The 144,179-nt window shown below is 44.8% G+C and overlaps 2 protein-coding genes across 3 annotated transcripts in view; both read right to left on the reverse strand.

Annotated features, from left to right (window-relative positions):
• The window catches only part of Dnajc13 (DnaJ heat shock protein family (Hsp40) member C13), a 107,440-nt gene extending 93,108 nt beyond the window's left edge, over positions 1-14,332 (reverse strand). For both annotated transcript variants that reach the window (XM_032910395.1, XM_032910394.1), the window contains exon 1: positions 14,110-14,332. The gene's annotated coding sequence lies outside the window, so the exon portion shown is untranslated. The remainder of the gene's footprint in view (positions 1-14,109) is intronic.
• Positions 14,333-45,552: 31,220 nt separating this feature from the next.
• Acp3 (acid phosphatase 3) lies at positions 45,553-90,398 on the reverse strand. The gene is made up of 11 exons (XM_032911180.1): positions 90,164-90,398; positions 80,708-80,803; positions 78,698-78,784; positions 78,109-78,261; positions 74,407-74,505; positions 70,686-70,778; positions 68,599-68,731; positions 64,041-64,123; positions 61,519-61,622; positions 55,528-55,697; positions 45,553-46,113 (listed from the first exon to the last, which is right to left on the reverse strand). The coding sequence occupies exons 1-11, from the start codon at positions 90,278-90,280 to the stop codon at positions 45,995-45,997; spliced, it is 1,254 nt and encodes a 417-aa protein (XP_032767071.1). The 5' UTR covers positions 90,281-90,398; the 3' UTR covers positions 45,553-45,994.
• Positions 90,399-144,179: the final 53,781 nt, after the last annotated feature.

Below are 144,179 nucleotides of genomic sequence, written 5' to 3' on the forward strand. Positions count from 1 at the left end.
CAAATGCAATGCGTTCTGGACAGCGGCTGGGCCCCTTTGCTTGCACTGGTATGACACTGCACTGGGACGACCCTTTATTTAAGCTGGTGTGACCTTTGTTTTACTGGGAGAGACACTTTGTTTATTTCTGTATTTTGTATATGATATAACTCAAAGAGCCAATCAAGATTCAACCTTCTGAATCAGTGGCAGTAATCAATGCCAAAGAGAAAGCTAGCTTTAAAGACTCAGAGCAAGCACGCACGCAAGCAGCACCCCAGAGTGCACATATGGTACAGCTTCCCTTACACATACTACAAATAAACACTGGGATGATAAAGGAGAAAGATGCACAAAAAGGTGAACAGATGACATTGAAGAATGAGGTTTGGACTCTTGAGGAAACGGAATGTCTGCGTCCATACCAAAGCAAACTGAAAAGGAAGAAAAATGCTTTTGAGGAGAAATTGGTATTGTTACAGTATCATAAAGTAAGAACGGGAGCAACCCTGCTGGCCTAATGACAGGCACACATAGGGAACCTAGCACTTGGGTGGCCAAAGCTGGAGGACAATGAGACCAGGCTGGCTACCTAGTTTCCAGGTAAGTCAGTACCACATAGCTAGTCCCATCTCAAAACTAATACAAAGTAAGAATATTTTAAAATATTAACCCTACATAACTTAGGGTATGAGCTATAAGGAAAAGACATGATCCCTACTAAATCTACAAGGGGCCAAAGGCAAAATAATTTTGCAATTAATGACAATAGAGATTTAAGAATTCTTTTTTTTAACACTAAGATTTTTTTTAAAAGAATGATTGATTGATTATAAGCACACTGCAGTCTTCAGACACACCAGAAGAGGGCATCAGACCTCATTACAGATGGTTGTGAACCACCATGTGGTTGCTGGGATTTGAACTCAGGACCTCTGGAAGAGCAGTCAACCACTCAGTGCTCTCAACCACTGAGCCATCTCTCCAGCCAGAGATTTATGAATTCTTAAACATCTGAAGAATGAATTTGAGTGTCACTGGCATTGGCTGGTCCACACTGTTTGCAGAAGGATGAAATTTCAGGAAGGGTGAGAACACATGGAAAGGACTTTGAGGCAAGGACAGATAGGCAGGTCTAACACATGCTATAAAAAAAATAAAAACAAGGGCTGGAGAGATGGCTCAGCGGTTAAGAGCACTGACTGTTCTTTCAGAGGTCCTGAGTTCAATTCCCAGCAACCACATGGTGGCTCACAGCCATCTGTAATGGGATCCGATGCCCTCTTCCGGTGTGTCTGAAGACAGCGACAGTACTCACATACATGAAATAAATAAATCTTTAAAAAAAAAAAATGAAAACAAAAGCTACCAGGATTGCTTGTTAAAGGAAAATTACATTCCTTTTTCTTTCTTTCTTTCTTTTTTTTTTCGGAGCTGAGGACTGAACCCAGGGCCTTGCGCTTGCTAGGCAAGCGCTCTACCACTGAGCTAAATCCCCAACCCCTGGAAAATTACATTCCTAATGCAGATTAGCATGCTGACAGAAAAAGACAACAGATTAGGAACATACTTGAAGCCCACACATCAAGATTCCTCTAGCTGGGACCAGAGAGATGGCTCAGAGGTTTAAAATACTGGCTGTTTTTGCAGAGGCCAACCTAGGCTGTTTTTTGTAGAAGACCTAGGTTCAATTCCCAGAACCCCAAGATGGCTCACAACTATCTGTAACTCCAGTCTCAGGGTCTAATGCCCTCTTCTGACCCCCGCTAGGCACCAGACACATAAAAGAGAGAGAGAGAGAGAGAGAGAGAGAGAGAAACAGATAAACTAATTTCACAACATCTCACCATTCTCTGGGCAATACTCTGGGAGCTCCTGCTGCTGAACGGTCTTCAAAGCCAATAAAGCAAAGGTGATCTTTATGGACAGGAACTGCTCCTTAGCACCAAAGGCCTGCTCTCTGGTCATGCTACATTCAAACAAGTATGTCTGAGTGATAAGGCAGGAAACAGGGACCCATGTAGTCGAGTCATCTTACAAATAACATAATTCAGTGCTGGTATCTCTGCATAGCTTCAAAATGGAATCCTAATAACCACTGAAGGGCATCTGCAAGCCAGGGAGACTGTGATGACCTGTGATTCACCCCACAACGCCTCTTACCACGTACTCCGTTGTTAGCGACTGCACTAAGTAAGCATCTAGCACTCATTTATCAAATCCTGTGGCCCCGAGGGTTCCCATTTTGTTGACAACTAAACTGAGAGTTGGAGAAATTCAATTACATCCTAAGGTTACCCAGCTAATTACATGGATGGATCAGGCTCTAGCCCAGTCTCCTAACTTTTTTTTTTAAAGATGTATTCATTTATTATATATGAGTATACTGTAGCTGTCTTCAGATACACCAGAAGAGGGCATCGGATCTCTTTACAGATGGTTGTGAGCCACCAAGTGGTTGCTGGGAATTGAACTCAGGACCTCTGGAAGAGAAGTCGGTGCTCTTAACCACTGAGCCATCTCTCCAGCCCCTAACTCTTTATTCTATATATTTAACCCAAACTTTCCTGAATTCCCTCGTCCTCAAGAAATCCACTCTCACCACACCATCTTGTATCATTGACAGCACATTCCTGGGATAGCTGAAAACTTACTTCAATTATTATCTTTACCTGGAAAGAATCAAACCCCTGTATGAACTTCTGAAACTACAAATTCAAACAGAGAAACAAACGACCCCAGGAAATGCAAGCCGAAGACGCCAAAGCTGCTATTGTACACCTGTGAGAACAATCCATAAAGCACTTCCAGCTAAACCAGCTAGCTACCCTTTGAACTTTCCAGTGCTGCAAACCAACACGTGATAGCTCTCTGCCAGAGCATGACTTCAGGTACTTCTCAAGGAGACTTCAGAAAAAGGGTATTTTAACAAACTTTGAGCCTTTTAAAAATAACCAGATTTTGGTCTGAGGCTGGGACCTACCTCCCAGTAGGATGGTATTAACTCTTCTAAATTTTCAAGTTTATTTATGCTCTCAGGAAAATCTTTTTAAAGACCCAAAGAATAACAGGTGCCCTGAAAACAGCATTAAGTCTTTCAGACTATCAACATAGTATAAACGAAGAACTCTCAAAATACAGTAATATCAATTCAGGAAAAGCAGAAAAACATGAGAAATACACTCAGGGATGACAGTGGAGATCACCTTAAGTCTGAGGCTCCCTTGGGCCACCTATCTAGTTCCAGTCCAGGGTTTAAAAAGAGAAGCAAGGGGAAGAGGATGTACTGATTATTTTCCATCCAGGGGAAAGCTGGGAAAACTTCAATCAAACCACAGAAACTGAGTGTCCGCAAGTCTGGGGCTGCTCAGAGCACTATGGTCAGGTGATTTATCTGAGAAGACCTTGGCAGCTCCCGTCCATGCTCATAACACAAGCACCGTCAGCACACGTCTACCACCAAGGTAACGACAGTGAACTTAAAAAAGAACTCTTACTGCCAAAGGTGGATAGAGTAGCTGTCACTCACTGGCTGTTTGACCTTGAACAACTCTGAACAAATGTCAATTTCTCTGCGTTACAGCCATCTATAAAATAGGGGTGAATACCTGTCCCAAAGGGCTGTGGTACAGACTAAGGAGACAACTCGGATAGTTAGAAAAGAACCTCAGGAATGTTAATTATCAACTATCATGCTTTAAACACACCACTCCAGATCCACAAGCTCTTGTGCATTTCTATTTTCTCCTTTATTTCCAAGTATCTACTGGCACTTGTGTGTGGTAAGGCATTGTGGGGGTGGGGGTGGGGGTGGGGTAGGGGTGGGTTTGCGGTATTTATGGTTCTTCCTCTACCTTTTATAAATTCCAAACCTCCTATAATTCAATGTAGAGCAACTCAACCTATCTGCTGTATCAGTTACAGAGCCAAACAATTCACAAGTTTTAAAATGCACACTGTCTCAGTCATGTGATGAGACCTAACTCTCTCAGTTGTCCTACAAATCCATGCTGTACATGACACTGGGGGGCATCAGTCACCTGGCAGCCTCTGCTTATCAGACTGCTATGATGTGGCAGTGTGCTGTTAGGTAGCCCTTACTTTACTTCACAATGGACCCGACACCCAGGAGCAGAGAATGCCAGCAATGCTGTGGGCATGTGGCTCCGACGAGCTCCCTCCAGTGAAAGGAGAGGAAGAGTGTACGCTAAGGATCATAAAGCCGACAGTGAAAAGAAACCTTCCACCCAAGACTGTGAAGGAACCATGAGTTTTGCTGCCATATCAATTTCAAAAGCCATAGTCGCACTGATAAGTGACTAGGTGAGATGAAAAAGGGATCACATCACGGGAATGTGTGTGTCTGCACAGGAAAAACACAGCTACCTTATTCCCAAAGGATGAAGAAATCACCTAAAATTTCTAACTTCATAAGTACAGTGTTCTGTTAATTTAATCAGCACTCAAAATTTTTACTTAAACGTTTGTGAACTTTTGAGGAAAAAAAAGGAAATTTCATGAACAAATTGAATGTTCAGTAATTATCTCGTCTCTATTTTTAGTAAGCTCTAAGAGTTTAAGTATAGTTGTTAATGGGTGAAAACACTTAAGCAGTCAGTAGTTGTTGTTCATGAAGAAAACCGCAGAGCTCCTGGTACCGAGCGGCTGGAGCATCAAGCAGCATCGCCAAGAGTCATTTATAGGCACGTGCTATAAATAACTGCCCAGCTTACAGGAAGATAAACAGTAGAATGGGATCCTGTCTTGCCGGCCTTTGCCCATTAGGTGCAAAACTACATTCATTCCTTCAGGAATTCCAAATCACGACTTACACTTGCCTTTGATGACTTTATTTGCATATCCCCTGCAACTAAACCATACTGCGGTGTCTCCACTGACTGACAGGTTACCGTCAATGGTTTACTATATACCCAGGCATGACATTACTAGACCTTTTTTGCATCATCTCAGGTAATTAATTCTTTTGATAGAAATGTAATAAAGGTTAAAATGCCAAGGTTAAATTCAGGCTTGGCAGACTTGGCGATGTGTACTTACAAGCCTGGAACCTGGGAGGCGGAGTCGAGAATGAGTCTGAATAAGAATGATGCAAAAGCAAGACCCCTGCCTCAAACAATTCAAAATAAAAGGGTTGGACTGTCCTCAAGACATAGCATGCCCTGGGTTCAACTCTCCCGGTGTTTTGGCTGAAATCACTCTTTTCAATGACTGGATGCTTTCGAACAACAGTCACGCACTTTAATTCATTGCTGGCAGTAAGGCTGGCACCCACTTACACTTATTTATGACTAAAACTAGAATGCTCCTGAGAAGATAATGACTTTGACACAAACAAAGACAAAGACACACACACACACACACACACACACACACACACACACGCACACGCACGCGCACACACGCACACATACACATACAAACACACAACAACAACAACAACAACAACAACAACAACAACAAAACCAAAACAACTGAGTCCACTTAGCCGGCCTTACATCACACTCACATTGAACAAAAGCAAACTGAAGCGACCACAGGCATGGCCTGAAGCAGACTGCAAGTAGCCTGTAAGTGGAAAAGGCTGCATGTACAGCAAAATTAAACACACGTGCATGGCTTGTGTCAAATAAACTCAAAGGACTAAGTAGTCAAGGATGATGACTCATCCTTAAAAATAACTAATGAACAAAGGGATTGGAGTAAAAAGGTTTTTGACCTGTTGAAAGCATATATTTTGCACAACTATCTGAAAGCAATTCTTATATAAATATGACAATTTGGAATAATCAGGGAAGAGACTAATTTCCCCATTCTGAGTCTATGAAATCTAAGTATAGAGTTTGCTTTCAGGTAATGAACTGCAACTATGAGTTTGTTTTAAAATGCACCAAAAATTAAGACGGATTGATGGATGGATAAAAGACAGAACTGTCACAGAACAATGACAGGAAGATATTAACTGCAACATGCTGGAGGGAGGCTGATAATGTCTGACACAAAGCTCACCAACCTGGCAGGGAGTGACACGTGCAGTGTGCTAAGGAGAAGCTTTGAGTCTGCCTTGCTTTCCTGAGGAAGCTTTCCTACAGTGGAGTGGTCACCATTTCCCATGAGGTATACCCTCCATGGCAGACAGTCATAGCACTGAAGCTAACTGGAAAAGGTGCTACAGTTTATCTCATACATATCCACTGCCACTCAGGAAGCAAATAACTAAAGGAGAATCCTAAACACTGGCTTCTTAGAAACCTAATTTTCAAATGGTTTCACAAATAGAAACCATTTCACCTGGATCTGAAATCTATATTAATTATAATTAGTTTAGTACTTTTTGAAAACAAAAGGTTAAAAAATGGCTAAGGACATTAATTTTTACCCAGATTAAAAAGCTACATCTAAGCTGTTTTAGATAAAATGTGCTGTTGTACTGAGGAAACCTGCTATGTGACCTTTAATCCGGGTTTTGCTTTGTTGTCTTGTTTTTAGTCAAGGTCTCATTAAGTTACCTAGGCTGCCTTCAAACTCTTCGAATCAGGTGACCCTCCGGCCTCAGTCGTCCCCACAGCTGGGACAGAAGGACAGCACCCAGGTCACTTTTGTTCTGTTTTAATGTGTTACTAAGTCCAAGTTAAAGTATTTTCTTCAGAAAGAACAGATCAGTATGTGTACTGTATATGATACCTACAATAACCTTAAAGTAGGATGAAGCCTATGCTATGGTTTCAGAGTACCTCACTCCACACCCCCGTGACTTGAAGAGTTTAAACCCCTAGAGAAAAACACTGTCACGAAATAGGGAAGCAGGTAGTCACATCCTGTTTGACTGACAATCATACACCCCAGTAAGTGTCCAGAAGTTACAGTACGCTCGCTAGTGCATTGTTTACCACATCAATAGTAATAATCTCAGCTCTGCCCACTCTCTCTTAAAAAGTCAAGACAACTAGGAATTTCTTAATGAAATAAAGAGGGGTTAAAATACAACCCCAAATCTAAGTTAATCTCAATGGGGGAGGTAGTGGCGAGAGCAGTTGTGTGGGCAGTACACAAGTCCGTGTGTGGGAGTCGAAGGTCAATCTCCATAGCTGTTAGTCAGAAACTGCCCCCCCTCCCCTTTAAAAACTCAGTGGCCTGAAACCCACCGGTTACTCTAAGCTGGTGTGTGAGAAATCCCAGGCCACACTTGCCTCCACCTCCACGGCGCTCAGACTGTGGGTGCTGCACACCTGCCCGCCTTTTTAAACAGGTTCTGGGCATCAACCTGGGACCTCACGCTGTGCCCAGCTACCTCCCAACCCCACAGCAGTTGACTTTACTGTCTTTCCTGCACAGCAGTATAACTCAGATGCCCAGCTGAGGGAGATCTATTTTAATCATGCATATGTTGATTCCAACTGAAACATCTATCTCTCCTATTTTAGTCAGACATGTTGATTCCATCTGAGAGAACACTTCATTTCTAGATAGATACATCTATTATTTTAAAAAGTAAATTTTCATGTAAGATGTATTGTGATTCTGCCCTGTCCAAACTGAGAAATTTCATGTGAAAGAATATTTATCTTTTCAGAAATGTGCTCAATTCTTCTCAAATCTGTGCTGCTAACCGTTTATATTCTAGTTCCTACATATTTTTTAGATTTCTTCAGACCACGTTTCTATCTCATTGTCTCTCAATGAGAATACTGATTTGCAAGGACACACTCCAGATGCGCAAGCTCTCCCCCATCTCGGCAGGCACTTCAAAGTTCAGCTCTACCAGGCCGAGGAGGGCCTAGCGGGCCACACAGACCTTTACTGGCTATGATTCAACTCGTTTTCCCTTTACCAACAGGGGCTAATTTCTAGTTCACGTAATCCTGCAGAAAACAGTTTGAATTACATTTTACAGTTAGTACCCTTGCCTAATAAATACTATTAAAACACAGGCAGTGTAAGTGGCAAAAATCTCCTCTCAGCAAACACAACAGTAACAATTGTCAAGTCTGTTCTTTCTGAAATGCCTGTATTATTTCTACCTTTGCCAAGGGGTTTATAATGTACACAGCTCCTTTAAATTACAATTGAAATTAGGAATATTCTACTTTTAAAAATAAAGTCAGTGACTTAAAAGGTCTGGGGAGAAATGTGGCTTATCTGCTCTAAGATTTGATAAATATTCAAAATACATTCTGAATCATGACTTACAAGTTTGAGGGAGAGGGATTCTACAGCAAAAATATCAAAGGAATACAAATCAGAAATGCCTATAAAAGTCAATAGTTAGTATAGAATTCTAGATCTGTTAGAGAAAGCCTGCTCCGTGAAAAACCACAGTAGTTCTTTAAGTTCTGCTAACTAGTTAAAAACAGAGCATTGGAATAATTACTACAGACTGCTTTCGGTGTTTTCTTTCCTACCTGTTACTTACCCAGGACATCAGTTAAATACATGAGCTACTTACTACTCAGGGGATGTGATCTAACAAAGGCAAATCAAGAAAAACCACTGTTTCTGACCCTGTCTTACAAATCACATTTCTTCATGAGCAGTCCATATGACAGTACATGGGCTGCTGAATAAGGTTAAGAGCACACAGAAATAAGGTAAGCATGCCACACTGAATGCACCTCTTCACAGGTAACTGTCTGAAGTCAGTGAACATGACCATTATCCTGGCTTCAGCTAGTTGCTGACTGGAGAGTTCCCATGACTATGAATCAGTTTCTCTAACAAGAGGGATTACAGCTGGCATGGACTCAGCAGAAGTACACTGACTCCTCCAGAAGGAAAATGTGTTGAAAATATTGATTAAAAATTTGAACTAGAGGCTGGAGAAATGACTCAGTGTTAAGATCATGAACCGATAATCTAGAATAGTGATTCTCAACGTCTCTAAGCTTCAACCCTTTAAAACTGTTTATGATGTTCTGACCCCTGTAACCATAAAAGTATTTCTTTGCTACTCCATAACTCTAATTGTGCTACTGTTATGATTGGTAACATAGTATCTGTATTTTCTGATGGTCTTAGGTGGTCCCTAAAAATAAAAGGGTCATTTGACTCCCAAAAACGTCAAGACCCACAGATTGAAAACCACTGGTCTAGAAGACTGGATTGAGTTCAGTTTCATGTACCCGTAGCAAAGTATTCACAACTGCCCCAAACTCCAAATCCAGGGGAGCCAATACTCTCTTCTGGCCTCCAAAGGCATTTCCAGTCAATTGCACCCACACAGTCACAGGCATACACACAAAGTTGAAAACCGTCCTCAATGTCTAAGTGTTCATTTGCATAGGGGAAAACTTATTCAAAATAAACTAGCCCCACAACTTAATCAATTTAAATGTTAGGCGAGCGTGATGACCACTACACCACGGAAACATCCATTCAATTTAAATGTAAAAAAACAAGTATCTTGTACAGGGCTTAATGCACATCAATTTCCCAGCACTAGGGCTGCTATAAACTGAGAGGTTATACTTACCTTTTTCAGTTTGGAAAATAATGCTAACAATGATTCCACTTGTGGTATTTAAGTCACCAAGATGACAAATTTGTACCCTTCCATGTTTCTGTCACAAACTGATTCTATACAAAGGTACATATCTCTGGCAATTTTCTTGCTTACTGTGGTGTAGCCATACCTATTTGTATATTGAAATGCATACAGTTTTGCCACAATGCCATTTTGATAATTTATTATTAATTTATTCCAACATAGCTGGCATACTGGGCTAGGGCTACTGGAAGAGAGTGTCTGCCTAGCACATACTGAACACTTGGAGGAGTATGATTCCAATTCCACGTTTACTGACGTACCATTTTATAAATCACTGGGAACATAAGGTGAATACAGATAAGTACTCAGAGGAACAGCTACTGAGATATTCTCAAAGCGCATACATGCATGTCACAAATCAAAGAGCTACAATCCACTCGTACACCTCGAAACTTCACATCCCATCCCATTTACATTTCCTTTCAAAAACTTCACAGAAAAACAGTGACTTCTTCCAATGCTCATGTCCATAAGCAACTATCAAAACGCCAGAGTACTGATCCAAGCCAAACAGTGCTGCTTGCTTCCAAGTTCCCACTGCTTTCGATGTCACTCGAAAGCTCACAGTTCTGTGGCCCTAACCTATTTTTCATTAAAGTTTTTATTCAATTTTACATTGCAAAGTGATTTTTGGGAAAGCACACAGAGTGCCTCTTGACTTTATATACCACCAGAGGTGTGGTTATTTTCTTAACATACAGCCTGTTTGTACCTCTCCCCATCCCCCAAATTTGTATTATAGAGAGAACATCTTGTGTACTGTATGGATGCATCGCCTGTCAATTAAAAAGCCTATGCCCTATGGATTAGGCAGGAAATAGAGGTAGGACATTGAGGAAAGAGAAAGGACTCTGGGATAGAGTCAGGCAGGAGATCCACCCAGGAAGATGTGACAAGATACTGAGCACAGCAGACTGTAGGTAGAATAAATGGGATATTTAAAGTTATATATGTCAGAGAAGGGCCTAGCTATATGGCTAAGGTATTTGTCAATATATTTTGAGTCTGAGTCTTATTTTTGGGAGCATAGGGCTGGGAGGCAGAATCAGGCCTAAGTTCAACACTGTATTTTTTCCTTTTATGAATATTTCTGGTATCCTGTCTAAATACTAAAGTTCCAGTACTTGTTTTCCCCATTTTCTACAAATATTTTAGTTTTATGTTGTACAACTAGGTCTAGTTTTGCAGAGAACTTGTCTGTAATACTAAATACAATGTGCCATAGCCGGTTCTGTCTAGAAATGCAGCTATCTTTTGGTTTCATGGTGTATCTTTCTCCCTCTTATTTTTCATCTATCTTTCAGAGAGGGGTTCTTGAACATTATAAATCTGTGTATGTATATATCTTATAGACAACATAAAAGTATGTATGTAAACAAGTATATGTGTGCATATCTACACACACACACACACACACACACACACACACACACACACACACACTGCACTGGAGTTCTAATAGTGCTTTAACCATTAATAAAGGTGGGGAGATTAAAGGTGTGCATCTCCATGGCCTGGCTACCCAAACCCTTTTTGAATTTTATTTCATTTATTTTAAATGTCCGTGTGTGGTATTTGCCAGCAGACGTAGGCAGAGACCAGAAGAGGGAGCTGAACCCTTTGGAGCTGCTTACAGGTTGTGGGTAACCTAGCCTGAGTCCTGAGAACTAAATTCAGGTCTCTAAAAACAGCAGCAAGTTCTATTATCCACTGAGCCAACGCTCCATCCGCATTTCCAAGTCTTTGAATGCTGCACCTCACGGCTATGCTTTTGTTTCCAGCACTTCAGTTCCATTTCTTCAGTGCCTATGTTTCTGAAATTATTCATCACATCCAGCATTTGAGTATTCTCTGTTGGATAACGTTATCTACTTCCATCAATCTGAGTGTAGCTACAATAACTGCTTTCTTAGGAATGTCTTTCTTCCTTTTAGCTTTTCATCTTCCTCTTATTTCACTGAAAGCTGGACATGTATAGAGTAGTGGAAACTAAGGTGAGTAATTTCGTGATCAGATGAGTATCCCTTTCCTTTGTGAGGCCAAGTGCCGAGGTAACCTCGTTGGGAGTTGAGCTGGGCTAATGTTCTTACAACAGGTAACAGCAGGGCACCACTGGCTTCATTCTTTTGCAAAATAAAGTGTATCTGTGGAGAGAGGTGATTTAACTAGAGGAAAGTCTGTCTGACCCTCTGTTGTGCTCCGTGTGACCTTGTGCTTTGGGGGATACAGTCTCTGTTCTGAGCATTATATTCCCCTCCACCTGGTCTGAATGAGAGACTCTCAGCAAGGCTTTTTCCTGTCTTTCCTAGGACTGTACCTAGTGAAGTTTCGTGTAAACAACTTCTAAACTGGCACACTCACTTTCATCCATTTTCTAACTGTTCTTGCTGAACTCTTAAGCACTGTCCAAAAGCTCTTCTCTGGTTTTCACCCCTCCCTCTCCAACTCCTCCTTCAGGTCTGAGCGAGCTAGTGGTTCTCTGTGTCCTCGGTCCTAAACTGTCTCTGAAGTGATCAACTTGGTTAGTTTTTTGTTTGTTAGTTTTTTTTTTTTTTTTTTTTTGTTTCCACCCCACCCCACCCCATGCTGTCATGAAAGCTTTTAGTTTTAGAATCAAAGCTAAATGGTATAAATGATTTCAGGATAGCAAAGAGCATGTTAACAATTATTTTATGTAAAAAGGCTGACGAGAAGGTTTTAAAGGACCTCCAGATGAGCCTACCGACCTGAGCTCAATCCTCCTGGCCCACATAATGGACACACCCATTACAGCTCAATCTGCAGGTTCCACACAATGAAGAACACACTGCACTCCAGCAAGCTGTCCTCTGACCTTCACACATGCTACACAGCACATGGACTCAAACACACCAAATAAATACAAACAACATTTTAAGTGCAAAAAAAATTATAGTATTTTAAGACTAAAACAAACATAATGAACTAAAACCTGCACTTTAACCCCTGCCAGACATTAGACCAAAGCCTTAGCAACAAACAAGACTGGGCTAAGTAGCTGCCTAACTTTGTTTACACTTTCTTCAGAGAAGCAAGAGGAAAGTATGAAACAGACCCCTCAAATTCACCCGTTTAATTACAGGTGCTGGGGGAAGGGGGCCAATGTAGGTTTAACATGCTCTTCTGATGTCAACTCTACTCTAGTATCTATTGGAACTAGCTTCCACTATTAACCTTCTAAGTTTAAGAAAAACAAATTATTACCATTTACCTGGGTAACCAAATAACTTATGCTTTCAACCAGTACGTAACTTTCTTACTGAAGACATTCATGTTTAGTAAATTTTTACCTTAGGGACTTGATTAGTTTGCAGTTAGGCTTGCTAGTATGATTTAGACTACTACTGCCATATTAGAAAAAAAGAATAGCTTCTCGGGGGAATACTGATGCTGGTATTGGCCCAGGACTCTAGCTTCAAGCTCTTTACATCCCTGTTTCTTAACTTTGACTCCTCTTTTTCTCCTTTAATTTGCTATACTTCCTGTTTTCAAACAAAATGTAAACTCAGTGTTTCCTCAACCAGAACTGGCAGTCCCTGAATGTAATGTTACCACAGAGCCACTATTTGCAATATTGCAACTTAAACATTGTTTTACATTTTATATGGAAAATTAAAGGGGTTTATGCTGTAAGCTAAATTAACAATGAGACACTAGAAATAAAAAACTGTAGAATCTGTAGAATAAAAGGGAAAAGCTGATCGTGGGAGTGAGAAATCACTCCTTTGGGAGTTCATCTCTATGTTAGGGGGCGAATTTTACTTACACCATCCTTCCACCAAGGGATTAGGGAACCGGTTTCAAGATAAGAGTGGCTAATTTAACATCTGACCATCGGGGGCTTTTTTGGGAAAAGGCACGCAGTTGTACTCTTAACACCCACTTCATTGAGCGTCCAAGTGCCGCTTCACCTACATCAAAAGCCGCGTTCAGAGGTGAAATCACAGCCCAGTACCGGCAACAGTGAACAGGCCAGGCTACTTTGCAGGAAGGAAAAAGCCTTGGAGGGGAAACCTTGATGTTTGATAAAGGACCTGGAGGAATAAAAGAGCAGCTGACTCCTCCTTTCCCATGAAAACGAAACAAAACTGAGACAAGGGAAAAATATCAAGCAAGTCTACGCGGGACCCTAGAGGAAGGAAAGAGGAATGCTAACCTAAGAAAACCGAGGAAGGAGGACCGCTAACCCAAGAAAACCGGAGGCGCCGGCATCCAGGAGGGAATCCCGAGGGCGGAGCCCACAGGGGAAGGAGGTGTGGAGTCGAGTCAGGGAGAGTTGCGGAGAGAAGTGGGGGACAGGGATAGTGATGGGAGAAAATACAGTCAGGCAGAGAGGGGTGGGGCTGCCAGGGCAGTGCCCCGACAAATGTCACTCAGAGTCGGAGGGGAGGGTCCGAGCGCAGGAACCCCAGGGCGGAGGATCACTGCTTTGGCAGCCTCGAGCCTCAGCAGCTTAGACGCCGCCCGCCCTGTGGTCCCTGCCGGGAGCTCCTGAGTCCCCGAAGGTGGGAAGTGGCATCGCAGAAACCCAAAGCCGGAGGCGGCTTTACCTTCGCAGGAGGCTGGAGGCGCTCCAGCCCGAGCTCCGCCCGCCGCCGGCTCCACGTCTTGAGTGGGATGAGGCGCCGCCGGCCCCGTCCCTTCTCGCTTTCCTTTTCCCCGCCGGGGCCTATCGCCGCGGGTTCCTGCGCCGCGGCCCCCACCCCTCCGCTCCTCCCTCTGCCTCTCAGAGGCTCGCTCTGGACGCCGCCATCTTCGACCAGGCTGCGAGCGCTGAACACCAACGCGCGTGCGTGGCCGCCGCCCCGGCCGTCACGAGACCCTGTCAGCTGACCTCAGCGCTTCCGCCTCGCGCCCCGCCCCCGGGCGCACTTTGCTCCCTCCCTCTGCGGCCCATTCGCTGTCTTCCGGGAAGCGCCGCGTGCGCGCCGCCCGCCGTTCCGCCTCTCGGGAAGTACGCGTGCGCACAGCGAAAGAGAGCTTTGGGCCAAGCAGGGGGGAGAGGCGCCACGCCCCCTGGAGCGTCCCGGGAGGCCACGCCCCCTGAATAGATGGAGACACGCCTCTCAGCGCCGGCATTGGCTACTGTAACTCTGGAAAGGCGTGTCTCTGTTGCCTAGCCCTAGACTTCAGTGCCCTAGCGCATCCACGAGGCCATTGAAAGCCTCAGTGAGCATCTACGGTTTAGCTGCGTTTGTGGGCATAACTTTTACTCGCTATTGACACACCCTGAGCGGGGCTTTAAGTTTTGAATGTTCAGGGAGACAGTGGAGCCTCAGAGGTCAAAGGCCTTTGCAAGTGTAGTGCTGGACAGGTAACTGCTGGCTTCGTTGCCTTCTGATCCCAGAGCCAAGATTGAATTGGCCAGGTACTTAAGGGCAATTAACCTTCAGCCGTCTGAGATAGGGATTTTCCTCCATTTTCAGATAAACTCAGGTCTAGTCCCAGGGTAATAGACTTAGTATTTGAGTTCAAGTAAATTGACTCAAGAACTTCCGCTCTCTGGATATCAACTCACTGAAACTATAGGAAGAGAGGGACTCACAAGACAGAGAGTATCAGAATGAAACAAAGTTACAGGTGGCAGTTGTGTCCGAGTTTATGGAAAGTCATTGTCTCATCTCAGATGTGAGAGGGGCAGACTACCCTCTAAAACGTGATTCTATGGGGGAAAAAACTTGTGTAGACACACAGTTTTAGGTTTAAACGCTCGAGTGAGCTCAATCTTCTTCTTGTGTGGCAACGCTGGAATTGGAATTTCTCAGGGACCCTGCCTGTGGTTGAATCGTTTCATAGATGGTGGTTATGGGATGAAAAACATATAAAACGGTTTCTACAGACTTTGAATCTTGGCCGATTGACCCAATTTTGTTACTGGAGATTTGCATTTTTCCTAGGCTTTCCCACACTGTCCCAGTAAGATAAAGTGCCTTGAGCAGCCAGAAATGGAAAGATGGGACCCGAAGTAAAGTGAGAAGGGGAAAAAAATCAACAAAAAAACAAAACAAGAAGCCCGAGTTAAGGGGCCCCGTGGCTAATCCCATGGAAATAAAAGCATGTGCTTGTGTGTTTTATACGTTTTATATGTTACAGACCCTTAGAGTATTGCCAGAACTAGATACGGGATGTCCTATTTCTATTTGGGAGAGGAAACTGACCCAGAGTGTCCAAATGACTAATTCAAGGTGAGGTTCATCCAAAAGGTTGAGCCAAGATCTGGCCCCAGAGTGTAACACCCAGGCCATCAAACTACTAAACCCTTGACACTGCCTCTCTATTTAATATTTGGAACCAAATAAATGGATTCACAGAGGTAAAAGGAACTTAGGTAACATGAACTGCCTCTGTTCCCCATAGTGGAAAATTTCCTGCCTCTGAACAGAGCCTGAAGTTGAGAAACTGTGTGTTCTTCTTCCCACAGGCCTTCACTTGCAGGAATCGTTTCAGGGTTTGGGTGATTGGTTTTGCTGTTTTCCTCCTCCTCCTCCTCCTCCTCCTCCTCCTCCTCCTCCTCCTCCTCCTCCTCCTCCTCCTCCTCCTCCTCCTCCTCCTCCTCCTCCTCCTCCTCCTCTTCTTCTTCTTTCTTCTTCTTCTTCTTCTTCTTCTTCTTCCTTCTTCTTTTCTTTTCTTCTTCTGCCAGGACCCTGCCCATATCATCTTATCCCAACCTTATCTATGTTCTCTCCTATCAGTCTCTGTACAGCTTCCTCATTTCCCTTAGACAGGTTTACACAGAGTTGTCACTCTTCTTAAGATGCTAGAACTAGAGACAAGAATCAGGCAAGTAGGAATACTTGGCTCATCTTTCCCTAGACTTCTGTGGTTACCTCGCTCTCCACCCCCTGAACGTCTTGAAAGGGGTGTCAACTTCAAGGTATACCTCCAGACTTCTCTTTCCGCATTTATCTTTTTTCTTCAAAGCCCACGATCGCAAACGCAGTTGCCAATACTTTTTTTCATAGTGCACACCTATCAAGTTTTCAGACCAAATTTGTGCAGTATAATATTTCGAAGCTTTTAAAATTCACACCTCACTGCTTTCTAGACAGCCGTAATTTTATCTGTGTTCTAAGTTGACATTCAACTTAGGAGAGCTTCAAGATCTTAAAAAATCCGCATGGCGAAGCCTGTTTATTAAATTCCCTGCTACTGCTGAAGTGGCTTTCCTGATCGTATCAACGCCCTGACCCATCACTGAGAACGCTACACCAGGCTGCAGTGTTCTGAGCCGTATCTTGTTTGTTCACTGCCACCTTTGTCTTGTTTTGCCGTTTGAGGCATGGTTTCTTGCTTTGTTTCCCAGGCTAGCCTTGAATTTTCAATCCTCCTTCGTCGTTGCTCTGTGGGTTTAGTTTATTTAAAATGTTATTAGATCTACTTATTTTAGTATATGAGTGTTTTTCCCACATGTCTATATGTGTACCTCTTGCATGCCTGGTGTGTGCAGAGGCTAGACCGGAAGTGTGCCTTGGAACTAGACTCCTGAATGGTTTTGAGCCACCACCTGGGTGCTAGGAATTGAGTTCAGCTCCTTTGCAAGAGCAACAAGTACAAGCAACAGCCAAGCCATCTCTCTAGCTCCTGGAATGCTTTGACCATAGACAGTCAAGACCACACACAGATAAACTGTTTTAAATACGTTAACCACCATCTCCATGTGGCTACTGAACATGAAGTAAAATTAATTTGAAAAAAGTACAAAATAATACATGATAACTTATTTTCGATGGTATGTGTGATGGGATGAGAAGTAGCCCCATGTTCTTGGGCAGCTGAACATTTGGCCCATAGTTGGTGGCACTGTTTGGGAAGGTTGAGGAGGCGTGTCACTGGAAGCAGGCTTTGAGAGTAAAACGCCTCACCTACTTCTAGTTTGCTTTCTGCTACTTGCTTTTGGTGAAGGGTGTGAGAGCTCAGCATCTTGCTAGAGCTACCACGCACATGCCTGCCGCTCAGTGCCATGCTCCCCCACCATGGAAGTCTTTGATCCGGTAAAACCATAAGCCCAAATAAACACATGGTCTATAAGTTGCCTTGGTCATGGTCATGATGTTCTATCACAGAAACAGAAAAGCAACTAATATAATATGTGTTGAGCTAGATATTGGTCACCAATCCAGTTGGACATCTCTTATCAGAAAATCCAAAATATTCCAAAATTTGACATTTATGTCAACACCTAAGAGGTTTCAGATTTTGGTGCACTTCATATTTCAGAGTTTTCAATGATGGATGTCCATCTACTAAAATCTACATACTCACATTGTAGCCCCCTTTTAAGAATGTGAAATCTAGGGTTGGGGATTTAGCTCAGTGGTAGAGCGCTTGCCTAGCGAGCTCAAGGCCCTGGGTTCGGTCCCCAGCTCCGAAAAAAAAAAAAAAAAAAGAAAAAAAAAGAATGTGAAATCTAGGGCTGGAGAGATGGCTCAGAGGTTAAGAGCACCGACTGCTCTTCCAGAGGTCCTGAGTTCAAATCCCAGCAACCGCATGGTGGCTCACAACCATCTGTAATGACATCTGATGCCCTCTTCTGGTGTGTCTGAAGACAGCTACAGTGTACGTATATAGAATAAATAACTAAATCTTTAAAACAAACAAACAAAAAGAATGTGAAATCTGAAAGACTTTTGACAAAAGCATTTTAAAGAAAGGACACTTACCCTGTACTCCTTAAAGCTGATAAGAAACTTTATTCGGGAACATTTCAATGGATTATCTATGTACACAGAGACCAGGCTCAACTCCAAATACAGAAATAATTATATAGTCTCTGCTATTTTTAAAAGGGACATTCCAGTGAGGGATTATCTTTATTTGGTTAATTGATGTGGGAGGCTTGCCCACTGTGGCTGGCACCTTTCCCTGGTCTGGGATTATGGACTGTAGACAAAGGAAGAATGAGCTGAACACATTTCATTCACCAGCATCTTCCTCTTCACTGCGGGTTCAGTGTGCCTTGACTTGCCCTCCATGATGTACTGTGTCTAGAATTAGGGGCCAAAATAATCAGTCCTTTCTTTCCTCAAGTTACTTTTGTCGGGACATTTTATTATAGCAACAGGAAGAAAGGTAACTAAGACAGCAACTAGGCCCAGGTTTTGCAAACATGTTGCCGGTCACTAGTATAGGCAGCACCAAGGAGACTGTCACTGTCTGGTGCTTTTAGCCAGGCAACAAATGAAATATGATGAGGCCTCATTGTGGCGTACCTTCCAAGTAAATAAGTAACAAGTTTTTTCTGTACTGTCTCAAGTGGTCAAGGAACAGATAGTTCAGTTTTTGCATTAGCCTGTCTTTGACTGAGCAGTTACTTTGTACCTTAAGAAGAAATGTATCAGCAATGTATCGGTTCTTTCTCACACTCTGCTCTCCTTGTTCCTAGCGGAGATACATGTTTGCCCACATACATATAGGCCAGAGGCTAACCCCAGGTACTGACCCCCAGGAGCCATCCATCCACTTAACAAGGTCTCTCACTGTTGAGAATCTAACTGGCAGGAGAGCCCCCCACAGATGGAATTACAAGTGTGCTCCACCAAGCCGACATTTTCAGTGTGTGCTGCAGATATAATTCAGATCCTCATGTTTTAATTCATTGTTTACACTTACTTTCACTTGATGCGTGAGTGTTTTAACTGCATGTTTGTATGCGCACCATTTATATTCTGACGAGGTCAAAGTCTATCAGGAACAAGAAGTAGAGATTGTGAATCACCACGTGGTCCAGGAAACCAACCCCAATTCTCTGTGAAAGCAACATGTCCTCTTTACAGCTCAGCCAGCTCTCTATTCTCCTGATTTAATTTTTGTAACACACACACACAAAGACCTTGCCATTTTTTTTCCCCAATTTTCAGGTCAGGAACCCAACATTTACAGGAAGTCGTACAAATTCTTGTAGCATCAGGCCACTGGAGGACAGTAATGTCTCTCAACAGGACAGACTCTCGGATTTCAACATCCATGTTCTGTTCCAGGTAAACATAGACTGCAATAGCCATGACCTCCTCTCCCATTGGTCAGGCGTAACCACTGGGATCATCTGGAGAAAAGTGTATGTGAGAGAGTTTAAAGTAGAAACAGCACGGTCATGTTTACTGCCATTTCCCCAGAATGACACGCAAGGCCTGCAATTTGAATTTCATTTTTTATCAACATCAGTTTTACAATATAACATTTAATAATTAAAAAAGCATTTTATCTTATTTTATTATTGTATTCTATGGATATTTTGCCTGCATGATGTCTTTGTATCATGTGTTTAGCTTGTACCCATCAAGGACCAACAAAGGGCATCAGATCCCCTGGAACTGGAATTGTGAACCAATATGTAGGTGCTAGGAATTGAACCTGGGTCCTCTAGAAGAACAGCCTGTGTTCTTACCCGGCGAGACATCCCCTTCAGCCCCAACATTTGATCTTCTTGTTGAAAATGACTGCTAGTTAAATCAACTCTTGAGAGCCACCAAGCATCTACGAATACAGAAATTCAGTAACAAGTAACTTCAAGTACAGAGTACATGGCCTTCCTACATCTGTAGTCTACTTTGTTTTGTCCCATCTGGAGCCTCAGTTAAGATAAAAAGAAAGTGCACTGTTTCCGGTGACATGGAAATCGGTGACAAGGGGGAAGTAACATTGCAGAATAAGACAAAAATCAAAGGAGACAGAACTGTGTGCTGTCGAAGTTGGCAGACGGAGAACAAGAGTTTCATAGTCTCTCTCTTTCTCTCTCTCTCTCTCTCTCTCTCTCTCTCTCTCTCTCTCTCTCTCTCTCTCTCCCTCTCCTCCCCCCTCTCCTAAATGGCTGTATCTCAGTGTAGAGTTAATTTTTCATGATGACAGCTGTTGTGAAGCTGGACTCCAAGGCTGCGTGGCAGCAGGCAATTAACAGATCAGGCCACAGACGCTGAGCAGCCAAGGGAGCTCCCCAGTCTTTCTTTTGTTTTCCCAGAGTCCCAACCCTTACCTCACCTCTTCTCTCCTCTGCTCAGTGTGTCTTGAGGAAAAGATGAAGCTTAACCCCCACACCCAACACTGGGCCGAGGCTCCAAGTATTTTAAGAAAGGAGCAGATGGTTGTGTGATGTTACTGAGTTTGCTAACAATAGAGACGGTGGCTTGCACGAGCCATGAGCGGCACGGGTTGCTACTTTCCTCTTTGAAAATGTTGAATCGATCTCTTCTTCTTCCCTTTCTCTCTGGCTTCATTTCTCTTTCTTTCTGCCTCATTTTTTTTTTTTAATATCGCCCATGTACTGGTTAGCTTCTGAGAGCTTGACATAGACGCCTGACATACCTCAGAAGAGGAATCTCAGCTCGAGAACTGCCTCTGTCAGACTGGCGTGTGGGCATGTGGGCGCGCCATTTTCTTGCCTGTTGGTTGATGTAGGGGTAGCCCACTGGGGATGGGGTCACAGCTGAGCAGGTAGGCTTGGGCTGTATTAGAAACATAGCTGAACAAGCCAGTGAGCAGTGCTCCTCCATGGTTGTTGCTTCAGTACCTGCCTGAGTTCCTGTCTTGCCTTCCCCCGCTGAACTGTAAAGTGTAAGAGGAAATAAACCCTTTCTTCCCCAAACTACTCTCGATCACGATGTTTATCCCATCATCATCATCATCATCACCATCACCAACAACAACAGCCAAAAGCACACGAGGATAATCTAGCCTCAAAGGAACCTTACTCAACTACCAGGAGAGTTGAAGGGCGCTCTCGGAGTCCACCCATTGCTATTCCTCAGGATCCACTGGTTTCAACTGGCACTGTGTTGCCATAACATCAGATTGTTGTAGCTTCCACTGAGAGCTGCAACCAGTCACCTCTGCTGCCTGCCCTCTGTCATTATGCGCTTAGCATCCTTCACTGCAGATTTCCTGAAAGATGGGAGGGAGCGTTGACCTAAATAGACTCAAAGGAACATTTGCTCTGTAGGCAAGTGTCTGTGGTGGTCCTCCGTAGGCTCAGATGTTCGAATACATGGTTGAAGTAGCCCCAGTTGATGGCGCTATTTCGATAGGTGTTGGAGGTGTGGCCTCAGAGCGGACTCTGAGGTTTCGAAGCCTAGGGCCACCCTCAATGCACACTCTTTCTGCTTCTTAGTTGCAGTTCAAGAAGTGAGCTGCCACCATGCCTGTCCCTTCCTGGTGATGGTAATGGTTCCTTACCCAGCAGGAACCATAAGTCAAGTAAACCTTTCCTTCTATAGATTGCCTTGCTTACCGTGTTTCATCACAGCAATAGGAAAGCAACTGATGGGAAAGTAACCGACACAAAGTGTCTTGCAACAACTGTCACAGATTCCAACAGTGACACTACTCCCTTCTACAACCCTGGCATCCTACTCTAGTTCACAGTGTCTCTGATAGAGGGATAACCTGCAGGCCTGCCTCTTGAAGGGCCCAAATGAACCACATGGCTCCCCAAACTTCACAAACCCTGGGAATCAAATGTTGCTCATGGAGCTTTCATTAAAACTTGATTGTGGGGGGCTGGAGAGATGGCTCAGCGGTTAAGAGCACTGACTGCTCTTCCAGAGGTCCTGAGTTCAATTCCCAGCATCCCAGCTAATGGCTCACAACCATCTGTAATGGAATCTGATGCCCTCTTCTGGTGTGAAGACAGCGACAGAGGACTCATATAGAACAAATAAATAAATCTTAAAATAAAATTTGATTGTGCTTCACAGGTAAGGCTGTGACAGTTTAAGAATCAATGAATTACCTAGTATGGTTGCTCCCGCCTTTAACCCTTAATCCCAGTACTCAGCATACTGAGGCAAGCAGATCATCATGGGTTCAAGGCCAGCCTTGACTTATAAAAAATATAATCATGGGGCTATTAAGAGCACTGGCTATTCTTCCAGAGGACCCAAGTACAATTCCCAGCATCCACATGGCACCTCATAACTCCAGTCCCAGGGCACCCAATGAGCACCCTTTTCTCGTCTCTGTGGACACGACACATGTACGGTACACCTACACATAGAAGCAAAGCACCCATACACATAAAAATAAAATACTATCATAATTCCTAGGGAAGTAGAGATCTCAGAAGGACTTACTGAGAGTGGGTCATGCTCTCTGTCCAATGAGAAACATGGAGATTTTACAAAGTATTACTTTTTCCCCCCACCCACGACACGGAATGACTACCAAACACCTTTGCAGGAAGCGGACAGTTCCTTGGAGAGGCCTGGTGTGATGCCAGCCCAGCAAGCCTTCAAAGGACTAATTTAGTTCCTGCCTGGTCCTGCTTTCTGTTATACCTCTTCTTCCGGGTGACCCACTCCATCAAACAGAAGCTGCCTGCGGTCATTAAGCAAGCGCTTGCAGAAACGGGGCTGTGGATTCAGCATTTGGCAGAAGAACGAGAGGCTCTTCTGTGAAAGCCTTGGTTTCATTTCTGTTAGGCCAGCAAACAGTAGTTCCACAATGGCTTTCCTAGTAAAAAGGCTTAAAAAAAAAAACACAAAATCTTTTGCTGACATTTCAGACTCCTCTTTTAATTGTGTGTGTGTGTGTGTGTGTGTGTGTGTGTGTGTGTGTGTGTGTGTGTGATTTCTACTTTTTCCATGTGTCATCAAGGAGTCTTAAGTAGCTAGAAATAGAACCTTCGACATCTGGGATCGACAACTAGACGATCCCACCCTGTTTTGTTCCTCTTTTCTCCCCACCCTCCTTGGTATCACTATCTGTTCAGTATTACTTTTTTTTTTTTTATAAATCATCTCATTTACAGAGGAAAACAGCCAACCGTTCTGTAGCCTCCATGGTGCTGAGAGCAGAGCAGTGGTCCAGTTCCCACTCCAGAGCTGGTTTACTGGGGAAAGGCCTTCCATGAAGACGGTCTCTCTGCTCTTTCACGACATAGCCTACTGTCTTACAGCTTGAGCTTGGCTGGAGTCAGTGCTTCGTTTATCACAAGGCCAGTTTTTTAGGAGAGATTTGGAGTCCAAAATCAAGGGGCCGACATCTCCCCCTGCCTTTGTGAATGACACTCTGGGCAGGAGACCTGCTTTAGAGAGCACTGGGTTGTCAGTTCACCATTTTGGGATACATTTCGGGTAAGGAACACGGTGTCTCTAGTACTGCGTTGCTGTTGGTGGTGGTGGTTATAGGGTTTGGTTTGGTTTTTCAAGACAAGGAGGGTTTCTTTGTTGAGCCTTGGCTGTCCTAGAACTCACTCGGTAGACCAGGCTGGCCTTGAACTCACAAAGGTCCACCTGCCTCAGCCTCGAGTGCTGGGATTAGAGGCACGTGCCACCACCTCCTGGCTCAGTACTGTTTTAGAGTTGGCAGTGGGAAGTTTTTTTTTTTTTTTTTTTTTTTTTTTTTGGAGCTGGGGACCCGAACCCAGGGCCTTGCGCTTGCTGGCAAGTGCTCTACCACTGAGCTAAATCCCCAACCCCGAAGTTTATTTTTACACGGCCTCCCCTCCCTTTTTTTCTTGAGTCCCTGTCATCTGTGTCACCTCTGTGCTTCTGTTAGGAGTCCCTGCTTACATTCTCCTTCCAATAGGAATTTCTTTTAAATGACTTGGAAAGGGAAGTAGTTTTTCTCAAAATGCAGGGGATTCGAAGAGAAAAAGGGCTTTTCTTTCTGTAGATAACTGGCAAGGTGGCCTGAGTTGAGGTTTGTGAAGAGCTGGCCTCTCCGCTCATGTTAGACCTCTGAAGGAGGAAAGGCAAGCATCTTAAGGGTTGTGTCGAGTCAGAATGACCAAAGAGTTCACGTGGGCAGGATGTTGCCTGAATCAGAGCAAAAATTTGATGACAAAGGCCCTGACTCCAACCACTTTTGATGAGCAAAGAACACAGCCCACACTTCACTGAAGAGAAAGTTGCCTCTCCCCAATCTTTCTTTGCTTAGTTTCATCAACTTAAAAGGAATATAAAAATACACATAGTTGATGGAGTTATTACGGGTTTCTATGCACATCTCAGTGTCTATAAAAGTATCTTAAACATATCTGGAGTGGGGGGTGGGGCTGGCCATACACCTCAGTGTATACTCTGTCTGAGCTAACTTTTCACCCCCATAAAAATAAGTCTTAAAAACGCATAGCTTGATCTTAGTAAATGCTGTCTCTATTATTAGCAGTCTTTTTATAATTATAATCTGTTTATTTGAAGTAGCAGTAAAACTAAACTCGGATTCTTGCAGGGGTGTGAGGAGGAACCCACATGTTTAAAAATCTGATACTGGTGCTGGAGAGGTGGTTCAGTGGTTTAGAGCAAGTGCTGCTCTTGCAGAGGACTTTAGTTTCTAACAAGTTGCAACTGCCTGGGACTCCAGTTCCAGGGGGGATCTGAGGCCTCTGGGCTCTTCCTGCAGCTGCACTCATGCCCACATAGCCACACTTAAACACAGAAGCAGAGTTCAAGATAATAGATACATAAAAAAAAAAAAAAACCAACTAGATACTATTTGGGCTGGGAAGATGGCTCAGTTGGCAAAAGGCTTGCTGTGTAAGAACCTGAGTTTCACACCCAGCACCCACATAAAAAGCTAGGTTTTCAGTGTGCCTGTCACCCCAGAGCTGGGCAGCATGGGCAGAGATGGAGAATCCTTGGGGTGTGCTGACCAGCTTCGTCTAGCCAGAGAGCTCCAGGCTCAGGAAGAGACTTGTCTTAGAAGCTGGGATAAAAAGCAATGGAGGAAGATTATTAACTTCGACCTCTGGCCTCCACACACAGGCAACCAAACACACACACCATGCCCACACACATACTTTGTAAACTGATACCTCGTAAAATTTTATAATGGATGAATGTATGTGTGTTACATATGTGTTTTCTAACTTTTCTGCAAATACAGTCAAACAGGTCCTGAGTGTTGACTCTTCCACTTTAATCCTGGGCCTTCAGGGCCAGAGCATAGCATTTGCTTCATTATTTATGGAGGCTGAATATTAGTGCACTTGGCAAAGGAACCAAATTTAATTTCTCTCCTATTTGTGGACATGGTGTCTGCTTCTGGTCTGCTCCTTTTACTGACAAGGATGATATGAACATCTTTTGTAGTTGGGTCACTTTAAATACCATGCACGATTCACTCTTTATTCTCTTATTAATTCAGCTTATTTTATCATTCCTGCAATTATCTTAATTTTGCCATTTGGGTATCCAATATATTTAACATGCATGCTATATGTGACATATGCCCATGTAAGGCTCGAATCGAGTCTTAACCACCGGGAGACCCCCCAAGTGAGACACAAGAACGGAGTTCGATGCAAACGTAAGGTTTATTTTTCCGGCGCCGTCGGGGTCGACCCTCAATCAGCCCCTTGTGGTGAGTGACCGGAAGGCATCCCTGAATGTTACAGCAAGCAGTTTTTATACTTTTTAGAGGTACCGGCTACATCAGCAAGGTTACAGTTTAAAACTTATATGGCATGCCTTCAAGCTGTACCTGGGGTCAAAGGGTCAGGTGACTATCAGTCAGTACATTCTGAAGACTTTCAAGAATGTCCCTGCTCCTCCCAAGAACTGTGGGTGGAGAATGGAACTTGGCCGAATCTTGACCTGAGACGGTGAGTGTAAAGCTGGTGAAAGCCCTTAGGGTCCTCATAACCCACCTACTTTCTACCAGGCCAAGCCTCTTAATAGCTCTTATGCTTCATTAAGAACTAGGATCCCTCACCCACACACAGTGAAAGTAAAGTATGTGAGCATAGTTACGTGTGTATGGGGAGGTGTGTGATTGTGTGTATGAGCACAGGTCTGTGCATGTCGCACTGTGCATATGGAAGGCAGAGAATAACCTCAAGTGGCCGCCTTAACCTGCCATCTTGTTTGGATCGGGGCCTCTTGTTGTTTGGAACTGCACAGGCCGAGCGAGGTGGCCTAGAAGCTTCTGGAGGTTCTCCTGTCTCCCTGTTATGAGAAATATAAATAAGAACCCCACGCTACCGCCTCAAGGCACCGAAGACAGGCCACCGCCCTGACCTGTTCTCAGCCTGGCAGACTTTCTGACCCAGAGCTCCAAAATCTCTCCACCTGAATCACTAAGTTCCCATGGCGGGTTACTGCCACGCCAGCCCCACGCTTCCAAATTCCCACGGCTTTTAGAGGTGCACTTCTCGCAAACCCACACTCTGCCGCCGTTACCTGTCTCTCTGGAACCCAGTCGAGTCGCCACGGGAAGGAAAACACCACACAAACTTAGTTTAGAATCAACAGGGACCATAATCGCTGGGCGCAGCATTTGTAAGCCATTCTAAGTTAAATCCTCTGGTAGCAGATCCCGATCAATCCGCCACCTGAACTGGGGGTGGGTGCTGGCGGGGTTGGGCTCCTCTACCTACATTTTGGACTCCATCTCATCTCCTGTCCCAAAAGCACTCTCTTTTCCCCTGTTTCCTCTCTTCCGCCCTCTGAACCGGAACTCCCGCCTACTCCTTGCCCAGTGATTGGTCTCCTGAAATTTCTATTCATTAGGGGAAGATTCTCACTACAGGAGGCCCTGGGATTACAAATGTGCACCCCACCACATCCAGCTCTACACGGGGTTCTGGGGATCTGAACTTGGCCATTCACCCTTGCGAGGCGGGTCCTTTACCCACCGAGTCGTGTCCCCACCCCCAATATGTTTTATTTTCTAGAGTAAATATTAAAAACTAAATATGGACTTGCATGGTTGCATGGTAAACTATCATGTGTGAGTGCGGGTGAGCGTACCATAGCATGTGTGTGGAGGTCAGAGGACAGCTTGTGAGAGCGGATTCTCACCTTCCACCACGTGGGTTCCAGGATCGAACCCAGGTCAGGTTCTCACAGTTAGCGTGGTTAGCATGGCCGAGTTTCAGAATGTTACCCTTTCTTGGCTGCTTAGGTGGAATTGGAAGGGCTGGGTGATGATGAAGAGACAAAGTCCCCAAGTGCCATCACCGTGTCATTTCCTTTGGAGGTTAGGGTCAGAATCTAAGCATGCATTCGTTTTTGATCTAGAGAGGGAAATCCTTTGTATGATCTAGTAGTAAGGAGAGACAATATGGCAGTATACTTCACCCCAAACCCAGAGATCTCACAGTTCATAATTTGCATCATAAGTTTGGATAACAGAGCCAGGTGTGGTGATGCAGTTCTGAGATTCCCCACACTTGTGAGGGGGCTGGGGTGGGGTGGGCAAGAGGACTGTCATTTAAAGATTTCCTCCACCTGGTGAATTTGCAGTCAACCTGCGTTCCACGAATTCCTGTCTCTACTGGCTGGTTTTGTGTGTCAACTTGATACAAGCTGGGGTTATCACAGAGAAAGGAGCCTCAGTTGTGGAAACGCCTCCATGAGACCCAGCTGTAAGGCATTTTCTCAACTAGTGATCAAAGCGGGAGGATCCAGCCCATTGTGGGTGGTGCCATCCCTGGGCTGATGGTCCTGGGTTCTATAAGAGAGCAAGGTGAGCGAGGCAGGGGAAGCAAGCCAGTAAGTAACGTCCCTCCATGGCCTCTGCATCAGCTCCTGCTTCCTGACCTGCTTGAGTTCCAGTCCTGACTTCCTTTGGGGATGAACAGCAATGTGGAAGTGTAAGCTGAACAAACCCTTTCCTCCCCCAACTTGCTTCTTGGTCCTGATGTTGTTCAGGAATAGAAACCCTAAGACACTATCTCAAAAAAGGTAGAGGGAGAAGCTTGCGTAACCGAACCTCTCTCTGCAGTTTGTTGACTTCTCAAATGGTCTTCATAGTCAACCTCAAACCAACAGAACCAGCATCAGCTGAGAGCTCCTCCACTGACTGATGCCTGGCTTTCTGGAGATCTGCAGAGTCCGGTCTGTCCAATGCAATAGACCTTGAACTTCAGAGCCAGCGTGCATCGATTTACGTTCTGTTTTGCATATATATATATGGAGGATATATATATATCCTCCAAAAATGCTGAATTTGACCATACTGTGTACTCAGATTCCTCATTTGAGAGATGAAGGCAGAGGTAATATCCATTTCAAATATCTGTCAACCCCGCTAAGCATTTAGAACAGCGTTCTCGATACAGTAACTGCTCTAAAGCCCCCTGTATTACAGGTAGCAATATTTTACCAGGCGCTTCTGGGACCTGCAAGCAACAGCCATATAGACCCGCATCTCCTATGTCACAGGTTTGTATGTTACTCATGGGCACACTCATCAAATTTGCATTTTAAAAAAAAACCTTTAAGTTTGAGTCGTGGAGTCCCGGTTAGTGGGTTTGGGTTTGGGTTTGGTTTGGGTCAGCTTCACACAGGTGCAGTCATCTGAAAGATAGAATCACAAGGAGTAAATTCCTCCATCAGATTGGCCTGTAGGCAAGCCTGTGGGGCATTTTCTTAATTGGTGATTGATGTAGCCCGGTGCATTGTGAGGGTGGCCCCAGGAGTTTTTGTTTGTTTGTTTTTAAAGCCTGGCTTCTGCTTCAGATCCTGCCTCAGCTTCCTGCACTGACTTCTGTTCATGATGAACTGGAAGATAGAAGATGACGTTTTTTTCCGATGTGAGCCTATGTAGGGTTGTGGGACCCACATCTGCTCCGCCACAGGGCTCTGATGCCCAGGGAAGCTGGATGTGGGAAGTTTGACCGCCCTTACCCGATGCTGTGGAAGGGCTGGTGTCAGGCTGTGTAGGGCGCTCTGGGACACTGTTTCAGGGGCCGGGAAGGGTTGTCTGTGGCGCAGGACATAGCTGGAGCTGGGGTGGGGTGGGGGGTCCCCAGGCCTTCAAGGAGGCCCGGGCTATCTGGTTCTCAGGCTCTTGGGCATCCAGGCGATGCTGGGAGCTGTGGAAAGCTGAGAAAGGAGTAGGGGCCTGGGTCTGGCTCTAGCCCGGGGCCCAGGGGGGAAGAGAGAGCTCCGGCTTGTCTCGGGGAAAGCCTTTGGCTTGATTGCAATGGGCTTGAGCTTGGTTTGGCTGCGACCATGGCTGGGAGCACAGAGAGGCCTTCTACAGGAGATTAGACAACGACTCTGTAGGCAAAGGTCTTCTCCATGGCTCCTTACAGCAGATCCTAATGAAGAGGGATAGTCCATGGTTTTAAGGCATTTATTGTCATGGAGGAAAGTGGATGAGTAAAACCGTACCCCACTCCTCAGGGTGGGCCTGGGATTAAATACCTTTTGCAGGGAGGAAAGTCTGGGAAGGAAAGTTCATTGGCTAAACCTCCAGACCTTTAGGTACCTCGTTAAAATGGAGATCTGTCTTGAGCCTACGTGACCTGTGGTCACGGCCTCTATCTGTGGAGGGGTTTGGGGCGTTGCCACAAATCTATGAAGGGCTGCGGTTAATGAATGGAGCCTGGTGCCTGGGAGTCAGGCGAAGCGTCTACTGTCCCTTAGGGTCACCAGGGTTTCTAGTTAGAATACTATTGCCAACAAGCACAATGGCCAATTGATCACTGTGTAATAACCTACACTCCAGTTTTGTCCAACATAAAAGTCCACAGCGAGGGACCTAGGTGGATTGAGAAAGAATCCACCCTTTAGACCGAATAGAAGGTAAGCAGGGTGGGTTTGTTTTTTGTTGGTTTGGTTTTGGTTTTTTGGTTTTCGTACACTGTAGGGGGCGCAGGAGGCACTGCAGCATAGAACTGCCAGAACGTTGTGCTGGACTGTGCCTGTGTAGTAGCGATGGAGGGCTATGGAGTAAAAATATGTATATTAAAATCCGATGTTAAAGGAAAAAGAAACCTATTTGCATGTTTAATCATGTAATGAGCACATATGAACACTAGGTGGCAGAACATACCCACAAACTAGTATCTGAAACCCCAGCGAGCCTTCAGATCCAGCAATGCATAGTTTGATGACTGAGGCGTATTTTTGAGAAGCACATCCTTAGGTGAGTTCATCCCAGGCTGTGCTTGCATGAACCCAGATGAATATCTCCTCTCAGACCATGAGACAATAATCCTTCTTCCTCCCTCCACTTGCATCTTGTCCCCACAGTGAGAAAAGTAACGCACAGCTCCTCCAGAGTCCTAGACGCACCTGGAGTTTGTCACCACTAATAACAGCCATCTCATCCATGGCATAGCCTCTGGTTAGACAGACTACTTGAGTGTTCTCTTCCAGATGACATTCATACGTTCCTTAGTGACATCATGCCTAGGTCACTTGAGGTTCTTGATGTGGTCAGAGGTGTTAAAACTCTTCCAGAACTCTACCAGTGTGTCTTCCTTGATTATGGCAATTATCTCCTCAGTTAATGGCCTTTAAAAGCTGTTATGATTTCTTGATCCTTTGCTTGGATCAGAAGTTGCGTTTGGAGAAAGAAACTCCACTTTGACGTGGGGATTAGGATCACTAACAGAAGGCTGTGTGGGAACGAAATCTGGAGGGAGTGCTATTCTCCAAGAGGCTTTTCTATTCCGTTTGCACAGCATTTCGAGGGGTGGGGGGCGGGCATCTTGGAGGAGGAGCTGGGTCACTTTACTGTTTCTGGACCCCAAAGGCCTTTGAAGTCTGTTACTAACTTGGCTTTGTAACGAACGGTAGGACAGCTGGGCATTCATGTCTAGACTGGGAAGATTTTCATCTATAGTGACAAGTTTTCTCTAGAAAGTAACTTTTGTTGGTATCAGGAATTGCCTTCAGCAGCAACACTGTTTGGTCAGTTACTATTGCCATGGCAACAACCATACAGTCCCAGAAGACCTTTTGGCTCAATCCACACCTTCCCCTGGGAATAGTTAACAGCACATTCCAAATAAAAGGCAGACTTCCTCTGCCCTCCTCCTCTTTTCTCTTCTTTCTCTCGCCCCTTCCCCTTGTCTCATTCTCCTATTAAATCTCTCCACGTGGAACCGTGTTGGTTTGGTGTGCTCTATCCGGATGGGCATGGGCCGATATTTAACAATGAGATTTTTAATAACATTGGTGGCTCGCACGCAGCTTCTGATTTCCCTGTGACTACCCCCCCCCCGCCCCCTTGGCCACCGCTGCAAGCCAGCCTCGGCATCGACAGGACAGGACAGGCCGAGGGGGACCGCTACAGTTCTGTGCTCATCCTGCTGCTCACGCTGCTCCAAATTGAATCACCGGGTCTTCTAGGCCTCTACTGCCACCTGCTGGCTGCTGTGAGGTTCGAGACTTCTTCGACCACGTGAGTTTTGTTTCACCTGGCTCGCACTTCTGCGTAAACCGCAGCTGCCTTCCGTGACACGTTTTGCTAGTTCTCGCTGCCTAGACCCCACAGTTCCACACTCCTGCTATACCAGATTGCGGGCATAATCCCCCCCCCCGCCCCATTTATTGTTAGGCTTTCTTTTCCCGGTTGGCAGGGGGAATCCTGCTTTCCCAGACAAAAATCTGGCCAGTTTTTTTTCTGGGATTCCAGGAGTTTCCTTAGCTAACATTCATGAGATAGGACCTCGATCATTGGGCAGAGCTTCCCTCGAAAGCGATCTCTCTTCCCCTCAACCCCCATTCTCGATCTGGGCTCTCGCAGCTGACCAAAAACCCCAGGCCTGGGTGGGATTGCTTTCTGGCAGGTCCAGCCTCTAGCCTCCAATTCTGAGTGACTACTCAAATACCTGACCTTGGCAAAATTCTTCCATTAATTTTCCCTGTGACGCTGGTGGAAATTAATTGGTGACTTTCCCCAATGGGAAATTTGAGGTCTTCGACTGTACCCCCCACATACACCGTTAGGGTGTCTTTTGAAGAATTCCAAAACTTTAAAATTAACCCCTCACCTGAAGACATCAAAATTGATGCATCTATGCAATAATGTCTGGACCCAGTATTCATTAGACAATGGTTCAAAATGGCCGCATAACGGCACTCTAAATGCCTCAATTTTACGGGATCTTCACAATTACTGCCAGTAGTCTGGTAAAAGGAAAGAGATTCTTTATGCCCAAACATTCGCTCTTAACCCTCTCTGTGTTCCTCCTGCAACCCTACCCAACTCCTCTTAGCTATGAAACGGGCACAGGTTATATAACTCTGATGTAACCAATCAACATAGCCCTCAATCTTGTCAGAAGTCTGGTGATTATTAATGTTTAAGTTTATGACAGACAGAATTTCCCAAAGCCTTTAACAGTTTGCCCCACAAGGTCTCAGAAGACATGAGCACAGCTTCAACAGTCTGCCTGGATTGTGCTATGACAACCACGGAGGGACACAGTGGACAAAGCTGGATACCCTCAGAGTCAGATGATTTATCTAAATCAAGGTAAGCCATTTCTCATGTCACATGTATCCATTCCACAGGAAAAACCTCTGCATCTTCTGGACTCGAAAGTCAGACTAACTCTGCCCAAGTTGCCATGAAGAGCCCACGGGGAACGATTGGCTGATGGACACTGTCATGTTTAAATAATACACGACTGCTAGATTATGGTTTATTCTTCCCCAGATTCTGACTACACTGACAGCTAACATAACTGTAACTTAGCAACTAAGAAACAGACCTCTGAACTCAGTTTCTAGCAACTAGTTCAGATGTAAGTTTTCAAAGATGTAATCCATTACTTCCTTACCTAAACTAGGTTTTCATTGACTAAATGCTTCATGTTTCCTCTTCTTGCTACACCACTGTCCTATTCGAGTTCTTACAAATTTGCAACTAATGAACTTCCCACTATAGGACCCAACTGTAATCACAAATTCTTGTTCCTTCTGCTCCACAAAAAGCTTATCTTAAAGAATATCCAGGTTGTTAACCCATGTTGTTATCTCTTTTGTAAACTTATAAGCTACAGGAAACCCACTCAGACCTACCTCTCATGGACCAAATAGACTCCACCCAGATAAGTACGTCTGCCTAAAGTTCCCACTGACTACCTATTTCAAAGTGTGGGATTCCTCTGGGTGTCAAATGTGCATCTAAGAAAAAAATTTCTTTCTCCCACATGTGCTTAATCTTATTCTCTGCCTATAAAATATATGTATTTGTGTTCTAGCATCTTGTCAAGTCCAGGTGCTTACTACACCCAGGACACTCCAGAGAAGTGACCTCCAGATGTTCCAATCTCTTGTCACAGACACAGACGCTTCTATTGGACCTGTTCCTTCTGATCTACCCTCAGACAGTTCCACAGACCATGGACAATAAAACAGCCAACTCTAAGACTGGACAAATATCCTCCCCCACTTCTCATAAATGGCACCGACCTGTCATTCTGCCTTTTCCTCCAGTTCCTGGGCTTTTGAAAACCCTCTATGGAAGTGGATAGTCCCTTTCATAACACCCTTTCTAGTCCTCTTTCTGGCACTACTATTCACTCCCTGCCTCATTAATTTTGTCTCTATATTCCTTCAACAGATAACAAAAATTTCTAATCAAATATTAATCAGTTCCCGTTACAGGATTACCAGTCTCTGTCCACTGAGGAGCTGGATGCGAATATTTACCAAGTGGACCCTGATGGTGAAAGTCAGCTGTACCCCAACATTGACAACGCCCCAAGTCAGCAGGAAGTAGCCTGAGACACAGCGCCCCTATCCCCTTTCACCATCAGCTTCCCCCTTTTTTTCCTTTTATGATAAGAAAAAGGGAGATAATGTTGGTATCAGGAATTGCCTTCAGCAGCCACACCATTTGGTCACTGTTGCCTTGGCAACTGCCATGCATTCCCAGAAGACATTTTGGCTCAATTGGCACCTCCACCTGGGAATAGTTACGTCACATTCCAAACAAAAGGCAGGCTTCCTCTGCCCTTCTCCTCTTTTCTTGCCCCTTCCCCTTGTCTCATTCTCCCATTAAATCTCTCCACGTGGAACCGTATTGGTTTGGTGTGTTCTGTCTGGACGGGCACGGGCCGATGTTTAACAACAATGAGATTTTTAATAACTTTCCTCCACAAGCAGGGTATGTGGGGGTCTTCATAAATACCCCTGCCCCTGCTTTCACAGCACATGCACTGCCTCACTTCCATGTATGTGTGACCAGCAGGTCTTGCATCATTTGAACTCCAGAGCTAAGAAGCAAATTCAACAGCCTGGTCAGTTTCCAAAGCTCTCCCCGGCAAACCGTTTACCTCAGCTGGACTGTCATGGTTCTACAGTCTGCTCTTCAATCCAGCTCCTTAAAAGGGTTTCAAGACTGATACAGGCTGTCCTTGAGATCTCATTAGCCTCTTTCTCTTCAGTGAAGCAGCTCCTTTAACCATGCCTATCTTCCTTCTTGTCCCATGCTGCTGGCTACGGCACTGTACGTTCTCCGGGGTATCATGCATGCTGCCCACTGTTGTGGGTCATGGGCATTGTAGCAGGTAGGACTGCTGATTGCCTCCCTCCCTTGGAAGTTTGCACAGCATCTTCTATTTTGTGTTAGATCCTGCTTGGCTCCTCCAAGCCCTGTCTGAAATGCGTGGCGTCTTTAGCAATAGGACTTACCCTCAACCTCTGGGAGGCAACCTAGGGCATCAGCAATGGTCCTATATTTTAGGAATCTCTTGGACTCCCCTGACTCACTTGAAAGGGAGTCTTTTCATGCCTGATACTGGGTGTTTTGTTAGACAGTATGTGGCTTTTGGGAGAAGCATTGTCAGCCCAAGTGATAACTTCATTGGAACTGTGCGAGTGTGTGTGCTATGACCTTACCCCTAAACAAAGAACTGTAATCGACTGAGAATGCGGAGAGTAGGAGAATTAGTCTTCCCCAGGAATGAGTCCCATAGTCAGTTATTTGAGACTGAGTGGCCAGCCCCAGGTACACACAGGCTACAAACCGAGCAGGCTGTTATTTCTATAGTTATGCACATATAATGTAACGATAACAATTAAAGGGAAAAGAGGCCACGAATCTGGGAGGGAGAAAGGAAAGAGGGAAATGATCTAATTATATCCTCATTTGAAAAGCTGCTTAGAAGTCCGTCTCAAAAGGTTACATTCGATATGATTCCATTGGAACAGCTTTCTTGAAAATCAAAATGAAAGGCGGAGGCCAGATGAGTGGCTGTTGGAAGCCACAGAGAGGGACACGGGGCTAGGAAACTGGCTTTTCATGGCTGACAGAGGCGGTTTTATTAGAGTGGTACATACATGGATCTGTACATGTGTGTCAACACACACACACACAAGCTAGAAAAGCTAATTTCCCGAAAACAAAATCAGTAACTGAAGTAATTTTAATAACAATGTCCCTTCTGAGAGCCTTGGGTGACATGGAGAGGTTGAAGCCAAATTGCCTTTCCTCATAGTCAGAATCGTCAACTTTCAGTTATCTTTCTGCCCAAAAGATCACCATCTAAGAAAAAAAGGCCCGAGGGCACAGCCAGAAAATAAAGTCTGAAAGCTGAAGTCGCTCATCTGCATCTTGTACAGCTGGGGCCTGAAGGTCTGCCAGGTGACGACGAAAGGCTGTAATTGCAATTCTTCAAAAATTTAATTAACAAATGGATGCAATAATGAGCCGCTTAATTAATGCATACCTAATGAGTTTCTGCACACCCTGCCTTCCGCCAACCATTTGGCTACACGAGTTGAACTTGTAACTAAATTTCACCTACAACGTTACTTAAAGTCACGTGCCTCCCTCTTCCCCTGGTAAGTTCCCAAGCTTTATCAAAATGACCCAGCTGATCAGTGGAACTCCCACTGGACTTCCTAGGGCCAAGTGTTTGCTCTCTGATATTACTTAAGCCCTACTATTCTGTGCGTGGTATTTAAGACATTTCTTTTCTGTTGCCCACATGAAAATGAAAACAGATTTCCCTTTGTCTGTGTTCATTTTGAGAGGTGTTGGGTTTTACTTCCCCTTAAACGGAACTTTACTGCCCGTAACCGACTAAGTCCAGTGTTGAGAATAAGGAACCGATTTCAGAAGGATCACCTATCCCGCAATAGTGACATAGTCCAACAAGTCCCTTAGTCTGTTTGCTGTGCCCTTAGCTTGACCGTGAGAATGCAGATAGGATTACACACGTGTGTGTTTGTCCTTTGCTCTCAGGAATATAGGGCAAGGGGGATTACATTACATCTGATACCACCTAGCAGCACACTGGGTTCTTCCCCTCAGGCCATCTTACTGAACTGCCACACACACTTATGAAATTGATATAAGTAGAGATGTTAACCGCGTGTACATTACCTTTCATACTGTGACAAAATGTCCTCCAAAGCCAACAAAGGGTGGAGGGTTTGCCAGCTCACAGGTTGAGGCTGCAGCCCATAGGATCCCTGGTGTCTTCAAATCTTGATGACCTTGTTACTTGGGTTTCTGTTGCTATGATAAACGTTATGATCAAAGGCAACTTAGGAGAAAAAGGGGCTAAATTGACCTATACTTCTAGGTCGCACACAGTTTCTCGTTGAGGGAGGTCAGAGCAGGAACTCAAGCAGGTAAGAGGCAAGAGGGACTGGGGCATCTGCCCAGAGGTGGCACCGCTCACAGTATGCTGGGCTCTCCCGCATGAATCAAGAAAATGCCCCACAGGCTTGCCTATAGGACAGGGCGTCTTCTTAACTGAGGTCAGCTCTTTCCAGATGACCTCCGTTTGTGTCAAGTTGACAAAAATCTAACCGGCACAGTGGACTAGGAAGCCAAGTACACAGGAAGTAGGGCTGGGCTATTAGAACTCAGTGGCCAGCTCTTGTGACTCATGCTCCCTAGTGAGGCTGTCCCTCTCTGGGTTTTCATAACCTTCCCGAACAGCAGCACCAGCTGGGCAGATACCGAAACACATGAGCTTGCAGGGTGTGTGTGTGTGTGTGTGTGTGTGTGTGTGTGTGTGTGTGTTCACATTCAAACCACAACATCCGGAAACTTGAAATACAGCTGAAGTCTAGCTGTAACACTCCAGATACTACCCTGCCCTGACAAACTGGGAGGCAAGCATCTGGGTCATCCTGTGGTGTTTGAACCCCCTGGTAAACACCAAAGACTTGGTGCCAATTCAAATTTAGATTTAAATGAATGCATTCTTACTGCTAGCAGAAGGAAGCAGCCTTAGAGCCAGACAGCATTCCCGGCAGAAGGGAGTTAAAGGAAGGGTTGCGAATGGTGGGTTATGGGACCTATGGCTGGGCAAGAAAATTGTTCTATTACCTCTTCTCATTTCCTGTTGTCTAGCAATGAAAACATCTTTTCATTCCCAGCCCCACGCCAGTAATCAACTTCACAATAGTAGAAAGCAATCGGTGAAATACCTCCCAGCAGGAATACCGTTATCCTCTGTCTTCTATCTCACCTATAGGTCACCAGGATCTCACTGCTGATCCAGGGCAAAGGTCAGCAGACCGTAAGGGACGCCTAGTACCATATTAAGTTTCTTTAGCCACCACTGGGGAGTTATGTGTAAATTATTACACAGACTTGAGCAAGCACTCTTGGGGGAAGCAGGAAAGAGCGGGCAGTAACACAGTAACACAGCCATCAGCTTAGGGCTAGCTGCCCTTGTCCTCATAATCTCTTGTCCTTGCTGGGGGGTGTGAGAAGCTGGGTCTCAATTCCTTACGCTCCTCAGTTCTGCCAATTCTCTTGTAAACTATTGATGGCCTTGTAGATGATTTACTCAAAATAGTATTCTTGCTTGAATTTAGTCCTGATGACTGCATGGGATTGTGCTTGGTAATCAGAACTGTGTGATCTGTTGTGGAAAGTCAAAGTCTAAACTAGCCAGGTATGGTATAGCACAGTTTTCATCAAAGCGCTCAGAAAGGCAGAGGCAGACCGATTTCTGTGAGTTCAAGGACAGCCAGCTTTATCTACTGAGCTCTAGGCGAGCCAGGAATACAAAGCGAGACTCTGTCTCAAAACAAAACAAAACAAAACAAAACTCTTGTCTCTCTTTGTATTTCTTGCCTTTGTATCTTTTTTTTTAATCACCTTCTGCCCTTCCCACTTTGTATTTTCCTTATTTGGCTCAAAAACTTTTTTGCGGTTTTGAGACAGGGTTTCTCTTTGTAGCCCTGACTGTCCTGGAACTCATTTTGTGAACCAGGCTGGCCTCAAACTCCGAGACTTGCCTGCCTCTCTCTCCTGAGTGCTGGGACCGAAGGCAGGTGCCACCACTACCCAGGTTGGCTCAAAACTCTCAATCATTTGATTTTCTTAACCTTTTTGTTTTGTTTTGTTTCATTTTATTTGGTTTGGTTTTCTATATATAATTTTGTTTGAAAACATAAATACATAATTTTTTAAACAATAGAAATGTATGATTTCTCTTAAAACAATATTTTTGGAAAGACCCAGGCTTATTCCTTTTAAATATGTGTCCATCATTTGGGGATGATAACTCCATTTTTTACTGAAAAAAAAACCCTACTCTTAATATATGTTAGTTTTCATATGATTTATACATAGTCCTGAAATTTACTTTTTTTCTCCATGGTTTGTCTTTTCAAGAACCTTGAGCTAGCTGTCCAGCCTGCATCTTATGCTTGAGCTACTACAAATGGAGGCAAACAGTACTCTTACAGAGGGTGCAGTTTGACAATAGATTCCCTAGATCCTAGATGCCACGATTTCTATGTTCTCACCCCAAATCCTATAAACCTAATATTCTATTTACTCAGTGAAAGTGTCATCCAAGTGGGAAAGATAAAGTGACTTTTACCTCCCTGACCTGAACCTGGAGAGGCCAGGCAGCCTGTGTAGGAAGCAGGAAGAATGGGCACACAGGACTGGGAAGAAGAGTCACTGACGGGATAGACAACGTCTGTCTCCTCTCAGGGAGAACCCACTTCCCTTCTACCCTTGTTGGGTGTTCAGGCCCTGACTGAAACGGTCATTTCTGAAGACTCCCTGGTCATAGCAGCCTGTTTGACTTGGGAGACATCTCTCTGTCAGCCTCAAGATGGATGAAATTTGTGCCTGGGGGTGACAAGTCCCTTCTGTAATTATAAGAGAGCAGTTGGTATGTAAAGGAAATAAAAAAAAAAATCACTACTGCCAGAGTTCGTGGTTACTCTGTTGGACATCATCCCTTATTATCAGCAAGAAAACAAGGCTTTCTACAGCCAACCATGGGTTTTCGTTCTCCTTCCCTCTCTGCTAGATCCTTAAAGTGCCTGCTCTATAGACTGTTTTGGGTTTTTTTTTAAGTATTTATTTTTATTTATATGAGCATACTGTAGTTGTCTTCAGACACACCAGAAAAGGGCATCTGATCCCATTACAGATGGCTGTGAGCCACCATGTGGTTGCTGGGACTTGAACTCAGGACCTCTGGAAGAGCAGTCAGTGCTCTTGAGCCATCTCTCCAGCCCTAGACTGTCTTTACATGTTAAGTTAATGAACTTCCTTGAAGTTTCTGACAGCAGCTGACCTCCTGCTGAGATGCATTTACTCTTTAAGGCAATGATACGCTCTCTCAGAAACAGACCCTCAATCAAAACAATGGTTTTAATGAGATCGCTGGTGTCCCCACTGCTCCTTCAAGGGAAACTCTATCATTTTAATAAAGGTTGTCACTTTAAGATGGGGAAAAGATTGAAATCCACTCTTGAGAGTATGTAGAGAGCTAATGAAAAATCACATCTCATGTTTGTTTAACAATAAAATTCAGAATGATAATGGTTTTTGGTAGGCGATGATAAATTCCTGACATCCTCCACTGAATATTTAATAAAATATTATTACTTTAATAATAATAATATATTGCTTCCTAGGGCCCAGGGCTATTCCTGTTATTTGTAAGTACTCAAGTGTACATTCCTCATAACACTCTGAATATGAATTACTGCTGCCTGCAATTTATAGACAAGAGGACTTGGATAGGAAATGTAAGTAACTGTCCTAAGGTCATATGGGCAGTAAGAGTCCAAGCTGAGATGTCTTCATGCATTTGGCCCAACTACCTTTTTCTCTTCTGTTCTCCTTGTAAGTGTCTTTGATTTGTTTTTTGTGTTGGCAAAACAAAACACCGGGGGCAGAACAATTCATAAAGAGTTTATTTGGTTCACAGTTCTGAAAGTTTAAGGTCATGTGCCAACATCTGCTCTAGTGAGGGCTGCTGTCGGGGCCTCAGAAGAAAGAAAGGGAGAGAGGGAGAGGGGGAAGGAGAGAGGGGGAAGGGGAAGGATAAAAAATAGGGGAGGGGGAAAGGAGGGGGAGGAGAGAGGGAGAAGGAGAGGGAGAAGGGAGAGGGAGACATAGAGACATGAGAGGGACTGTTTATAATAATAACAACAACCCATAATCTTGGTGTCCAACCCAGTCCTGCAAAAGCAAGAACTCACAAGGGGAAACAACTGATCCCTTTTGTCTTGATGTTTTTCCATTGCTATGATGCAGTGCTCTGAGAAAAGTCCCATAAGTGACAAAGGGTTTGTTGTGGCTCAAGGGCAAAGCCCTCCCTGGTAGGGTAGGCAAGGTATCGAGAACTTGAGGTAGCTGGTCACATCGCATCCAGTCAGGAAGCAGGGAGACAGGAACGAGTGCATTTCAGTGCTCAACTCATTTTCCCCATTTGACCAAGTGTGGGATCCCTGCCCAAGTAAGGTCCCAACCACCGCTAAGATGGCCTCTCTACATCAGTTCACATAACCAGGGTACTCCCCTACGGACGTGGCCAGAGGCCCATCTCTGAGACGATTCTAGATTCTGAGGAGGTGACAACACCAAGCTTTTAATGACCTAGTGATCTCTGAAAGGCTCCTGCCAGGGTGGTTACACTGGGAGCCAAGTTCCCATACAAGCTTAAACGTGACAAACTACATTCAAATCACGGCTGCAAAAGTACTTAACGCATTACCAACACGGAGATCCAAGTGTTGAAAAGAATGGTCCCTCAGGAGCCAATGAGCACAAACCTGAGGACAGGGTCCGTGCTTTCAAAAGAGCCAGGTGGGGTGTCCGTGTCTGTAATCCCAGAACTCCCAAGGCAAGATGGGAGATGGAGACCAAAGGCTCGCCCAGAAGCTTGAAGGGCGTGGAAACAAGAGAGACCCCCCAACATGGCAAGGAGAGAAACCAAAACCAGAAAGTTTTCTTTTTTTCCATTTTGGTTTTTTTTTTTTCGGCAGTGGGGACCCAATGCAGGGCCTTATGCACTTCAGAAGTCACACACACAACACACACAACCCATAATGCCAGTTTTAAAAGAGGAATCAATCTTCCATCTATCACTTCACCAAGAACAGTTACAGTTACAGAAGTACTTGGCAATAAATCTATATTAAATTCAAAGAGGGCGGGAGACGTGCAGATTTTATTTCCCCTTCAATGTATGTATTTTTGTTGTACCTCTTTCTAAGACATGAAACCTGGAAAGAAATGTCAATAGCAAACCATTTGGACAATGTAACAACCAAGGGTCACATATTGTCACTTGGCTTTTGATTTTATGGGGGAATACCAAAGTTACCTTTAGATTTTTCAGGACAATTGTTGTCTTAACCATTTTATTACATCATAAATTTATTTTTCATGTGACTGGGCCCAGAAATCATCACGGTAAACAATTCCTGTTCATCTAGTTATAAAGTGAACCGTGCAGGAAGTCATGATGGATTTTCTTGAGCCCTCGTTGCTTTTTGCTTTCAGAACCATTTTACCTTGAAAAAGCATTCCCCTCTGCTTCTGTTCCAGGTTTCCTTACTAAGACACAAAGGGGAATTAGTTAATTCCGTGTGGGATACGTTGAAGAGGTCTTGGCTATTACCTGTCGTGGTGGCTATTCGCAGTTGTCAACTTGACTACATCTGGAATGAACTACAATCCAGAACTGGAGGGCTCACTTGTGATCCTGATCTTGAGGCTGGAAGACACAAGTTTCTGACCTGGATCTTGACCTGGAGACCTTGAGGTACAGTGGCCATGAAAAGCTTAGGTCCAGGCAAGGTGGTACACACCTTGAATCTCAGGAGACTGAGGCAAGGGGATTTCTGAGTTCAAGGTCAGCCTGGGATAAAGAAAGTCCCAGATCCAAGTAGAGTGGTACACACCTTCTGCTGGAGGCCTACATCAGGACAGTGGAAGGAGATTCTTCTTCGACAGCTTGCACTTACTTGCCAGCATCTGTTGGAACCTCTTTCTTCAGAAGACCAGCTTAAACAACCTGCCTCATAGGACTGAACAATTACCAGATTCTTGGACTTCCCATCCACAGCTGCCCATTGTTGGGTTAGCTGGACTGCAGTTCTGTGACTCTAGTGAACCCCGACTAATATACCTGTAATACAGGCTTACAAATGAAACATTTCAGACAATCTTTCATCAGTTTGACCAAAGATTAAAAAACAATGAAGACACAGGGTAAAGGTCATCTGCTGTGTTTGTTTTACTTTGGTTTATTGTGGTTCTGGGGATGGAACTCAGGACTTGTCTATGCTAGGCAAGCATTTCGTCAGTGAGCTGTTTCCCCGTCCTAAAGATGATGTCCATTTCTTCACAATACCCAAAAGCATATTTTATAAATAAAGGATGTGTTTTCTCTGCTTTAAAAAGATTAGGCTGTCATCTAATGGCCTAGGCCAGAACTATTCAGTATGGGAGCCACCAGGGACTCCCAAGTCCTCAAAGGTGGCTACTCCAACTTGGAACAAAACATCACATCACATTTTTGAATACTTAGTATGAAAATTGCCTTAAAATATTCCATGAACATTTTTTCCTGAAATGTTATCTTATATGCATTACATTAAATAAGATTTTATATTAGAATTCATTTCCTTTAAAAAAGCTTACAATTACAAATGTGTCTGTGGACCATTTAAGACCACGAGTGTGACTCTTTGTGTCTCTTAGCCCTATCTAGGGGGCCATTTCACTATTGCTCCTGTGGTCTTTTGTAGAGGGTTTTGAAAGAGAAAGCAGTTATAATTTGGCTTTAAAAAAAAAAACCAAACAAACAAACCAGAAGCCTCCATGACTGTGAGGAATCAATGCTAACAATATTAGAGCAAGATAGAAAGAGGGCAGGGAGTTGAGAAAACGGGAAATACAAGTAAATCCAGGGAAGAAATGTATAAAAAGCTGCTGAATGAAGAAATGTCAGTCTCTGTATAAAAGCTGCCCAGTGAATGCCAGTCGGAGCCTCATGTATGCCATTTCTTAAGCAGTAGGATTTTTTTTCACAAGTTTCCCAGTTCTCTGTGCTATGCCATCAAAGCACAGGATAACCTAGCGCTCTCTCTCTCTCTCTCTCTCTCTCTCTCTCTCTCTCTCTCTGTCTCTGTTTTCCTGTATATGCATCACTGGTGGTTTTTATAATTACTATCAACAAGTTAGTGATTGCTACATGGCAGTGCTACGCAAAGGCTTCTCAAATGACAAGGAACACACATCACAACAGAGGTGATCGCAGCTCTAGTGATGCTCTTGCAACAATATCACCATGGCAACCGGAATGGTCACATTGGTCCCATCTACCAAGTGGTTATCAGTACCAGGAGTTCACACCCCCTCTTGTTGAAGTTGCTTATTTTCTGAGACACCCTACAGTTCGTTTGTGTGCTTTGCACAATCCCTATATGCATTTGTCAACTTGGGATTCTGCCATGGTGTATGAAAACTGGCTATGGTATTTACCAATGGAAGAAGATAAAGGACACAATGATGTTGAGCCTGAGAGCTCTCTATACAGTAATCAAAGAGATGGTAGGTCCTGGGGATTGGGCAGATGGGTAGGTGGGTAAGAGCCAATGGAAGAAGATGAGGACCAGATGTTCAGCCTGAGAGCACCTATGTCAAAAGATGGTAGGTCCTGAGGATTGGGCCCTGTGTCCCTGGTAACCTCAGAGCCCTGTGGAGACAAGCATGAAGGATCACTGGGGTCCCAAGCACCCTACGTCAAATAGCTCTGGAGTTCAGTGAGAGGTCTTGTCTCAAGGCAATAAGAAAAATAATAGAGCAGGGCGTGTGACATCCTTCTTTGTTCTCTGAGCACGTGTGAGAAGACAGCACACACACGTGTGTGCTCATATCACATGCATACTCACATAAATACATGCATGAGAGAGAGAGAGAGAGAGAGAGAGAGAGAGAGAGAGAGAGAGAGAGAGAGAGCGCTCTTTGAGTTTTGTTTTCAATGACTCTGGCTCACTGAGAATGATATTAAAAGTACAGGCTATAGACATGAGCGAGTCGTATTTAACCTGGGTCTCGAGGGATGGGGTGATGATCTGTGTGGAGAGCAGAGTTCTGTGCTGGGAGTCAAAGGTCCCAGCATCCCGCATCTAGACAGTCCTGCAAGGTGAATTCTGAGTATGGTGTTGGGAGCTTGAACTTCTCAGTTTGTCCTCAGAAGAGCACATGTTCGTGGAGAAGCACGGTCAGAGGAGAGAGGTCCTTCTCTAACCCCGCCCACCAGGTATATTTTGAAATCTGGACAACTCCAAGGAAGTAGGGCAACCTACTGAGGATCAAGATCAAACTTATCACCAGCCGAATGCTTGTGTGTCCGGAGCAGATTGTCACGGTATAAAGTACATTTTGGTCTTTTTCCTACTGACTTCATGGGTGGTGCCCATCATGGAAGTGTTTGATGGGACCATGACTCATACGTAGTGGAAGCAGAATAAAACTGTTCACCGAGAATGAAATCTAGACGTGACTTCTGCATTCATCTTGTTTGGAGTTTTCTACTTTAGAAGAAGAAATAAGATTTAAGCCTGTAGGTTGTCATTCTCACGGGACTTTACTTTCTGTGTTGACACTTACAAAAGTCATAGAGGACTAAGGGCGTAGTTCACATAGAGTACTCTCTGCGCTTGCATGGGACCCAGGGGGTTTGCATTCCAGCCCTACAGTAAAAATTAAATAAGTTAAAAAAAAACTATCATTTCATAGCGACCATGAAGAGATATAATTTAAAAGTGAATGTAATAGCAGCTGCATGAAAATAAGGCAGTGAGGGGGTGTGGGTGGGAGGTGAACTTATCTTACTGGTTTTCCAGTTATTTCTCTGTATGGAAACTGAGAGGAAATGACCTGAACGGTGCTTAAGGTGAATGATGCTACAGTTCACCTAAAGACATTTTGAATATGGATATATGTGTATGTGTGTTAGATGTACACACAGAAGTTTGTCAGGTATGAAACTCTGGGTTTGAATTGCCTTTCAGAGAGAGACAGAGGACAGGGGAGGGGGGGGGGAAGGGAAAGGGAGAGGGGGGAGGGAGGGAGGAGGGAGAGAGGGAGGAGGAGAGAGGCATATTGAATAACTAAAGTCATTTTTCTGCGGATCCTCCACTTCTACACTAATATTCCGAGTTACTTCGTATGTTCTAATCTACATCTTGGTCCCACTTTCTCTCCCTTTTCTCTTCGTAGTCACAAGGTGTGTGGGAAAGAATTTGGCTTCTTATTTCTCTCAGGACCTCCGTGTGAGAGGACGGAGGCGTCCCTTGCAAAAGAGACCTACCCTAACCCTGTGAGCAGCCCACACCACAGCTGTGTGGCAAGGAGACAGAACTAAGGTGCCAGCTCTGCAGTCTCCCTGAGGCGGTGAGCTCACACCATCTCTAGACAAGTTCTAAATGCAGGGCATGGGCAGGACAGAGCCCGCGTGGCGGAAGAGCTTCCTGCCGGTGCTGCTTCACGGAGACACATCACCGGAAGTCGGCTGTCTGATCAGATGTTCCGATACACGTCTCTCTGCCAGCAGGGTCCGTGGCGGATGAGAACAAGCAGCAATATCACCAGGATCCCGGTTACCAGGCAAAACGTAGTGGCAAGGATGACCCTCAGCACTGCGGAACGAGAAATACACGTGAAATTGATGCATCAAGAACCCGTGAAGACCACCACAACAACAAACTCTGAGAGAAGACGAAAGTCATATCCCATTGTTGACTTTTGGCCTTAACTTAAAAATGAAAAAATGCTTTATTTCATGTACGGAAATATAGTTTATATAACTTGTGCCTTCTTTGTCCTGGTTTTTTGTTTATTTGTTTGTTTTTGGAGACAGGGTCTCACACAGCCCAGAGGGGCCTTGAACTCTCTATGTAGCCAAAGGTGAGCTAGCTTCAACTCTTCATCCTCCTGCCTTTCAACCTCCCAAGTGCTGAGATTACGGGTGTGTGCCGTCCTGTCCACCTTTCCTGCCTTGATTGTAAATTCTAGAGGAATTTCTGAAGTAGCTTTGGATTCGGTAAAGTGTGGTGGGCAGATCACGGGGCTGGGGTAGGGGGGAGGTGCATGACCTTTGACATTTGGCCTCAGCTCTACCACAAAGGGAAGGAGACTGATGGAAATATCTCCAAGGTCACCTCGTAATGATAACTTCTTTCATGCCTCCCCCTTTCCTTCTTCCCTCCCCTCCATGGAATGGACTCCAACTTGCAATCCTACTGCCTCAGCTTCCACAGTGAATTTTATGCATTTTTATACGGTTAAATTATCAAGTGGATCTGCTCACAAGTTCAGAGGAAAATCTGAACAATTCAAACAATTGACTAAAAGAGGTGGAATCATTATTTTTAAAATTGATTTTTCAAAAACCAGGTCTTATGGAGAAACTGAGCCTAGGTTGACTTTGGGGAGCATTTGTGTGTGTGTGTGTGTGTGTGTGTGTGTGTGTGTGTGTGTGTGTGTGTGTGTGTAAGCATGTAGTAGTATGGATCCGTGATTATTGAAAAAGTTCTCTTGATAGATAATGGCACCCATGGCTCATCTGTAGAACACTACTGCGTCAGGAACACAGATAAAAATCACTGATTTAGCCTGACCTTATCCCAGAGGGAGGAAAGGAAGAAGCAGAGATCATTTGGTCAAAGCTCAGCAGATAGTTTTATGGTCCTAGAAGCACAGGATCTTATCAGTCTCATGATTTCAAATCCATCTACATGATGAGTATGACTTCTGAATCTACCCTCATCTCCAGCTATGACTTTTTGCTTAAGCTTGACTTGTATCCAGTGTGTACTTGGCATGTACTCCCCTACCTATGGATTCACTTTCTGTCAGTTACCGGTGGTAGTCAACCATCGTATGAATATATCAATGGGAAATTCCAGAAATAAAAGAATCCTAAATTTTAAACTCTACACCTTCCTGAGAAACATGATGGTGTCTCATGCTGTCCCTTCCTATCCTGCCCATGACATGAAGCAAGTCATCCTTTGTCAGTCAAGCCTATGTTCCATGTCCTACCCACCAATCACACCATAGCACTTTGCTTACCAGGCATTTGTCACGTATTTCAGTGCCTGTGTTCAAGTCACCCTTATTTTACCCAATAATGGTTAAAGATACAAGAGTTGTGATGCCAGAAATTGGACCCATGAAGAGGAGCTGTAGTATATTTTCCTTCATTGAAGGATGAAAACTATACAATGGAGACAGAGAGATCGAGGCCGAGACAGACAGAGACAGAGAGACCGTTTATACACCCTTCATTGGATTCATTAATTTCTAATTCATTTAAATAGTTGTTCTGCTTTTGCTTTGTTTTTGAAAACATGACTCATGTGGCCCAGGTGGGTAGGAACTTGCTATGTGGCAGCCACGGAAGATCTTGAGCTTCTGATCCCCCTGCCTCCATCTTGCAAGATTATAGAGGTGCATCATCACTCTGGGGTTTATGGGGTCCTGGGGATTGAACCCTTGAGTGTGCTAGGCAGGTAAGTGTCTTAGCAGTTGGGCTACATCTTCAATCTTGTTGTATTTTCTTAATGGCTGTCCTTGACCATCTCTAACCCTGCCTAATCTATGCATTAAACTTTATCATGGGTGTATATGTGCAGGGAAAAGTGTTGTGTGTACAGGTTGAACACTCTCTGCTATGTCAAGCATCTGCTGGGATCTTGGCACGTGGGCTCTTGGATAATAGAGGGTACGGATTCCTCTGGACATCCAACAGGCATTTCAGCCTTAAGTTCAAAAGAGAACACCCAAGCCTCCTCCACCCAGATCTGATTTTCTCATAGCCAACTTCTGTTGGCTGGTGGTGGGGTGGAATGTGGGGTAAAATGAATCTTCCGTGATTCCCTTATTTTCTAAATAATCTACACCTGACCTGTCAGGAAAGCCTGTCAGTTCTACTGGGGAAAAAAAAAACCCAGGAACCAATGTCTCTCTCCATCTCTGCCGCCACCATCTGCTTTGAGCTGGCCCCATTTGCCAGGACCACTGTAATGGACTCTTTACCTATCCCCGGCTTCTATTCTTGCTATTCTATTCACAGTCTGTTTTAAGTGCAGCAGCCAAGCCAAATCCTTTTACAAGTCAAATCCTGTCATTTGGCTCCTTCAGGTGACGTGAGCTATGGATGGATACTTGTGTCCATCAGAGCAGAAGCTGAGGTCCTGATGATGACTCTTCCAGCCACACCACCGCTTCCCTTCAAACATCCCTTAGCATCCCCGCTCAGTGCTATTGCTTGGGCTTTTAGCATTGCTGGAGCTCATCCCACAGACGCCCAGATGGAGTACTCGTCTCAAGTCTTTGCACAAGTCTGCTCTTTTCAATGAAGTCTTCCCTTTTCAAAGTACATCCACCATCCTCCACTCCATTCCGCCCACAAGGGAGTCTTTCAAAAATACTTACTACATGTATTATGTATTATTTGTCTCTCATTTCTTCTAATTGACTATATATACATTTCAGGATACAAGAATTGTACCTATTCATATCTATGGGCCATAGATTAGTACCTGGGGCATGGGTGTTAATATATTAACACTAAAACGAATGACTAAAGTGAGGGTGTGGCCCAACTGGCAGAGTGGTCACCTATCATGAGCAAAGCCTGGGTTTGAGTCCCAATACTGCATACATTGGGTAGGGGTGGGAGGGGCAGGAGGGTCAGAAGTTCAGGGACATTCCTCAGTTACATAGGGAATTTGAGGCCACCCTGAGATACACAAAACAACCTGCCCTCCCCCACAAAACCACCAAAAACAATGACTTAGGATTCATAAACTGTCAACTTTTAGTTTAGTGTTTTCCCATGGTCGGGATGATATTTAGTGCCATGAAAAGTCTAATTTTAGGAAAGTTAAATCCGAACAGTTTATTAGAACTGTGCATGGAGCTAGGATAAAGTTGGAAAGAACCAAATAGAATAGAAGAACAGAAAGAAGAGACTAGATAGAAATAAGGAAGAGAGATAGATACTGATGATTCGCACCCTGTTGCTACACACACACACACACACACACACACACACACACACACACACACACACACACACTCACACACCTTAGATGTCTTAAAAGACTAAGATGTCTTAAAAGACTCAATTTTTGTAACTGGAGAGATGGCTCAGAGGTTAAGAGTACTGCTTGGTCTTCAAGAGGATCCAGGTTCAATTCCAGCACCCACATGGCAACTCACAACTGTCTGTTACTCCCATTCCAGGGAGTTTACTCTTACGCAGACATACATGCAGGCCAATACCACCAATGCACATAAAACAAAAATAAATAGATAAATAAAGAATCTATTTTCATGGGGCTGGGAATGATGACACCAGCCTATACTCCTATCATTTAGAATGCTAACTTAGAAGGGTTTTAAGCTCCTGTCTAGCCTGGGCTATTAGAGTGAGTCCCTGGAAAGGTAAATTAATTTCCATGGTTGTTTTTCTGAATTTAGAAATTTAATTTCTAATTAGCCACTTAATTTTGCCTATGCTACCATAGCAGTCCCGTGAAACAAGCACCCCCACCCAGACCTTCATGCAGTGAGCCCACATCCTGTGCCAGGCGGGCTTTGGGAGGTGCGGGGATTCCATAAGCTCTGCTCCTGAGAAACCTGTCATGTGACAGGAGAACCAGATAGACAAGTCTGTGACAAGGTGACTCACTGAGGTGGAGATTTTACCAATGCTGTTCCAACAGAGAAAAGTGCAATCAGTGGACTACGTACATTTTGCAAAAAGAGGGTAAATTGGAATGCTTGTGAGATTTGAGATGGCCCATGAGAGGAATAGGACTTGACATGGGACAGAAATTGTCACCCAGGGTGTGTTTGGGACACAATGAGTAGTTATATGTGGGTGGCACACAGGAGTCAGGGTTGGGGTTAAGACTTGATGTGCATACTGGGGCCCAGTTTTGTTTTTTTTTTTGTTTTGTTTTTGTTTTTTTCCGGAGCTGGGGACTTCCCAGGCCTTGCACTTGCTTTGGGCAAGCTCTACCACTGAGCTAAATCCCCAACCCCTGTTTTAAGCTTCCCGTTTAGTCTTTGGAGCAATTAACAAATGACCAGCAATTAAGATGCCCTGAAAGGCAGACGCCTAGTCTATGTTTAAGAAAATGAACTAGGGATGTCGTGACGGTGGAGAATTGGCAGGTTGGGTAGGGAGCTATTGAAATCTCAGGCAAGATATCTGAGGCTACAAACTGGAACTGCAGGGGTGGTGGGGACACGGAGGAGGGAACTAGAATGCTGATCGATCTTCTGACTGACTTGGAAAGTGTTGGTGACAGACTAGACACCCTGGTCAAGAGGAAAGAGATGCGTGTGACATAACCTCATGGGTTTGTGCTGTGACTGGAGAGGGACACCACGAAAAAGGACTGGTACAGACGCTAGAAGGAAATGACCTTTATTTTCAAAGTGGGTCGAGATGAGCTCTTCGGTGGACAGATGTGACCAAGGGGTAGCTGCAAATAACGGGTCTATGATTCTTCACTTAGATGTGGCAGTAAGGATTGTAGAGGTAGATAGCAGCTACAGGATGTCATTATTTAAAGGGTTGGTGGAAGGAATCTAATCAGAAAGAAGCTAGACAGGGGCTCAAGAGGACAAACACCAAAAACAACAACAAAAAAACCCAACCTGCTAAACCAAAAACAGACAGATAGACAAAAGCCCACAGGAAAGACAGCTTTGTCCCTTATCATTCCATCTTTCAGTACCGAGTCTTGAACCCAGGGCCTTACACACGTCCAACCGCTGAGATTTCAGGTGTGTGCTACCACACCCGGCCTCTCTGTGAAACTTCACACTTCTCAAATTGGAAATGGTCTGCCCGTTTGAACCATAGGCAACTTTAGACATTTGGCAGAGTTGCATCCTGGGAGCCGAGAAATATGGCAGCCAGTGTTTCTTACTCCAAAGTGAGCTGGTGCAAGCAAGGGCTACAAAGAGACCACCACCACATGGGAACACACAAAAGCAGCTAAAGGAAATGGGCCAGACACAATCTTTCTTCAGCTGAATCTGTAGCCAGGGATGGTTTTGAACGCCTACCTCCGCCTCCCAAGTGCTGGGATTACAGGCATTTGCCATCACAGCTAGTATCTTTGCAGGGCTGGGAATCAAACCGAGCTGTCCTGCATGGCCCCAGCACTCACCACTTGAACTGCACCCCCAGCCCACTCTGTCTCTCGTTCTAGGCCTTGATCACTACAGTAGCCTCTTATTCTCCATGACCTCAGCCTCCTTCCTATCCGATCCAGTCTTTCTCTGTAGCCAGGGTCTTCTAAAATAAGAAGCCAATGGCAGCATCAGTCCTCTGACCAAAGCCTTTCAGTGACCTGGACAGCACAGCTTGACCTGGGCACTACACACCTACCTCTTCCAAAATGACACATGGTGGGGGTTGGGGTTTAGCTCATGGTGGCGCTTGCCCTAGGAGCGCAAGGCCCTGGTTCGGTCCCCAGCTCCGAAAAAAAAAAAAGAACCAAAATGACACATGGTGTCTTCAGCTTCCTGACCCCTGTACTTTCTCTCTCTCCTTTCTTTAGGACATTGTCTTTCCTGCTCAGCTCCATTCACCTGGCTGGCTCCTTTTCTCCTTCAGGCTTCTGTTTAAACATTTCCCCATTGGAGAAACCTCTTGGACCCCCTAAGGCTTAGCTAACTGCTTCTGTGGTGTGTCTTCAGGGTTACCTGTGTGTCCTCCATCATGGCACTCCTGTATGGCTAGGGCCTGTTTCTTAACTCTTCCCCTGATGATCTCGTCTGCCTTGGGCATAGACTTGGTTGGCAGGACACAGACTAGATCATCATGGCCAACGTCACAGTTGCCTCCACTGAGGGCAGAAATAGGCATGGGGCTGAATTACTGCAAATCAAGTAATTCTGCAAGTGCCAAGACCTTTACTGATGGCCATGTCCTGAGGACCTGACGGCAAGGGCAACAGAGTAAGGAAAAGATGCTTTAATCAGCTGGCCTTGTCCTCGAGGGAGGGATGATGCTGGCAGAGACACAATGGAGAAGGGGCTCTTAAATATGACCATGCGAAACAGGTGCTAAGTGACAAAGGGTGGCTTTGCAAATATGGCCGATGACTGGGTCTTTGCAAAGCAGTCGCATTTGAGACTCATTCATAGCTTCTGGCCCTTATTACTGACCAATTAACTTCCATGAGGAAGTCTGGTTGAATCTGGAGAGTCGAATAATTATCCAGTCTGCAAACATCAATTCCAGGGTTGCCAGTACCTCATACATGTAGGATACATACATACATGCATTAACACACATATAATTTTTGTCTTGCTTTAGGTATCGGCTTTCTCAGAACATGTGTTCTGTATTCAACTGCCGGACCTCTGACCCCTCCACCCCAAGATTACAATTCAGCTGATAGAGCTATTTGTCAGATTGATCTTGGACTCCTCTACCTTTTATTTGATAAACCATGTATTAAATTTGCTGCTCTCATTAAAATGACATCCATCCTTACTGCCTTCCATGCTTAGCCTATGGTGCCTATGCTAAGGCAAGTGGTGGCCCAACCAAGTGGCCACTCCCCGTATCTAGAATGTCTTAATTTCTGCCTACCACCTCTAGCATCCCCCGCTGGGACTATATTGAACAGTGGTGGAATCCAGTCCTTTTTCTTGAAGGAGTTCATGTTTAGAGTTTATTTTATCAGAGGCTATCTCGTCCCACAGACTCCTAACAAGCGTTCTGCTAGCTAGAACCAACGGAGTGTGGGCAACTTGAATCAGAATCAACCCCTCTGGTTTGTGTCACTTGCTGATGTCTGTGAGGAGCGGCTCCGACTAATGTCAAGCTTCCAAAGAGAAGTTGTGGAAGTCAGTGTCAGGAAGGGACACAGATGTGTCACCCTCAATCTGAATGGGATACTGCAGCATGGCAGCCCCCGCTTTTTCTTCTGGTTGATACGCTTCAGTCATAGTCATATTTCTCTTCCCTTGGGTATTGAATTGCCAAGGCTGCTGTGTCAAGGGGAAATTCTGCAAACACTCTGCAGGTGGGTTTAACAAGATGAGACAAACTGGGAATAGAGGTCAGAGTGGGCTAAACAGGACTCCCTGGGTATTGTGTCTAATCAAGGCAAGCAGGAACTCAGGAGGAAAGATAACTAATTATACACCAGTGAGAAAATATTTATTGAGCACCAAACAATGCCTTGTACTGGGTTGCTGAGGTATTGAGGACACAACAGATAAAATTCTTGCTTTGTAGAATTGATATTTTATCTTATAATTCTTGTATCTTATAATTCTTGTTCACACCATAACCCATATAGTTGCAAAACATGTTCTCGTTCCGAGTAAGACGTATCACTTCTGTAACACACTGTAAACTTCCTAAGGATGTTTTCTTTTGCCAAATTCTATCTTGAGTAGCTGTGGTCGAGCTATCTACTGCTAATCTTTTTATCAGAAGAAGTTCAAACTATATTTTACTGTAAAATATTAACTTAAAAACCCAGCTGAGTAATTTTATATTATATTAACAGTCACTTCTATCACAACTTCTGTCCCCCACCCCCAAGTAAAAGGAGAGCCCTCGAGTCTGATTGCAGGAATTTTATTCTAATGAAATAAACAGAAGCTTTTCAAAGTTCATTATTTAAGCATCTCCCTTTGGACTTCCTAATTATGATGCTTTTATCCACTGCCTTTCACTGGCCTTGCTGCTAAAAGACAGTTCTTTACATGGGGAAAAAATAACACAAAGGAACTTCTCAAGCCATGTCTTGGGTTAGTCATGAAATGGTCTAGGTCTGGCTTCCAGTGGAGGCCACTTCCAGGAGCCATTTCACCTTCATCTACCTTAGAAACACAGGTCTGTTCTGCCACACGGCCAGTCGAGACTTTAAAGAGTATCATGTGGGCACAGCTTTGTGCATACATAGCAGTGGTCATAGGCCTGGCACTTGGCTATGGCTTCTGAAGGTGCCGGGATCAAAGCCTTGAACATTGTTTGTCCTCCGAGCAGATTTTGCAGCCACCCTCAGTGTGCCAATAAGTTTTGGACTTGGAGGCATCTAGAATATTCTTGTTTTGTCTCAGCGGGGTGTATGTGTGTATGTGTGTGTGTGTGTGTGTGTGTATGTGTGTGTGTGTGTCCTCCATCTCCTCTTGTGTATCAACTTTAGATTCTGCATCGCAGGCACTGGAGTTTTGGGAGACCCTCTGCACAGCATTCTCACCTCTGAGGTGCTGTGTCTGGATATCTTGCTCTTGTTATTCATTGAATACAAAGTGCCTTCCAGGAGCTGCTGTATGGATGCCATATATGGAGCTTACCAGAAAGCTTGATTTTTTAGTTTCTTTGGAAGGAACATGAATGGATACCAAGAGGCTTTTATTATTCAGTTCTGCTACCCAGCATCTTTTGACATACATATAAAATCTGATCGTTCTAGGCTGGGTATGGAAAACTCCTCCAGGTGTCCTCCTGTCTCATCTTTTTGTCTCGTGAGAGAAGGCAGGGGAACAGGTGAGCGTTGTTGTCAGGTGAATCAGTCCTTTGCCCATTAGCCTGGGATAAGTGTCTTCTTTTTCATGCTTGCACGCTAACTGGTAGGCTTCGTCTGAAACCTGTTTTACATCAGACATTCCCAGGGCAGCTTTACTCCACCCCGCTCAAGCCAAATCTTCGAATCCTTCAGCAATAGAGTTCTTTGTGCTAATCATGGATCCCCAGCAGCCCCACAAGTTTGACCTAACTCTTTTCCTGATTACACTGGCAACTGGTTGTTCTTTTACAGCGACGCTGAAAGAAAGACCAAGTTAGGGGATTACGGCAGGTAGGAGTAAGGCTAGCTAGCTAGATAGGCGTTGCTTACAGTGCGAGGTTCCTAAAAGATACGGTTATCAACCCAAACCCATTTCCTTCCAAGCTGGGGACAAAGGCTAAAGAACTTTCTGGAAACCCCAGTTGCTTGCGAAGGCACCCTGCACGTCTTGCCGAGCTCCGCAAGCTCACAAACCCGAAGCGTTCTCGGTACCTTGGTGGTTGCTTGTGCCCATACACTCTGTGGCCCAGTCCTGGGGGATCACGGGGTCCAGTAGCTCTGCAAACTTCTCCAGCGGGCAGCTGTGGGTGCAGCCCGGCAGTGTGAGTGGGTAGGGCTCGTTCTGGGTCTCATTCCGGTAGTACATCTCCACGAAGTGGCCCCTGGCGCGACAGGCAGAGGACAGAGCTGTTAGTTCTGCCATGCTAAAGCGTCCTGTGAATTTCTTTCCACCCAGCTGTAACACATCCCTAGGGACCAGTGGAAGAGCTCGTGAGAAAGAAGGGATTCCAGCCAGTTTGTGTGGGGATGTGGGGGGCGGGGAATTAAGAGGGTGCAACAGGCTTGGGGACGGGAATTGGGAGGGCTGACTTGTTAGATAAACATGGACCGGCGTCCTCCGTCAGAGAAGATGATGGGTGTGACTTTGAGTAAGAGTGAGGAGCTACTGGCTTTTTTTTTTTTTTAAAGACTTATTTTATTTTGTGTGTGTGTGTGTGTGTGTGTGTGTGTGGTGTGTGTGTGTGTGTGTAGGGAGTAGATGCCAAGTGTGTGTGGGTAGCCATGGAGAAAAGAAGAGGGCTCAGATCTCCTGGAGCTGGAATTACAGGCAGTTGCGGGATGCTGATGTGGTGCTAAGAACCAAACTCAAGTCTTCTGTGAGAGCAGTATATGCTTTTAACTGCAGAGACCTCTCTTAAGACAGATTCTGTTGTTTGTATGTATGTATGTATGTATGTATGTATGTATGTATGTATGTATGTATGTATGTGTTATGAGTACTCCCTAGTTCTTGTTGAATCCACACTTAATCCTTGGTGTAGCTTTCTTCACATCTGTATTGAGGGAATGGATTGTCCTAATTTCTTAGCGCTCGTGTATTAAACCGACCTCCTATAAGGTCCTAAGCACAAGTTGGAGGCTTCAGCTAAGACCGGCATTCTCAACTTGTGGGTCTCGACCCCTTTGTGGTTGAACTACCCTTTCATAGGGGTTGTCTGGGAACATTGGAAAACACAGACATTTACATTACTATGTATAATAGTAGCAACATGACAGTTATGAAGTAGCAATAAAAATAACTTGATGGCCGGGGGCCACCATACCATGAGGGTATGAAAGGGTCCCAGCATAAGGGAGGTTAAGAACCACTGCTCCAGAGGACAGGTTAGCTCAGGGAATGGGGGAGGGGCTTTCTTCATCCTCGTTCCCATTGGATCTCTGGGTAAGTGCAGGTTGATGTCATTATGCAGGTGAGGGCTGGCACAAGTTAGGTCAAGGCCATGATTGGACAGTAAAAAAAATAAAGCGGGGACAAAGCTTTTGTAAGGCGGGAGAGGGGAAGGAAGGAGAATCAAGATGGAGACGGAGAAGGATGACTCAGATCTGGGTGGTCCTGAATCGCCAAGGTAGCTGGGATAGACTTCTGTAGGCAAATCTATCTTATCTAGGTGGGCGGTTTATATCCTTATCAGTTGGTTGTAGGTTTATTGTGTGGGTGTAGTGTGGACTGAGAATTTAACATACAAATCTGATTGTCGGGTTGCAGTTTGTTGAGTCTTGATTTTAACGGGTTGTTGGGAGTTAACACCATAACTATTAGGGGGCGGATGTTGGGAATGTAAACACAGCATCGGCACAGAGTTACGAGAGGGAAGCCGCCGCTGGGACCAGGAAATGTGAACAGAGTCCATGGTAAGAGAGCTGAGAGATAGGCGGTCTCTGTATGAAACCGGTGTGTCAGTGCCCTGCCTAGGTCAGAGAGTACTTTGGGGGCAGCGTGGAGCCTCTGAGATAAGTTAGCCCTCATTCCAGTGGCCCATTGGAGGGGGAACTGGCTAGAGGGAGAGCAACTGACCACTAGGGAGTGCACGGGAACCATTCTGCCCTTTTTTATTTTTTACCGAAACAGGTAAGGGGAATGTTTATCTTTGTAAACAAGAGGAATTTTTGCCTTCCAGCTTTCTGTTAATGACAAACTATAGAAATGGTAAAGCGTTAGTCATTTCTAAAGGGGGAATGTGGGTCTACCGAGGTGCTGGGACTCACCGTCCTATTCTGCCCCTTCAGTGATTTTCATTCACTCCTTTCTATCTTCTCTGTTCTTGGGGGTTATGTCAGTGTTCTCAGTATGTCCTCCCCTCAGCCATAAACACAGATGTGAACAACATGGACAGTTAGGGGTAGGCCAGGACATCAGACAAAGTCCTCTCAGAGAGAAAGCGGACATAGATTCATCCTGAGTCGTTCTAAGTTGGGCTCGCCTCATCTTACTGCTAAAACCAAACAGTTGGAAGGTTGAATGGGCCTGTGCCAAACTGTTTGTGGAAGTAACTCCCCAACAAGAGTCAGGAGGGGAATTCAAGTAGGATTTGATGATCTGCCCCACTGTAATGACTTCAAATTTCAACTTGTAGATGTCATTATACGCAAACCTTTAAAGACGCACCTTAAAGAATGATCACAGTACTGCAATGTTCGTTCACGAGATATGTTTTTGTTTGTGTGTATATGCATGTGATATGGCATGTGTGTGTGCACGCACACCTATGTGTTCATGGGTGGAGATCAGAGGCCAATGTCGGGTACTTCCCCCCCTTGCTTTGCCCCTTAATTTGGAGATGGTCTCTCTCTCTCTCTCTCTCAGTGGTGGATGTGGAGCTGGCTGTTTTGGCTACACCTTCTAGCCATTTATTGCCAGGATCTGCCTGTGTTTGACACCCAGGACTGGGGCTGTAAGATGCACAATTGGGTGCTGGGATCTGAACTCAAGTCCTCATATCTGCCGAGAAATCCCTGCATCCATTAAGCCATTTCTCCATCCCTTAAGATACATTAAAAAAAACCTCCCAAATATGGTATGGGTTGGTACAACAGCCCCCCGCCCTTCCCCCTCAAGTGGCCTTGATGACCAACAGTCCACCGAAGTCATGATTATCTTTCCAAAAACTAGACTCATGGCCCAGAAGTGACTGCATTTTGAAGACTCCCTTGCAGCTCGGTGGGATCAGTATGTCATTTTAACCAATAAAGTATGAACTACAAGTACGTGTTTCTTAGGGGCCAGGGCACTTGATACAATTGCTTGGCTCCTTTGTGTAAGCTGCCTGCAGGTGAGCGGCTCTCCAAGCCCAGTGCTTGAACATCGTACGTTTATCACACACCGCGTGAAGCACCAGCCTTGACCTAGTGACCAGCTGTACCCTGCGCTGGAGGCTTAGATACACAAGAGCTTAGTTCCCATTGTGTAAGGGCTTGATCTTCGCCGATGCAGAAGGGAAAGTTAAACTTTCTGAGTTAATACATCTGCAGAGTAGTACCCAAATTGGATCTCATGGCAAAGATGCCTACGAAAGGTACACAAACACCGGTAACATTGTGGCACAAAATGTAAAAATGGAAAAAGGCAGTATTTTAGCACAACGAATCCCTTTCCATAACCTTCAGTTTTGAACTTATATGCCAAATTAGAGGAGAAAAGCCCTTGAGATGGAGCAGATATGGCGCGCTGATGCCTGAAATTCCACCACACGGACCTGAAAGAGGACTTGCCTCTTTCCTGCCTGGGTTACATTGTAAGATCCTGTTTCTAAAGCAACACACCCTTTAAGTGCAGGGGTAGCCATGTCAGCTACAGTTTCAACAGCTTCCACATTAAGAACGCCCAGGAACTGGAAACAGTCTCCCTTTGTGTTACTATAGTTTCTTCCTTTCAGGATAAAGTCTAGGATGACTTTGGAATCAGGATCAGGTAATAAACAACTAATCATTTCTTTTTTTTTTTTTTTTTTTCCGGACACCTTCCCCTGTTTTAACAAGTTAAAGCAAACAATCAACTTTTAATGCATATCAGAGAAGGTTATGCTATTCTAACTTAAAGTTAACCCAGTTTTAACTGTGTGTGTGTGTGTGTGTTGTGTGTGTGTGTGTGTGTGTGTGTGTGTGTGTGTGTGTGACTCTTTGATAAAGTGTGTGTGTGTCCAGGTTTTTTTCATGGAAAAGTTAATAACAAGTTAATAACAGGGACTTGATTGAGGCCGTTAGGGAAAGTGAGTCAGTGAGAACATACTGTAGTTCCCAGGTAAAATTTATGACTTTACACCCCAATAAGCCATCCCAGGACTACGCACGCCAGTAAATCAAGTTTAGAAGTACGCACCCCAGTAAACAAGCTCAGGGCTGCACACCCCAGTAAAGCAAGTTCAGGACCGCAGACCCAATAAATCAAGTTTAGAACTGCACACCCCAATAAGCCAGCCCAGGACTTCACACCCCAGTAAGCTCAGGACTGTGGTGCAGTCACCAGAGAGGAGAAAGCACAGAGGAAAGCTGACAACGTCTCTTGTCTTAGATCTGAAGAAACAGCCTACTCCTCGAGCTGATGCTGGGATTGTAGCTAGATTTCTCAACTACATGCCCAGAGTGCCCTCCAAACTCTTGTGTTAATGAGGGAATGTTTGTTTCCAAGCTCTCACTGATCTATTCATGGCCAGTCATAGGTTCAGGAAAGAGAGTGTCTACCATCTTCTGAACACGATGGACCCACTTTTTTTGTAAATAGTTAAGAGATTGGCTGAGGATAAAGTCTTGGTGGTGTTTTAATATTTCCTTACAGGAAAGTGTCTCCCTGCTGAACAGCCTGCATCTATATCAAGAGAAGAGGTACCAATGCACTGGACCAATCACAGTGCATCTCATATGCAAACAAAGGCATGGATTTGGGCCAATCAGAGCACACACCTCATGTAAAAATGGAGTTTGTATTTCATCATTTAGTCTTGCCTTGCTAGTGCTGGCCACTCTGCTGTGCCGCCTGCTCTGCCTTTGGCTTAAGTTAAAATGGTAGTAAGTTCACATCTAGCCAAACCAGTTAGCAAAATGTCTGACATAAACTTTGTGAAACCATCCTCGCTGGCACTGCACCTGAGGAGCTGGTGTAGCAGCTGTGACCGTTATTGTCTTTCAAGATATTTATGGAATGTTCAGAATGACAGACGTCCCTCAGTTCCAGGTAAACTCGGACATTTGAAAAATCTAACCTGACTTTTCTTTTCTCTTCCTTTCTTCAGAGATCAAGGAAGTCACTGGTGCAGGGTCATCCCAGGCCACCAGTGGGTTAATACTGCCTGGCAGTAGGGCTTTAAAACTACAGGATATGAGTCACAGGAGCTGTGGTTTGCACTATTTATATTTTGTATATGTGACAAGCATCCTTCTTTCCCCCCTGGTGTCTTGTACCAGCAGTTTTTTTCCCCAAGCAAAAATATGTAATGTCTGCCTACTCGTTACATTGCCTTCATTTTTTAAAAAAAATTAATTTCCTTCACTTTGGACGTTTCTCTCAGTCCATCTTCTGTGTATACAATATTTCCCAATAAAAGGCTCACGGGATCAAAAGAGTCAGAAGCACTGTTATCCCTGACCTCAGAGGATAAAGACAAACTGAGTAGAGACGGACATGATGGCCTTAAGCAGGCTGGCCCAGTAGCGCATGCCTGTAACGACAGCCCTGTGAAGGCTGAGGAGGGAGGAGCAACACCAGCTTGGGCTGCAAACTGAGTTCAAGACCCACTGACCCCAGCTATGTAGTGAAACGCTGTCTAAACAAACAAGTCAAGAGTGAAACGCCTAGCTGAGCACTATAGAGGGTTGATGGGTTGTAGAAGAGGAAAAGTTGGTTTGCTTTGGAGGTGTGGTCCATAGAATTGAACATAGTGGGGTCATGAAGTTGGAAAAGTGTGTGTGTGTGTGTGTGTGTGTGTGTGTGTTGGATCCAGGAGGAGTTCATGGGAAGATGAAGATGAAGACGTTCAAAATATATTAATACATTGAATGCATTTATAAACTTTTCCAAGGATTAATAAAAATGTATTTAAAAATATCTCTATGAGTTCCAGACAGCCTGGTTTGCTATCCAGGGTAGCCTAGGATACATAGTAGGATCCCATCTCAAACACAAACAAACAGACCCAAGCAGGCACTTACCCATTATCCTGGTACAATTCCATTATGTGGCAGGAAGCGTAGGGAGGTAGGAGTCCATTATAAACGTCTAGCGCCATCTGCAGGCCACTCACAGTAGTGTCGTGCTACAGAGATTGAAAACAAGTAATTTTACTGCTTGCTTCCTGATTCAGATTTACAGGCTTCAGCCTGTGTAGGTTGCAGTGACGGTTCCTGATCCCTCCACACTCTCAGTGATGATAGGGAAAAGGGTAAAGAATGCGCTTCTCTTGCGCGTCTGGGACACGTGCCAGGTTACGTTTCCCACGTATTTGCAACATCTTTGATTTTAAAGTTGGAGAAGAGTATTCGAGACCAAGGATGTTTAGGGAGGTTAACGATGTAAGGAAGCGGGGAGTGGAAGATTTAGAAAAGTAAATGACAGAATTTAGCATGAGCTGTGCAAGTTAACCTGTTTCCATTTCTCAAAGAGAGAGTTTAACTGTCTTTTGACATGGATGAGCAGTGCACACATATCCCACACAGGAGATAACCTGGGAGCTTATATAGGGAAAACCAGGGTTTCGTGTGGATACTTCACAGTTTCTATCAACAAAGCATACGTGTAATCTAGCATCTCAACTCTCTGGGGATGACCCATCCTCAGGGAGTGAAGGAAGGGGAGGGGGTGGCTCCAGATGGCCAGTGTCCTTGGGAGCTGATAGTCGGGCCAGTGAGCCCTATCTCAAATTCTCTCAGGCATGTCTGGACTTTGTTCATGACTAACTTTTAGAAATTTTAACCCTTCAGTGGAAGGGGACACACACACACACACACACACACACACACACACACACACACACTTATTGCATACATCTGAGTGCCTAAGCTGTACGATAGTGCACACATTCAAAAGAAGTTAGAACCAACCTAGTGAGAAAAGAGAGCGCATGGCTAAGACTTGGTAGAATCTATACAAGTTAGGACTGGAACCGCCATTTAGAAGCTTTACATAGCTGGCAGCACTGTCTAATGTCAGGCCCACCTCTCTCTCAGAAGCGCTCCTCTTATCTTCCTGTGTGGGTTATTTCTCTAGTCGTTCCCATTCAGAGTTCTGGATGGTAATGACTTCCCCATGTTCTCCAGCCAAATCATAGCTTTCCACAAAACCCATCTAACCATGTTCTCTCCTGTTACCACCCTAGTTTGGTGCTACCCCATTTACCCCTCAGCGTGTACAATCCTCTATACCAAGAGTTCCCCTCTCAGCTTCCAGTCACCACAGGAGGATGCACTCCCGAGTGCTGCCCCTGTTTTACCTGCCCGGATGTCTTCCCCAGTGAACACCTTTCTGTGGCTTTTCACACATTACCACAATCTGCGGCATGTAGGACAAGGCGGCCTTTAAAAGCCTTCTAACTCAAATGGTCTGCATCGTTTGAGGGCTGTCTAACAAGACAGTGATGCTAGAGGCTCCGTGTCTGTGCTGTCCAGCCCAAGAGATGCTGGCTGTGTAGCTGTATGAGCTCCGTAAATGTGGACAGTGCAATTGAGGGCTTTTAGCTTTCTCTTCTTCTTTTCTTTTTCCTTCCTCCCCCCTGCCCCCACCCTGTGTGTGTGTGTGTGTGTGTGTGTGTGTTTGTGTGTGTATGTGTGTTTGTGTGTGTGTGTGTGTGTGTGTGTGTTTGTGAGTTTCTGTTTTAAACAGTGTTTCAGTATACAGTCCAGACCAGCTTGGAACTCTTTCTGTCAGTGATTCTCAACGTTCCTAATGGTACAACCCTTTAATACAGTTCCTCATATTGTTTTGACCCCACAATAACACACTTATTTCGTTACTATTTCATAACCGTAATTTTGCTACTGTTATGAATTGTAATATAAATATCTGATATGCAGGATGTTTGATATGCAACCCCTGTGAAAAGGTCATTCATCCCCAAGGGGGTCTCGACCCACAGGTTAAGAACCACTGTCTGTGGGGTCCAGACCTGCCTTGGGCTCAGTAATCTTCCAATCTCGGTCTTCCAGGCAAACACTGGGATTACAAGCGGGAATTACCACATTCAGCCTGATGCTTTCTTCTATGTAATTATAATCGATTTAGGTTTAAACAGTAGCATGTAGCTTCAAAGTTCCATATCACGTAGACCAGTTATTTGTTATTTTTTAATTCGAGACCAGAGTCTCCACAAAACCATCCCTAGCGGTTCAGTGCTCTGGCCTTTCTTTTCAAGAGCCCTACGTACCAGTGAGGACGTGCTTTACTATCCTAATCCCCTCTCTCTCAGTGATTCAGGTCTGTCAGATTCAGAATGCCTGATGCATCTCTTTCCCATGCCCTGCAGCAGAAGGATGGCTGGCTACCTCTCTGGAAACACAAAAGCACTTGCTTTTATTGGATGTCATGGTGTGCCTTCTGGTGTGTATGACTGTCTTACTGTCGGTGTTAGTATCACAATGGAACTTCCTCAAGGGCAGACTAATTCTAGAGGCTTCGTGATGGCGACAACCAAGGTACACTTGAGCACGCGTGCCTGCTCAGTGCGCACAGGGGTACTTACTGCAGAATACATGACCAGCTTCCTGGCCTTCTGTGGCTGAGTTGCAAGTTTCATGTTCTTGAGGATTTCATTGACCAGGACACCTTAGGGGAGACAAAATCAACAACAGGGCTGATCCAAGCATAGGCTTATACAGTGCTGTGTGGGCTTCTTGTCTAAGCACAGTCGACAGTTCTATCTGTTGCGGGTCAACAGACTAGGCAAAGACTTAATCTTGGCTCCTAATCTGCCCCATGTCATGCAGTGTGATTTAGGTCTTGTGGAAGTCGAAACTCAGAGGTATACGTGCCTTACACGGTTTGGACAGGAGAGCTGGGTGGGCGGGCCCCCAAGCTCTCTCCTGTCCTAGCTTTCATCAAAGCCCTAGTTAGGAGGCTGATACTCGCCAAAGTTTCCATGCTTTTCGGATTATAGACAGTCCGTTGTTAGCCAATGATCCTTTTCAATGCGGATCATGAGATAGTGGCATGGCAGGCACTTGACTCTTCACCCTTGGCTTCTACTCTCTGGTGGTCAGACCTGCGGGAGGCCATGGGAGAAAAGAACTCTCCACACATATAGATCATGGACTGTCTCCTGTGGACCATTTCTTAAATGTAGCCAGGGTGTGTGTGTTGGGTGGGGGAGGAAAGGGAGATGGAGAGGGAGACTGAGAGGGAGATGGAGACAGAGACAGAGGCAGAGAGAGAGAGAGAGAGAGAGAGAGAGAGTCCTTGAAGCCCTGTTGGTGTGTGTGCTCTGGCTCAGGAGTGGGTCTCGGTGATGTCTATTTATTTTTGGTAACAAGCAACACCGAAGGTTCTGACGGTAATCCCACAGTCTGTAGGACTTTCAGAAATGCACACCTAACAGTTATGACAGGCCAGGGACGATGGATGCTAACTGAGCCAGACGCAGTCCCTGCCCCTTAAAAGGCTCATGAAATAGTTCCACTTAGGCACGTGGGCTGGTAACTTAGCAAAGGCCACTGGTGATCCCTTCTCTTTGTGGATGCTGGGATTTCCTGGCTGTGGGTGGAAGAAACTGGTCTTGAACAGGTCCATGTCTCTGACCCAGGAAAGGCTGCCCCATACTCAGGAGACTTCATATTGTTCTTCAAGCTCCATCGAGCCTAATCTCAGTTGCTAGGTTTCTGAGAATCATGAAAAGTACCTTTAAGGAACGGTTGGCCCTCTGTCAACAGCAGCCTTTGTGGGAGGCTATAGCCCCAGCAATGAAAATGGTACCCCCTTTAGTTGTGGGGCAGTTCTTCTCTTCTTCTGAGTACCGTTAAGTGCCCTTAGGCTGTGGAATTCTAATATACTGATGTGTGTGTGTGGGAATGAGACTCAGCAAGACTTAGCAGCATGTCCAACATTACGTAGTCTGTTATTGGAAATGCTGGGCTTTGAAGCCAGTGTAGCATGAGGCTCACTTCCAGTTTTCTTGTGTCCATTCTTTACTGAAGCAATAAGTCCGACAGAACATCACTGGTTAAGAGACATAAACTCTACTTCTTAGACTCCTGATCTACACACAGCAAAGATTAGCAGACTTTTCCATACAAGGCCAGATGGTAAATACTTTAGATTTTATGAGGTATAGGTCTGTTGGCACTGCTCTATTTTACAGTGGTACCAGAGCCGTAGCTATAGGCAAAACGGAACATGACTACGGCTGTTTCAATAAAACCTTATTAGAAGCCCTTTTGTAGCCATTGCTGGAACATCGGCCACCAATCCCTTTGTGACTTCTGACTCCAGTGTGTCTTCTCCATTCGGAGGAACACTGACTTCCTGTCTCTCCGAAGGGCTAGGCAGAAGGCCCGGGCTCCATTTTTGCCCACCAGAAAGGATGATGATGTTCAGTTTGTACAAGGACGCCATAAAGGTCAGGCGACTGGCACAGCAGGGCAGGAATGAGTGTGGTGCCTCGGGGATTGGCACAACTGTTTGAATAAATTCACCCCAGCACGGCACTTATCGAGAGGCTTAAGCCGTACAAAGCTCTAAAATAACCCTGGAACAGAAAGACAGAACTTGCCAGGTAGGAGTAGAAGAGGGAAAGCACCAGGAAGGAGCAGTGGGTAAACGCAGGGATAGAGTGACAGTGTAGACAGCCTTTACTAAAAGCTGGGTGAATAGAGGGTAACAGGAACTTCTTTACAGAACCAGGCGCAGGGCTGAATTCAGCTCATGGGCATTTATTTGCCAGTCCCTTGTCTATGGCAAAATAGACGAATGTTTCTGAACTACACTTGGGGGGTTGGGGTATGTATGGGTACATCTTACTAAACACTGTCATCCACAAAACCAAGTACAAAACGAAAGTGTCAGCTGCTTTACCATTCAATCGCCATGCAGTTGACAAGTCTCTCTCTCTCTCTCTCTCTCTCTCTCTCTCTCTCTCTCTCTCAACAGGATTGTAACAACAGGCTGAGGCTGAGAGAATGTTTTGTTTAAAAAAAAACTATGCAAGAAGCTAGACATGGTGGTGCCTGCCTTTAATCCCAGCACTTGGGAAGCAGAGGCAGGCAGATCTCTGTGAGTTCAAGGCCAGCCTGGTCTACATAGACTTCAAGGCTATCCAGAAATGCACAGTGAGATCCAACCTCCCAACAATAACAATGACAACAAAAACAACAGAAAACCCCTGCAGGAAACAAGTTTTCTAGCTAATCAAAGGCAATGAATTTGCCCCAGAAAACAGCTCAGGCGTGCACACATGAACACCAGCCTTTATAATCCAAGGCCAGACATATTGGAGAAGGACTATTCTGTACAGAATCTAATCCTCTCTTCAAATGGAGAATGAATACCCTCAGAGAGGAAGTGGACCCTCCTCCCCCGTGCCATCCTCTGGGGGTGGGGGGGAATGAGGTGGGAAAGAATAAAAAGCTAGGACGAACCCCACTTCTATTCATGTAAAGTCTGTGTAACCAGTGATAGACTTCTGCCTGAGGGAAAGCACCTTGGAATTTAATTAGAATGTAGATTTCCATTCTACAGGTCCTGGGTGGGGTCCGAGGGTCTCCTAACCACCGCTGGGGGTTACTGATGCTTCAGCCTATACTCTGAACCCATCACTGATGTAGTTGGGGGTCTGAGTGTACGAGTCTAACTTTACTTTCTGATGGGGCTTGGGACTGAAACATACTGCTGGTGTCTGCTGGACCAGAAATGAAACCTGTTGCATGTGTGGCCAGTGAGGTCCTCTGCATCCCTTGCTGGGAAGTGCATGAGATGAACTTCTTCCCTTTTCTCCTCCCGGTCTGTACCCTACTGGTTAAACCTCCCAGCACAGCAGGTTCCATCTAAGACTCCTTTCTGGTGTGATGCACTGCCTCTCTTGCTGCTTTGGCCATCAGTGTGGACAAAAGAGTCGAACACTTCCTGTAGGTCTGCCTCTGTGCCATGAGATGGGGACTTCTGCCACAGCAGCTAAGTAACACCCTTAGATCCTTGATGGCCGTGGTCCTAAGCTATCAGCCCCAACCTACTTTATTCAGGTTTGCTCCCCACCCTCCTGATTTATGCCTCCTATGCTGCTCTCTTGGCGACAGCTGACAGACAATGCTAGTTTTCTAGCTGCAGTTGCCTCCTCTTCTGGTTGATTCGAGGGCTTTATCTAGCTATCTAGTTCCTGGGTGTGTATCCTCCCTGTCTGGTCTGGTTCCCAGAGCACTTTGCCTCTGTGTGTTCTCTAAGGGACTTGTCTTGATTAATCGAGAGTCATGAACATCTATTAGTGGCCAAAATCCTGATATAATTACACTACCGTCCTCAAAACATTTAGAAACACGTCAGCCAGAGAGGTCTTCTCCACTGTGCCAACCGTTAACACAGCTGGACCTTCTCTTGCTTACCCTCAATGTTAATGACTACGTTAACCATGTATGAAGCTGACTCTCCCTAATATGTGTGTTGGCCTGCTTATATCAACATCCTCACAGGCCCCCATATCCACCCATCCTGGCTTCCTTCTTCTAGTCCCCTATCCTGGTTTTAAGGGCCCAGCACCCTTATACTGGCTTGGCCTTCATGATGGGAAGGTGTCAAAGACTACACCTGTGAAGTGGGGTTACTGATCAATGTCTTTCAATGCCAGCGGAAGAAGTCATATGAACTCGTCAGTTGCAATACTCGTCAACTGTTTGCAAAACACATCCAGCTCTTGCCTAACTTCACCCTTGTGCTTCATCCTATCAGCCAGCAGACACAATCCACTCTCCTGGAACCCAGACTTAAGTCCTCAATTATTTCTTCTGGAAGGAATGGAAAAGACCATTTCCGGAAATAAAAAATTACAACCAGAGTGGCAATGCCAACGTAGTGTTGATGGACAGTGTTAGGTACCTGGTGCTGTTTGTTCTAAGTCTCTTAAACATACATTCGTTTTAGTAGTCAGTGTCTCTTGCATACTGTCCTTATACCCACTTTGCAGAATGGAAATTGCAAGATGATAAAGTGTCCCGTGTAAAGTCAATCAGTGGGTGGGTGACGGGTCTAGAGCTCAGACCCAGACTGTCCACCCCAAACCCAACATTCTTTTCTTGTTTTTTTTTTTTTTAAATACTCACCCCCCTGGAGTCTAGATTTCTCTTTCTGCTTGTGAATTCCATAAAGAGATAACAGAGACAATTCTGACAACTCCTTCAACTTAGTCATGGCGTCCTCTGTGGCCCAGGTGGGCAAGGTGAAATTGTGAACACTCTGCAGAACAGGGAACAGAGGAAAACGTGCACACACAGTTGCGAGTTATGACTTCCTTTGTTGATTTCCACTCCCCCCTTCATCCTGCAAGTAGGACGAGAAGGCCAGGCAGCCTCAACCGAGGGATTGCCCCCTTCACATTGAATTGGCCTTAGGTAGGTCTATGGGGGCATTTTCTGAATTAGGAATTGATGCAAGAGGGACCAGCCCACTGTGGGCAGCATCACCCTAGCAGGGGGGTTGTATAAGGAAGCTGTGAGGTCAGAGGGAGAAAGGCGGAAGGCCGCCTTCCTCTGGGGTCTGTCTCTAAGACAAAGGCTAAGAAGCAAATAAAGTCAGATGCTGAATCCTAAGAATCACAAAGACTGGCTTACGAGGCCAGTTATCAAAGCCCGTGTGTTTCTGGGATTTTCACAAGTACGCTACAAGCTTCTAGTTGGTGGGGCAAGCATCTGCATCCCATGCACGGTGAGTACTCGTAAATGTTGGCTAATTGTGTGATGGATCTGCAAGCAATACACACCTCGTGCAGATGTTTATTATCTGCTAGGAAGGGTTGTCAGGGTTCAAAAGTTGGAGAACGGGAAGGAGGAAGAAGAGGAAAAAGAAGAAGAAGAAAGAGAGAGTGGAGAGAACAGGGAAGAGAAGAGGTTATGAGAAGACCAGAGTGAAGTAAAGAGACGCAGAAGGAAGATGCAGGGGATGTGACAATGACCCCAGGTAACATGGCCTCATCACAAATCATTTGAAGTGTCTGGGGTGTGGCTCAGCCGTAGAGCTTGCAGGTAGCACCCTGGACTTTATCTCCAGGACAAGCAAATGAAAACCATTGTAGGGCTGGAGAGATGGCTCAGCGGTTAAGAGCACTGACTGCTCTTGCAGAGGTCCTGAGTTCAATTCCCAGCACCCACGTGGTGGCTCACAACCATCTGTAATGGGATCTGATGCCCTCTTCTGGTGTCTGAAGACAGCGACAGTGTACTCACATACATAAAATAAGTAAATCTTTAAAAAAAGAAAAGAAAAGAAAAGAAAACCATTGTAAAGAAGGAAGGTGAAGAAAAAGGAAAGAGGAAGGGGAAGAGAGGGAGGAGGAGGAGGAAGAGGAGGAGAGGAAGCAGCAGCTACCAGGAATAACATGAGGAGCCTAAAAAAAAATGCTGAAGAGAAACGATGGGAGGACGCATGGTTGGGTCACCTGACTGTCATGGAGATGGGCAAACTGTGTCATCTCCCATCGAGACAGATGTAGGAAGGTCACTCCCACCCCATAGACTCATGGTGACCTCCATGTCAGAAGTGGGCATGAGGTATGCAGTGGTCAGAACTTGACTCCAAGATACAGGAATAAAAATTACTCTGTTTGGCCAGAAGATGGAGCCTGGTGGATGAGAAGTGTCCCATGGCAGAAAACTAGTGCTTTATCCAGCTAGGAAGGTGACTTCAATTCACCACACAGGGGAGTTCTTTCCTCTGAAGCCATGCCCCACAGCCTGGCTTACAGTTGTTTGGATTATTTTAATATCCAGAAAGCTGGCAAATCCCCCGTGTGTGTGTGTGTGTGTGTGTGTGTGTGTGTGTGTGTGTGTGTGTATCACAGCATTTTTATTACATATTTATTTATTTATTTATTTATAAATAACATTTTTTTCCCATTAAAACCAACGACAAGAACCTGGCACTCCAGTGTGACTGCAAAGTAAATGGCTGGAAATGTTTTGATGAAAAGCCATTTTGATTGCAGTTTCCTAGAGGACAAACACATAAGGAATGGGAAAAGAGAAGTACGGTTTTTCCAGCTTATATGCGGAAATCTCGAGCTAGGCTGCGATATCAGAGGCCATCTAAGCAGCCCACATTTTATAGACAGAGAAAGAAATGAATTTACCAGACTCAGTATAAGTATCAAATCACAAAACCCGATTGCAAACGAATCTCTGATAAGTTCTCTTACCTCGCAATATAAAGGGTCGTAAAGCCTACTCCAGATTTCAAAAAGATCCTGGTCCTTGAATCCCGACAGCGATGGCAAGGTGTCTATGAAGCTCTGCAACAAAGACAGATAATTGTGGCTGAGGAATCTGACGGGGGCGCATTTCTCATAGAGCGTCAGAGCTGCAGGCACAGGCTGGGTCATGGTCACGTGTTCCTGGTTTGGGCTGGCGGTTGATGGAAGGACTCTGCCTGGGACTCTCAGGAGTGGGTGAACTGTAACACATGCAAAGGGATGTCCCTGAGCAAGAAGAGAAAGGATGGGCAAGGCACCCGGAAGTCTCTGCTGACAAAACCGAGCTCTGGATGGAGTGCAAGCATTTCGCTCGCCAGAAGGTTCTACATCATCATCACGTGACTCATGTTGGACTGTGAGGTTGGTGGCTATTTCTAGGAAGTCTTTCGGAAGACAGTTTAATGGATAAAATTTCCAAGAGATTATCCCTTATCAATATTAACCTCAACAGACTTCCATCAAATAAACAGAAATAATTGTTAAAGTATATCCCATTGCGGCGGCTGGAGAGGCAGCTTGGATTCTAGCACCTGTGTAAGAAGCCACACTTGGTGGCATGAGCTTGTCATCACAGCACTGAGGGGGAGCAGACTGAGGGTCCCCGGGGACTTCTAACCAGCCCTGTCTAGGCAAAGGTGAGTCCCAGTTCCCAGGGAGAGACCCTGTGTCAAAAACACAAAGTGGAGGGTCCCGAGGACTCACACTTGAGCGTGACTCTGAGCTCTACTTATAGTGTACACACATGGGCATAGAAGAACACACACACACACTCAGGCAGCATGCGTAGACACACACACAGGCACACACATAGGCATAGGCATAGAAGAACACACACACTTCTGCATGCACACACACACACTCATGCAGCACGCACACACACACTCATGCCCTACATACACACATGCAGGACCCCCCCCCACAGGCATAGAAGAACACATATGTTTGTGCATGCGTGCACACACACACACCTACCCCCTAGATATGAAAGATGGTTCCTATTCTTCTGGCTTCAAACACAAAACTCCAGAGGGCATGATTTCTCAGAGGAACTGTCAAGCTTTTCAAGAGCAAATTATTCTAATGCTATTTTAACTGCTCAGGACCATTAAAAAGAAAGAGAGAGAGAAAACTTTCCAAGGGTTCAATGTGTTAGTCCTGATACCAATGCTAACAGAGACTGCTCAGATAATAAAATGAGTTCAGTATCACTTGGAAATATCAACGCAAAGCACAAAACATTAGCAAATATTTCAATTCCACATGAAAGGAGAAAGGCTTGATTTGAGAAAAGTAGAGATAGTTCGGTTCTAGTAAATCTCTGAAGTATAGTTAATATAGTCATTGATCCAAAGGTGATGATAATTTCATTGAAAAAATTTTCAAAAGACTGAGAAATTAATTGATTAAAACACTCATGACGTCAGAGAAGATAGATAAATTTTGTTTAGTTTTAGTTTTGAGACAGGGTTTACCCTGGCTTGCCTAGAATTCTCTGGGTAGTCCAGGCTAGACTGAAACCTACGGATTTTCTCTCTGCCTCTGCCTCCTACAAGCTGAGATTATAGATGTGTTACCTGTATGCCGAGGGATTGGATACATCCTCAACTTAATAAAAAAAAAAAAGAAATGCTATATTTTGACTCAAAGTTAGTGCACTTAATGGTAGACAATATCTAAATTAAGAAAATGACAAATGATGCCTAATGCAACATGTGTGTAACATTGTGCTGTAAGTGCTGGCCATTACAAGCAGGCAAAAGAAACAACCAGAGAGGTAGATACTGGAAAACTAGAGATAACCCATTGCTATTTACAGATATCAAGACGGACTGGAGAGACGGCTCAGTGATTAAGAACACTTGTTGCGGGTTGGGGATTTAGCTCAGCAGTAGAGCGCTTGCCTAGCGAGTGCAAGGCCCTGGGTTCGGTCCCCAGCTCCGAAAAAAAGAAAAAAGAAAAAAAAAAAAAAAAAAAAAAGAACACTTGTTGCTCTTGCAGAGGATCCATGTTCAATTCCCAGCATCTACATGGTGGGTTACAAGCATCAATAACGCCAGTTCCAAGGGAACAGATCCCTCTCTGACCTCTGTTGGCAGCAGGCATGCATGTGGTAAACATTCATATATGTAGGCAAAGCAATCATACATGTGAAACTAAAAAGTCTCTTTCAGTGTATTTAAAAAATTTTAAATTATGCAAAAATACATGGCAAGAGACTAAAATGATCTTTAGGGTAAGTACAAAGATACCGTATTTTTTCAAAAAAAAGTTCCACATCAATTGCTTATAAATCCTCCCACACTTAATATAAATTCAGTATTATCTTGATTAAAACCACTAAAAAGTTTAATATTTTTGAAACTAGGGGAACATGAATAATCAGTAAAGAGTAATTCTCTTTCACAGTCCATATTTCTCTTAGCATCCCTTTTCCCCTTTAGTGTATACTGGCTGATTCTACAGTTAAAAAAGAACCTAAAAGTACACACATGAAAATTCAAAAGATTGAGGAGCAGGCTTGGCAGGCAGAGGCAGAGGCAGAGGCAGAGGCAGGGGCAGGGGCAGGGGCAGGGGCAGGGGCAGGAGCAGGAGCAGGGGCAGGGGCAGGGCAGGGGCAGGGGCAGGGGCAGGCATAGGACGACAGAGGAAGGCAGATCTGTGAGTCTGAGGCCAGCCTGGTCTATGTATGAATTTCAAGACAGTCGTGCTATGCAGAAAGATCCTGTTTCAAAAAGAAGAAAAGAAGGAGGAGGAGGAGGAGGAGGAGGAGGAGGAGGAGGAGGAGAAAGATAAAACCAAACAAACCAATAACAGGGATGACAGGTGACTTTAGATATTAAGACAGCTCATTAAGTTCTAATAAACCATGGTCTTGTTAATCAGAACAAGGAATAGAATTTAAATTCTAGAGCCGGTTTCCCTCCATAAGGAGATTTTAATATATAAGAGAATGACGAACCACGAAGTGCTTATAAAGGTAATGATTCCAAGAGAGCCCCACTTCCAGGAAGTAAATAAAAAATAAGTTCTGATACACCAATAAATTAAGACACTGCCCATCTGCAAAAACTTGAGGAATACTTTACCTACAAATGTAAAATATTTTCCAGATATTTTATTTATCACATTCTTGTGCACAGGAAAACTGGAAGACTCCATAGAAAATAATGCCACTTGTTACCTGTGTGGGGTTGAGAGGCCACCATGTTCTACTGTGTTTTTGATGCTTTCTAATTCTGGGACTGTGGAGATGTGTAACTGATTCAAATGGTTACTTTTTAAAAATCCAAATTACTATGTCTACCCTTGCGTCATCTTGAAAAGTGAGTATTTCATAAAAGGGAAGGGCATACTAGTCGTGTAGAGGAAGAGGAGGGCCTGGGTCCCTTAGCCTCCTCAGAGCGAGGGACTCAACACTCGAATTTGCTCTCACGCACCAGATACCTGACAGGGACATGGGCAGAGCGTGGAAGGGACTGGCCTTTGTAGTGGCTGGTGACCTCCACACAGGGAAAAAAAAAGTCAGGTAGGATGGCTTTCCTAATTAAATGTCCTAACCTAACATCATTATGGGCCACCTATAGACACATTCATCCCACACTTCTTTGAAGAAATTTCATTCTTTGTCTTGACCTTCATACCCTGGTAGACGCTAGATGACACTCACTTTATATGGTTGAAGCCTCTTCAGGAACTCCTCAGATTTTAAAGTCTCACTCTTGAGTTCTTGAAAGCGAGGACAGTCCCTGAAAGGCAGGTACAGCAACTGTGGACAAAACAAAACACAAAAGACCTTGACTAGTCAGAGAAGCACAGGCCTGAGACTCAGTGCTAACCTTTTAAGCCTCATTAGGTCTAAAGCAACCTTCAAAGATCCATGTCTCCTTTGAACAGAAATTCTAAAATTAGAGGCAACGAGGAAAATGGTCTCCAGGTCCCCAGATAATAGGGCGTGTCCTCCGATGCAGAAAGCGATTTATTTATTTTCCTTTCATGAGCTTGCTGCTGGTAAGTATCCACAGTTGCTCATTTTCCGTGTGGATGACTGTTATTTTGTGCTAAATGCACATCTGTGTGCGCCTTCCCTCCCCCCAGGAATAAGGCTAAGTAAATTAGAGGTTTGGAGTAGAATCTTAAAGGAGTCAACCATTCATTTGGACTTCGTTCTAGGAAACCTGCACTGTCAAAATAAAAGTAAGAGTTCAACGTGTGGAAAACATAATTAAGAAATCTATTAGGAGGACAAAATGATCATGGTAAGATTAGTGTAAGTTTCACAACCGCTCTGAGCTTTAACTGTGACCCGTGAGCTGGCTTCATGGCTCTAAGGTTCATCCAGTCTGTTTCTGTAGCCCTCGCTGAAGAGCGCTACCGGAAGGCCACGCTTCAGTCACTGAAGTTCTGAAACCCAGTGTGTATAAAGCCGAGGCCACTCTCATCTTCAATCATTTCCTTTTGCTAATTTCTCTATTTCCTGCCCATGATAAAGTTCATAAACCAGCACTGTAGGCAGTCAGGAGAATTGGTCTACTTTCAAACTAGATCGAAAACAGACCCTTCCTTCACCTCCGTCCATCCGCAGTCTGGACACAGGCTCTGTGTTTCAGTCACTGTCCGTGCTTCCTGTCTGTGCAGTCCATTCCACTGACTTCCCAGTCCCTTGTCCCCACAGAAGCCACGGTCCTCCTTAAAGGAACCCCAAACACCAAATCATGTGGGTCTTCACTTCCACAGACTTTTCTTTTTACTTGCCGTCAGATCCACACTTGCTGTGGCGTCTAAATGTCCTTGTGAGGTGACTGGCAAATGACAGCTAGTTCTCTACCCTGTTTCCCTACAGCCTAACTTCTTGCACTCTCCTGTCCAGAAACACCGAGGTCTTCTTGCTTGGGGCTGAAGCCCAATCCATTCTGCCTTAGCCACTCCAGCAACTTACTTCCTTCTTCCAAGGGATTTATCACAATCTGAAAGCGCTTTATTGCCGTTCTCCTTTACTGTCTATTTCTGATAAGATATTAATCTCAAGTGAACTACACTCCCTGCTGCGTTGTCTACAACTAGGATAAGGATGTTGGATCAGTCGACGCTCAGAAAGCTTTAAGTTGCATCCCGTCTGTCCTCTCCTCTCTGCCTTGGTATGCCACCTGGTTTTACTTTTGTTTCCTCCCTTTTTATGACCATGTAACCTCAGACGTTCGTGTTGCCATCCCTGAATGATGTCACCAATTATCCTCCGAGGCTCCCACATCTTTCTCTTCTAGGCACTGTTAGGACAGTGGCTCAACACACCGCACATCGCACCCAGGCAGTTCTGAGGAGTGCATGCGGTCACATCCTCTCCTACCTCCGGGGTCTAGTTCAGTCTCCCCCTCTGTGAGGACCTGAATCCCTGCCCCGTGCCCCTTCTCTGAACTCCTTCAGCACAGACAGCTTGTGTTGAGATCATTGCCCATCGTCCTGTATTGTGTCACGTGGTTGATACGCTGACTTCATTTCTGATCTAGGCACGAAACTTGATCGGAGGATATGAATCCTTCAGCAGAGCTGGAAGAATAACCTCGCCTTCTCATCCACTCTGTTAGACTTTTTCATTGATCAGAGAATCCTGCTTGCCTTCATGAAAGAGCTGTAACCTGTAGATAGATACTTTTCCTGTTTTTCTCTCCATCTCCCTCACTTCCTGTTTCTTTCCTCACCTTCCAATAGCCTCAGCTCTTTACTGTGTCTGTGTACTTTGGCTGCCAGCTGTCTGGATTACAGGCTGACTTGCTCCTTTGATTCACATTGGCTATGGTTTGATATTGCATTTCAGGCTTTATTTCTGTAGAAAAGACTGCTGTAAATAAACATAATTTTTTTGGTATTATTCACATTTTTAGAACACTGGTAATGTAATGTTCCCGTGATGATTCTCTGAAGATATGGATATAGATACATTATTCTAGTTTTTTTTTTCTGAAAATATCAGGAACATGGTTATACACATCATCTTTGAGTTGGGCTTACAGGGGAGGCCCTGCTTCTACCAAGCATTTTCTATAAACATTCATATAGCCATTAAGTCAAATCCCTAGGAGTACTCATGGCAGAGAGGAGACTAGTACATCCCGGAAGTCCCGGGAAAAAGCTTCCGGTCAATGCTAATAAACAGTCTGAGATGCTATTGTGATTAGGATGTTTTCTAGAGAAGTCATGTGTTGGAAGCTTGGTCTCCTGTGAGGTTACATTGAGAGGCTGAACTGTGAGAAATGACTGGGTCACGAGGGCTCTGCCCTCAGGAAAGGATTAATGGATCTTTATGGGTAGGAGGGGGATTTATTATAAAAGCCTCACCATATGACATTTCTGCCAGGTCACAGCTCAGCAGGAGGCCCTCACCTGGTTCTGAGCAGATGTGGGTCTCATGCTTTGAGCCTCAAGCCTTCAAAAGTGTGACCCGAATGAACCTCTGTATTTAAATAAGTTATCAGTCTGTACTGCTCCGTTATAAAGACATGAAATGGTCAAGCCTATAATTAAGGAATAATTCTTTGTTCCAAACTGGTTCATTTGTCTTCCCTTACGATCTACAATGCAAGGTTAGACTTATTTATTCAGTGTTTCTAAATACCAGTTCCTTTGAAATGGTTAGATTTCTTGGTCAAACCTCACCCAGTGTGGGTAATATTTGAGTTTCTCTCAAATAGTTCCTTTTAAGCAACTTGGTATAGGATGCTGTATCTCAAACTTGGCTGCCCATAAAATCATTTAGGGAGATCTTTAAAATACTGATGCTGGGCATAAAGAATGGACCAAGTTCTATACCCAGCATCCACACGGCAGTTCACAACAATCTGTTGTTCCAGTTCCAGGAGATCCAACTCTCTCTTCTGGCTTCCAAGGGACCAGTCACACACATGGTGTATACACATGAGGTGAAACACTCATACACATATAATTATTTAAAAGATGCTTATGTGGGGACCCCACCCTCAGAGACTGACTTGTCATGAGGAGTGCCCCTGTCACTAGGCATCTGAAAACTCTCAAGATGGTTCTTGAAGGCAGCTAAGCCTGAGAGCGACGGTTTCACAGGAAGAAGATGCTTTTGAATGGAAGAAATCCATGATTCATTTTATTCACTAGCAATGGCCACTAGACAAAGATTGTTGTTTTACCTCTTTGAATATCTCCTTTGCTCTGGAATGTAAACTTTTAAAAGATTTTGGGGTAGTTGGGAGACATAGGAAAGCTATGTTGGGCTCTAAAGGCAAAATAAACCCAAGGGAAAGCTCAGCTCCTAGCCTTGTTTGTATATGTATCCAGCCTGCTAAATCTGAAAGTCCCCAGTAGTCTGATGGTCTCCGCCTGGATTACCCAGGATACTGACCCGATCCTCAGAGAGAGACACGGTATGCACTGGAATGGGCTGCCAGAGCAGTCTGGGATTCCAGATGCTGATCCCCTCAGGGGGAAACAGGGCTGCGAGGTTTGTCATAGCGCTCATCAGAGTCCTGTCAACATCTGTGCTTCGGATATAAACCTAGAGCGGAGAAATCAAAGCAGATGGAAAATTAGAGAAAACTCGAGGTTCTCTTCCCGTGGGGTTGACAGAGTGTCAGGGGAAGAGGTGGGACGTGGCATAAGACACCAGCAAGCACTGTAGGAACATCATAATCATGTGTGTCATGGGATGGATAGCACTAGGAAAATACAGTGGGACGAAGCAATCTGTAGGCCAGCAGTTGACCCGTGACATTAAGCCAAAGGCTTTACACAGGGACCCATAAAAACTTGAACTAAGATTCACAAACTTTTAGGGAAAATAATTCCACAAAAAGAAGTACAATTATAAGCAAGACCTCTGACTTGTATACATTCTCTAGAAAATAGGCAAAGGTGGGAATTCTTCATATGCATGAAGAATTACTTATTTTTGTTCAAGAGTCAAGGTTCAAAGTTGTGGTTCCCCAACTTGCCTGGTCATGTTTATAGGAGTTGTTCAAGAATCTCCCATATCTTCTCCTTATATAACTTCCAAGTTCGTAGTGCTGTTCCATGCCCCACTATGGGGAAAGAAAATAAAAATGAAGGTTAGGAAAAGTGTACATTAGCATAGAAATGTGTCTCTTCTCGTTACATACAACATGGGCACGGTGCACGTCAGAGTTCCACTTATATAAACTAAGGCAAGAGAGACCAGTTACTGTAGCCAGGCTCCCTGAGAATACTCATTCATCTTTGTTAGCACACAATGTAGAGGCTTGCGTATACCATGCTCTCGGTTGATAGTTGGTGATCTATCTAGGTAAATACTTTATCTCAGGTGTGGTAGAGAGATCCACGTAGGCAGAACATTCAAAGTGATTGGACGATCACTCTGTAGGGATTGTTGTGAATGAAATCCGGCCATCTGATGAAGTTGAGCTTGCTGAATCTTAAGGTCCCTTTCAACCTTATAGTAAATAGACTGATTTATTACAATCACTGTCTCATTTATTGTTGGTTCATTAAAAAATAAAAGTCACTCAAAGTGTGGCATCTGGGTCTGCAGGATTGGTATCACTTGGGAGAGTGTCGGAAAGCAAATTCTTGGGTTCTACTCTTGATGTATTGAGCTGGAAACTTTGGGAGTGGGGCTCAGAAATCTTTTTTTCTAATATTTATTTTTATTATCTTATGTGCATGAGTGCTTTGCCTGCACGTGTATCTGTGCAGCACATGTGTGCCCGGAACCCACAGAGATCATCAGATCAGATCCCCTGGAGTTAAGGATGGCTGTGAGCCATCGTGTGGGTGTCACTGATTAGATCTGAACATCTTCCAGAGCAGCAAGTGGTTTTAACCACTGAACCATCCCTCAGCCCCAGAAATCTATCTTTAACCACTGCTCCCAGAGATCCACCAGAGTGGATCACTGAGATTAGCCTCAGCTCAGTGGTCCTTGAGCATTGGCATGAAAATAAAATTATCCAGAGCACCCTTTGAACTTAGATTCCTCAGCACCTCCCCTAAAATTCTGGTTTCCTGTATCTTGGATGTAGCTGGGACCCCCAAAATGATTCAGGCTTAGGGAACAATATGCCATGCTTTGAGAACCATTGCATTTAGGCTTGTCGTTAATTCGGGGCCTCACCAGAGATTCACAAACCAGGGAGATTGTGGTCACCCCAAAGCTACTGTTTGACAGATTTGCTCATTTGCTTATCATTCGGAAGCATCACCAAAGACGAGGATAATTGGACAGAAACAACATACAACGCCCTGAGTAGCTGAAGAAGCAGGGGCTTTGGGTCCACCTGTCTTCTAACTTACAGCTCACTTTTGGAATCAGATTGCTACTTAAGGGACTTCTAGGGTTGAATCTGGACCTCATGATCCTCAAAAGAATCTTTTGGTCTCACTGGAAAACCATAACAAGGAAACAGAAGCCTTGCACTAAGAAAATAATACATGGATCTTTGTGATGTCTTCTCATTAGAGAGAAAGATGGCTAGCCTATGGTGGGAAGAGCTCTGGCCTTCCAAAGAGGTAGATACTGGCTTCCCATGGCTTCTCTGAGTTTTAATCTCTATAAAACCTGACAGTTGGTTAGGGCCGTGACTCTTGGCTTTGGCTGAGCATTAAAATGAGACAATCAGGTAAGGACGCTCCAAATATCCTAATGTCCAGACCACGCCCTATGCCAATTAAGTAAAATGTCGTCGCTATTTTAAACATGTCTCTAGACAATCTCCATGGAAACCACTCACACTTATATACAGTCAGCAGGATAAATACATCAAAGTGGAAAATTCTGTATGCATTTCTCCTTCACTCAAAAATTTAAGCAGAGCTCACTCCTGAAATCCCTGCTCTTGGGAGATGGAGGAAGGAGGTTGAGGAGATTCAAGGTCATTCTTGGTTACTTAGGGAGTTCAAGGTCAGCCTGTGTGATATGAACCTGGCTTTGAAAAATACAAAGTAACAGCAAAATAGATCAAACTAACCTTGGTGAGTTGGCCAAATCCTTGTGGCCATGAGGATTCCTTAATGGGGTCATTAGGAAAGGTCTCGATGGGACCTCGGTCTCCATGCCGGAACACCTAAGGAGAGATGTGCAGCAGCAACATTACAAACTTCCCCATGGGTTTTGCTTCTACTCGTTATCATAATAGACTTTCTTAGGCTCAGTCACCACCGTGTCTGTCTGCCGGAATCACAGGGGGAGCTTTAGAAGATTTCTAATGACAAAGTGCTTTCTCCCCAGTGATCTTGGTTTTGTTAGTTGGGCTTATGACTAAGGGTACCAGTCTTCTAAAATTTGGTTCAAATAAAACTCAAGTGAAGAACCACTGACACTGAGCTTGAGATAATAAATTATAAGATAAAAATGACTGGCTATTGGGATGCAAATATATACATATACTTATGTATACATATACATGTACATATATACACACATATACACATACACATATATGTATAATATATACATACACATGTATACATATACATACATACATATACACACACACACATATATATGTATATATAGAGAGATAGAGTCATGTATCCAAGACAATGGACTGGTGCATGAGCAGGCAGACTGAATAGAAATATTTTTCTCTTGGGCTGGAGAGATGGCTCAGTGGTTAAGAGTACTGACTGCTCTTCCAGAGGTCCTGAGTTCAAATCCCAGCAACCACACGGTGCCTCACAACCATCTGTAATGGGATCCGATGCCCTCTTCTGGTGTGTCTGAGAGAGTGACAGTGTACTCATATACATAAACTAAATAAGTGAATACATTTTTAAATAAATATTTCCTCTTAATTATGGCGATAGCAACAATGCTCTTTAGATTTTATGTATAATAGTTTTGAAATGACATGCATGATCGTGGACACTTTGGCTTAGCGATTAGTTTTAGGAGGTTTGGGGCAGAAGACTTACAGATCGGGGAATTGCGAAACCCAGATCTTAGCACTATAACAACATACTTTTGCATCTGTATAGGCACCTTGTTTTTCTCACATTTGTTTTTGGAGAGAGATGCGTGTACTTCTGAAACCTTGGTACTTTGATTCTAAAACACCTTTACAGCAGGGTGCCAGGCCGAACTCCATGCGATTTTATAATCAAGACATAAGGAAAGAAAAGCTCCCAAAAAGTAAACGATGAAGTCTGGTGTGCAGAAAATATTTACTAACAGAGAGGATGGTCAAATAACCCTTCTTTGATCTGAGGTCACCTCTGCTTGTCGCTTCGATTACCTACTGGGAGACCTCCTTGTATGTAAGCCAGGAGGCTGTGTTTCAGAACAGTTCAGTAGACCCTGAGGGAGGAGCAGCAGCCTCAAACTTTAATTACCTTTATGAAGGAATTACAGGATAGCAGGGAAGGCTTCCGAATTCAATGCTATGTCTCTGGCTTCTGAATAAAGTGAGTCTTTGCTACTCCAAACCAGTGGGACATTACAAGCTCACAGGACAGCCTATAGAACATAGAGGGGAACAGGGCAGAGGGTGCTAAGAAGCCCTTGGGGCAGGTAGGGAAATACAGCTAGGAAGTTTCCCTTTTCATTGAGAAGAACAGCTGCTGGTGCCAGTCTGTAGGAGTGACTTGGTCATGAGCGGGAACCACCAAGGTTTGCCATCAGTAACTCCATTTCTACAACCAGGCGTGTCTTAGGACTATTGGGATCCCACTCACTGCACTCCTCAGACCTTCTTAGGTCTGAGGAACTGAAGTTGTGGCATGGCGTTCAGAGATTTGCAACCTCAGATCCGTTTTTCAATCTCAGCACCGTACATTTTCAGAGGTCGATGGTTCTCCAGTGTAGGGAGCTGCCATGCGCACTGGCCTCTTGCTCACTAACTGCCCACAGTACTTCCTTGTTGCGGCAACTGGAAAGGCTAAACACCTCACCCCTGAGCTTGCCAAAGAGACGTCTGATAATCAGCATTCTACCAAAACAACCGAACAGCCCTGCCTGCCAGAGCTGAGCACTTCCTCCCGCATCCAAAGACAACAATCCTCCCCTCCTGTCTTCCACACTTGCTTCGGCTTGAGAAGCTGCTAAGTACTTCTCATGTTTCATCCCCTCAACCAGTTCTGCAACTTAGCCACAGTTCTGGTTAAATACATTTCCCAGCTCATTTTAAAAGGCCACGAGTCCAGGTTCTCAAGTCTGGAAGCAGGAGAACTAACCAGGCATTGGCCCCGTGTCTTCCACAACCACATCTTTGTGTGTGTGTGTGTGTGTGTGTGTGTGTGTGTGTGTGTGTGTGTGTGTTTGTCTACAGACGTGTATGGATGTCCTGCTTGGACCCATGTGCTCAAGCCTGTGTGTGCACAGGGCATGCTTTGAGCTCAGAACTTCTCAGTTCACTTGGACTATGTCTTGGCATTCTTAAGTCGACAGAAGGGACAGTTTCTCAACTCCACTATGTCATTGCTTCTAACCTCAGACAAGTAATTCTACTTTATCAAAACCTTTAGAAAACTAAAAGTGTGTCATTAGAGGGCAGAGGTTTCCACCGAACTAGTGAGGACAGCAACAGGAAGAGCCCCGAGACCATGAGAACCCCTCAAGTATACGCTCCTCCATGCTTTAAAGGGCTCTCCCCGGTACTCCTTTTGATTGGTTGTTTTGGTAATCTTCCTCTCTGTACCCGGATCTAACTAGGCAACCCACACCGGTTTGAACTTGTAATGATCCTCCTACTTTAGCTTTCCCAAACACTGGGTTGGCAGGCATGAGCCATCATATCTAGATTTCCTACTATCTCTCCTTACAACTCCCTGCAGGGCCCCCTGGCATTATTTCTGCCCACACCAAATCAGCAAACAGGCGCAGAGAGATTTGGTGAGCTGGTCAGATCTCCTGGTTCCCAGGAGGGCTGGTCCTCCATTACTGCCGCCACCCCAACCCCCTACTCAGTTACTCTCTTGTGAATCACAAGAGCTTTGTGAGTTACCCCTTAGGATCTGCTGTAGTCTAACAAGCCACCATGTTGCCCTTTCAGACTTAGAACTCGAGGCAGCAGAAAAACGTTGGGATGACCTTGACTCCAAACTCCAGTTTCGCACTCATCGTGAAACAGTTATTTTAAAACTGGGCCACCTCGCTCGTCCTATTTTCTTCTTTTAAAGACCTGAGAAAATAAACCCATTTGGCAGATAACGGGAACGTAAGATAGTATGGGTGGAAACAATGATTCTCACAGACAGATGCTAAGAGAGATAAGATGGACGGCCAGCTGTGCAACGAGTCAGTACGCAGCTACTGGCTGTGAGGAACATGTCAGAGGCCTAGCAAGCTCTTTCTCCGGGGCCCAGGAAGAAGAAGAAGCCAGCAGGAAAGGGAAGTGGTGTAAACTCTGTGCTACATTGCGTGTGAGCTGTAAACAGCAATGTCTGACACTCATTCTGGTTACCCAGGGCAAGTTTCAAACACCAGCTTTGTCAACCACTGCCCAAGTGACCCTGAGAAGACTCAAAGGTCGGTGTGTCTCAATTTCTCTTCCCAGCTAACGACAAAATCATTTTCTACCAGGCAAGAGCAATGTAAGAATTACACGTGTTGTGTGTGTGTGTGTGTGTGTGTGTGTGTGTGTGTGTGTGTGTGTGAGAGAGAGAGAGAGAGAGAACTGAGCACACAGGATGCATCCAGCAGTCAGAATTATTATGATGTTACACGTGTCAGTCACACACCTAACTGTCCCATATGCTTCCTTTCTTGCTGAAGGTAGTTTGCAGCATCCGGGTCATTACCCATAGAGCTTGGGAAAACAGCTTTCTCTTTCAAGAAACATCTCTATTAATATGTAATTATCTCCCCTGACTTGCATTTACCCCGAGAGCCATAATGCTTTTTTTGCCTCTACATTTGAGCCACTCTGCAATCTCGACGTGTCTGGAGAGGCAGCCTAAAATGTTCTGAGTCAAATACAGTCTCTCTAATGAGTTCAGTGCCCTGGAAATTTGCAAAGTGTGTGGACAAACAGGTAGAGACACTTTCCTGAGCTCACAAGCTTAGACGGATGACCTCCTGCCTGGTCAACACCAATTCTCAGGACCATCAGCTTCCAGCACACCTCTCTGCTGAACCTGCTGGTCGCCAGAGACACCTGCTGCTCCTGGGTACTCATGACTAGGGCGCCACACATGAGGGAGAAAAAGCAGAGGGCTGTGAGCAAAAGAACCTGCTTTTTCTTTCCCAGTGGGGGCATTTTATGTAGTGGCTGTCTTCACAAGCCAAGCCACAAGTTCTAGATGAGCCTCAAGAACAGGATTTATGGAATCCTAGGCAGTGAAAGACAAGGTCTAGGTCTTAAAGAAATAAAATACAAATGGCTCAGTGGTTAAGAGCACTGACCGCTCTTCCAGAGGTCCTGAGTTCAAATCCCGGCAACCACAGGGTGGCTCACAACCATCTGTAATGGGATCCGATGCCCTCTTCTGGTGTGTCTAAAGACAGCTACAGTGTACTTATATATAGTAAGTAAATAAATCTTTTAAAAATAAATATAATAAATAAAGAAATAAAATACAAAGAAACAACAACAAAAACTCTGACTCTCATGCAACAGTAAGATTGTATCATGTGCCTTTTGGGTCATTGGGAAGATTCAGCATAATAAGCAAAGTGCCTAGCATCTGGTAGATGCTTACAGCCTATTGGTTACACTTGAAATTCTACTTCAATTGGAGTTGAAAAGAAAAAGGGGAACAAGTCTTGGAAAGGCCAGGCCTGTGGCCAAAGGCATAACCTAAACACGCACAGTGGAGGTGAAAGCAAGTCGATGGTGTCTTCCAACCGAAAGCCACAAAGGAACATAACGGGTCTGCTGAGTAAAACAGCGATGGGTTTTGTGATTCTGAATCACTCGACAACACAGGCTTCTCTTGTTTTCATCGGGCCAAAGCCTGAAGCTTTGGAGGTTAAAAAAAAAAAAAAAAAGACTGAACTTAAAAGATATGTAAATACTTACTTGATCTTTTTGATTATAAAATTAACAACTAGAAAAACTAAAACAAGGCGGGTCACTGCGGTGAGCTGGCCACCTGAATGATTAGAATGATTAGAGTATGGAATCAGTACTTTTCACAACGACAGTCTGTACACTCACCAGAGGGGCTTCAGGACTTTCCATGGGTTTCCTTGAGCATCACAAGGGCTCCACGAGGCGTTATTGGCCCCATTTCCAGTGATGAATCACAGACTGGTTAAGTGGCTCACTAGAGCCACACAGCTAGCACTGGGTGGATCTAGCAAGGCTCTCAACCAATGGTCTGACTCTTGGGTCTGCACGTCTTGCTACGGTGATATGGAGGGTGCTGCCCAGAACCGTATCAATTACTTTCTGACACTCTCTATACACTCTATCTCCATGGTATCCTCATCTCTCAAGTAACCCAAATTAGAACTCACAGGGTCACTAGCTAGTCACCGTCTCCTGTAATACTTACAGCCAACCCACTGGATTCTGTGTGCACGAGTTAAAATGTTACCTCTGCTTTCCCATTCTGGTTGTCATGCCCAACTTTAAGTTCGGGGAAGTTGAAACTCAGCTGTTTCCCTTAAATGGTCTGGTTCTGCTCCTAGACCTGGTCAACAATAGTGGACCTGAGTTAGTAAAAATCTGTGCTTTTCTAGGATTCGCCTTCAATATCTATTCTAGGGAAGTGCATTAGAAAACTAACTATGGGGCTGACTGCTAACCCTTGAAGAGAGCGAGTGAAGTAGATGGGTTAGTCTTGGAGACTAGCATCATGCCCAGGTCCAGCCTTGATTGGGAGGTTACTCAGCCTTCTGAAGAGACAATGTGCACAGGGCTCGGAGGCTCTTTGAGCCAAGAACATACCATGACTCAGGTAAAACCCTGAAGAAATAAGGTCATCCATGAAGAATAAAAGGAAGCATTGTGAGTCATTAGTCGTTTCTTTATAAAGGCCCAGAGGAACAACATAGAATTTTTGTCTGTCTGAGATCACCTGACTTGTGGTTTTTCTCTGGCTGAAGGGGGAGATGCTTTACGACAGGCCTTCTCTCTTTCTGGTGGGATAACACGATACACGAGACTATTGTAAATACGTGTGCAGGAGCTCAGTAGGTATACATGGAGGGGCTGGGGTGGGGTGGGTGGGGTAAGCAAGAGTGACCCTGAGTGATAATTACCACAGTAGGCTGACACATACACTGAGACTCTCAGCCTCACTACTTCTCTCTACAAAGTCGAAAAGACCAATTCTCTACAGACAGTCTGGGGAGGTGGATGCCATAGTCGCCCCAGGAAGCAGTTTGCAAGTAGATTCCTTCCCTGAAATCTATAGTATCTGTTAAAGATGCACTTCATTAAACACTTTAAGGAGACTCTTTTAACACATCTAAACCCATAACAGAGTTCATGTTTTTTCCATCCAACTATTAATAAAAGGTCAAAACACAATTTCAGGGGTTGGGGATTTAGCTCAGTGGTAGAGCGCTTGCCTAGCAAACGCAAGGCCCTGGGTTCGGTCCCCAGCTCCGAAAAAAAGAAAAGAAAAAAACAAAACAAAACAAAAAACAAAAACAAAAAAAAAAACACAATTTCATGGGAACTACTTTTTTGAGGGGGCGGAATCTGATATTTTTTTTTAAAAGATCATGTGTCATATCAGGGTGGTGGCGCTCGCTTTTAATCCCAGCAGTTGGGAGGCAGAGGCAGGTGGGTCTCTGAGTTCGAGGCCATCCTGGTCTACAGAGTGAGTTCCAGGACAGCCAGGACTACATAAAGAAATCCTGTCTCACAAAACAAAAAACGAACAAACCAAAACCCCCAAATCAATCATCAGTCAATCAATTGACCAATCAATCAATCAAACAAACAAAAAACCCACAAGAGATCCTGTAGGACTGGTAAACGGTGAACTGCTCAATAGTGCTCGCTGTGCAAACCTGACGCTTGACTTCCATCCTGGAACTCGGTGTGGGGAAGAGAAATCAACTCCCAGAAGTTGTCCTCTGACTTCTACGTATGCTCCACAGTATGTGTGTGTCTGATGTAGTGCTGGGCTGAGGACATATGCTTTCTGGTTGCTTGCCTTGCATGTATGAGCTTAGGATCGATGCAAGAGACCTAGGTTCACCCCACCCCCAGCACTACAAAAAACAACCAATCAACCAAAATAAAATAACCATTAAAATAACCATGGGCGATTGACTGTTCACAGGCAAGACTAAGAACCAGGGGCAGTCTCCCTTCCTTACAGCCAAAAATAGCTTTTCAGAATTAGAGATTTATTTTTCTTGGACTATGGAGGAAAACAAGGAAATGATTTACAGCATCTGAGTCAGGGTAGTTTGACAAACTGCGCAATCACCTCAGACTAGCTCCAGGTTCTGGGGTATACGCACTCAACAAAAACACGGTCGGAGTAGCACAGGTTCAAGACCTTTTCTACCTCTGCAAATGTCATCAACTTGCCTAACCACTTTTACTTGTGTCTCCATCTTGAAAGTAGGAATAAGTTTGGTGGGTTTTTGTCTGTTTTTGTTTCTATGTTTTTTGAGACGGCATCTCCTGTAGGCCGGGTTGGCTGGTCTGGCACTGGCTATGAAGAAATTCTGATCCTTCTGCATCTACCTCCTGAGTGATGGGGTCACTAGATTTTTGGGTATGTATTACCTGGAACTCACAATGTAGATCAGGCTGGCCTGGGATTAAAGGCATGCACCCCCACGCCGGACTAGGCATTTTTTTTATTTGTTCTCTTAGTAATCTGAGGGTTTCTCTGAATGTTCAAGGTAACTATTTATATACAATAGTCACTATAATCAATCAAAATAAGAAAGCGAGAGCTTCTGGCTGATATCATCAGAGAGAAGTTGTTTTGTCAGAGGCCAAGGAAGTTGCATTAAATTGCCCATCATTGAGCATTCATAGGAGGAAGCCACAGTAGAAAACATAGTTAATGTTTGCTTTATGCAGTATTGGTCAACTTTTGAGTTGTGAGACAGCTAGCTACCTTTGTAGCCTGGCTTTTACTAAGGTAAGAATTTAACTGCTAGTCGCTGACTGTATTTTAACTGAGAGTGGAGAGGCAGAAAGGAGGGGGAAGGAAACCCACAAACTTCGACAGCCAAGGCAAGTTATCTGGGCTGTGGCTGTAACTCAGAGGGGCACTCTAGTATCTCAGAGAAGGCTGCCATTAGGCTAGCAGTTTCTGAGCACAGCATGACAGGATCAGCAGAACAGAGCACAAGGCCACAGTCCCTATCCCTCCCAATGAGAGCTCGCTGGCAAGGACGCCATGCGTGGAAGGGAAAGAATAAGTCGCTCGGGTGTTCCTGCAGAAGGTACAGGGTGTAATGTTGCTTTATCAACACTGAAGCCACACAGCTGGCGAGAGGTTTGCCAGAAAGAGGACTTGATGGCTTCGGCTTTCTCCTACTCCTTTCCTGACTCATGGCCAGGAAAGATATACTGGGTTAAGAATCCTAATTTATGTAAAAGTAAAGATTTTCTGTAGAAAGAAAAGAATCTCCTGAATACCTCACGTTGGCAGGAAAGGAACATCATGTTTAAGTGCGAACTAGGAAGCATCCTTTCTTTAAATAATGAAAATAGTTTTTGATTCTTTTGCAGAGGAGAGGAGGTGAATCCTTTTAACTTTGAAAAGGCTCTTTCCATATGATTTTTTAAAAAAAGTTATTACTTCTTTATTTTATGTATATGAGTACACTGTAGCTGTCTTCAGACACACCAGAAGAGGGCATCAGATCCAATTACAGATGGTTGTCAGCCACCCTGTGGTTGCTGGGATTTGAACTCAGGACCTCTGGAAGAGCAGTCAGTGCTCCTAACCACTGACCCATCTCTCCAGCCCCTTCCCATATGTTTTTAACACCCAACTGTATATATATGTTTTCCTTGACAACAGGCAACACACAGCCCTTTCTTCCTTTTCAAGATTTGTCACAGTTACCATATGTAGGGAAAAGCATAGTTTTAATGATCAACTAAATCTTTTATCTGATAGTCACTATGAAATTCTGTATTCCGTTTCTCTTTTGTGCTACCAGACATACAACTCATACACTTCAGAGTCATGATAAACATGGGAGACTTAACTTCAGAGAGTGACTGCTCTTTGTTTGCAAACTAATGATCGCTGAATGGAAAGAGGCCAGGCTAGCTCCTGGCGTTTGAACGTTGCGTTGAGAGTTCTCCTGAAGTGACATTATCAGTTCAAAGGCATCGGACCAGAGGTCAGCTGTAAAGAAACAGTACCATCGACAGCAAAGGAGACTGCTATCTTCACTAAAACAAACTTGTGCGACTCTTCACTTTCTGGGTCTGAACAGTGCCTGCTTTTCGGCAGATAGCAGAAAGGAAACATGCAAGGTGACATTTGGTTTCTCTGACTCTCTGGTGAACAGGAAAAACAATGAGAAGAAAAAAAAAAAGTGTACTTACCAATGTCACAAACTTCAACTCCTTGGCTTGGCCTGGGTCCAGGCGGAGAGATAGCAGGAGCAAGAAGCCAAGGGTGAGGCTTGCTGTCCCGACGAGGTGCAGAGGGACAGCTCTCATGGTGGGGGAAGAGAGCTGCTTGTGGCAGCTGTAGGAGGTGCTGCACTTCAGAAACCTTCTGGAGGGAAGTGCCTATTTAATCAAGAGATTGGCAGGAAGGCGGAGCCACATTCTTCCCTAGTAGGATTGCAAGAAGGGTGGGGCAGGGCTTGGCATGCAAATAATGCCAGGTCGTGTGTGTGTGTGTGTGTGTGTGTGTGTGTGTGTGTGTGTGTGTGTGTGTGTGTGTGTGTGTGTGTGTTTCAGATCAGCCTCCTCCACTTCGATTAGGACCCCGAGGCCCAGCGCAGGCACAGCTCAAGGCCTCTGCTCCTGCCCCGCCCTCTCTTCTGCTTTGGCCCATCTTTATCTCTTCCAAGGCTGGATGCTGCTGCTTGGCAGCGAGCGGCCTTTGGGAAGAAATCCTCCCTGCCTCTGGAAGGTTTAGGATTCAGCTCAATGTCTCAGGAAGCCTCAGTTATGGGCGTGTGTTAACACGATGAGGCTCATTCTCCTGCCAAACGTGGTGTCTGGCCTTAGTCTCTCAGGTAGCCAACCAAAGTGGTTTAAAGTGGCAGGAAAGAGAGGTCGAGGGCACACGGAAGGTTTCTCTTCATGCCTTAAGGCATCTGGGAGCATTGGGATCCTTTGCAGCATTGCAAAACTGGGTCCTTTAGAAAGCAATAATAAAGGTTCACAGAGTCCCCACCCCACTCCCAGCTTCCGTCAACAGCTCCGACTGAACGAACAGCATGGGTCACAAACCAAAACCAAATAGCACCAAAGGGACAGACAATCGGTCTGACAATCGGGATTAGGGCAAACTGAAGGAGGGTTGGATAGGTTTGGAAGTGAATTCGACAGGAATACATTATGTCCATGTATGAAAAGGGTTCGGCGAGACCCATTATGATGTGTAACTAACATGCTAATAACAAACAAAAAAAAAAACAAAACAAAACCAGAAAACAAGCGAGCAGACAGGCAAATCCAAAGAAGGCCACACTGCTTTGCCCTGTTGACAGTCAGGAACGTCGGTGATGAACCTTTCATTCTGGGGGAGACACACCCTGGACTCTCTAGCCATGACCTCGTTGGGACTCTATGGAAGAAGATGGAATGCACTGAAGAAACTTGGCTTCCGTCTTTTTTCCCTCTCCCTGGCAGTCTCATCACTTCCGGAAGCAACATCAGTTGGAGAGGCACAGGGAGGATCGGCAGGTGATGTGGGCGGAGCGACCTGCTGTGATGTTTCCGGCCCAAGGAGGAAAGGAGAACAATGGTTTGCCCACAGCATCCTCAGCATTTCATCAAGCTTACCTGGACGGCTGGTTGCATCGCCCTGTGGTCATAGGAAGGTGGTGTGTGGGAGAGCTGTGGTTCTTCCGGTTTGGGGAAATAAGAATCTATGTATGGGTGGTAGGATTATGCATTTAGAGGGACGTTTGGGCTTCTCTTTGCCGGGTTGTACTCTCTACCAAATAGCTCCATTTTGATCCTCACCGCGTGCGAGGCTGAGACGGAGGCAGAGACAGAGACTGCCCTGCGCTGTGGTTTGCAATGTCTTCTATAACCTCGCGAATCTAGACACGTGCTACCCAGCTTGTGTCACATCGCTGTTTTCCAACATTGTGAAACCCTGGGGGAAGTGAAACCTCTCTGCAAGAAGTAGGTCACTAGGGACAAGCCTCGAGGTTTTAAAACTGGACACTGCTTTCGACTCACTCTCGGCTTCCTGTTCTGTCAAGATGGAAAGAGTCTTAGTTGTATAGTCCAGCCACAACGATGGACTGTAACTCCTTAGCTCTTAAGCCCTTACCCGGCATGTGTCTCTTGGATTGCTTCCTGTCAGGTAACTCATCACTGGAACAAAAGCAACTAGAACATCCAGACCAGGGCAGACTTGCCACATTGTATCAATCCCTGCAGTGTTCAGGTAGTAACAGAAAGCAATCTCCACAGTTCACACAGGCTTCGTTAGCTCGGAACTCTTGACTAGTTCTGGATCCCCAATTCTGTGGAGCACCCTAAATTCTCAGATTTCAGCCTCAGTTCTCTTTCTGACTCCTTTGTTCCCTACCTGGGCCATGCCTGGAACTACTGTAGTTATGACCTTTGCCCTTCCTGATAGAGGCTGTGGTTCAATGAACTATCTGTTTCATAAACTGGGTAAACATTTCTAATCCTTAGTTTCTCTGATATCTCCTTTGGGGTTTCCTAGCCCTCCCCAAACAATAACATTTTAAGAAACGTGAAATATTAGCCTTTTTCTGGGTCAAAAACTACAAAACTTCCATTTACCACAAGGAATAAAAATGTGTTTATCGGGGTTGGGGATTTAGCTCAGTGGTAGAGCGCTTGCCTAGGAAGCGCAAGGCCCTGGGTTCAGTCCCCAGCTCCGAAAAAAAGAACAAAAAAAAAAAAAAAGTGTTTATCTTCCTCAACTTGTAAAACATTTATGCAAATGTTTTAATCCCTCCACCCCTAACAGTTAAGACAAAGGCCCTGCTGCACCCCCAAATTTAGCTTCCCTTCTGCTTTCCTTCATTCCATTCCCACAGATTCTTTTTTACAAATTTTTATTTATTTAATGTATGAGTGCTCTGCTGCATATGAGGGCTCTGCTGCATATACATCTGCCTGCCTGAAGAGGGGGGAATCAGATCCCCCTATAGATGGTTGTGAGCCAACACGTGGTTGCTGGGAATTGAACTTGTGACCTCGGGGAGAGCAGCCAGTGCTTTTAACTGCTGAGCCATGTCATCAGTTACCCCTCCCCTACAGATCCTTTTAAGATGAAGCAATCGAGGAAGACTGTGAGGTAGGACTCCAACCAATGGGGAAAAGACAGTCATCATATGTGTTCGAAAAAAAACCAAAGGAACGTCAGGTCCCATGTGCTTGCTCTCATGCTTTTGGGAGTGGCAGACCCTCTCATCACAAGTACACTGTTACCTGGTTCCAGATATTTTAATTGGAGTGGCGGTTTTGTGTGAGTGTGTGAGTGTGTGTGTGTGTGTGTGTGTGTGTGTGACTCTGAACTTATTCCTACCATCAAGAACAAGGCTTTATTAAAGTCAGAACCAGAGAAAAGGCTGCTTTAACCAAAACATCTCAAATGCGATTTCTGTTGACTTATATTTTCTGGTGGCTTATATTTCACTTCTATCAGTCTTTATGAATCTTAGTCTTTGATCACCAAGCTATAAGGAGAGAACAGTTAAATTATACCTGTAGAGGGCTAGAGTCCTGGCTCCGTGCTCAGTGTTTACAGTTCTTTCAGAGAACCTTGGGTCCATTCCCAGTATCCAATCATTTGTAACTCCAGCTCCAGAGGATCTGATGCCCTCATCTGGTCTCCACAGGTACTCCCACATACGTGACAAAGACAGACAGACAGACACATACACAACTAATAAATGAACAAATTTAAAAACAAGTAAACTAATCATTGGGCTAGAGAGATAAATGGATCAGTGGTACATGGGTCTAACAAAGTGTTCAATTCCCATCTTCAGGGGATCCCACATGACTGGCCTTCAAGGGCGCCTTCTCCTTCATGCACAAGTCTATACATGTACAGAAATATACAATTGGATAATTTTCTAAAATTTGAAAAGATTGTTGTACATGTATAGTCTTTTTTTAAAAGATTTATTTATTTTATTTATACAAGTACACTGTAGCTGTCTTCATGCACATGAGAAGAGGGCATTGGATCCCATTTACAGATGGTTGTGAGCCACCATCTGGTTGCTGGGAATTGAACTCAGGACCTCTTAACCACTGAGCCATCTCTCCAGCCCCACGTGGTCTTAAAAATCCTAAGTACCATGAACTTGAGTCTGAAAGAACATCAAGTAAGAAACAAACAAACAAACACAGCTTAGACCCTTCTGTGGAGATGTTGGGAAGAACCAGGGCTAATGGGGTATAGTAATATGAGTGACAGATTTCTAGAAAGAAGCTGTGGCTTCAAAGGATGATTGACTGATTAGAGCTGATGTGTGCACGATGGAAATGCTGCAGAGCCAAAGCGGGATTATCTTGGACTAATGTTAGCCCTGTTAGCAATTATTTATTCCCGACCTCTGGATGTAAGGTAACATTCTTTGACTGTCAGGTAAGTCCTTTGAAAGGTATAAATGAACCCTCACCTCCACTAAAGTGCGAGCTAAGACTGTCATCAGCTAGCATCTGACGCCTGAAGTGGACGCTTCCCAGCTCCACTCTGACGCCTACGTCATCTTCCCACTAGGGTGTCTGAAAAGTGTCTTGATTCACGGCTTCCTTCACTTGGTTTCTATAAAGCTTCATGAAACTGGTACCATGTTGGAACCTGGAATTTGGGGCGATCTAAAACTATTCCCAGGCTAGGGTCACTCATGTTTCACTCCAGAATCTCTTATCCTTTTTGAGTTGAGAGCTGTGTTTTTGCCTTATAAGTGAGGCTTGTAAAAAAAAAAAATTAGATGCTTTTCTGTAAGTCAAAGCAAGCAGTGGTTTCCCATGATTAGAGCGTAATACAGTCTGACTCATTGTGTCCTATACTACTGTTTATTTCTTCATATGTTGTATGCCAACCTTTGGTTAATGTGGCTCTGGCAAGTCCCATCACTGGAACAAGTTGGGGCTTTTTGGAAAGCCTCCGCTCAGATACAAATCTGCATACAGTCTGCTCTTTAGCAAGTGCTTCTCAGGATCAACAAAGAGGGGGAAGAAAAACAATCAGGTCTGGGCAGAGGGAGAGCTGGACTGCAAAGCCTTGTTAATGGATGTTAAGCAGCCCTGCTGGGTATTTTAATGACCTTTGAGTTGTCCTGAATCCGGAAGGAAGTCAAGGTTGTTTTTACATCTGAACTAGCCAGGTTTCTAAAGATGGGCTGAGAAGAGGATGGGCTGAGAAGACAGCTCAGTGAGTAAAGGTGCTTGTTGCCAAGCCTGATGACTTGAGTTCGGTTCCCACAGCCTACTCGACAGAAGAAGTTGTACTCTGGCTTTCACACAACAAGCTGTGGCATACGCAAAAATCAAATGAACAAGCACACAAACAAATATAAAAAAGATCTGGGAAGAATCAACCTAGAATATGGGGGCGGGCATTTGGGTGACGAGACATAAATCTGTGGCAATGAATAAAAGTGTGTAGGAAAGACTGTGATGGACCTAGGTGGATTGAAGGGCGGTAAGCGCCTTGAATTTGAATGATCTGCTGATGGGCAAATAGCATGGGTGTGTGTGGGAGGGGGGTGGGTTATAGTCGATCACCAGATAGGAATGCTGCCTAACCTGTCTGGGTGCTGGTAGTCTTCACAATGATATTATTGGATTTCTAGCACCTTATAGACTTCTAGCCGATGAGAGTATTGATTAGCAAACTGTAATTATAAAGGCAAGTTCCTACATCTGCACCTTGGTCTGGCGTGAGCTGCTCCCAGGCAGCATTTAATGTAAGATGGGTTTAATTAACATAGGTGTTCTGCCTTCAATCTAGCTGTGTGTCCAAGTGCATGTGAACGTGTGTGAGCGGGCGTATGGGTGTTTGAGTGTGACTGCAGGTGTGAGTGTGTGTGTGAGTGATCGTAGGCATGTGCCTTTTCTTCTCTCCATGACATCACGTACATTTTTATCACTTAGTGTTCTCGAGTGTCCCCACATACAGCATCATCAAAGTAAGGGATTTATACCTCAGGGAGCTTGTTACATAGGCAAGCACAGTCAGAGAAAAGAAACTACCAAGAAACTAGTTATATTTGTTAAGTTTAAAGGGGGCTTGCCAGTGGAAACTTGTTTTATAACAGATCGTTTTTTGAATTTGGTGTTTTTTGGCCATGTGGAGAATTAAAGCATCAATACCTGTTACAGCGTGGATGGAACTTAAAACTCTCTGAGAAGGCAGCGGCCAAGGACCTCACACTGCAGGATCTACTTACCTTAAATGTCTCAAATGGGGAAGTCTTAGGAATAGCAAGTAGTTTCTTAATCTTCTGCCTGGGGAAGAGAGGGAGGTGTCAGATATTGGGATAAGAGCCACAGGCCATGTGGTCTCTTGGACGTTGTGACAATTCTCTGGTGCGTGTATAGCTCTGAACGTCCTAAAAGTACTGAAAGGTTCATTTCAAATGGATAGATTGTACGGTATGTATATTATATGCCAATAAAGTGGTTAGGAAAGGGACCCAGGACACAACCAGTGAAGGAGGACTTGGGGACCTAATTGAATGTGCCGCCAACATTCTACTGTTTCATACAAAGAGGAAAATAGGAGTGTGCGTTGATAAATAACCATACTTTGTGGAGATTTAGCACTGATGGCAATCACGACTGAGTGAGTTGGAAAAACAAGGATCCACACTGGTACGTGACAACCTAGGGTCTTAGGGTTGTCTGCTGCTTTGAAGCAAATAAACCAACTTAGTGGCTTCAAATGACCTGTAATTATCATCTGACATATCCCCTGGGCCAAGAGCCCCGGGAAAGCTTAAGAAGGGCTTTGCATGAGGCCTCTCACGAGGCTGCAATTCGGTGTCATCCAGGCCTGGGGTCACCTGCCAGGCCATGTCGTTAAGTGAGACTCTGTTGCTTCCTTGTTCACTGGCCCCGCAACGTGTGGTGGTGTGGTTCTCTGGGTGCACCAGCCCGGAAGGCAGGAGAGCATCATCATGGGCCATCTTTTCAGTAATTCTTAAGCACGGTCATAAGCACGAATCACCTGGAAAGCTTGCTAACACAGGAATTCTGAAACAGGAAGTTCAGGTGAGTAACCGGCCAGGGCTTCGTGGTGCCGGAGACAGAATGAAAAAATGTCAGCACTGTGTATCCTGTCTTCACTTAAAATGGATGCCTGCTTCTCCTGGATTGTTTAAAACTAACTTTAAAAAGTTTGTTCAGAGGGCAACTTGTAGGCCCTCTCCCTCCACCAGGGGGTGACAAGGGTTGAACTCCTCAGGTTTTCAGGCTTGGTGGCAGGAGTCTTTGCCCACTGAGCCATCCTACCAACCATAAAATGCCCACCCTTATGATGATGATGATGGTGGTGGTGATGATGATGATGATGATGTATTCAGAGTTTGATCATTTATTTGTCCCTCTTAAAAACTTGTTTTTGACTGCACTCAGACTTAGAAGCAGAAGCCCTTAGGGAGGACAGCCTACACTCTTTCGAATCTGTCCCTGGTGTTTTTCTTTGGCTTCCTTCATTCTCTTGCCCATAAGTTTGCTGTATCCTGCAGCCTCCTTGTTTCCTTCAGCTGTTTCTTCAGAGCAATATGTAGGCGTTTGGGTTGCAGGATACGTGGAGGAACAAGACGTTGACTCACGGGCGCTTCGTCTCTGGACTTCTTTCCTTCTCGGTTTAAAGGGGTTTTTGACAGCACGCGGGTGGACATCATCCTCTTTAGAAGACTGAAGAGCTTTTGGGCTTGGCTAATGCTTTTGGGCCCTCAAACCGTTGAGGCCCATTAGCATCTACCAGTCTGGGACTACCTGACTGCTTTTTCAATAACCCACTTGAGAACACTCAGATTGGCATTCACAATGCATCCACAAAGAGACTGGCACTTCCTCCCGTCTCCTGGCCCGTAACAGGAGTGCCCCTTACTTAACAGTAAGTGCACTCTGCCATTCATCACGATGCCGTGTTTCATGGGGAAGCCTCCTTTGTCATTCCCACCACCGATTCTGACCACATAATCTTTCCGCTCTTCACCTAGAGCATCGGCAGCTACTGCTGCGGTCACGCGCTCCTCCAAGAAAGTGTGACATTTGCGTTCATCATTCACTTCAGTGAGCCTCTGATAACCGGAGACTGGGAGGAGATATTTAGCTTCAGCTTGACATGGCTGACCACCACAAGAAAGAGGACCCATTAATTTTTTTAAAAAAAAATATTTTGTTAAAGCAGTCATGTTGATAGTGAGGGTTTTTTCTGTTTATTTTTTGTTTTTTGTTTTTTTGTTTTTTTTGACATCCATTGAATGTGGTGCCCAAAGGGAATGGCCCACGGAGGACCTTCCTCTGATTTCCAGCTGTGACTCTAATGTTTGGGAGACTGGCCATAACTGCTTCTGTTCCCCTTTGAGATGAAAGGATCTAACTTCTCCTCAGCAAGGAAAAGCAGGCTTGGGTGAGATGAAGCAGAGGTTTGATAATTGCTCTGAGGCTCCTGAGTGGAAAGGAACCGCCTGCTTTGATCTCTGAGGCTGAGCAAAGCAGACTTCAAGCCACCCCCGTGGACTTGGCCTACAGACAGCTGTCCTCGTACATTTTCCTGTTCATAATAAGAGGGTCCAAGTACATTCTAGACCTTATCATTATACCCATAGATAAATGTACCTACCTGAATCCCCCAGTCAAAGAAGCCTCTCTTTACAGCAGATGGAGCCCCTCACAGGAAATTACAACTGGATAGAGTGCAGAGATCAGTGGATCACAGGGAGCCCAGACTCAACTGATAAGAGCTACATCGCAGCTCCTACACTTACGGTTCAGAGAGCATTGGTAAAGAGGACTGGAAAGACCAAGACCCGATTTGAAAAGTCTCTCGTAGAAATGGCTGTCGATGGTACACATGACAACATCAATAGACAAGCTAACAGGGAAGAGGAAACTCTCACTGCGTCCCACCCTAGACAAAGAACTACAGGCAACTGTAGTTCAAACATCTGAGAGGAGGATTAGCCTTTCCCAAGGATGGGCTGCTAGTTGGCTCTCCAATGCAAAGCGGTCTTCTACATACACACCAACAAGGAAAATGGACCCAGCAGGTTGGATTTAGAGATTTGTGTGTGTGTGTGTGTGTGTGTATGTATTTATATATATATTAAAATAAAAAGAGGCTATCAACCTGAGAGTGGAGGGACATGAAAAGAGTTGGTATGGGAAGTTGGGAGGAGAGGAAGGGAGGAGAGGGAAAGGAGAAAGTATAATGTAATTATATTTTAATTAAAAAATGTGTGAAAAGAGATTTTAGTAACCTGAGGGAGCAGAGCTCATGGTGACATCATGTAGGAGTTCTGGAGACATGGATGGAGTTCTGCAGCTCCGAAGTTGTCATGCAGGAACAAACGTCATTCATTCACTACCGGGTGGAAAAGCAAAGCCCCTTACATTTTGCAGCAGTTCATCTCCAAGGATCGGATGCTTGGAACCATGTGGCAGATATCCTCTCATGACTTCAACCTGTAACCTTACAAACCTCAACAAAATCAGAAAACTTCAGATGTCTAGCAATTTAAAGAATTGCCATAGAGTCCCTCGTAGCACGGGCTGGCTTTGAACTCACTCTGTAGCCAAGAGTGACTTTGAACATCTGATCTTCCTGCTTCTGACCCCCCAAATGTTACGACCATAGGGGTGAGCCTCCACACCCAGTTTACACTATGCTGAGGATTGAACCCAGGGCTTCATTACGCTGGGCAAGTGCTCTACCAACCGAACGATATTTCTACCCCTAAAATATCAGCGTTACTGCCTGCTTGTTCTCATTTGGTTATTGGATACCCATGGGCGTCAGGACTTAGATAGGCTTTCCAGAACCCGTCTGTTACGTCAGAAGCTTCGTCAGCCATCTTCATTATACATCTCCGTCCATTCCCCATCCTCTTGGCTTGGTGGGATAGAAGAATGTGGACTCAGCACAGGTTAATTAGCTCCAGGACAAATCTTCCCTTGTGAAACGGCCGATGTTGGAACGTGGGATGGCACGCGAAACAAATCTAATTTGATAATCTTAAATGGATGTTGTGGTGTGAATGAAAAGTGTCCCCGCTAGGCTCCTATGTTTGAAGATTTGTTTCGCAGCTAGCGGTGCTTGGGTAGAAGGCTGTAGAAGCTTTTAGACAATAGAGCTGGACAGAGGAAGTGGCTCACTGGAGGCAGTCTATAATGATTGTACAGCCTGGCCCCCCACCTCCTGGTTCTTTCTGTTTTGTGAGTGAAGAGGTAATGTGACCAGCTGCTTCTCAGCTTTCCCTGACCTGGTACTCTCCAATTGTGAGCCAACGAAGCATTCTCAGCTGCTTCCTGTCAGGTATTTGGTCACAGCAATGAGTAAAGCAGCTGGAGGGGTATTAGAAAAGAGATGAAGGGCTGGAGAGAGGGCTCAGTGGTTAAGAGCACTGACTGCTCTTCCAGAGGTCACGAGTTCCGTTCCCAGCAACCACATGGTGGCTCACAACCATCTGTGATGAGATCTGGTGCCCTCTTCTGGCCTGCAGCCACATATGCAGGCAGAATGCTATACATAAAATAAATAAATAAATCTTTAAAAAAAAAAAAAGAAAAAAAAGAAAAGAGGTGAAGCTGGGGGAGGGCACAGGTGATCAAGAAGGAGGTGGAGAAAGGAATGGGCGTGGATAAATGCATTGTTTATGTGGGTGAAGTTCCCAAAGAATAAATAATTAAAAAAAATAAATAAAACAAGGCATCAGGAGCACTTGTTGCTCTTACAGAAGGACTCAGGTTCAGTTTCCAGCACCCACCAGTGGCTCACATCACCCAGAACTCTGGTTCCGGGGAGTCTAACGCCCTTTTCGGACCTCGACAGTCATTAAGTGTGAATGTGGTACACAGTTAAAAACTTCCAGGAAGAGTCTTCATTTCTCTGCCTTGGCTCTCTGCTCCTGCTGCACCTTCGCCTGACTCCCCGCAGCCCCTGCCCCCCTAAGGTTCACTCGAATATTCGCTGAGGGCTTACATACACCAGGCTCTCAGGGTGTTCGGAATACTAGGGCAAACAAACCCCTCCGGGGACCTCACCTCTCTGTCAGGAGAGACAGAGAATAAGTGTGTCAGAATTATCCTGAGGACAATGACACCAGGTGACCTGACAAGTCACAAGGTGCAGGATGCCAGGAAGTTGGATTACTTTAGTTGAGTGGGCAGAGAGGGTTTCTCTGAGTCGGCCTTTGAGGTCTGAATGAATAAAAACCCCGGGGACAGCTGGAGCCCAACGTGCGGGGATGGGGAGAACCGACAAGTGTAAATATCTGAGTGGAGGTGTAGCATCTGAGGGCAGGTGAGCAGGCCTGTGTGGCTGGGCACTTGTGAGCTTGGGGAAGAGTAGGAGGAAATGAGACTCAGAGTGGAAGGGGTTTTCAAACTACACAGGGTCTTGTTTGCCACGGTGAGGAGTTTGCACTCGTTCTGCATGCAGCAGGTAGCTGAATGGAGAATTCTAATCGAGGATGTTCCATGTCTTAAAATGTCATTGTTGATACTTACGGAGAAAATATAAGAAACGAGCCAAAGAAACCAGATCACAAATGGCCAGGAGGTTCTTACAGTGGCCTGGGGGACAGATGGCTGTGGCTTGGACTGAAGTGGACCTAAAGGAGATAAAAAGTGGGAAGAGTTGAAAAACATGCTTGGAAGGAGGAGCTGAGAGAGAGGGAGGGAGAGAGAGAGAGAGAGAGAGAGAGAGAGAGGGAGAGAGAGAGAGAGAGAGAGAGAGAGGGAGGATGTATCGGGACCATGGGTTTTGATGAACCCTCTCCATTTTTGCATAGCAAATAAACCAGGACTAGGATATTCTAGGGTTAATTTAGAGACTCTAGCATGCCGTCAAAAACCTAGGCATTTTTCGCCTTAGAACAGTTTTGTTCACGGTCTCAAGATGGCCGCCACTGTTCTAGGCTCAGCTCCACTTCAAGAGCACGGAAGCATTGCCACAGCACCCCAGCGTGCAGGGACAAAAGCGTCTGCCTGCTTTGTTCTAAGAAGCTCTTCTTCTGGTCCTTTGAAATGGTAAACCAATAAACGATAAACCAGCAAACGTCAACAAGCTTCCCTGAGCTCTGTCTTCCCCTGGAGCCACAGGACGGAACCCGAGGACAGGAGTATGGAGATTCCAGTTTATATCCCAACTGCAGGCTTGTAGCCAACAGCGGAAGTGGGGGGAAGTCTTGGGAGACTGAGTCCCCAAACTACAGGGCCTGATACTGCCTATAGAAAGGCCAACTGGTGCCCACTAGGAACGATGGCATTTTTGCCAACCATGGCGGTCATGACTGTTCCTTGTTTGCTGCGGCTTAGCAGCAGGGAACGGCTGTTGGCCTTTCCTACTCTCTGTCTATCTAGACCCGGTGTCAGCGCCCCCACCAGCTTAAGAGCCCAGTTCCACCAGACTGCCCTGTACTTCAGATGCTGATCAGGAGTTCCAGATTGCGATCTGTCCTTTTGACCAGCCTGCTATGGCAGGGCTTCCCACGGCCCTTTCCTTCAGCCAGATTAATTTTGCTAGCATGACTTAGGGAATTTGGGGAAATGGTTCTTGTTGACCCATGTATTACAAAAGATGTTAAGAAAGACCTTGCAGACAGCCAGCCAACCTCTGGGTGCATTAACCACTAAGTGCAGCTCAATGGTTCTCCAAATTATGACCTTCTTTATTGTTTTTTGAAGCCTTCATTACGTGGTTGATTTCAGTGATCAACCCAATCTTCAGTCCCTCTTCCTTCTCCGATGGTCTAGGGGACCAGGACCTGAGCATCATAACCTTCCAATCTTGTTTTCTTTTTTCTGGCTGGTTAGCCCCCACTTTCATATATTCTGGGAACCTTCACGGATTTTAAGGGCTTCCCGTCAGGCACTCCTTCTTTTAGGAAATCACAAAGGCTCTGTGATCAACTATTGGAACAGAAGATTTACCCAGTGCTATGGAACTTCAGCTCGAGATCTGAGGTCAGAGCCAAGTAGTTCTTACTCCACGGCAGAGCTGCTGTGCCCGAAGGGCAATGGGGTGTTTCCTTCTGTTTTGCTGCTTTACTCAGTGAGAACACTTCCCCCCCCCCCCGAGTCCCCCACCCCGTTCCTCTCCCATACTTCATTGACCCAAACCATATCCCAGGGTCACACCTGAACAAATCGTGATAGGCTGGAGAGTCAGTAGTAGCCACTAGTGGATTGGTCACTCACCACGACTGAACCTTAGGAGAAGAGGAGGTTTCTGTGGTTTTATCTGGCGTCATAACAAAATGAAACTCTCTTATTCTCCTCCTGTCTTTCTGTTCCTCCCTTTGTCCCTCCACCCCTCCCTCCCACTCTTGTCTTCCTCCTTCCTTCCTTTTCCTATCTTTCATCTCTCTCCTCCTTATTTTCTCCCTTCTTCCTCCTTTCCTTCCTTCATCTCTCTTTGTTCCCATATGTATACATATATATATGTATATTATATATACACACAAATATATACATACATATATATATGATTTATAATATATATATGTATACAGGGTCACTGTCTTCAGATACCCCAGAAGAGGGCATCAGATCCCATTACAGATGGTTGTGAGCCACCATGTGGTTGCTGGGAATTGAACTCAGGACCTCTGGAAGAGCAGTCAATGTTCTTAACCACTGAGTCATCTCTCCAGCCCCTAAGACAAGGCTTTTTAACTCTGTATCCCATACTGTTCTTGAACTGGTTAGGAGACCCTTGCTTTAGCCTCTCAAGTGTTGGGATTCCACGCTTGAGTCATGGCCAGATAAAATTTAGATTTTTATCAAGGAAAAGAAACCGTGAAACAATTCAGCAGTGTAACACATATGTCAGATCCTGGAGACACAAGTCAGTCATATTGATTATGCCCTGGAACCAATCTTACTACCCTGGTTCTCAACCTTAGCCTCACATTGAAATTATGCGTTAGAATTTTTAAAACCTATCTCTATGTTTAACCAATTCTTAGAGGTTTTGAGTTAATTGGTGTGAGCTGGGCGCCCAGATTTGTAAACATTCCCCCGATTCTGATGTGCCTCACGTTCTGAGAACCACTGGCTTACTGTGTGGTTTGCTCAGCTAGAGGCTCTCTAGGCAAGATGTTGGCTTATTTAATAGCTACAGGAATCCTGCAAGACAGGTGCTGCCGATGCTCTTTCTGGGATGTCTCCCCTTGGGGTTTTTACATTTATAATCATGTGCCTTGGGGTTCTGAACTGTGATCTTCCTCAGCGTTGTATGGCACTGATGTCTGTTGAAGCTAGATGGGGCAGAGCAGGAACTCAGCCAGGGAGCAGGAGTTACGAGCACCAGGCTCGGTACAAGTATCTCTGTTTTTAACCCTCATTTTACAGAAGAGGAAATCCTGGGGGGATTAGGCTTCTTGTTCGAATCACCCAGATAATGAGCATGGGGTAAGATTCCAGTCCTGAAGACTCTGTGGTTCATGAGGCTTTGGGGAGAAAAGAAACGGTAACATTATTAGTGTCCACGGTGCTACTGGGAACCAGAAAGGCACCGGTATATGAGTCTGGAGTCAGGAGAGAAGTAATTGCCTTTAAGGACATACATCTATTATGCTGGACATAGGGCTAGTATCCAAAGCCACAGGACAGGATGACGTCATCCACACAGTGTGTAGGATGACGTCATCTATACAGAGCGTGGCAATGGTGAAAATGGAGAGGAAAGTGATTGGCAGGTGCCTGGGGCTTAGTGTGGGGACCAAACTTCTTAGCTATGAATGAGCAAGAGAGATATTAGGGTAAGGGAATGTTCAAAAACTGGATTTCGGGGACCGAAACTCAATGTCATACATTTATTAAAAATAATAGAATTGTGCACTTCAAATGGGCAAATTGATGTTTTCAAATTTTATAAAAACCAGAAGTGGGGTGTGGGGAACTCTAGTATTAGATTCAAAAAGAGGAGGAGGGGTCTGGAATTTTGGAATGAGTTAAGGAGGGCAGCCCAATGGCATAGAACAAAAGGGAAGAGAGATTTCAAGGAAGCAGTCGGTTGGTCGGTTGTTTTAAAAGTCCTGAGTGTTTGCAGAAAGGCTGTTGTGGAAAAGTAGCCTCTGGATTTGAGCAGAGGCAGTTATGTCCACCGTGAAGGAGGCAGAAATAAAGACAGAAGCATTTGAGAGGGGGGTGGGAGACAGCAACTCTTGGAGCTCTTTGGAGGAATTTAGCTACAGACAGAACAGGACACAGGGAGGTTGACGGAGATGTAGAAAAAGCTATATAGGCATCAAGCTTTCCTGCCGATGCAGTAAAGAGGACAGAGAGGGGCCCTAGAATAGGGTAAGGCACTGAGACATAATGGACAGTCCTTCCTGCATAAGTCATCAACTGCCCTGTGATCTTTAATGGGCTGAATTGTAACTTCAAAATCCTTCAGTGGGGCTGGAGAGATGGTTCAGTGGTTAAGAGCACTGACTGCTCTTCCAGAGGTCCTGAGTTCAAATCCCAGCAACCACATGGTGGCTCACAACCATCTGTAATGGGATCTGATGCCCTCTTCTGGTGTGTCTGAAGACAGCGACAGTGTACTTATATATGATAAATAAATCTAAAAAAAATTCATTTAAAAAAAATCCTCCAGTGACTCTCCCTTCGTGGTGTTACTTTTTTATCTTACTTCACGTCCAGGTTCTCTCATCTTACTTTGGATTTTTTAAAGTCGTCCGTACACACTGCTCAGCCGGAGTTTCTCTTCTGGGTTCTTCTTTCCCATTTTAGAGCCAAGCTTACTCTGCCTTTGTAGATAGCACGCGGGTGCGTTCCTCTCTTCTTAATGTTTTAGAACAACTTCAGTCAAACATGGACACTTTGTTCTTGTTTTTCTCTTTGAGGTCTGGCAAACTGTCTAGACTATTCTTAGTTTCCTTGGTATTACTGGGTGTACCTAGGCCTTCATGCACACTAGGCAAACATTCTACCACTCATCCACAGGCCCGGTCTCAATTTAAAATAAACAACAACCCCTACCTGGTTTTTTCTACGTTGTGTGTCTGCATGTACATATGTGCACGCACCTGCAGAGGTCGGGGGCCCCAGATCCCCTGGAGCCAGAGCTACAGATGGTTGTGAGCCACCTGCCTTAGGCACTAGGAACCAAACTCAGGCTCTCTGGAAGGGTACCAAGTGTTCTTAATCTCTGAGCCATCTTTCTAGCCTTCCAAATTTGCTTTTTAAAAGGTCACATTGACAACATTCTCAGGTTCTTTGTGGCATTGGTTCCCGTGTTCCCTTGGTTTTTCCCTATCATGCTAGGCAACCACTTAGCCCTTGTGAGCAGTGCAGCTTATCTGGACAGAATCCCCACTTTCCTGTGTTTTCCCTACTGAAGAGGCAACATTTCGTCAACTGTTACCTAGTTAACAATACGTGCTTGTCTAAGTCAGTGTTCTAAGGCTGTGAAGAGACACCATGACCAAGGCAACTCTTATAAAGGAAACCATTCAATTGGGGTCAGCTTTCAGGTTCAGAGGTTTAGTCCGTTATCATCATGGTGGGAATCATGGCGGCATGCAGACAGACATGGTGCTGGAGAGAAGCTGAGAATTCTATATTTGGCCACAGGAAGAGAGAGAGTAAACCACCAGGCCTGGCTTGAGCTTCTGAAAACTCAAAGCCCACCCCCAGAGACATACTTCCTCCTGTAAGGCCACACCTACTCCAAGAAGGCCACATACATTCTAATCCTTTCAAATAATACCACCCCTATGAGCCCTACTAGAGGTGTTTCTATTCAAACCACAACTATAGTATGTACCCCATAGCATACACTCAGGTTACAATATATTTTAGCTTCCATATTGAGTTCATCCTTCATTAAAGCAACTGAGATCCCGTAATAAAGAACAGATAAAGTCATGACTTTGACATTTTGATTCACCCATGGCTTCATTGTTCAGTTAGATGGCTAATCTTGGTTGTCAGCTTGCTGGGATTTCAGATCACCATGGTAACAAACACGTGGGCATGTCTGTGAAGGGTTTTCTAGATTAGGCTCATTGGGGTGGGGACACCCATCGTGAATGTGGACAGTACCACTTCAAGGACAGGTCCCGGATTGAATAAAAAGTGGAAAGTTATCCGGACGTGAGCATGCATTTCCCTTATAAATATCGTGTGATAACTAATTACACCACTGAATCCCTGAGGAGTCATGTCTCTCTGCTTCCTGACTTGGATTTAATGGGATGGGCTACCTCAAGCTCTTGTTACCATGCCTTCCGCACTAGGATGGTGTACTCTCAAAACACCCAGCCTATTGTGAGCCAAGAGTACCCTCTTCTTTAAATTGCCCTTGCCAGACGTTTTTGTTACTGAAAAGAGAAAAGGAACTAGTACACATCACTGGAGATCCAGATATCCCTAGCTGTTTCCTTAGAACAGAAACCGTAGAACATGGAGGGATGCCTTCCGCACAAAAAACGAACCAATCCAAACCTACAGCTTGCACAATGGAGGGAGTGGATGGCGCCCAGGCCTTCCTCGTTCCTCATGACCTGGAGTCTGGTAAAATATTTACCCTCTTGCCTCTGCTCCCAGAGACTCTGATTCTCAAAACTTGGTGGGATGAAAGTGAGGGTTGTAAATAATCACCCCAAGGGATGTTAGCGAAGATGATCTGTGAACGTCCTTTTGAAATTCTGCCGTCAGGACCGGAACCGGAAGGAGGCCAGAAGGATTGCTCCACATGTAGGAGGGTACGAATCTCCTAGAGAAGACCTCAACTCAGTTCCCAGCATCCACATCAGGAAGCTCATAACTGCTTGTGATCCACGTTCTGGGGATCCAGCACCCTCTATCTTCTGGACTATACAAGCCCCGTATTCACATGAACAAATCTTACCCTCACATATACATGTAACATTAAAAAAAAAAACCCACACAAAACCTGTAATTTAAAACAAAAACAAAAACAAAAAGCAAAACAAAACAAAAACCACACACTGCCAAAGAGAAGCTCTCTGACTCTGGTTAAGAAATAAAGGAAGAACTCTTGGTGTGAGACTTCATTATTACTGATTCATCTTGCCTCTCAGCTTGAAGGGATTGGGAAGTACCTAGTGAGAAGTATAGCACACCTCTGAGTGTATGTATTAATCAGGACGTTTCCAGAGAGGTTGACTAAGTGGGGAAGGCACATTCTGAACGAGGGAAGTGTCTTAGTCCTAGGAATTCAAAAGAAATGAAGGAGGAGAAGCCAGAGAGCAGAGCCATCCACTCCTTCCCGGCCCCACAGTGAGCGGCCGCACCGTGCTTTCCCTACCATGATTGGCGGAATTCTCCGAACAACATAAACTTCGCTTCCCTTAAGAAGTTTTGCCCAGCTATTGGGTCACAGAGATGAAAGAAACCAATGCGCTGGGAGAGCTGTAAAGCTGCGCTTGCTCTGTTTGCCTGGTTGAGTCTTTGAAGGGAGCGTGACCTGCAATCCAGCTTCTTTTCCTCCTTGCGAGCCCGCTGTAGGTGGAGCTACAGGGGGACATTGCTCTGTGCACCCACACTTCCGTCAGAGAGTCGCTCGCCCTCTGCAAAGGCTCAGCATTCACGTTCCTTCTCTGCTCTTTGAAAAGTCAGTTCCTTTACCCTCACCTCAACACCGAAGTGTGTCTCCCACGCAGAGGAGGAACACAGTCTCTACCTAGGGAATGACGCACGCACACCCGTAAACACGTATCACCTATTAGAAGCTTCCCTGGGTTATCTCAGCTATTTTAACATAACCGGTGATCAGGTATCCCCTTCCCCAGGCTCAGCCTATTAGGCTGTTTTTTGTTTTTGTTTTTTTTTTTCTCTCATCCTCCTTCCCTTTTGGACTTATTCCTTATATTCACTCCCTGGGGCTGATAGAACAAAATGCTCCAAACTGGGCAGCTTAGAAAACAAGATCTAATGATATTGTAGCTGGAGAGATGGCTCAATGGTTAAACGCAGTAGCTACTCTTGCAGACGACCTGAGCTCAGTTCCCAGAACCTACATGGTGGCTCACAGTCATTTGTAATTCCTCTGGCCATCAGAGGCACTGGCACACATGTGATCCACAGACACACAGAACACTCGTACATTAAATTATTATAAATTATTCCATAAATTAAAATAAATAGATATAAGAGAGTTAACAGGTCATAAATACACACTATTTTACTGAATCAAGACTTTAGGGCTGAGACTGCAGTTTACTTGGTAGAGTTCTCACCTAATGTGCACAGGATCCTAGGTTCAATAGGCAGAAGCAAAGAAGAAAAAAGATTATTTATTTTAGAAGGATTATAGCTTTAAAGTATGAAAGATAAATACTTTGGAACTAATTAGCTAGAGTGCATATGTGTGTGTGTGTGTGTGTGTGTGTGTGTGTGTGTGTGTGTGTGCAGAACTATATATGTAGGGGGTTGGGGATTTAGCTCAGTGATAGAGCGCTTGCCTAGCAAGCGCAAGGCCCTGGGTTCGGTCCCCAGCTCCGAAAAAAAAAAAAGAAAAAAAAGAACTATATATGTGCATATTCTATAGCATATGTACATATAAAACATGCCAGGAATACATATACACACACACACACACACACACACACACACATATATATATATACACACACACACATACATCTGTTTGGAAACACAAAATTTCATGAAAGTGTCTCAACTTCAAAATATATTTTATATTCCCATATTTTCTACATACGCTGTAGTAATTTTACATTGTATATTTTCCTCCTATGTCAAATTACACTGAGATGAATATCATTTTATATAAATGTTCTATAGGTCTAGGTTGTTGCCCAAAGACAGATTATGGAACTGAATCAAATGATGTATGTCTTAGATATGTTCTTCACAATATTAACAAGTCACATTCTAGGAAATTTATATTATCATTAACTATTCTACAACCAGTACCTCACTTGGAAATGTGCGGTTTCCACACTGTACGGCCTTTCCTTCTCTCTCTTCTCTTTCCATTTTTCTTTCTTCTTCTTTTCTCTTCTCATTCTTACCACTTTGATGTGCAAAAAAAAATTATTTTGTTTGATAAACAAACATTTGATTTTTGGCAAATATGAAAATGTTATTTCAAATTTCTCTTTTTTCAATCATCTAAATTTCTTCTCTGATGAATTGTTGTCTCTCAATGCCATTTACCTGTCTTACAATGTTCAGACAACTTTTATATTTATTGTCTGTCCTCCCTAAATATTAAATATTTTATTTATCATAAAACTCTTTCTATTTTGTTTGTCTTAATTGGCTAATACTTTTTCTGACATGCTAAAGCATTAGTAAATTCTTATATTATCCTTGTGTCTGTGTTTTAGTTCAAGTTTGTTAACTTTGGAAAATGGCTAGTCAATTATTTACTAGCGTTTCAGTGTGGGTCAGTAGGCAGAGGTTAAACCCAGAGTCAAGCAGACACACTCTCCAAAGGGAACACCCAGTGTTTGCTGAGGCCTTTCTAAATATTGTCACCATTCCTCACAACAACCTTGCGAGATTATTTCTAAACTGATTGAAATCTGGAGTTTTCTAAGCATTGTGGTAGTTTCTGGTAAGAGAGAGAAAGACACAATATATTCACTCCTGGGAACACTGCAGAGTGACTCAGGTGTAATCAGATAAGTTAGCAATTGCCTAGGAGGTGCCACAGTCAAGCAGCCCAGAAACACAGTCCCAGAGCCTTGTGTGAGTCTCTGAACTTAAAGACAAGCCCACCCCTGCCCTGGAGGCGACTTTCCCACTACAGCACAAGCCTGCCTCCCCTTAGCTTCTCAGGCTATTGCTTGCTCTCAAAGCTCTCAATGCTCTCACTTGCTCTCACATGCTCTCAGAATGAATCCATCCCACCCCACCCCCTCATCAATAATCCGCTGTTTGCATCATGGACAGGAACACACCATGTGGCTCAGAGCAGAGGGTAGTTCTTCTTTCCAAATGAACCCTTGACAGGTCTGTCTGTGTTGGCTGATGTTGTTGGCCTCAAAAGAATATTGTCCGCTATAGAATGCGTCTGCTTTTTGCCCTTGTGCATGGATTATGTAGCTGTTGCTTTTTGAGGCTTTAGTAAGAGGCTGGCGAACTTAACTCTGAGTTAGAACACTTCCTGTTTTTACTTGTACGGTTTTTGAGTGTTTTCATGTCAATTAATGTCAGATGGGGGTGGGGGACTTAAAAGATCCTTTGGAGTGTGCCCTACTCATGGCCTGTGTGGCCAAGGATAGCTATAAATGAGGCCCAGTACAAAGTTGTAAACTAACTTCTCTCTCTCTCTCTCTCTCTCTCTCTCTCTCTCTCTCTCTCTCTCTTTCTGTGTGTGTGTGTGTGTGTGTGTGTGTGTGTGTGTATTCACAGATGTAAATTGTATGAAGAAAAATAATGAGAAGGAAAGAGGGCAGGGCATGAAGACCAGGTGAAGACATGGGAGTCCCCTCTTGAATAAACAGTGGTTTTTAAGACTGTCGAGATTTTTATTTCATTTCATTCACTCTCTCTCTCTCTCTCTCTCTCTCTCTCTCTCTCTCTCTCTCTCTCTCTACGATGTTCGTGGCACGAACATCATACACACACACATACACCACAGCATACATATGGGAGTCAGAGAATAATTTGCAGGATTTAGGGAGTCCATTTTTCCTTCTATAATGTGGGTCTCAGAGATCAAATTGAGGTTATCTGGTTTGGTTTGGTAGTAAGATCCTTCTTTTTTTTCTGTTTTGTTTTGTTTTGTTTTGTTTTGTGAGACAGGGTTTCTCTGTGTAGCCCTGGATGTTCTGGAACTCACTCTGTAGAGCAGGCCGGCCTCAAACTTGAATGTGCACCTGCCTCTGGCTCCCCGCTGCTGGGATCAAAGGTGTGAGCCTCCGCTGTGGGCTGGCGGTGAGAGCCTTTGTCAATGACATCTCAACACATCTGAGCTTTTATCTGAGTCAGTTATGTTTAAGACATCATTGTGCCACCAAGGCTGGCCTCAACATTCCCTTCCTCAGAGTGCTGGGATTCCAGGCCAGCAAAATATGCGTCTTTTTGAGAAAAGACCATGGTTTGTAAACATAGAAGGAAATTAACCTAGAAAGGGAGGGAAAGAGTTGATGTCTCCACTTTGGGTTTCCGTACCTCTTCTCAGTCCTACTGTGGTTTGAAGATCAGCAGGTATTGGGATGCTATAGGATTCTTGGCTTTTCCTTTCTTATTGTACAGTTTTCAACTGGGTGTGTCTCATGCACCTAGCATTTTAGATTCTCCACTTTGCAAGTGAGGACAGGAGGCCCGGAGAGCTTAAGTGACTTGAGGGAGAGCACATAGATGACATCCAGCAGAAGCAGGACCTTGTCACACCAAAGCCTGTGAGACCTCAACATTGTTTGCCCGCTGATGGGACTTTGTGTCATTTCTACCGGCAGGGTTGCTTGTTCCTGTATTGTTCTGTGAATTAAAGAAGAAAGACCTAGAGATGCTTCATAAGCAGGTGGTTTACGAGCTGACTTTGAGCAAAGTGTAATGTAGAAGAGAAATGTGTAACCATATCAATTCTCAATAAGCTATATCTGTATAGCACAGAGAGACCAAAAATCCCAGCTACTCAGGAGTATGAGGCAGGAGGATCATAAATTAAGGCCAATTAGTCCTACCAAGTTCAGGGCCAGCCTGATTGCTAAAGTGAGACCCTGTCTCCATATAATATTGTTTTGAAGGGTTGGGGATCCAGCTCAGTGGTCGAGTGCTTGCATAGCATGCACACGGCCCTGGGTTCGCTCTCCAGCACTGAGAAGACAGTTTCCTCACGGGCCATGCGCCCATCTCCCATCCCCATGTTGCTCTCCTTGAACTTGAAATGGGGAGCCACAGTGAAGACCATCTTGAGCGCCTGTCTTCTGAAGAGGAGCTGTCAGAGTTTAGCTTGACAACTGGCCGAGTATGGATTTGAGAATGGATATACAAATGTATTTTCACTCTCTCCCACAGGATCTGATTGCTGATCTGCTGCTTCTAGTCCTATTATGGAAAGATGGGATTTCTCCAGCAGTAGAGTAAACTAGAAAACCTTTGTGCTACCCTAGATTTCCCTTCCTTTGCCTCCCCTGGTCTCCTTTCTTCCTCTTCCTCATTCCTTCCTCCCGCACTCTTCCTCCTCCTTCTCCCCCTCCTCTTTCCCCTCCTCTGATTATTTTAGTTTTGAGGACACTCCATCCTCCTGCCTTAACTTCCCAAGTAGCTGGGGTTATAGTGTATGCCGACACACCGAGTCTAGATTTCGTTTCCTGAATCTATGCACATTAAATTGTCACGGAATCTACCAAATCCTTTTTGTTGAACCCAGATGCTTACTATAAGATTTCAAATACATCGTCAACTAATACCAAGTACACCAGAGTTCAGGCTCCAAATTAGGCATTCACTTACTACCAAGTAAAGAAACTTTGGGCATCCATTTTCTTAGTCTCAAAGGATACTGTATTAGTTTCCCATGGCTGCTGTAACACATTCCTGACATCTCGATTTGTTACCTCATGGCTTGGGGTCCTATGTTGCTAAAATGAAGAAGGTGGCAGGATTGTCCACCTTCTGGGGGCTTTAGGGGGAGACAACACATGCTCTGTGTCTTCCATTCCCTGAGGCTGCTTAGTTTGTGACTTGCTCCTGTTTGCAAACCCCCAAAATGGCTGGCTGAACCTATTTTCGTTGATGTTGTTAATGGCCTCACTCTGACACCGGCTCTTCTGTTTCCTTCCTTCTTTTATTTTCACCAGTCTACGGTTACATTATAGCTGTTGAGAGAATCCAGGGCGGTCTCTCTAGCTTAGGGTGACAGGACAACATTTACTCTGCAAGCTTAGCTGTTCTTTGCCGTGTTCACAATAGATTCAGAGGACAGGCATTCTGAGCGGTGGCGTTCTGTCTACCACAGTCACCAACGTCAAAAGGCTACTGGGGAGGGTACTCAGCTGGAAGCTTCTATAGAGCACCTTGTGCTCACTCTGCATGGTGTAAGTGCTCAGTAAGTATTAGTATTATTGAAGTGGTTATAACCTGTATTTTTAGTCTCTCCCTCTCTTCTAGACTACCCTTTACACTAGACAGCGATCATGTTCCAAAAACCTAATTTCAACATACACACTTCCCATTTCTGTTCTTACTCTGGGCCTTGCTTCTCTGATCTCTGGCTGCTCTTTTAAACTTTTACTTTTTAAAAACGTAAAATTATATTTACTCACTTATTTCGTATGTACATATTGGGTATGTCGGAATGGAGGTAGTGCAAGTCAACGCAGGCATATGGAAGCCGTAAGGTGACTTGCCTGGTATTGGCTTCTTCCTCTACCACGGGAGGTCTGGAGGAGCAGGCTTGGTAGCAGCCCGGGTCAGCAGGCTAGGTAGCAAATGCCTTTATCTGCTAAGTCATCTCACTGGCCCTACCCTGCGTTTTCCATTACTATTATGTAACTGTCAATTACCTGTCTCCCATCAGAAGGTAATTGTATCAGCAAGTGGTCCATAGACATTGGCACCATTTAAGAGCCCATTAGAAAAATGGAACCAGGGCCTCAGGGGATATCTTAGGCAGAGAAGTGCTTGCTGTGAGAGCATGAAGAACAGAACTTGATTTCCAGCACTCATAAAAAGCTAGGAGTTGCTGAGGGTAGCGTCCCGTATACTTGAAAAGCGGGGCCAGGAGAATCTCTGTTAGCTCAGTGCCAATCAGGTCCACATAATGACTTCCAGGCCAGCCAAGGCTACATAGTGAGACCCTGTCTTAAAACAAGAATAGGATGCATGCCAGTTGTGATCGAAAACGTTTTATTTCAAATTTCTCTTTCCAGTACTGGGACAGAGGCAGCAAGATGGTTGGCCTCACTGGTCAGGTTGTCCAGCCCTGTAAGTGAACTTCAGGTCCTAGTAAGAAACCTTGCCTCAAAACTTAGGGTGGACAGCTCCTGAGGAACAAAGTCCCAAGACTGACTTCTGCCTTCCACACACTTTCACATAAGGGCACACCCGTCCACACAAGGGCACACCCATACAAGTTTGCTTCATATATATACACACACACACACACACACACACACACACACACACACACACACACACACACACACACATATATATATATATATATATATATATATATATATATATATATATGAAAAACCGAGACCCAAGCTTTCCCCACTCTTAAAAGACATGGGATATCTCCGTCCTTGTCTCTAATCCAAATCCCTAATCCCTGAGGTCACATAGGCAGATGACCCGGAAATAGTGTTCACATCACGGAGAAGGAGAGAAAGCTGCAGGACATGGTTGCTGAAGAGAGATTTATCGGCTGGAGAAGTTTCAATTACCAAAGCGGTCTGTGAGGACGTGCTGAGACAGGTGTTGGAAATGAAGATCCTCAGCCAAAAAAACCAGAGCTGGATGCGTGCGTGCGTCGTGTGGTGGCAGAGGTGGGGAGACTCAGGGGGAGCGCATCACTTGATGCTAGTGAGAAGGAGTGAACCGGAGCAGGAGTATCTGTGGCTAAGCACGGGGCCCCAGTTCCTTTGTGGTGAGAGGTGGGAAATCGATTCTAGCAGTTTCCGGTAGAGCGGTAGAGTGGGCGTTTGTGACCACGCCCCTATTTCCTAGCAAACGCTACTAATCTCAGTTTGGGCTCAGCTATTCTAATGATAGGCGGCAGCCATCAAGCCCTGGGCTGAACCGCACCAGTAAACACAGTGTAAACTGTTTGTACCGCTGGACACAGGAGAGAGGTGCTCCAAGCCGGCCCAGCAGGCACTTGTCCTTTCTCAACTGGCTTTAAAACTGCTTTTCTATGATAGGGCTCTTCATGTTAGGTCTGCACGTGCTTCCGTGCTTCGGGAATGCACTGTGGCCTGCCTCCTGCTCTGGGTCTCCCCACCTCATTTGCTCTGCTCTTCTCTTCTTCTTCTCTTCTTCTTCTCTTCTCTTCTTTCTCTTCTTTCTCTTCTCTTCTCTTTCTCTTCTTCTCTTCTCTTCTCTTCTCTTTTCTTCCCTTCTCCTCTCCTCTTCTTCTTTCCCTCCTCCCTCCCTCCTCCCTCTCCTCCTCTTCTTATTTCTTACTGTGCACCCCTTGCTGCCTGGAAGTTGTTATGTAGATCAGTCAGGCCTGAAATTCACAAGAGACCCGCCTGACTCTGCTTCCCAAGTGCTGGGAATAAAGGCAGGTGCTACCATGACTGACCACCCCCCCCCCACCTCCAGCCCCTTTTCTGAGCCAGGGTCTTGTCATAACCCAGGCTAGTCTCACACTCAACGCAATCCTCCTGCATCAGCATTGCCTCCTGGGTGCCAGCATGGTGTTGCTATGCTCAGCTTCTGAGTTAGCTTTTGTAGATCCTTTAAGAACCAGTATAAATGTCACCCTTTCTCAAAGCAGTCCCCGAATGTCACCATCTTCTCTATCCCATAGTAGCCGTTATGCTCAGGTGTTGTGACATAAAGCCACTGATTTACCTGCTTCCAGGAAAATTGTGGCCGCCTGCAGATATAAGCTACACTTGATTGTCCTGTAACCCCAGAATGGACTCCCAGAAATCACGAGCACATAGTAGGTCCCCAGCACGTAGTCACTGTAAAGATTTGCAGCACTGGATCTCAATACCAGGAAAGGAAGCCTGACAAGCCAATTATTGAGCTAAGGGACAACTGGCCTGCAGGTGACAGGTGACTTAGCTGGGCAAACAGGATATAATTGGTGGGCAGCTGCTGTCCCTGAGGGAGAGGGCAATCTTCTGAAACGTCAAGCGAGTAGCAGAGAATAGAATGCTGTGTCTGGAGGGACAGACCTAGCCACACTCTTCCTGGAAACCTGGATGCCAGATTCCCTGTGTCAGCCAACAGTATTTGAACAGTTGGCTTTTAAAGTTCTATCCTACTTATTAAGACATTTGAGTTATCACTAAAAGGGCTTCATTGTTAGTAAAGACCTAACTAAAATAAAGTTCCAGAACAACCTTCTTCCTTTGGCAAAGTATTTTACACTGGTAACAAACTACACAGTGGGGAGATAAGTGTCCCCCTCCCCCTCCCACCTTCCTCTCTTCCTCCAGTCTTTATTGGCTGCTCCGCTCACATTTTGACAAGTCTTGTTTTAGGTCTGAGAGATGCAAAGGCCATGGGCCATGCCCCACTCTCTCTCTTCTCTTCCTTTCTTTCTTTCTCTTTTCTTTCTTTCTTTCTTCCTTCCTTTTTTTCTTTCTTTCTTTCTTTCTTTTTTTCTTTCTTTCTTTCTTTCTTTCTTTCTTTCTTTTCTTTCTTCTTAGCTTGTCATTTGCAAAAGGGAATGACTAGAGAAGAGAGCGTCCCTGGAACACATAAGCATGAACTGATGGCAAGATTTGGCATGTGCTGGTTAGCCTCGTGGTAGTCAAGACAGAAAGTGCTCTGGGACGAGGTTCCCACCAGATGAGAGCGCTTACTCTTTATTTGCCACAGACACACTTGGCATTAAGTGATCTTGCTGTATCCACACTGGATTGAATGAGTACAAGATGCAGCCCTGGTTTTGAGAATTTCACAGAGGGAGGGGCAATTGTAGTTCTCTCCCAAATGTAAGGGAGGGCTGCCATTAGTATGTCTAGATAGGCTGGAGGCTTGAGAGTCTAGACAAGTAATTCCCAAAGTGGGATCCCCAGAGGAGGTGCATGATGGTCACTTAGGAACCTGTTAGAAGGACTGAAGTAGCCGCATCCCTGGGGTTGGGACCACTCAGCAGTCTCTACCGTCATAGCATCTCTCTGACTCTGAGGCAAGCCTAAAGCATTCATGGTTTCTCCCGTGTGGTCTTTGGACCATAGCCCTACCAGCAACAGACCTCAGGAGCTTGTTACATAGTCCCCAGCCCCACTCTCACCCTACCGTATCAGAATCCACACTTTTCCAAACATTTCCAGGACACCACAGTTTTCAAAGCTCCAATTGGAACATGTTCCATAAAGAGCCTCAAGCTAGGGCTAGCAATATCAACAGCACTGATGGCGGTCACCAGAACCCTGAAATGTCGCTACAGGTTGAATAACTTTACTGCCTTGTGCCCTCATGTGATGCTTTCAGAAAAACAGCTTGCAAAGTTGAACAGCACCAGGCTTCCTTGCAGAGCTGGCTCTGTTCTTGTCTTTGAAGATAGAGTGGTATCATTTGAAACCCAGTTTGTCAGTAGTGACCAGATTGTCAAGAGATTCCCTGCTTTAAAGGTATAGTCAACTTTTCTGTCTGAAGGAGAATGTATGAAACAAATATGTTTGTAAAATATTAAATAATAGGAGAGATTTGGGATTTCTCAGACCAGTGGGGGGGGGGGCGGACGTGGCATCAAGAAGCCTAGTACAACCCAAGGGACTGGAGACATAGTTGTCTCTGTGTAATCCTGGGTGCCCTTGGGTGCCCTTGCCTTGGGCTCTTCTTAGGGTGTCTGTGACTCAGCCCCAAGCAATCAGAGTGCTATTGTCCAGCCTGGCAGGCACCTCTAGGGCTGTGAGTGATGTGGTTGTCATCTCTTCTGATCTGCAAACATTCCTATCACTTACAATATGGGCCAAGTTCTCACTCCTCATAGATTCCAAGTTTAAGAGCTTTAAATGAGAGGATTCTCTCATAGCCTCCTTCACTTGAATAGTTGTCCCCAGTTGGTGGTGTTGTTAGGGTAGTTTAGGAGGACTTGCTTTGCCAGAGGAAGTATGTCGCTGGAGTGGGGAGGAGCCTTGACGTTTAAAAGCCAGGCACCATTCCTAGTTCACTCTCTGCTTTCTTCTGATTGGTTTCAGCTTCCAACTTCTGCTGCCACGGCTATGCCACAGTGTTTCATCTTAGCAATCGAAAAGTAACTAATATAAGAGTATGTTCCGGCCAGGCCTGATGGCACACATAGTGTTTCATCTTAGCAATAGAAAAGTAACTAATATAAGAGTATGTTCAGCCAGGCCTGATGGCACACACCTTTAGTCCCAGTGCTTAGGAGGCAGAAGCAAGCACATCTCTGTGAGTTCAAAGCCAGCCTGGTCTACAGAGTGAGTGGCTAAGGCTAGTCCAAGCTACTAGCCTCATGGTGAAACCCTGTCTCAAACAACAAAAACGATGAATATGTTCATGCGATGTCATTTATTTGTAATCCTCTAATAAATACTATGGCGCCTCCATGGTCCTGTGTGGACCTGTACTGAGAAAAATCCAACACAGTCACGGGTTCCAAGGGGTTAAAGCAAAGGTCTTCTAAAGAGCAATAAAGCAATCTCAGTATTATACAATGTCTTTCAGGTAAACAGAAAATTACTTAATAGTGCAATAGAACTTTCATGTCCAGACTGACAAAACATGAGTAAGGAAAAAAAAAAATGGCAGGACAATCTCACCCATTCCTGCAGAAGATAACTCTATCGACTGAGCCAGAGCCACAGCCCTTCCGTTTTGTTTTCCTATTTTTATCTTATTGAAAATAGATGTTTTTCATACGATATATTCTGATTAAGGTTTCCTGTTCCCCAACTCCTTTAAGATCCTCCCCACCTTCTCCCCAGCCCAAACCCAAACTGAAAAGCAACAAGGCAAACCTACTAATTGGAACAAAACAGAAAAGTAACAAAATCAATTTCCTCAAGAAACTGCAAGGATGACAACATACAAGATCTCTTACCGGGGCTCTCCAACTTAATTAACCACCGTGATCATCTCGGTGGAATAAAAAAAGACTTGGATGAACCTCAGAAATATTCCTAATGTTTTTGTTTTTAAAGATAAAGGGAAAAATACTTATAAGATATCAAGTATAAAAATCCTTTCAGGTTTACAGGCCTGGTGATACACACCTGCAAGTCCAACACCTGTGCTTGCTGAGGCAGGAGGATTTCCAGTTCCAGCACAGTGTGGGCGATATGGTGAGGCTCCTTCTAAAACTACAGAAAGCCTCTTGTTTTCTTTCCTTTTTTTTTTTTAAGATTTATTTTATCTATTATATATAAGGACACTGTAGCTGTCTTCAGACACGGCAGAAGAAGCCATTAGATCTCATTACAGATGGTTGTGAGCCACTATGTGGTCGCTGGGATTTGAACTCAGGACCTCTGGAAGAATGGTCAATGCTCTTAACCACTGAGTCATCTCTCCAGCCCAGCCTCTTTATTTTATAACAGGAGACAGAAAGAGTTTGGGTTTGGGCTGGAGAGAAGGTGGAGGGTCTCGAAGGAGTTGGGGGAGGGGAAGCCTTAATCAGAACATATCATATGAAAAACATCTATTTTCAATAAGATAAAAATAGAAAAGCAAAGCAGAAGGTTGTGGCTGTGGATCAGTTGGTGGAGTACTTGCCTAAGTCTACAAGGCCCTGAGTTTGGTCCCCATCACTGTGTAAAAACTGGATGTGGTGGTGCACATCTGTAAAGCCAGCACTGGTAAAGCAGAGGCAGGAAAGAAATTCAAAGTCATCCTGTGTCAGTCCCCGAGAGCCAGGGAAAAGCAAAACAGAAAATAGCCACATGAACAGAGCAATGTCCTTAAATATACATGAACTGGACCACATCTCCCTGGCAACCTACTCCTTGTTTACTAAGCCTTCCTGGACACTTCGAAGGAAGGACAGAGAAGCCATTATGTGGTTTAGTTTTTGCCAAAGTGCTTACAAGAAACCTTGCTCACCTGGACCCTCTTAAGAATCCCACCTTAAGGTTTTAAAATAACCAAGAAATGATGCTACCCTATATGAGAGACAAAGCAGCAAAACTTCACATAAAAAGCCCTTTTTAAAAAGCTGTATTTTGGGCTGGAGAGATGGCTCAGTGGTTAAGAGCACTGACTGCTCTTCCAGAGGTCCTGGGTTCAATTCCCAGCAACCACATGGTGGCTCATAACTATCTGTAATGGGATCTGATGCCCTTTTCTGGTGTGTCTGAAGACAGCAACAGTGTACTCATATACATAAAATAAATAAACCTTTTTTTAAAAGCTGTATTTTGCTCAGTTCTTAAAGACGGGACTTCGTCCTAACCTGTGCATGCACAGCCAAGCTGATTTCCTGAGCTCTCAGTGTTTGGTCTCTGGTCAGAATCCCACAGCCATTCTCCATGGCGTAGCAAATTTGAGGCCATCCTGGGCTACAAGGGACCCGGGCTCAAAGACAGAGATAGAGATAGAAAGACATAGATAGACGATTCATAGATGATAGATATAGGTAGATGGTATATATGATGGATGATTGATAGATAGTTGATAGATGATTGATGGATGGATAGATAGGGATAGATAGATGATAGATGATAATTAGATAAATCGATATAGACAGATAGACAGAGGATAAATTAACCTAATGAGGGCTCTCTCTTTAAAGACCCAGTGATAAAAATCTTGGGACCAGAAGGTATTAGGCATCAAACTCTTGTGATTTGGTTTTTGCCACTTCACAGGTTGAGGTAAATTTAGGAAACCAACTGCCGTGGATAGCAGCAGTTGACTGTATTTGGATGATCCCCTAAGAGGAATGGATTATGGGTATTTTAACTTTGTCCTTTTCTCTCGAAGACCTTACTGAAAAAATAAGGGATTCCATCATCCACTTTTTCCTTGAATGTGGCTGGGTGGGAATGGAGGGGGAGGGACTGTATTGCCAAGGCAGTGTTTCCTGTGTGTGGTTATTTAATTCTGCATCATTGAAAAGAGCCAGGTCATACACATTTTTATCCTGAGCCAGGGATGAATCTGGGGGCGGGGGGTGGGGTGGGGTGGAGGCTCTAGTTAGAGTCCTGGTCAGTGTGGTGTCCTTGGAAAGTTCACCTTTGGCTGAAAAGGAGACAGGAGATCCCAGAGATAAGCCACAGGAGTGAGAACATGGTCCTTGCCTGGAAAAACACAAAGACATGAGCAAGACAGAAGCATAAACACTACTCCCTACTCTGTAGCCACAGCTGTATTTAAACTGTCACATGAGGGGCAGTGGGAAATGGCGAAAGAATTACCTGGCCTTACCAGAAGAGTCCAACGGAGGAGATAATTAACTTCAATCCTGAAGCAGGGAAGGAATTCTAACTCCAAAGCTGAGAGACAGCCGAATTATAGGCAAAGAGAAGCGAATTAGTGGAAACATGATGGTGTACCTCAGTTTCTGTGCGTATGCATGCGGCATAGCATGTATGTGGCATGGCATGTATAGTGTATAGTACATAGTGTGTGTGTGTGTGTGTGTGTGTGTGTGTGTGTGTTGGGTATATGGTATGCAGTGTGTATACATACTGTGAACTAGATGTGTTGTGTGTGTGTTGGAGTCATTCAGGGGATTTGGACAGGTATGAAGGACAGACTGCTGCAGATGAGCAAGAGAGTGATGAATTGGGGGTTTAAATTTTACAGCATGGCTAGGGGGCACCATGAACCGTACCTTATAGAGTCTTAAAAGGCTCTGGATAATCATTCTGTCCGCAGAGGGAAGGATGCATGGGTAGAGAGACCTGGCAATATCATTGCTGGGGACAACACAGTACAACTTGCCTCCCCAGAAAAAGAACTCTGTGCCATGGCCACCTCAACAAGCAGTACTTAAATCTACTCCTCTCAATTCAACCCCATTGCTCTCAACTGGGCATACAAGTCTCCTTGCTAAACTGTGAACTACAGTCAGTAGGTCTGGGTAGGTACAGTCCTATGTAGTTGTGAAGACCCTAGAATGTCAGTGTTTGGAACTACAGATCCCCTTTGGGAAACCAACCAGCACTGCCTTTCTATGCTGGAAGAGCCTCTGTTCATTTTGTTTTATATTGATATCTGCATCGCTCCAGAGATTCTGGTGTGATTGGTAACAGATGCAGGTGCAGGGTGTAGATTGTGAACTAGGAAGTTTTTCAGTTAATTATTTAGAGGTGTGTGTGTGTGTGTGTGTGTGTGTGTGTGTGTGTGTGTGCACCTGCCTGCCTGTACAGGTCAGTGGTCATTCCTTGGGATCCATCTACCCAGTTTTTGTTTCTAAACATGTATTTAATCTTTATTTTATGTATATGGCTGTTTCACCTGCATGTTTGTCTGTGCATCTTGCCCTTGCAGTGCCCATGGAAGCCAGAAGAGGGCATCAGATCCTCTGTAACTGGAGTTAGACAGTCTTGAGCCAAAATGAGGGTGCTGCAAATTGAACCTGGGTCATTTGGAAGAGCAGTGCTATTAACTGCCAAGCCCCTTCTCCAGGCCATCCACCTTGTTTTTGAGATTGAGTCTCTTGCTGGGACCCTGGGACCTGAGGCTGACTAGTTAGTTAGTCAGTTAGTTAGTTAGTTAGTTAGTCTGGGCTCTCTGGCCAGTGAGGCCCAGGAGTCTCTTGTCTTCATTTCTCATCCTACTACTGGGGTTACAAGCATATACCACCATGCTTGGCTCTCTCTCTCTCTCTCTCTCTCTCTCTCTCTCTCTCTCTCTCTCTCTCCCCTCCTCCCCCTCCCCCTCCCCCCCTCCTCTTCACCTCTCTCTTTTTTTTTCTATCTTTACAGGATATTTTAAAAGTATTCCAGGTAAAGGAACAGATTTTTTTTTTTTTTTAATTTTCAATCTTAGTCACTTTAAATGCTACCAAATATTAGAAGAGAAAATATAAGATTGGGAGGTTGAAAAAGGCATACAAATAAAAGCCCTGCTTTAAAGGGGGGGCTATTAGATGCTTTGGCTTGAAGAGACTTCACCGAGTTGCTGTACAGGTCCTGCTTGTTTACAACTAATTTCTCTGCCTTTCTGGCTGGTGACTGGTAACAGTGTATCTGCAACAGTGGGCGGACCACAATTCCTTATACATCTAGAAGGCACGCAGAGCTGCAGAGCCCTTTACCACAGAAGGTGGACAGAGAATGGGGAGCTCTAGGGTCCAGGGAGGAGAGCAGCAGTTGCTTTATCGGAATGAGGCTGATCATAAGAAATTCCTGTCCACCTTGCCTCTAAGTCCTGAGATCCCAGGGTCCCCTGACTGCCTAATGATGGCAGCTTCATTTACCAGTCTTCATTTTGGAAGAGCAAAGAGCAGAGCTGTTTGCCTAGGTTCTTGGTTCTTCTCCAGAAAACCTTCTCTCCCTGCCTTCAAGGCTTACTGTAGCCTAGATCCTGGCTTTAAATTACCCCCTTGAGAATGGCGCCAGCTACCTTCTCCCACGCTATATTTTGCAATGAGCCTTGTTATTTCACACACGTTATTTTCCTCTCCGTGCTTCAAAATGCTAGCTAGCATCCAGGGAGATGCCGGGCAGAGGTAGTGAAAGGGAGTGGGCGCCCTCGGGTTGTTTGTGACTGCACAAGAAATGTCTCCAATAAGAGCAGTGGGTCTTATTTCACAATGTAAGAGTGGAAGAGAGCGGGCTGGAGAGCTGACTCAGCCGTGCAAGGCTCGGCTCACAACTGAAAATGTAGGAGAAAAGGTTGGGGAAGCAGATTTTTTAATCAGGTTCGAGAAGTTTTCTTCTAGTCTTTCATTGGTTTATATTTTCTAAAAATTCCTCTCTCTCTCTCTCTCTCTCTGTCTCTGTCTCTCTGTCTCTCTGTCTCTCCTCTCTCTCTCTCTCTCGTGTGTGTGTGTGTGTGTGTGTGTGTGTGTGAGTGAGTGTGTGTGTGTGTGTGTGTGTGTGTGTGTGTGTGTGTGTGTACACCACAGCGCATGTAGAAAGGCCAGAGGACCACTACATTGGTGTTGTGGACCACTACTTTCCTCTTGTGTGAGGCAGGGGCTCTCTGTGAACATGGGGATGTGTACCCAAGGCTAGCTAGCTTTGAGTTTCTGGGGTTTCTATTGTCTTTGCATCCCATTTCACCTTGGGAACATTGAGATTGCAGACACTTGGCTTCACATGAGGTCTAGGGATTTGAACTCAGGTCCTCAAGCTTGTGGAACAAGCACTTTAACCACTGAACAGTCTCTCCAGCCTTTCCTCTTTCGTTTTGTTTTATGTTGTTTTTGTTTTGGGGACAGGGTTTCTCTGTGTAGCCCTGGCTGTCCTGGAACTCATCAAGCTGGGCTTATAGCATAGAGATCCATCTGCCTCTGCCTCCCTAGTGCTGGGATTAAAGGCGTGAGCCATCACCTCCCATCTCCCTCTTTTTAAAAATCATGCATATCACTAAGGTTCATCCAAGTTCCCTTTTAATTTACTGAGATGAGACACGGTAGATTAAAGTCAAGAAATACACTAACAAATTGCTAATGTTACATCATCCTCACATTTCTTGAGAAAATCTGTTGTTCCTGTGGTACCTTGTATTTATTACTAGACTGATTTTGCTAATGTTTGGTTTAGCATTTTGGCGGCGATGGTAACAGGCGAAAGTGTCCCATGACTCTTCTTACTCATCCTTTATCAGATTGGACACTGAACTTGTGAGCGTCTGTTTACCTGAGTTTGAATGAGGCTGGAATTGTCTGGTTCATGACTGCTTAGTACAGTTTGCTGTTTAGTTAAGCCCCTCATGTTTTCAGTGTCTGTAGATTAAATACAATCTTTAAAGGTTTATTTTATTTTATGTGTATGAATGTTTTGCCTGCGTGATGTATGTTTGTGTATTATGTGTGTGTCTGGTGCCCAGACCCGAAGAGGTCATTGGGTTCCCTAGAACAATAAGCTTTGTACATTTCTTTTAAAAATATTCATTTTATTCTATGTGTATAGGCGTGTGCCTGAGTGTATATATGTGTACTGTGTGCAAGCAGGAGCTCACAGAGATTGGAAGATATGTCAACTTCTTCAGAACTGGAGTGACAGGTGTTGGGAGCCAGACCTGCATCCTTTGCAAGACAAATGCTCTTATTGTTAGCACAGCTCTCCAGTGCCGTTGTGACCCCTTCCAGAACTGAATGATCTTTTTACGGGGCTAGCCTAAGACCATTGGGAAATACAGATGTTTACATTACAATAAATAACAGTAGCGAAATTACAGTTATGAAGAAACAATGAAAACAACTTTATGGTTGGGGCAGGGGGGCGCTTCACCACAACAGGAAGAACTGTACTAAAGGATTGCCCAAAAGGAAGGCTGAGAACCCCTGCTGTAGTGCTTACTGTTAACGGTTGTTGATGCTTACCTTACAGTCTGAAATGGCTCCAGGCCCCTGCTTGGAAAGTCTTGCTTCCTGAGACAGGGCTTCTCTGTGTATCCCTGGCTGTCCTAGAACTCACTCTGTAGACCAGGCTGGCCTTGAACTTACAAAGATCCATGTCCCTCTGCCTCCGGAGTGCAGGGATTAAAGGTGTGCACCACCACCACCCAGCTAGCTTCTGTTATTTTTATTGGAATTACATCTTTTTTTTTTCTAGAAGTTTCTGTATTTTATCTGCTTTCAGATTTATGGCCATCAAATTATCCTATTGTGTTAGTGCCCTTTAAGGCTGGACACCAAATCCTGCAGTGCTTTGCTTCTCTGTCATGGGGAGGACTTGTTCGTTTTATTTTTTCTTGCTGTTAGCAGTTTGCCATCTCTCATCCACCCTCTCGTCCGCACGGGTTGTACGTATCTGTATACATGTGTGCGTATTGTATATTGTGTCAGTACACACTCCTCCTTATTTTTCCATCTAACCGCTTTCTCGGGGTCTACACCGCTCGTCTACACATCCCCAGATGGCATCTGTGTCAGTTACGGTCCTGGCAGGAAGCAGACGACATATCAAAGTCAGGGCTGTGAAAGTTTAACTCAGAGTCTTTGCATAGGTGTTCCAGGCCTGAAGACACCCAGGAGAACTGGATAACACAGATGTGGCGGCAACAGAAGCCACTGAGGCGCCTGCGTTGTGAAGGGAAGGTGGGCTTTTTTCTAGACTCTTCATGAGAGCCGTCACCTTGGAAGGGGCTGTTCTAGAAGAGACAGGCCCAAACTGGGATCCAGTTCAAGGGGAGACTCTGAGGCCTGACACTATGACTGATGCTATGGCGTGCTTACAGACGGGAGCCTAAGCATGGTGGCCCTCCGGGAGGCCCAACAAGCAGCTGAAAGTGTCAGGTGCAGAGACGTACACCCAACCAATGGACAAGCCAGGGACCCTGTGGTTAAATTAGGGAAAAGCTGGAAGAAGCTGAGGAGGAGGGTGACCCCACAGGAAGACCAGCGGTCTCAACCAGCCCAGATCCCTGAGATCTCTCAGACACTGAGCCACCAACCAGGCCACATACACAGGCCAATATGAGGCTCCCAACACATATACTGCAGAGGACTGCCTGGTCTGGCCACAGTAAGAGGGGATGCACCTAACCCTGGAGGGACTTGAGGCCCCAGGGAGTGGGGAGGTCTCGTGGGGTGGGAACGATAGGGGTGGGAACATTCTTTTGGAGACAGGGGAGGAGGTATGGGATGGGGAGTGGTGTGTGTGGGGGACCAGGAGAGGGATATCAGCTGGACTGTAAAGGAAGATTAAATAATAATAATAATAATAATAATAATAATAATAATAATAATAATAATAATAATAGGAAAAAAAGAAAAGATAGTACTTTCCATCATCCATGGTGAATACAGGGGGCAGAGAATGTCTCCTCAGTGCTGCAGGTCAGAGGACAACTTCCTGGATGTCAGTTCTTTGCTTTAACCTTGTGACCTGGGGATAGGAAGCAGGTCAGCTTCCTCAGCTGCTGATGACTTAGCTGCTAAGCCGTCTCGGTGATCCTAGTAATTACTTTATTTCTGAAAGACGATCACCACTAAACATTTCCTGCAGTGACAGTCTGTCAGCACATCTACTAGATGTTTGAAACTGTGGTCATTTATTCTGCTTCTTTAAAAACCATTTTGTTTTCCTGAATGTAATTCTAGGTGAACACTCCTTCCTGGAGAAAATTATTGTTCCCTTCTATTAATTATCAAGATTTTCACATGTGATTTTCCTAACAATATCTAAGAGGTTGGATAAGGTGTTGTTGAAGCTTAATTTTTGTAAGTAAAACTGTATTGGACATACACACACACACACACACACACACACACACACACACACATATGTGTGGCCTTGAACTCATAGAGGTTTGCCTGCTTTTGCCTCCTGAGTGCTGGGATTAAAGGCATGCACTACCACAGCCTGGTAAGATTTATTTATTTGTTTTATATCTATCTCCATGTTCATGGGTGGCCTGTAGATGTAGGTGCCCAAGGAGGTGAGAAAATGGGTACCCTGGAACTGGAGTTGCAGGGGATTGTGAGTCGGCATAGGAATGCTGAGAACTGAGCCCAGGTCCTGTGCAAGAGTAGCCAGTGCTCTTAACCACAGAGACATCTCTGTAGCCCTCCATGGGATTTCTTTTAGTAACTCAAAAGCAATCAAATATTAACGATTTCCTCTGCTTCTCCATGTTTTTCTTTTAATCCCTGCTTAAATCAGGATCTTTGGGGCTGAGAGGCTTGCTATAAGATGTTCTACCTCAGTGGTGTCAGAAGCCTGTCACCCGTCCTTCGGGGGAAAAAAATCGCTTGTCTAAGCAAATGACTTGAAGAGTTAACTTTAATAGTAATAGTCCGTTTACTTTTCGCTTTTGTTGCTTGCCCTTGATATTTTTACGAGCTCACCAATGTATTTAAAAGACGCTTTGAATACGGAGTGTGTCACTTCTTGTGAATATCAGATGACAGGTTCGGTCCAACGACTCGTCAAACACAAAGACACTCTCCTTGTTTTCTTTGCGCAAGTCTCTTACTGAATATAATCAAGAGGCCAGGAAGTGTGTTTCTTGACGGGCACGAGCCAGTGGGTTTTAGCAGGTGCATGGGCTGGCATAACGATCACCATTATCCAAACACCAACGATCTTCCTCCTCTCCAAAAGAAACTGCCCATTCAGGAGTCGCTCTGCTCCCATCTCTGACCCCTGCCAAGGCTGGGGTCACTTTGGTTACTATGAATATTTGAATACAGGTCTATACGTGTGTGGACAACCTTCTTCAGGTTTCTTGGGTATGTCTGGGAGTGGAACTGCTCACCGAGGTGTAGGAAGTCATATGAGAGAGCCCCATGCTGTCAACACAAGATCTGATGCTCAAAAAGTGGACTGTTTCCAGGATCCAGTTGGGTGATGATCTGTCCTTGATCACTTCAGTGTTTCTGTTCTCTTCCGCCACTTGAGCTGCCTTCTGATGATGGCACCTGCAGCTCCCTCTGGTGGGAACATAGCCCCCTTTCACCCCATCATCCGGATAACCCTGAGGCTCTCATCTTGTTTGTTGCTTCTTCCTAGAAGCTTCCCCTCCCCCACCCCAGGGTGCGGCAGGCTCAGCGTCCCCCTTGTCTCCTCCGAGTTACTTTCATGCTCTTTCCTTTTGTAATTTGACGCGTCCAGGTGACCGTTTTCACATCTGCGTCCTTCCTTAGAGGACCACGATGGCAGGGGAGCTGTTCTTGGCTGCTCACCGTGGTCTTGGAAATGAGGGGGCCTCAGAAGGAATCTGATGATAAACGGGAAGCATGAAGGTCGACGTTGTAAAGAGGACGGTCCATCAGGTCAGCAGGGAGGTGGTTGTCAACACTGTGACGGCTCACTGTCACCATCAATCCTCGACTTACGTCTGGGAGGCTGTTTCCAGGGAGTTTTAGCTGACCATGGAAGAACCACAATGGGCGTCACCATCCCTATGTGCTGGGGTCCTGGACTGCAAAGGAGGAAGTAAAAACATCTGTCTCCTGGCAGGATGGATGTAGCCAGCTGCCTCATGCACCTGCTGGGGATGCCTCTCCAACTTCAGTGAAACTTTGAACACAGCCTTTCTCTAGCAGCTTCTGTTAGGTAATTAATCACACCCATGAGAAAGGTAACTAATACAGCTCCTGACAGAAACCGGGGTGCTTAAACAGTGCGTTCAGACTCTTTAACAACTCTGGGAGCTGTAACTACAAGGCCAAAGTATTAGCAGGATTGGGACCTTCCAGGGTCACCTGAACAGGGTCTGTTCCACGGCTCCCTCTTCCTCTTCTTTCTAGATGGCTGCTTTCCCTTCCATTTCTTCACATCGCCCCAACTCTCTGCACATTGCTGTAGCCACATTTCCACTTTGTCTGAAGGCAGTGGTCATGTGACTACATCTTGAAAGACTCTGTCTCCGAATAGGTCGTTGCCCTGAGGTACTAGATGTTAGTGTGTTAATACACGTGGGGTTTGTGTGTCTGTCAGTGCAAAATTCACAGATGGTTAAAGCCTCTTCCTCTAATGACAACTGGAGTTCGAGGCTGAGAGGGGTAGAAAGTTTTTGGCGCCCTGCGTGTTTTAAGGGGACGGGAACGGCACCTGGCTGGCAAGCGGTGGACTCACACAAAAAACTTCCTCACACAAAAAACTTCCTCACACAGAGGATGGCTGTTTTCCTCTAGGTTTGAATGTTACCCTTTACCTTTGAGGAATAACAGTAACACTTTGAAAAACAGGACTTAAAAGAAGAAATAGCCGTAGCGGTGTCACGTGCCTCTACTCCTGACTCGTGGGGTGCTGAGGGAGGGCGATGACTCTCTAGGTTTTAGGTTTGGTTGGGATTCATAGCCTGAGCTACCCAGACGCCCTCCACACCCCCAACAAAATGGAGTATCCATCCCAAACTAAAAACAAACAAAAAAGCCAAACAAACAAGATAAAGAAATTTTCCTCTTGTCTTATCTAACCTGTGATTCTATTTGGGAAATACTGCAGTCCTTTCTCCCATCCTCGCCATATCATAAGGCATAAGACTGTGTAAGCCACAAGAAACCTTGCAATGAGTGACTCCATATTTAAACCTATTTAAATCTATTTTGGGGTAATAATTATTAGCATACCGTATCATTATTTTTAAAGTTTTAAATGAAAATCGAGGTCTCACTGTGAGCTCAGGCTGGCCTCTGCTTTGTGATTTCTCTGCCTTCCTAGTGCTGAGGTGCCGGATGTGTGCCACCGCCCCCGTCTAGTTTTTTAATTTATTAACATACCGTATCGTTTGGTCAGATGGGTTTGGGAAACAGTGGGTATCCTCTGTGGCAGGGAAAGAGGTGTCGATCCTGGCGACTCTCTTTCTTGTCTCGCCTTCTTACCCCCCTCTGTCCGTTTTCAGGGCTGAGACCTGACGTTTCTGGGTTTTCTCTGAATGGCCAAGTCCCTGACTACAGATGCTATTATGCAAGACACAAAGTGGCTGGATTGACTGGAGTGTTTACAGGGAAAGCCAGAGGAAGTCTGTGAAGAAACCGTCCTCCTTCAGCCTACTTCTTTCAGTACACTTAGAGCCAAACACAGGACCTTTTCTGAGTCTCCACGTGCCTCAGTGGTGACCTGCGTGTCAGTCCCACGTGAGTGGCACAAGCTCTTCCTATTTTAAGAGGTTGAGTTAAAATGACCGGGGCCGTGATAGGTTCTTAATTCTCTTTGCTGCGAATCCCACAGGAGACTGTGAGAACTGCATCTAGACCTTCAAAGGCACCTGCCCCTTCCCTGTTCCTCCCACTTGAGAATGAGGAGGCTAAATGCTGGGGGAAACTCCCAGAGAGACAGCAGTGGCTTCCTGCAGATGGAGTAAACATTACTAGCAGCCTGGGAGTCACCACACCCAGGGTGCCATCTGCCACAAAACAACAATCATTGCTTTCTTTAAGCAACATCTGGGTTGGCTGCTCAAAGGTATCAGTGGATGACAAGAAGGTTGAGGAATGGAGCAGAATTCCCCAAGCATCAGCCAGGAGTTCAACTTCCCTTTGTGTTAGGTTCAGGACAGGTAAGACTTAGTTTCCAGTACCCTGGGAGGACCACATTGGCCAAGGAGCCATAGAGAAGGGTGTGGAGTTCTGGGGTGAGTTTACTGTTGGGCTAGAGGTCCATTCTGCTTCTTATTTTTCAAAAACACTTATTGATTTTTATTTATATAGTACACTGCAGCTGACTTCAGACACACCAGAAGATGGCATCAGATCCCATTACAGATGGTTGTGAGCCACCGTGTGGTTGCTGGGAATTGAACTCAGGACCTCTGGAAGAGCAGTCAGTGCTCTTAACCGCCAGCCATCTCTCCAACCCTCCATTCTGCTTCTTAATTTGAAGGTGCCCTAGCCTAGAAATTGATCGAGCTCTGTGGTAACTGCTTTCCACGCATGTACCCTTTGATCTAAAATCATCCCCACGACACAGGTTCTACGGTTGTGTTATAGTGGTTGAAACTGAGGAAAGATGGAATGGAGGGGTTGGAGGGATTCACATCCGATCTGATTGATGGGACCCACCCACCCTTCACCTCTGCTACAGCTGTGTTTGACAGGGTAAGTGAGCATGGCGATTGCGACTCATTCTTCGAGGGCAGAAAAGGAAACTGAGGCACAGAGCTGCTGAGGCACTGCTGAGATCCTGTGGTGATAGGAATGGAAGGCTCCAAGGCTGTTTTTTTTTTTTTTTTTTTTTTTCCTCGAAGACTCGTGCTGCTTGTTAAACACTGTCATTCTCCAGCCTCAGCTTCTTCGTCCCGAAGGTGTGTATAGTCAGGACTTGAGGTGAGTATGAGGTAGCATCAGAACTCTATCAATTAGGGAGGATACACAATTAAACCCTGAGGATGTCGCTATAGTTCCTTAAAGACAAGGCTTCCCCTATGACCTTCCCATGAACAACTATGCATCGCCTTAGCTTGAAATGCAATTCTTCACTGACCTATTTCTTAGTGCCTTTCCTCATGAGCAATAAACTTGGATGGAATGAAGTTTTGTCAAAACGATGAGTCGTCTGAATAGCACCAGCCAGTTTTCATGGTGTAGTCCCTTGTGGGCTGAGTATATGCATATATGCAAATGTCTGATGAAGAGCGGTACGTGGGTGGGTGCTGGGGAGGGAGAGAGCAGAGCATTGCCGTTCTTTGCACTAGGAGCCACTGATATGAAACATAGGGCAAATTGTTTGGGGTGTGTGTGTGTGTGTGTGTGTGTGTGTGTGTGTGTGTGTGTGTGGTGTGTACATTCATGTGTCGGTATAGACACTCTTGCAAGCAAGTGTGGAAGGTAGAGGTTTGGTGTTGGGTATTCTCTTTTATCTCTGGCTACCTTGTTTTTGAAGATAAGATTTCTCACTGTAACTGGAGTTTATCAACTGGCTAGACTAGCTTGTCAGTGAGCCCCCAGGATACTCCTGGTTTAGCTTCCCAGCAGTGCAATTGTAAGTACACAGTGGCGTGACCAGATCTTTACATGGGTCCAGGCATCCAAACTCAGATCCCTGTGTTTTCTCAGCAAGCACTTTACCCACTGAGCCATCTCCCCAGCCACTGAATAGTTCATTTAAAAAATTTTAAAAATTATTTGTAGGCTCAGCGGTTTAGAGCTCACAGACTGCTCTTCTAGAAGACCCAAGTCCAATTCTCAGCATCCACATTAGGCAGCTCATAATGGCCTTTAATTTTAGCTACAGGGGATCTGATGCTTTTGGCCTCTTCCAGTGCATGGATGCACATATGTGTACCTCTTATAGACACACATGATATATAATTAAAGATTAATATAGACACATCTTTGAACGATCCTTCGTGAATTAACAGGTTTAAAAATAAATAAAACGTATCAATATACTTTATATATCTTTGTTTATATATATTAAAAAATAAATGTCCTGACACATTGTGACCTGGTAAGGTATTCTCCTTGCTGTTAACTTTTATCTATACATGCTAGAGTATTTTTTAATCGATGGTATAATGTCTGGAATTTGATTCAAAACCACCCATTAGATGTGTGTTCATGGATTGGTAAAAATAAATCTTCTTAAAGGCATTCATTACCACCTAAAGCAGTCTACAGATTCAATGACGTTCCTATCATAATCCTAGCGGCATTCTTCATAAAAACAGGAAAAATTTATACAGTTTGTTTGAAGTCCTTAAAAGATTCCCAGGTAGCTGTACAGTCTTAAGCAAAAGGAAAACGCTACAAGCCCTGCACTCCTTGACTTTAAAATATGCTCAAAGTATACAAACCATGCTCGACAATAACCTGTATTGATGAAATTGACATGGAAAACACATAGACTAATTCATGCATTCATAGACAACTAGTTCTTCAGGGAAATACTAGGGACGCACAATGGGAAAGGGATGGTTTCTTAAATAGATGGTTCTAGAAAACCTGAATATCCTCGGCAGGGAGTTGGGGCTGGCAGGGGACTCACTCATCAGTTAAAAAAAAATGTTAAAACTCCAATTGGATCAAACACCTGAATGTAAGATTTAAACTTTGAAGTCCCTCGAAGAAAACATGGGGACCTGCTGACTTGTGATAGCTGCCTGGTAAACACTTCTTTATAAGGTCCCCATACCGTGAGCAGCTAAAGCAAAAACAGGCAAGAGTTACATTAAACTGAAGTGCTTCTGCAGGGTAAAGAGAGAAGCCTACAAAAAAAAAAAAAAAAAAAAAAAAAAAAACAAACAAACAAAAAAAAACGGGAGAAAGTATTTACACATTAAACTTGCAGCCACAAGGTCTCTGAAAAGAATGTTGTTGATAACCAAATGAGAAGATGCAAATCAAGACCTCAAACAGATCTCATCACCTCAGGGTAGTTAGAACAGCTCTTTTCAAAAAGACCAAAGAGGGAGGATGCTTATAAAAGGTGTCAGGAGAGCTAAGTGTGCCGGTGCAGGCCTTTAATCCCAGTGTTCCAGGAGACAGAGGTAGGCAGATCACTGTGAGTTCAAGGCCAGCCTGGTCCAGTGATTCAGCACTCTTTCTACTGGAGAAAGAAAATCCTTACATTTAAACAGGCCTCTCTCTGCACCCCCACGCTATGGGAAATTCACAAAAGCCAAGGTGAAAAACAACCCCAATATATCAACAGAGTCGTTAATGGAGAACCAATATTTTTCTGTGTACATACCATAATATAAGATTCAGCCATAAACAGGAAGTTCTGTCACTTTTGGTAACTTGGATAATCTTGAAAAGTGTTATGCTACACGAAATTAACTCCCATGGAAATACGATTATGACACGATTCTGTTCATGTGAGGAATCTAAGAGATGTTCTTCTTGTAGAGTTTGAGGATGCAGTAGTGGACGTCAGAGGTCAGGATGGGCAGAGGGGAGGATGGGATGGGACGGGTAATGGGTAGAGCGGCACAGTTAGATAGGAGCACTGCCAATACTGTGTTTCGGACTGAGGCTAATGGCCGTGTGTTGTGGGTTTCACACAGCTTGAGGGAAGGACTCCAGTGCCCTTGTAGCTACTGCTGCTGCAGGCCCTCAGTGCTCTGGTCGGTCTATAATGTATACGTGTATCGGAACACCAAGCTTCATCCCAGAAATACACAAAAATCCAGTGGGCGAGGTAATTACGGGAGCTCATAATTGACTGACATGAAGTCATGGATAGTTTGTAATTTGTCATAGTACTCTTTTAGTTTTGTAGTGTTTGAAATTTTCCATATTAGTTTTTTCAAAAAGGAATTGCTTCTTATATAGCCCAAGAGCGCCATCTGTGGGTCAACAGTGAGGACCATCCTTTTGGAAAAGACTTCAGTTCCAAAGCAATTACTCAAAAGCTCAAAAGTGAGATGCCAGGAAACTCAGTTACTGTAGAAAACTAGCACCAGGGTAACTGTCAAGGGTCCTCTGCCTTTGGAAGCAGAGGCTGGGAATAACACGAAACGAGCTTTTGCTGCCTCAGAGCTGACTGCTGTTAGCTCTCACTATGTGCTAATGAGTGAGGGACAGTGGTTTTCTAGATAGATAATTTTTCTACAGTGAGTTAGGTAGCAAAGCTTATGGGCCCTGGTCAAGCATTAATTTAGTCTTAGCTGCTGGCATGATTTAAAAGTTAAGATCTATTCATCCACAGAAACAAACAGTACATGGGTGCTTTTGAAAGAACTTATCAAAAACAAACAATTTAGAGAATTCTGAAAATTGTAGGGGCTCAGTGGTTGAGTGCTTGCTCTGCAGTCATGGGAACCAGAGTTCCTATCCCAGCACTCATGTGACAAATGCTTGTCATTCCAGCTCCAAGGGGACAGATAGATACATTCTTCCAGCCTTCACACCTTCACAGATACTCACATTTGTACAGGCACTCACACTTGCACAGGTGCACACACCTGTACAGGTACATCTGTATAGATACTCACACTTGCACAGGTGCACATACATTTGTACAAGTACTCACACCTGCACAGGTACTCACACCTGCACAGGTGCACACATCAGTACAGATACACCTGCCCAGGTACACACAACTGCACAGGTACTCACACCTGTACAGGTGCACACATCTGCACAGGTGCACACATCAGTACAGGTACACCTGCCCAGGTACACACACCTGCACAGGTACTCACACCTGCACAGGTACTCACACCTGCACAGGTGCACACATCAGTACAGATACACCTGCCCAGGTACACACACCTGCACAGGTACTCACACCCGTACAGGTGCACACATCTGCACAGGTGCACACATCAGTACAGATACACCTGTCCAGGTACACACACCTGCACAGGTGCACACATCTGCACAGGTGAGACTCATACCTACACAGGTATAAGCACCTGTACCCCACATGTGTATATACACCCAAACAGATACATACACCTATACAGATACACACAGACACATACACACACACACGCACACACACAAATAAATAAATAAATAAATAATATGCAAATATTTCTAAAATGTTCTAATTATAACTTCTAACACTGGAAAGTAGTTCTGTGAAATTGCCACCACACTAACAGATCTGTGTTTCTTAGGTTACCCAGAACCTATGGCTGTGTCAGTTTTCTGAAGCTGAGGGGCTTTGGGTTTCCACTTTCATTGCAAAATCATCCCTCATTTAGTTGACCCTTTCCTGCCCATGCGAAGGCTGAGCACCATTTTAAGCAGGAGACAGAAATGACTGGCATTAAATATCTGCCTTCTCCTGCTTTCTACCATTTTCCATTTAACCTTCCTAGACACTCCTGCATCATTTGCATGTAAATTAATTTCTAGACTAGCCTCAAGTAAAAGCTGGTTGCTTAAACAGAAAAAACTGTGTGTCCCCATAGTCCTAGAGGCTGGGACTCAGGCACCAAGGGCTTGGGGGTGGGGGTCTGGTTTCTTCTGAAGGCCTTTCCTCCAGCCATTAGAATGACTGTTTTCTCCATCTACTGTTCCTTCATCCTCTGGGATTGGGCCCTACCACTATGACCTCATCTAATCTTAATTACCTTCTTAAATGCCACTTTCTGAAGTTCTTGGGGTAGGGATTTCAACATAAGCATTTGGGATAGAGGACATAACTTGTCTCTTATTTATAATCCGTGTTTTGTCCATGAGGGAGCCAGAACTTGGAGTCTTTCAGTAGCTTCCCCAAATCTCTCAACTTCTGGACTTGGGTCTGTTTCTGTCACCTGCTTACATGGTGGGCTGGAATGCTGTCACCCTGTCTATGCTAGGGCACACTCACCCTGTGTTACTGTGGGGCTTGAATGAGAATGGTGCCCAGAGACTCATATGTTTGGATGTTTGCTTTCCAGTTGGTAGAACTGTTTGGGAAGGATTAGAAGAGGTGTGGCCTTACCGGAAGAGGTGTGTCACTAAAGGTGGGCTTTGAGGTTTCAAAAGCCCATGCTATTTCCAATTAGCGCTCTCTCTCTGGCTCTCGTTTGTAATTTTTTTCCTTTCCTTTTTTTTTTTTTTCAGAGCTGGGAATCGAACCCAGGGCCTTGTGCTTGCTAGGCAAGTGCTCTACCACTGAGCTAAATCCCCAACCCCTTGTTTGTAAATTTTTATGTAAGCTCTTAGCCATTACTCCAGTGCTCTGCCTGCCTGCCTCCCTGCTTGCCTGCCTGCCTGCCGCATATCCCTGTCATAATGGTCATAGACTGTACTACTCTTCAGAACTGTGAGACCCAAATGAAACATCTTCTTTTATAAGTTACCTTGGTCATGATGTCTCTTCACAGCAATAGAAAAGTAAGTCAACTGACTTTGACTTTTTGACATAGTTGATCAAACCTCCCTCAACTCACCTGTCCTTTGCTGGTTTTGAGAATAACAACCAACTTCCATTTCTTTTTATTTCCATACCAAAGTTTATTTTAATCTATATTGTGTTTAATTCAGTCATAGGTAAAGGTTTTGACTGCTCACACCTCTGGAGAAAATGACCCAGACCATTACAAACTCAGTGGTAGGATAATTTTTGCCCTTATTCCTTGTCCTTGACTCACCCTCAGTACCTAGGGCTTCAGGAGCTTCAATCTTTCTTATTTTCCACTTTTAACCTACATACAATTCATTCACAAACACTCCCCTCCATTTATTAGTTCTTTCTCCCCATCACTCCACCTTCCTTTTTTCTATTCCTCAGGAAGATGTTTGAGTCAATCGCTCTCTTAGGTTTGAAGGTTCACTTTCAGCAAACCAACACTTGTGACTCAAAACACATTAAAACAACTCCCACATGGCAATTTCCATCAGTGGGGAAACCCAAGTAGGTATATCCTAGCTCATTATCGATGTTCTTGGTACAGGAAATGTTTTATTGCAATCAGTAACACTATGGATCATGAAGCTTCCTGTTCAAGGCAGCTGATATAGCAGACGTATTTACCTGTCTTCTTTTCCAGTCCCTTTAAAGTAGTATAAACCTGAGTATAGTCATAGCATATTTCTATTTTCTCATAAATATTTTAATAGTCGTAATAAGCCTGGGAGGTTAGTAGTGATGTCTACATGCTAAATCAGGAGGCTAGGTCTCAGAGAGCACATCCAGTTTGCCCAGTCTCTCGGTAGAAGAGCCTGTATGTCAACCTGGTGCTGGAGTTGCCTCATCCAGCACTGGGGGTTGTTGGGATTATTTTGTTATGCAAGTCCAGTCATCCACTTGGGCAGGCTTGCTTTCTAATTACCTGGAATTGTTTCTATGGTGAAACTATTTTATATCACACCTGAAATCCAGGTCTGCTTTCATTGGCATTCACGTCCATCTGTCGTAGGATGCATCTGAGTGTGCTATCCCGTCCTGGAACACAGGCTCTCCCCAGATGTCTGTGTTCTGGCCAGTGTGTCTGAGTCTGCCGTTCCTTAGTGCATTCAGCCCTGTGAGTGTAGTATCTAGGTTCTGGTTGGGAGTCCAAACAGTGATTTGCTTTTGGTACCTGCTTTTGGGGTTTTGCAGAGTGGTTCAAACTCAGAATCTCGAACGTGCCAGGCATGCAGTCTACCACCAAACTACACAGCCAGCCATTACCTATTTTTTAAAGAATCTTCTTCATCTTCTTGGAATCGAGCTGAATGCAATGCCAAGTGTCTCGTTTCTAAAGGTGAGAAGCCCGCACAGGGAGGCAAGCGTTTTTGGAGACTTTGCTTTTGTTCTTGAGTTGAAAAAAAATTGATAGAATGGTTTTGGATATAGATAACCACGGTTTTAGACCACCTCGTTAAAACGTCACGATTCGGGAGAAGAACCAAGATGGATGAGAAGGATGACCCAGATCTGTGTGGCCTTAAAGGGACTCAGGTAGTTATGAGTATCTCATAAGGGATGGATTTTTATGGGACAATTTGTCTTGTCTAGGTGGGCAGTTTATATTAATACAAGTTGGTTTAGAGTTTATTGTAGGATGTTTTGTGGAGTGAGGATTTACTGATATAAATATGATTTGATAAGTTAAAAAAAGTCAGGATTCCAGAGCAATTATGTAAATGGAAACACATCTGATTCTTGGGTTTGCTGACATCATTAAAAAAGTATATAAGGACCCAAAGCTGTTTAGGAGAGGGTTGGAGAGATGATGGTTAAAGCACCGACTGCTCTTCCAGAGGTCCTGAGTTCAATTCCCAGCAACCACATGGTGGCTCACAACCATCTGTAATGGGATCTGATGCCCTCTTCTGGTGTGTCTGAAGACGGCTACAGTGCACTTATATATAATAAATAAATAAATCTTTAAAAAAATAAAAAAGAAGCTGTTTAGGAGAAAGCTGAACTTGGATTTTTTATACTGGATGAAGATAAACCACTTATTATAAAAGTAGCAGATGTAAGGGAAGGTTCTGTATATCGGTTTTAGTAGGTCCAAAGACATGAAAGCCCAATGTTTAACTCTGAGACTTTGAAAGCTGTCAGGTCAGGGGTTGGGGATTTAGCTCAGTGGTAGAGCGCTTGCCTAGCTAGCACAAGGGCCTGGGTTCAGTCCCCAGCTCTGGAAAAAAAAAACGGTAAGAAAAAAAAAGAAAGCTGTCAGGTCAGGTCCTTGTGCCTGATGTCTAAAAGATATGACTGTGCTGACAGTTAAAGTAGGTTTTTTTTTTATTTGCTCTATGCTTTCCTGTAGAACATTTCTTACATGTTTTTATCTTTATTACAGTTTATTTTTTTAATCTTAGTACACGGATATCATCCTCACTACTCTTTGGTTGCATTCTTTCAAGGTCTTGTACTCTGGATATCTATAAACATATTAAACAGGAACACATATTATGTTGTGACACCACACACACACACACACACACACACACACACACACACCCCTGTGTATGCTGAGAACTATGTTAGACATCCTCTGCTATGAGGTATCTCCTTCCTTTAACACATAATTAGTTTATTTCCACGACAGCCAGCAGACATACATTAAGTGGAGCTGTATTTTCAAAGGCACACAGGTTCTTTCTGAATGCACAGGTTACCGTAAAAGATGAGCCCGATGTGAATATTAAATTCCCGCTACAAATATTATCTAAACGTTTAGTTTACCAGTTCCGCCTGGTGTAGTTGGATCTGTGTAGCTGGTTGACAGAGACGCATCGGCATGGCCTGTTTAAGCGTGAAGCAAGGAAGGTTCTGAATCGGGAGGGCCACTTGGATAATCAGAGATGAGCAGGACTTGGTATAGGACAAGCTGTCTGGGTTTCTCTCTCTCTCTCTCTCTCTCTCTCTCTCTCTCTCTCTCTCTCTCTCTCTCTCTCTCTCTCTCTCTCTCTCTGGTTAGTCCTCCTAGGCTGCAGTGGGAGAGTGAGACTTCTCCACATAAATACCCTTTACCCATCTCTCTCTCTGAAGGCATCCTCAGGTGTCTGGAAACCTGCGATTTAATCCCCAGTTGAGCCTCTTCCGGCATTGCCGCTTGAAATTTCCCACTATCCTTTGTGCGTCAGAAATGCTTACTGAAGTGGAACACAGGAGCAGGAAAGACACAGAGCGGCTTAAGGAAGGTCGTGGTGAAAGCTCTCCCCATGGCTTAGACAAGTGGGTGTCAAGAGTTCTAACGTAATGGATGAAAAACCACTGGGCTGCTTGTTACCATCTTGCCCCAGTACTTGTAAACATCTTCAGTAAAACCTTTCCCCACTCCCGGCCTCTCCCCGCATCGGGAACACCAGGGGGCACGGCTGGGCTCTGTGCACAGTGATGATAGAAGAGCTCCTCAGTTCTTCCTGGATGAGAGCATCAGCATACAGCAGGGGAGCCCCGAGCCCCTGTATGGCTTCTTGCTTTAAACCAATCAAAATGAAATAACATTAAAATTCTCTTCGCATTTATGTTTTTCCTTCTGGGTTAGTAGTGACCATTATGTTGGGCAGTGCAGATATAGAATAATTCTGCCATTCCAGAAAAAAAAACCATTATTGTTGTTTTAGACTCTATCGCCATTAGTTTCATAAAAACTACAGTGGCATCATTGCTCAGCTATGACGTATATATGAGAAACGCCATCGATGCGTAGCCTATAATGACATATCTGAGAATTAGTCGTGGCAAAACAGCCTTAAGTAGATAATATCTGCCCGTAAAAATCTGAGAAATCCATTCAACCTACACGTTGCTGTGTTTCCACTCTGCCAGGTAATAGCTGAAGGTTGGAGGTTGCAAAGTAATCCGCCCGATACCTGCCTGGCTTTCTAGGTGTTCATTATCTAGTTGAGGGAAGAGACGGGGATACAAATGCCACAATGCGGTGTGACAGGTATAATTACCGAAGTGTGTTTGAAGTGTGGAGCCAATACAAAGGGAGGCTTAATAAGCTGTTTCTACCCGGAAGGTGGCAGTTGGCATTTGAAGTGTGTATGCAGGGACAAGCAGTATGGCTGCTTGGCTAGAGAAAGGAAGGAGGGACCATTTAACCAGGGTTCGTTCATTTCAGGCCCCTGCGAAAAGGAGCACACGGCCAGTTACCAACCCCAAGGAAAGGAGGCAGCCTGCAGCCCCCATTACCTCCAGCACAAATGTTCGCTAAACTTGAAGGTGAGTTAGGCTGGCAGGATCAGGGATACCAAGCTGGGTTAGCGTCCCAGGAGCCACATTTCTTCAGAAGTTATTATGGTCTGGTGAAGCTCCAAGTTTGGTGACGAGAAATGGTGCCGGGGGTTTTGAATCAAACTCTGGAGGGAAAAAAGATATTTCGTGACCGGGAGATCATGGCACTTGCTCGTGGGGAGCGGAGGGGATGCAGTGAGTGGTAAATAGAGGAGAAGAAAGGGAAGCAGCCTTTTAGGTCTAGTGGTTAAGTTTCATTTTGATAAATGCTTGTGGGTTCTTCCCAGAGTTAAAACAGTGCATTAGCTGGAGTGGCTCTGTTCAACCCTTATCGACTGTAAACATACATGGGCACCTAGAGAAAGGTGCTTATTGACTACAGTTATTATACTGGTTTTCAAAAATTGGTGAACATAGTCATCCCCTCTGGGGGCTGGAGCATGGTTCAGCAGTTGAGAGGGCCCACTGTTCTTGCAGAGGACACAAGTTCAATGCCCGGCACCTACACATGTTGCCTCGTTACCCCCTGTAAGTTCAGCTCCAGGGGATCTGAAGCCCTTTCGGATTCTTCGGGTGCTGCACTCACACAAAGCACACAGACTGACAGACGCATATGGTCATAATTGAAATAAACTAAACCCAGAAAGCAGGCATTTCAGAAGGTAGTTAGGAATGGAGATTCTCCCACAGGTTCCCAGTGCACCCAGATGTCCCAGGTATAACTTACACAACTGGCTCCGGTGAACACAGTTCCAGAAACACTTTTTTAAAAAAAATCAGAACAACCAATTAGGGAAAGAAGAAGTCATTAGAATACTTGGAATCTCCTTTTTCTTTTTCTTTTTTTTTTTTTTGTTTTGTTCTGCTCATTAATGTCTTTTCTTTTATTGGATATTTTCTTTATTTACATCAAATGGTATCCCCTTTCCTGGTTTCCCTCCAGAAACCCCCCTCCCCTCCCCCTCCCCTGCTTCTATGAGAGTGCTCCCCCACCAGCTCACTCACCCCCTCCCATCAGGAAGAAAATGACTTTGTACGGTAAATATTAATTTTGACTTCCAGGAAATCTTCATTAGGGAGAAGATGGCAGATGGATCCCAGAAATTAGTCACTAGACATGGAAAGTGGCTGATCACATTAGGAATGCTGAGGAAAAGAATTGCCTGGATTCTCAGATTTATTTAATTTGTTAGATGCATTTAGTGGCGATCATCTGTTTGGCTCTACAAATCGGGGAAATGGGTAGGGCTTGACTAGCCACAGCTTTGAGTGAAATGCCAAGCAGCGACCGAGTGGAAATCAAAGTCTTAGTTGAAACCAACATTCTCTCAAAGACCCCTTTGACGTTCCCGGAGGAAATGCTGCCCACCAACTGAAGAGGTAGCTCAGTGTCTTAGGTCACCTTTGTGGATCTGCCCTCAAAAGACCAAAACGAAAACCCCTGCTTTGAGGGATCCTCAGGAGAAGAGCTCCTCTCGGTTAGAGATGGATGAGACGGACATGAGAGCAGACTGAAGACGATGATCTGAATCTCGAGGAGAGCACCGAGGAGTCCTGCACTTCTTGGAATAGAGACGGTGCGTAACGGATAGTGAGTAAGGTATTTTAACCCTCTGGCTTTCCTTATGTTTGATCTTGGTTGGCCCTATAGCTTCATTTAACTTACTGGTTGAGTTTTATGTGAATAATGTTTGGATCTTATTGGAAGCTCACAAAGGGCTTGTGGGAATACAGAAAATCATCAAGAGAGTTCTAAAGAGAAATAGACCGCACAGGGCCTCCTGGGAAAGATGGCTGAGGGCAAGGGTCAGAATACCAAGCCCCAGGAGAGTGTAGAAAGTCAGAATGCCCTTGGCAAAGGCTGAAAATATCACTAAATATAACCATTATTGCTCTGGTAGGGAGCTCTGTCTTCTTCGTTTGCCAGAGAATCATTGATCTGTGTGTTATCCTTCTGACAGGTTGGTAACTCGCTGCTTAGCCCCAGGAATGGAAGACATTGCTCCCAACTAGGCCCCTTAACCCCAAGCTAC

The sequence above is a fragment of the Rattus rattus genome, chromosome 8 (genome assembly GCF_011064425.1).
Source record: "Rattus rattus isolate New Zealand chromosome 8, Rrattus_CSIRO_v1, whole genome shotgun sequence".
Taxonomy (NCBI): Eukaryota; Metazoa; Chordata; class Mammalia; order Rodentia; family Muridae; genus Rattus; species Rattus rattus.

Coding starts and splice junctions, on each gene's coding strand:
- Acp3 (XM_032911180.1), bottom strand. CDS start 90,280: ATGAGAGCTGTCCCTCTGCACCTCGTCGGGACAGCAAGCCTCACCCTT. Junction 78,785..80,707: donor GATTTGGCCAACTCACCAAG/GTTAGTTTGATC, acceptor CTTTCCCCATAG/TGGGGCATGGAACAGCACTA. Junction 68,732..70,685: donor ACGACCCTTTATATTGCGAG/GTAAGAGAACTT, acceptor CCTGTTCTGCAG/AGTGTTCACAATTTCACCTT.